This window comes from Cotesia glomerata, linkage group LG8 (genome assembly GCF_020080835.1).
Source record: "Cotesia glomerata isolate CgM1 linkage group LG8, MPM_Cglom_v2.3, whole genome shotgun sequence".
Lineage (NCBI taxonomy): Eukaryota > Metazoa > Arthropoda > Insecta > Hymenoptera > Braconidae > Cotesia > Cotesia glomerata.
In genome coordinates this window covers 9,320,473-9,464,651 of record NC_058165.1, presented here as the reverse complement: position 1 = coordinate 9,464,651, position 144,179 = coordinate 9,320,473, and the positions used below count along the sequence as shown (strand labels likewise).

The window sequence follows — 144,179 nt, the reverse complement described above, 5'->3', positions numbered from 1 at the left end:
CAAATAGAGCCTCCTAAGGTAGGACTCCGGTCGGATCTATTCTCATGTTAAATTAAGTCCGACTTTAGACCCCAAAGTGGTACAAATTTCCGTTTTTACCACTTTAGTGTCTAAAGTCGGACCTAATTTAACACGTGCATAGAACCTACTAGAGCCCAGAAGTCCGACAGGATTACTATAACGCATGCAAAATTTATTCTGCGCACACCAGGCCCCTATGATCCACCATTTTGTTATTAACTATAAAAATATTTTGAATAAAAAATTAATAGATGAGAACTTTTATAGTTTTTAGTTCAAAGTGCATTTTGGACTCAGATATTTACCAGATATAACATACGTTAGTCTAAACTTAAACACTCGCCTACCTAGCCAGAAGAAATAAATTAAATACGCCCTAACAAAGATTCGAACACACAACCCTACAGACGCGAAGCCGATGCTGAACCGATTACGCTACTATGAACGATAGTACGTGAATTAATTTTGTTTGAATATGAATTATTGACTGTATTGAAATATAGGTGACAAGTTAGAAATGTTGTCAATCATCGTTACTACTATACTAGTAAAGCTACGTACTATAATTAATTAAATTCAAAAGAATTTTTTTTAACTTCCCGCTAAGAAAATTTTCGAAAGTCGAGAAGTTAAAAATATTTCGTAAAAATTGAAATAAGTATTTATTAATTTTTACAAAATCTAACTGTACCTTTTCGGTAATTTTAAAAAGCTGTAAAAAATTTTAAATAAGATTTTAAAATATTTTCTTAAATTTTAAAGAGCTTTAAAGAATTTTAAAAAATTTTTAAATACTTTAAAGAATTTTCAAAAATTTTCCGTAATTATATAGAAGTGGAACTCAGGTTTTTTCAAATTATGAAATCACTATGAGAAATTGTTTTTAACCAAATGATTTATTTTTTTCTTAAATTTCATCGAAAATGGAATAATTTAAAAAAAAAATGAAATTAATATTTTTGGAAATTTTTTTTTAAATTGTTTAGTTTTTAATGCGTAACAAGATGCAAAGTTTAAATTCAACGAAATTTTAGTGTTTGACCATCAAATTCTTGATCAAAAGTCAAAATTTTTATTTTTTACTTTTCAAATGCAATTACCTTAACTTAAGGGATGATTTTGAGCTAAAGTTAAATTTTTATCATAAATCCGCCGCGGAGATAAACAATTTGAAGAAAAAAAAATTCCGAAAAATATTAATTTTTCGATTTTTTATCCTCAAAAAACATGCGAGCCCCACTTTTATATAATTACTAAATTTTCAACATTTTAAAAAGCTTTAAAGAATTTTACAAAATATTAAAAAAATTTTTTAAAATCTCTTTACTTTCAAGTATAACGTTGTAAGGTTTGCATACAACTATCGCAGCAGGATCATGAGTGTTGTATAATATTCATTAGTAATTTTTTTATGGACTGGATCGCCTATACTAAAAAATAAAAAAATTATTAAAATTAATAATATTAATTTGAAAATAAATTTTTTTTTTTCAATGACGAATTTTCATATGTAATTTCTAAAAATTTTATGTACGTCTCTGGAAAAATATAAGTAATGAATTTATTCGCTGATATACCTCTGAGAGCTGTCAGTTTGAAAATACGAATTAATTAACGGGTACAAATCTTAATAATTAAATAAAGTACGATTGATTAGCTTCTCCTTTACGACACAACTTAAAAAAATTTTCTTGTAAATGGTGTCTAAATAAGAAAAAAATTAATTAACAAGTTCACTGATAAATAAATAAATGGTAAAAATAATGATTTCAATTCTGTATCGGACTTCAGGGTGTAAAATCGGACCTCTCGATTAAAAGTCGGACCTGTGGGTCCAATGTCGGTGCTATTCGGACTACTGGGCTCTAAATGGGTTCTATTTCGGACTAGGAAGCTCTATTTTGGCTCTATTTCGACTCGGATAATGATGAATTTTTAGTAATTTAAAATGTTTATCGAAAATTGCGTCAAATTATAAAAAATATCTTTTTAAAATATTATTAAATATCTCCGAAAATATTGATTTTAGCGACTTGGTGCTTAGGACCTTTTTTTATAGGAAATTGAATGCTCTACAAGTTTGTCATTTACATTTTTTCTGTAGTTCTTGTCATTCACGAGATAAATGCGAAAAAACGCGAATTTCATGGGAAAATCTAGTTTAGAGGCCTGTACTACCTCGCCGATTCGAGTTACGGCTTGGCCGCAATGGACACTTTTGTAGAGCATTCAATTCTGAAAAAACTTGTCCACAGTCGAAGCAATGCTATGAAATGCCACTGAGCTATAGAAATTTAAACATAAAAAAATCAAAATTTCTGTGTTTTTTTAAGGGGAAATCTATAAAAGCCTGGGTCGAGGTCTTAATATTGATATTAAGGGCCTAAACTTTCAGGGTATTTTTTTTTGGGTACTTGCAGCAAAATTTCACGATGGAACTGAAAAAAAAGAATAGTTGAAAAAAAAAAAGCACCCTAATATATATATACACGATATAACGCAGCTTGTCACGACAATAGCGTCGCCAATTTACAACGGATCCTTACCTAACTTAACATACTTATTCTACAGATAGATATCGAAGTTAAGTTCGAAGATGAGCTTAATCGGTCAAGTAATTTAGAAATGCCAGGATTTAAAAATTTTCAAAATCATAAAAATTCATATTTCTTCACGGAAAAATTGAAACCCGACTGGTTCGTGTTCTGCACCAGACTCAGTCGTGTGCAAGAAAAAATGGAAGAAAAATTAGCTTAAACCAGACTGAGTCGTGTGCGCACCCGAATGAGTCTATAGTGCAGCACATGACTGAGTCGTGTCTCAAATATTTAGGTCACTAGAAAATTGAACGCGCTTCTGTCAAAATGTTTATTATCGATAATTTAATTAATCAATATTTTCACTAATTTTACTCATTCATATTCAACCGTTGCCATAGTAACCGTTGTTATGGTACCCGTTGCCAAAGTGGTCGCTATAGCAACGAAAAGCGACAACAATGAAAACGTCACATCAACTTTTTAATAAAGGATAAGGTAAAAGACCCAGTTAATGATACTGGCCTAGTTGTTGACATTTACAATATTTTATTCCAATGAAAAGAATAAAATGTTCTTAAAAAACCAATTATCTAAAAATTTATAATTCACAAATTGTATTTATTAATTTATTGAAGTTGACTTTTTTTTTAATTGAAATAAAATTACAAGTCTCAATAACTAGACCAGTGTCAATAACTGGGTCTTTTACCTTAAGTGACTATTGCTGAAAAAATATCAAAACCAATTTACGATAAAGACATATCCGTTATAAAATTTTTCTTGGTCTCTTCATTGTATAAATTAATTTTTGACTTATAATCACATTGTCATGTACAAAACAAAATAAATAAATAAACAAATTTTGTTCATCGTGAAATTCGAATCTATTAATAACTACTTCGAAAACTTATCGTCATAAATTAACTATTGCTGAAAAGCATATGAAACATTGAAAAGGCACAAATTCAGTTTAAAACTGTTTCAATAATACTAAACTTAATTTAAATAACTCATTTTATTACATAAATACGCCGGAGACAAAATTTTCCTTATTCTCTTAATTATATAGATTATCCTGAAAGTTTTACTTTTGCTTTAAGATAATCAGTAATTAATTAAAAAAATTCATTCGAGGATCAAGAAAATAAAACTCGAAGAAAAAGATATAAAGTTCATCATTAAAGAATTTTGTCATTTCGAGTAAGAACTTTACTATTTACAATTCAGATAACCTAATAATTCACTAAACGTTTTTGAGAGAGAAAGTTATCGAAATTTGAAATTTAAACTCTGACCAAATGCAGAAAATTTATAATAAATTTTTTATGTAGAAAATTTAATTTTCTACAAAAAAATTTTGATCAATGTAATTCTAATAGTTTACTTACAATTTTAATATTAATTCTTTTCGTATAACTTTTCCGCAAGGTGCGGTAAATATTATTTACATGTATCCATGGTAAAAAATTGAAATCAAAATTACCGGTGAAATGTTAAAAAATACAAAAAAAATTGATAAGATATTTTTTTGATAGAAAATTCAATTCTCTCCAAAAAAGGTCCTCATCAATTTTCTCAAATTTCTACTAGTTTGCGGTAAAGAACTTCTCTTTGTAAAGAAAAAGAGTTTCGATAAAAAGTTCTTGAATCAAAACACGTGATTCTCTCAAAAATAATTTTTCTTAAGTCAATTATTTTTTTTTCCTAATCCAACTATCAACTCCGAATAATAAATAGTTAGTTAATCGATAATAATTAATTTAAAAAATCTCAAATAAATTAATTAAATTTTTTTTTTGAAAGAGATAAACTTGTAACTAATAATTACCAAACATAAATACCGTATCCCAACCAGTTAGAGCTAAAACTAAAAACATGAATTCAGCAGATAGATAATGATTAATATAATTATTTTCGCATGATTAAATCCAAATACACTTATCCAGACTCTACACACTGACATAAACATGTAAAAGTGTAAAAGTCATACACTGACCCGGAGTAGTAGAGCAAAGCTGGGGAATTTCGCTCTAATTGATTTCGCTATCGCCTCTGGTATGGGTATTTTGAGATAGCAGCTAATACACGCCACATTTATATTAATTAAACAGCCGAAGTCAAGTCGATTCGCGTCCACGTGGCAGTTCATTTAAATAAATAATCAATCGCTTAATTTTAATTTATTCGACTTTATTTTATTTGACTTATTAACTGTTTTTGAAAACATAAAATATAAATATTAAAATAAATGTCGTAAAAAATTTCGGAATTATTGAATATGTCAAAATTGTGTGAACAATCTGTAAACTGGTGTTATTTAAGCTGTAATTTAACAACAGCACATTAGATACATTCAAATCCCATAAATATCCATCAGCGGGATGAATGCTAATGCTTAGACTCATTAAAATTAATCTCTGCTCGTAAACGTCGTACCGCCTGATGCCCTAAGGCCACTTCTTCTCGCATAGTATTTATTTATTTCTTACATACATGTACATGTTTAACACGATATCTGTTGTTACGCAGAGCTTAGTTTTTTCAAAATACTTACACTTGTACACTACAAGCCAATAGACCAATTTAAGTTCCCACTATAAGTACTATACGGCAATTTAAATACATGCTTGTCCTATTTAATATTTAGCAAAGTGCCAAATGTTAATTTATAAATATATGCTTTTTTTTGGGACATTAAAAATAGTTTATGGTTTCGAATATTTTTTTTATTTTAAATTAATGGTGACTGTATTTGGAGTGACGATAAAATTTACTTGAGCGGAGAGAAATTTTTTTTATTAGTTAATTCAGCTAGACGATATGGGAGGTCAAAAATTAAAATTGCGATTGATTTATAGCCGAAGAAATTTGACGATTTTTTTTGCACGCCTCTAGCGTGAGTGTTAAATTTCTGAACGATACGTGATTTTGATTGGATGCTGATAGTTTATTTTATTACGATTATAAACTGATTTTTTGACTGTCAATTTTATAGAAATATTTGCAAGCTTGATAACTTAAGATTCATAGTTACAATTTATTAAATTATTTTTTTATTAGGTTCGTAATATTCAAAAGGAGAATTGTAATAAAAATTACGGTCTAAATTATCTGCGTACAATTGTAATTAATGAAAAAAAAATTTTTTTTTAATATTCAGAATTTGCAGAATCGTTAAAATGAATACAACAGTAAAATTTTATAAAATAAATGAAAAAATGTGTAATTTTTGGCCTAAAATCACAATTAGATATGAAAATTAAAACTTATTTAAAATGAGCTTTCAGGTGCATTCTGCAGAAATTTGATTTCATTACGTTCAAAAGTTATTTTAAAAAGAACTATTAAAATTCTGATGGTTTCAATTTTGAATATTGCTATAATTTTTTAATTATCTGATCGATTTGGCTCATCTTTGAATTTGACCTGGAAAATCGTTCAAAGAATAAGTATGATAAACTTCATTAAAATCCGTAGTAAATTATGAATATTATCATCGCAAAAATTCGCGTTGTATCGTATAAATACAAACAAATATACACTTTTGAATCGTATGTATTTTTTAACCTAATTCGACAAATTAAGTTGATAAATAGCAACATTTTTTAAAATTTTGTCATGAGAACTAAAGTACACGAAAAAAAAATTGCAGGAAAAATTACAATTGTCACATGGTAATCCAGGAACAGACTTTCAATACGGTTACTTTGATAATTTTACATTTAAAAATTTACGACGTTACATCTTGACAATGCCTAAAAAAGTAGCAAATATCTGAAGCTTTACAGTGTCACATCGTAAAATTAAAAATCTAAAATTATCAAAATAAAGATTTTGAAAGTCTGGTCTTGCTAAGAAAAAAATTTTTTTTGAAAAAAATGAGCAATGTTGTAAAAAGAAATTAATTTGTTGAAATTTTAAATAATTTTATTTCTTAGCTAAAGAAATTAAAATTTTTCTCAAAGTAATTTTTTTGATGAAAAAAGTTTTCTAGATTTGGGAAAAAATAATTTTGGAAGAAAATTAGCAAGTTGTCGATCTAAATTTTTTTTTTCTGAATCAAAAAAATTGTGAGAAAAATTTTTATCTCTTCTAATTTTTACCAAATTAATGTCTTGTCATAACAAGGCCCATTTTTTCCAAACGAAATTTTTTCTTTCAGTGTGGATTACGACACAGAAAGAAAAATTTACTCAAATCAAGTAAATAATTTTAAAGAACTTAATCTTCTTGATTTTAGGAGAAAAATTTTTAAACTAAGAATTTTTTATTGGTTTCAGTGAATTTTACTGGATTCAAGAATTTTTTTGTCTTGATTCAAGACAATAAATCTCTTTAAAATTATATTCTTGGTTCAAGAATTTTTCTCTTAATTCAAGTTAATTTTTTTTCATTGTATGTTACAAGTTTAATTTTTTGCTACAATTTTTTTCCATGTAATAGTTAAATTTCTATCAAATTCTTTAAAAACCCATTTTTTCAAATAAAACCTATTTTCATGGTAATGTTTGTTGTTATAATTTACAATGAAGCCATTACACGATGGAGTATGGAAATATTATGTAATAATCACAATTTTTAGATTCTCTAACTTTTAGAATCTACATTAGTTATTACGTATTTAATATTGACTGATTATTCATAAAAAAGCAAAGTGAAAATTCTCAACAAATTTATGGAATGTGTAGCATTTATATAAACAATTTGATAGCTAATAAATAATCTACGATTTCTTAAAGTATTTATTAATTATATAAACTAACGGCTTGAATAATTCCAGACTGTAGTATGTTATGTGAAACTTAATGTTTCTTTTAATTATTTGCAGGGACAACTGTTTTTAAAATTTGTTCCAATATAAATGATCTAAATTCTAAGAAAAGGGACAACGCTTCCTTGTTAAAACGGTTGACCCTGAAGGCCATCCCTGCAACTTCCCGCTAATTCCATACCTAGGCGCTTAAAATTGCACTTATGACGTTTTCGAGCTCTTCGAGCTCAAAAATACAATTTATGTGTTATTTTAAGCTTCGCGAGCTCAAAGAGATAGCTTTGCTATGCTTTTGAGCTCTTCGAGCTCAAAAGTCTTATCAAAATTCGATGAAACACGATTTTTCTAGTTTTCAAACTGCTGTAACTTTTTAATAAATTAACCGATTTTTACGCGGTAGGCGGCGATCGATGTGGTTTTTTGAGCTCTATAAATGATTCTGAACAAAAAAATTGATCTCATGAAAAATTTCGGAGTTATTACAAAAAAACACTTTTTTCGATTTTTTTCGACAACGATATCTCACGAACGCATCAACCGATTCTGACGCTCTATGTGGCGATCGATGCAGGATTTCAAGGTTAAGAGCTGATTAGTTTTTGAAGTTGATCGGTTCAGCCAATTCGGAGATATTTAAAAAAAAATGAAAAAAAAAAAATAACTTTTTTTGTCACTTTTTTTGCAATTTATCGAAATCTACTGGTTCGAATCGGTTCCAACTTACAGGAAATCTAAGTTTGGCGAAGCCTTTTCAAATGACATCAACCGCGATGAAATCGGTCAAGCCGTTCAAAAGTTACGAGAGGTTTACACACACACACACACACACACACACACACACACACACACACACACACACACACACACACACACACACACACACACACACACACACACACACACACACACACACACACACACATATATATATATATATATATATATATATATATTAGGGTGTGCCAAAAAAAGACGATATTTTTTTTTTTCACTCTTAGCCCAAAATATGATAGGATATGTCTAAACAAAAATTCTGTCAAAAGGCCAGCTCTTAATTTCAATTTTAAGAGCTCCTTCATCGAACTTCAAGTTTTGCCATATAAATAACATGGAAAGTACGGTTTTAAACAGTATTTTACCCTGCAAGCTGTGAAGAAAATTTTTTTTGATAAAATGAATGATTGGACCTTTTTAAGCATTAAATTTCTGAGAAAAAATTTCATTGAGTCATAAATCAATCGTCATTATTTAAGTTTTTACGGATCTTTGAAATTTGAATTTTTTGAAAATTTTACGTTTTTTGCATTTAACAGCCAAACTATTGGAGATAGAAAAAAAAATTAAATGGCAATTTTGTAGCTCGTTTGATGCTCTATAACAAAGTTCTTAACAATTTTTTTGTATAATCAATAACAAAAAAGCTACAGACCTACAAAGTTTTGTTTTTATTATTTTTCACTTTTTTCAATTGAACTATCGATGATATAGAACAAAAAATTTAGTATAAATTTTTTAGTATATCAAATTTGCAACAAAATTGTATAGGTGAGATCTTCACTTGAGTTATTTGCCAATCTTTGTACAATTTTTCAATTTTTACGATTGTATTATGTGAGTTGTTTGCAGGCAATGAAAACTTATTCCACACCTTACTAACCTCAAAAAGAACAAGTTTAGCACTTTCGCGGATAATTCGTTTTTCTGTTCTATGTTTGTAGAAAAACAAACATAAAACGTCACGATTCATCGGTAATTTTAAATTATTTAAATTTTTCGATTCGAAGCCAACTAAGTTGATGTATTTTCATTGATTAGTTTTACTAGACATTGTTTTTTTTTCCAAAAAGTATAATTATTGTTATTACATAAATAACTCTTAAAAAACCAACCTCAATTGAAGACTAATTAAAACGAAAGACAATAGAATTCACTAATTGGCGTTCTCCCGGGGAAAATTTATCAATTAAGCGGTAAAACAATAAATGCTTAGAGGGCGTTGAATGCGAATTCCTTAGGATAATTTGAATTTAAATTTGAATATTGGCAGCAATAACAACTTCATTTTTATAGAAAACACATAGTTCAATGCAAATATTAATATTTATAGAAACATAAACATAAAATATTGAGAATTTATTTTTGTGTAATAATTTTTCTGGGTTAAATTGCGATTAATTGATATTGAAAAGGAAACATATTTCTTTAGAGTCTAAATATATAATCAAAACTATAAAAACTTTTTATCTGTTTTATTTGCAAAGTAATTATAAATTTATTATCATCATTATTTAATCTAATCGTGTATATTTCATCATAAACCATAATTATAATAATCTAGTCATAGTAAACAACTTGAAGGAGGGTTCTATTTCACAAATTCTTGTTGTAGTTCTTCTGATTCTTACTGGATTTTAGTAAACAATTTTTGATCTAGGAACTGCAGACAGTATATAAAGTTTACCAAGCATAAATTTGTAAAAAATTGAATGTACTTTATATTTCTTATTAATTTTTTATATATATTATTGATATACTACATGATATAGATGAAAAATCATAAAAATAGAATTTGTTGAGCCTGTAACTTTTAACCATCAATAATACGAAAAATCTCACCTATAAAATTTTGTTGCAAATTTGATATACTAAAAAATTATACTAAATTTTTGTTCTATATCATCGATAGTTCAATTGAAAAGTGAAAAATAATAAAAACAAAACTTTGTAGGTCTGTAGCTTTTTGTTATTGATTATACAAAAAATTGTTAAGAACTTTGTTATAGAGCATCAAACGAACTACAAAATTGCCATTTAATTTTTTTTCTATCTCCAATAGTTTGGCTGTTAAATGCAAAAAACGTAAAATTTTCAAAAAATTCAAATTTCAAAGATCCGTAAAAACTTAAATAATGACGATTGATTTATGACTCAAAGAAATTTTTTCTCAGAAATTTAATGCTTAAAAAGGTCCAATCATTCATTTTATCAAAAAAAATTTTCTTCACAGCTTGCAGGGTAAAATACTGTTTAAAACCGTACTTTCCATGTTATTTATATGGGAAAACTTAAAGTTCGATGAAGGAGCTCTTAAAATTGAAATTAAGAGCTGGCCTTTTGACAGAATTTTTGTTTAGACATATCCTATCATATTTTGGGCTAAGAGTGAAAAAAAAAAATATCGTCTTTTTTTGGCACACCCTAATATATATATATATATATATATATATATATATATATATATATATATATATATATATATATATATATATATATATATACACAGACATACAGACACCGTCGTGGGAATAGTCAGGGAAGCTTCCTAGGACCTCGAAACGTCGAGATTCGATGAAAACTCGATTTTCGAAAACTCATACAGGAAGCCTTGGTCAACCCAATGATTACCCGAGCTTGGACTAGAACTGGGTCCCCCAACCATGGCCATTCAATGGTGATCCAGACTTGGGCCAGGACTGAGCAACCTAGCTTTGGCCGACTCAATGATTACCCGAGCGTTAGCCAAGACTGGGATGCCTAGCCTTGGCCGTTGAATGGCAACGCAGACTAGAGCCAGAATTGGGTAACCTAACCTGCTAAAATTGCTAAAATTGAAAATTTATTATTTAAACAAAACAATTGTATATCGTCAAAATTGGTACGATCTTAAAAAAAAATTAAAATATTATAATATGATATTAAAAATATACAGAACGATTTAAAAAGTCTAAAGTTAATGTAAGAACTTGACTTTTGCTTTTTTTTTAAATTAATAAACATTTGTAAAAAATAGATAATTTTCATCAAAACACAATATTAAATAACATAAATTATATAAATAATAAACCGGCACACTCCGTCACGACATAGATTTAGCTTATATGAATGGTGAGATGTGCGTTAACTTATCGGTCGTACGTCGTAGGGGTTAGTGGTCGGTCTGGCAAGCGCGCCGCTCGAGTTCGAATCTCGGTTATCGTAAATGCAATTTTCACTTTATTTCTATAATTAGCGAAAGTTAGGTCTAAATTAAGGGTTAAGTCGTCTAAATTTGCGCTAGCTCTACATCAAAATTAAAATAAATCAATGACAATTAAAAATTTCCTTTTTTATAATTTCAACTAACAACTATTCATTTTATACAAAATAATTTAACCGTTTCGTAGAATTTTACTATTTTATTTCAGTGAATTCAATTTATTCGAAATTGGGTTCTTAATACTAATTTGGTTTCACATTAAACAATTAAATTCTAAATATATTTTGTAATCTACTTCTTTTAGTAAATTCTATAGTGGTGAATAAGCCTGGGCTTGCTTTGGCTTAAAAACTTGGGCCAGTCTTGGTTAACAATCTTGGGGCAGTCTTGGTTATCATGCTTGGGCCAGTCTTGGCAACCAAGCTTGGCACCCTGTTATCACTCCAGACTTCTACCAAGGCTGGGCCAAAGCGGGTTTACAAGCATGGGCCAGAGATAGACAGCATTGCGCCAAGCGTGGCCCATATCTGGCCCCGTCGTATTGTCCTGTATGGGAAACGGGGTAAAACCAATAACTTCCTGATTTTTGAAAATTTTTAATTTTCTTAGCGGGAAGTTAAAAATCCTCAATTAAACATACATATTTTTTTGGTTAAAAATATTTTAATTAATAGTGATCATAAGTGTCTTCTAACTGATTAATTTATAACAAAAATACTAAATTCGTAGAATTCAATATGATAAAAAGTTGATTATTTTTGTTTACCAAATATCAATATCTCTGTTTATATTTTATATTTAATAATGATGTAATTGTTAAAATAAATAACGTTAATATTTAAATTGATAAAAATTATCTATCAGCATTCGGCTTCTATGCATGTACGCATATATTATGTTATAAATCAATATTTTTAATTTTTCGGATTAGAATAAGTAATTACCCGTCATCGAAGATGTGAAAGTTTCTAAAGTATAAATAATATGTTTATTATTTTTTTAATAATAATGACAATGCATAAAATGGTAGTTTAAATTTGCCAAATAATGAAAATTTCGTTTTAATGTCAAAAATGTCTAAAAGTAAATTTACCATGAAATTTATTACCTTTCATTATAAAAGTTCCCGTCAAATTCAAAACGTGACAATATCTCGATCTCTATAAAAATTTACGACCGATATTATGTTTAATACAAATAAAAAAAATAAATAAATTGACAAATGGAGAAAAAGTAAAAGTTAATTCTGTGAAAAAATATAACATTAGTATTGCCGACACAGTAGGTCCTAAATCCCTCGGGAGATTGCCGAGTCATGCGTTTTAAATTTGATTTGCATCAAATCGAATTTCAAATCTAACTTATAATGTTATATGTTTTACTATTTTGGTATTTATTTTTATATCCGTTTCAGCGTAACTAATTGATTAATTTTTCGATGTACAAGTATAACATTCAAAACTTAATTTACTTTTATGAAAAAAAAATTTTTATTACAAAATTATTATAAAATTTTATATTAAAAAGAGATCTTTTTTATTATTTTTTATTATTTTTTCAATTAAATAAGCCGCAAAATGAATCATAAAAATTCTGAATAATAAATTTTTAAATTAATTTTAAAGCTTTCAATGGTAACAAAAAATATATAATTAGTAAAAATCATTAATAAAATGTGTATTCATAAATCTAGTGATTTTTATTTCGTATTGTGAGGATAAAAATAAACAAAAAAAATTTTTCTTTTTTAAAAAATGTCAAATTTTTGATAAAATTTTTTTCTATCGGAAAATTGACTTTAAAAAAATTTTTTTTTTTTAATTATTACATTTTTAATGAGCTTTTTAGATTTCTTCAATTACCAATTAAAAAAAAAAAAAAAATCAATGTATAAAAATTGATGTTAAAAATAACCATGAGCCGTAGTTATAAAAACTTAAAAACAATTATCAAAAGAGCGCTATAAATATCTCAATAAAAGATTAAAAGGTTAATAATATAAAATTGAGTATAGAGTATATCGTATTCCGTAAATCTGGGATTTAAAATATCAAAACATATAATAATAATATTTAAGTAAATTTAAAATGTTATCACGGAGTCACAGTGTCTGAAGAACACATCTGGTGTGGCTTGTTGTCTTGTCGGCACGTCTTTATCCAAAAGAGGTTTAAAAAACGTCTAAAACAGCAACAAAATAAAAATAACAACAGCTAAAGCGAGCGAGGGAGGGCAAATTTTTTAGCAGACGCGTAATGAGTCGGATCCTTTGACGATAAAATTGAAATAAGACATCCATCAGCCAGAATTGGATGAAAGTAAGTATAAGGGGAGATTAAAATTTAAATATTATTTTTTATTCTTTTTCTTAATCAACAAATTTGTTTTATCTAACGCTTATTGCTTCTTGCGTTTTACTTTAGATATATTTATAGTTATTTTATTATGTTTATATATTATATTTTATACATTTATACATCTACACATTGATACGTTGCACTGAGTGGAGGAGCGAGTTATCTTTACCGAAGCTTTTAAAAAAGCATTTATAAATTTTTATAACCGTGAATATGTCGTGATCGCGTGTCACGAGTGCATTTCACCCAAAACCAGACATATATCTTTTTGGACATCCAATTTGCTAACATATCACGCTCAAGGTGTTGGATTTTTATTTCCTTCGGCTTGTAAAATAGTCAAAAATATTGGAAATTTATTTTTTATTTATGAATTATTTATTTATTTTTTAACGTGTTAAAGAGCCTACAGTCATTTATAGATAATAGAGTTGTCGTTTATGGATTTTATACCGAGCATTATCGTTACTTTAACATTATGATATGTTAACGAGCTGAGAAAATTTTTCCTTTTATTAAAAACCACTTCGACATTATTTTTATTAGCTGATAGTCCGACTAGTAATGCACTTTGATTGTTTTTTTATTTAAATTTTCTCTATAATTTACTACTTTTCTGTATAATAATCCATTTTTTCTCACAACAATCATTCAAATTTTCTCTAGAAAATTCTCAAAATTTAGTACATGTTTTCATTGATTTCTCCCTTTGGTATTTTTTTAATTTGGAATAATTTATTGTTTGAAAAAATCAAAAACTTCTACTATCAACTTTTTTACTCTTTCAACAGACAATTATTAAAATAACTAAAAAATCCAAAGATAAACGGGTTAAATTTTAAAAAATATCTTAAATCACATGTTTGGTACATAAAAATTCTTTCGAATTTTTTTTATTAAAAAAAGATCATTCGGAAGCCCAATTGGTAAAAAATTTCTCAAAATTACTAAAAACTTGCAGAATCGTCAAAATGAATGCAATATTAAAATTTTATTAAATACTTGGAAAAATATGCAGTTTTTAATCTAAAAAAAAGTACACGTGGAAATAGAAGATTATTTATCGAGCTTTCAGATCACTTTTACAAAAATTTGATGTCACCGCGTTCTAAAGATATTTCAATAAGAACTAGTACAGGTTTAATAGTTTTCATTTTTTTTTAATTTTTAAATTCAAAAAATTTCAATTTTCTTCCAATAATGCAAATTTTTTTCATAAATAACCGTTTTTTTGCAATAATAATATCACAAAGTTATAAACTTTTATATAAAAGTTTTATAAACTTTTCATATCAAAACATTCAACTACATTATTTTCATATTTATTTTATATTTATTACTACACAGAAAAAAAATTAACTTGAATAAAGTGAAAAATTCTTGAACCAAGTAAAACTTATTTAAGCCAAGAAAAATTTCTTGGTTTAAGAATTTTTCTACTCAAATCAAGAAGATTAAGTTCTTTAAAATTATTTACTTGATTCAAGTAAACTTTTTTTTCTGTGTAGTTCAATATGAATTTTGAATTATCAGATTTTTTATAAATTACTTCTTTTCATTGCTTTAATTTTTATTCTGTCATTATAGTAAAGCTTAAGATATATATACTCCATTTCAACTATAAAAAAACTTCATGAAGATCGATTTACTTTTTTTTCTGTCATGAATTTTTATTAGAAAATTAAAACATTTTTATAATAAATGTATTAGAAAATCATTATCAAAAAAAAAAAAAAACAATTTTGAGGATCAAAGGCATCAAATTTTTTTTTAATTTTTGCAAGTTAAATTCTTTGTTTAGTTTTCTACTATCAACTACTTTTTTTTAATTTATTTCAATGAATGACAGTACACATGCATGTAACCATGATTAATCTATTGAAAAAAAAGTCTTAAAAATTTTCAAATGCCTGTCACTTTTAGTTCCATTAATTTCCCCAAATTACCACAATAAAACCATCTTCAAGCCCCAAATCACCAACTAAAACTCCACGATCCAAACCACAAAAACCATCCCAAAAATTTCCAATCCCAACAGAATTTCCCGTGAATCACCTCCAAGATTTACAACCTGAAGCACATCCTGTTGACTACAACCCAGAACTAACTCTTCACCCCTGTCCCACCTTTGCCTCCACAACTATATAAATCCAAATACCCTCAAGATATCGTCTGTGGCCATCAAACCCGCGACCTCTCGGTAATCCGAGCCGTCTCTCAATAATCCCAAAGGAAATAAATCCACTTACCCCATTATCTGATTGTAAATTCCTCCTATCGTAATCCTCATCGCGCACTCGAATTTTCATCGGCTTTTCCCTGAAACTCGAATTTTCGAATCCTTTTTCCTTTCTAAACTCTTCACTGGAACTCACACTCCTCACCTCCTTTCTCACCACCCCCCTGCTCCCATTTACATCAATATTTCTATACTCGCGCTTAGCACCCTTGTAAAAATAGTTATTATCTTCCATTTTCATAAAATCTTTATCATCAAAACTTTTTTCCTCTTCATCATCTTCTTCTTCTTCATCATCGGCCTCATCAGCTTCCTTCCAAATATCTTCTTCCTCATTATCCTCCTCCTTATCAACCTCCTTATCCTTTTCATGGACAAAATTAACATTATTATTATTACCCGTCAGATTGTGCTTCTTTTTGTGCTCCCTATCAAATTCAAACTCCTCTTCAGAGTCATAATCCGGGATTTTCCTCCCAGTCTGTCTCCTCACCGCGTAACCCTTTCTTGGGCCAAAAGAAGACCTCCTCTTTACAAAATCTTTTCTGTGCCTTCTAGGAATCTCCAATTCCTCTACTTTGAAATTACGATTACGATTATGATTATGGTTATGATTATGATTATAATTATAATCCTCGTCGTAATAATCCGGCTCGAAATTCCTCTCGCGTACAAAAAATCTCCTACGATTCAACCTTGAACCACGATAATTCGCGAACCGCGAATGATCCCGGAACCGGCGACGTCGCGGTCTCACTTCGTAATCTTCGTAGTTGTAATCTTCTTCTAAAGACTCGTAGTCCTCTGGATAGTCGGAGTCCTCGTAGAGCTCCTCGTAGGCAAGAGTGTCCTCGTAGAGAGGAGGAGATTTTTTTCCCTCATGTTGTGAATTCGCATTGTGCCGGTGAGTGACCGAATTAAGGGAGGAGGAAGAGGGTGAGTGGTGCCGATGACGGTGACGCCGGGGAAGGACCTCGGAGTGATGATACCGGGCGTGGGTGTCGATTATCACGGAGGAGAGAAGGACTATTAAGAGTGATATTATTGGTGATAGCCGAGAATTATTCATGGCGAGTTTAACCTTATCATTTATGAGTTTTTAGTGTCTAGGTTACATCCTAGAAATTTTTTTTAATGATTTTTTCTATTGTTATAATTTTCGATTTTTTTTTTTTAAATTGAATTGCACGGAAAATTTATAAAATTGGTAATTTTTTAATTTTATATTATTCACTGCACTGATTTTTGAAACGAGGATTTATGTAGCACTTTTGTGTTAAAATTGATATGGAAGAAGACTTATACTTTTAGTGAAGACACTTGGAGTGTATTATGGATATGTGGATGTATTAACGCGGACTGAATGTCGCGGGCGACTGAATCCGCGTCGAGTCTCAAGCTCTCTGGACACCGCGAATAACATCGCGCATGCGTGGTAGAGCATCCTCCTCCCTCTTAACCAACCCTGTCATTGTCTAGTTTGGAAATTTTATTAAATAAATTTTTTAGAAAAAAATATATAAATTTTAAGTGGTTGAGTTTTTTCTAGAATTAATTCGTTGCAGAAAAAATTCAAAAAATTTGAAAAATTTCAAGCGAAATTTTTTTTAAAATAAATTTTGTTTTCTCTGTTTTCATTCTAATAAGTTAACAATTTTTTTTTTCAGTATTGTTATAATTTTTTTTAGAGTTTAAATTGATAACTGTTTAATTTTACAGTTACCTGATTTTTTTTGGGATAAAAAATCAAAAAATTAATATTTTGATACAATTTTTTTTATTTTTTTATTTTTTTTATTTCACGACAGATTCAAGATACTACTCATGAAAATTTGAAAAATATTTATTTTAAATTGATAAATTAGTTTTGAAGTTTTTAATTTTTACCAAAATTGTGGGTCGACCGAAAATCATTGATAAAATGTGTCGATATAAGTCTACTGATTTTTCACTAATTTTACGTGTAGGTAAAAACAAAATATTTGGAAAAAATAAATTTTCAAAAACATCAATTGTTTTGTCTTACACGGAAAGAGAAATATGGGAACTATTCCCATAATTTTATGGGAACAGTTCCCATATAATTATAGGAACTGTTCCCATGAATTATGGGAACTGTTCCGATAATTATAAGAAATTTTCCCAGAATTATGGGAAAATTTCCCATAATGATGGGAATGCTTCCCATAATGGTATAGGAATGGTTTCTATAATTATAGGAATGATTCCTATACAATTATAGGAACCATTCCCATAATATTATGGGAAATATTCCCATAATGATATAGTAATGGTTCCTATATCATTATGGGAACTATTCCCATAATGGTATAGGAAGAATTCCTAGAACATTATAGGAATCATTCCTATACCATTATGGAAGTCATTCTCAAAATAAAATAAAGATAAAATCTTCGTGCAGAATGAGTTCGAAATGATTCCTATAATATATACACAGAAAACAAAAATTGGGGCAGCCACATGATTTTCATGGTGTAGGCAATAATAATTAAAACAACAATAATAATTAAATAATAATAATAGTAATAATAATAATAATCTATATTATTAAGAGAATAAGGAAAATTTTGTGGCCAGTGTATTTATGTGATAAAATGGGTTTTTGTTTGGAGTTGTGCCTTTTCAAGGTTTCATATCATTCTCACCAATAGTCAATTTATTATAATAAGAATTTAGGCTACATTCGAAAATGCTCTGTGCCTAGATACATAATAAAGAAATGACCTTGTATCTGGTAAACTATTGACATTTTTGAAGATATAAGCTCATCCCGATGTTACACTCATCAAGAGCTTTCATTTGAGTACCCACATGCATTTTTGATATATTTTTCATATATACATATATATAATATATATAAATATATGAAAAATTGATGTGGGTACTCAAATGAAAGGTCTCGATGAGTGTAACATCAATATGAGCTTATATCTTTAAAAATGTCAATAGTTCACTAGATACAAGGTCATTTCTCAATTATATGTTTAGAGATAAAGCATTTTCGAATGCAACATAAATATCTATCATCATAAATTGACTATCGACGAGAATGATATGAAACCTTGAAAAGGCACAAATTCAAGTCAAATCCTTTGCAATGACACTAAATTTCACTAAAAAAATCGATTTCATCATGTGACTATCTAGGAGACAATATTGTTCTTATTCTCTTAATAATATAAATTATTATTATTTAATTATTATTGTCGTTTTAACCATTACTGCCTGCCACATGAAAATCATGTTACTGTCACATGAAAGTCAAGTATCTTCCACAGGAATGTATCATGTGGCAGCCCCAATTTTTTTTTCCGCGTAAGATTTAAACCTATATATTGTGGGAACCATTCCTATACTATTATGAGAATGGTTCCCATAAATTATGGAAATCATTCCTATAATAGTATAGGAATGATTCCTATAGCATTATGGGAACCATTCCCATAATATTATAGGAATAGTTCCTATAATATTATGGGATTAGTTCCCATAACGATATAGGAATATTTTCTATAATAGTATAGGAATTATTCTTATAGCATTATGGGAACCATTCCCATAATAGTATAGGAATAGTTCCCATAATTTTTCTCCGTGTAATTACTTTTTTAAAAATTTTTTTCATTGAAAAATTCACATTTTTTCATTTTTTTTTTTTTTCAATTGTATTATACTTTTTAAGAAATTTGAGAAAAAAACATGGAATTATTCAAGAAAAATTTCATGTATAAATTATATAGGATGAATTGTTATGGACGGTGGAACTTATCAGTACCAATTTTGAGTACAAAATTATTTAATTATAAAACAATTTTGAAAACTTCAAAATTACATTTTATTATACTACCATCAATCAAAATTTCTATAAAAAATATTCGCTTGATGTATAAACTTGAAAAAAAATTTTTTCGGTTATTGAATTTTATGTCTCGATTGTATTATCTTTGGTTATTTACCACAATTTTTCTAAATTTCAAAATTCTCCATTTTCTCGTTATTCCTTTGATTTTCTAAAACACAGCAATCTAAATTACTTTGAAATAACATTTTGATTAAAATAGTTTCATAAATTATTTAGTTAAATTTTATTGGAATAAAATTTTAAATATTTAAGATTTTTTACTAAAAAAAATTTTTTATCACTTCACAAATTTACTGAACTATCTCCAATATTTAAACATTTTTAAAGTTATTAATTTTTCTATCATAATCATTACACATAAAAAACGAATTTCTTGCGCCAAGAAAATTTTAAGGAAAACAAAAGTTATTTTGGAGCAAGAAGAAATTTTTTTGGCCCAAGAAAATTTTCTTGGCTCAAGAAACTTTAACTTTATTCAAGAAATTTTCAATCTTCCTTAATATTCTTGAGCCAAGAAAATTTACACTCTAATCAAGAATTTTTTTTTCAGTGTACTAATTCATGAAAGATTTAAATTTTTCACGAAATATACATAATAAGTTTGGTTTAATGATTTTCTTGATCATAATTTTAAAGAAGTTCGAAATTTTTTATTAAAAGAAAAATGCTGTCTTCAATAATTAAATAACTATAATATTCAGCTTCATAAATAATAATAAAATACATCACTATGAAAATTTCATATATTCCAAATTTCTAATTAGTTAAATAACTTTGTCCTTAATTTCATTTTTCAAGTCATTAAAAAGTTGATTTTTTAATAATAAATTTATTTTCAATAAAATGTTTATAAATTTATAAAATTCAGAATTTTTCTTAATATTTCGCACTAAGTAAAGTTCTAACTTCTTTTTCTTCTATCTAATGTCAAAAATATTCCAAGTCTATACATGATTCACCAAATAAATAATTACATTCTTAAAAAATCTGATTCAGAATTTGAAGAGTGAATATGAGTCATAATTTCTTCTCTCAATAATTCATGAAAAAAATAAAAAAAAAAAAATAACTAGACTAATCCAATTAAAAAACTTAATCTCACCGATAAAGACGTTGAATCCGATGAATATTTACTCTGACCTTCGACATTTCTGGCTGACCTCGTATCCTAGCGGCTAAGAATAATAACCTAGTAATATAACTTTGTATATTTTTAATTGTACTTTTTGTAGCATAAGTTCAGAAATAAATTCTGAAGTTTCTCCACACAATAACTGCAAGAATAAAATATATAAAAATAAATAATAAATTATTCTATCAAATGCGATTGAACGACATGAAATTTGTCAGAGAGGATATTTTTTACAAATAATTGGCGTATTATTATTCTTATTGGACTTGAGCATGATGTGATTTATAAAACAAAAAAAAATAATAAATGTGTATCACGAATTACACTTGTTTATTTACCCGCGTGCGCGTATGCCGGAGGCTCATATCACATGATGAGTTACGATAAAAAGCGCGCGACACGAACTCCCAACAAACCTGTTTTTAAAATCGCTAATATATATATGAGCTTAATATAAGTTGTATTACACATATGTACACCTATGTACTTTAATATATTACATATTATACGCACGGACACACATGTGAAGCTGTATACTGTATACTAGGATGAGACAAGACGAGACGAGACCGTACATTGTACAAGAAAAAGTATGATCGTATCTTGGGCTCAGTTTCGCAACAAAACGTTACGTTTCTGTTCAGACGTCACCGGAATTTCTGAATGGTAGAGTAACTCTAAGAGTGAATGGACTCGACTTCTTAATCATTTTATTTTTCTGCCCAACAAGGGAAGACACTAAGTCAGCTTTTTTTTGTTTTATTAAATATTAAATTAATATCTAAAACGCGATCGAGGTCGCCTAGAATTTATTATTTTATTTAATTATTCACGTGTTGTAATTAAATAATTATTTGTTAAGTAATTCGCTGACAGGTTCATAATTAATGGATTAAAAATTCAATTTCATTAATTATCAATTTAATGGGTTAACATTTTTTTTTATTCAAAAATTCTTGCAACTACATCGGGAAGAATTATAAAAATACTATTATTAGTTATTTTTTTTTTTAAACTCGGATTTGATTTTAATTTGCGCCAAGGAAAATAAGATTAGCGCGAGAGGTGACAATTTTGGGAACTCATCTTTTAATAACTTTTATATAATTTTCTATAAGTCACTTTCATTGAAACGATGTAATAGTTTAAGATTATTGAGTTAAGAATACTTGATATTCTCAATAAAATTTAAAAAACAAAGTTAGTAATGATAAGAAAAAAATTTAGTTTAAATTTGCGCAAAAATAGTTCATTTTACTTTCGACAATTGAGGTTAATAAGTTCCGATATTGATGAATACATGCATCGAGATAAATATTAATTAATTCAAGAAAAATATTCTCTTGAAAATTTCTCTCTTCTTTCGAGATATTTAGTACGAATTAATTTAAGAAAGTAATTAATTAAAATCAAGAAAATAAAAGTAGTGGATGAATTGAAAAATTTCCTCATTCAAAAATTTTATGAATTTAAATTAAACAACCACTTTACGATTTTCAAACAAGATATACATAAATTTCATTCAAAATTTTTGAGAAAAAAAGTTACAAAAATTTGAAATTTTAATTTTAGCTAAAATAGACAAATAAACAAAATTTATAAGAAACTTTTCTTGTAGAAAATTCATGTACAGGAAATTCAAGACGTCGTATACAACGAAAAATAATAGAAAATGAAAAATAATTTCAAAATTAAATTCAAAATTCATTCAACCATACAAATTTTCTATTTTAACGTTTCTACCGTCTAACATAATAATAAACGAATAGAAAAATTTTTCAGTTAGTTATAATCATAATCAATAATTGAAAAATTTGTATCCGGTAAATTCATCGATCGGAAATTCATTAAACGGTCTTATTTAAAATCGAGAAAGCTCCGCAGAAAAAGTGATACAAAATCAATTTTTTTTATAATTTATCATAAGGTTATAAATAAAAAAAGTCACAGCTCAGTTATGAATGAATTTCTGACTTTTTTTGAGCTATTTTGTATGGAGTTAATTATCTTCCCTGAATTCTCAAACTGGTATCAGATTAAAAGTTCACCTAACCCTAATAGCCATGCACCATTAATCTGCGTCTGCATTCGGCAACCAACTTTAACGTAAAGAGTTGAAAAAGCGAGAGTTTCAGTTAAGTTGACAGTATAAGTTGCTCTACAATTTGACGTCAAAAATTAATTCTGCACAGTAAAAAATTTTAAGTAAAATGAACACAATTTTGGTGTCAAATACGGTCGATATAAAATTTTGTATTGAAATCAACAACAAAGTAACATATTTTATGTTATTTTAACACAAACTTTGTATTATTTTATCTCAGACTGTATTTAACACAAATACAATATTTTTTACAGGGTGCAAGTTCTTTCAGTAAAGTTGTATTAAAAGGGTTGACTGCAAGTTTGATGTTAACTTGCATTACAATTCCGGCCGTAGATTTTCATCAAATTGTATATAACTTTGCTTCAGAAAGAATTTCCGTAAACTTTATTAAAATATACTGAACTACATGTTCTTGCATAAGAATAATGCTATCAGGGTACAGTAAAAGAGGGATGAAGTTGGTTTTTTTCGGTCTGGTTATCAACTTTAGTAGTTCCTCCGTAATACCACTTTTCGACAAATTTCTTAATTTTTTTTTTGCATGGTTTAAGAATAACGTTTACTAATAAATCTCGAAGTTTAAGTATTTTTAACCATTTAAAATTTAAGATATTTAAATAACCAATTTTCGAATTTTCATCCCAAAACTAAAAAAAAATTTTTTTAACAAGAAAATTATTGTGAGAATAATTTTGATTTTTTCAACTAAAAAATAAAATTTTTGAAAATTTTCAACAAATTAATTTTTTGTCACAACAATATCCATTTTTTTTTTCAAAAGGAATATTTTCTCTCAATGTCAATTTATTACCAACCAAAAATGATTAGCATAAAAACAATAACTTTGTTGCCCGGTTGAGATTTAATCAGAAGGACAATCTATGAATTGTAATCATCCCGTGATTAATCGTTGAAATAAAAAGAACATTTTTAAGAAAATTAATATATAATAATTCATTTAAATTCATAACGGAATAAACTTTCACTTCATCCTAATGACAACAAGGTGTTATGTCGATTTATCTACTCAATTTCTCAACTAAATATTTTATTTATTGATATAAATCACAGCCCAGCCTCCGTTAGGCCAACCACGACAATAATAATAATTATAATGACCGAGGTGAGTGAATTAAATTATTAAGTGCCGGGTTAATTTGCAAAAATTAAAAATCTCTATAAATCTCGGTAACTAACGACATAATTGTCTTATTCCCAAGTTGATCACTCAATCGGTGCTTACTGCTTATATGGTAACTTAATTACACTACACACATTACAAATTACGAGTGCAAAAAAATTTATCTTATTTATTTCTCTAATTGCGAGTTTTCTTGAAATTGTTCAACTATTTATTATCAATAATATATATCTTTATAATATAATTCTGATTCATACATACTCTCTCTTTACCTTCAGAAAGTCATTAAATGATCTCGCAATTTTATATGACTGGTAATTTTTTTTTGTTTGTTTACTTAATTATTTATTTAATTTCAAAGTGCTTATTTTAATAGATTTGTGTATCTTGACTGAATTACAGGTTTAAAATTTTTTTCATCTAGAATTTAAATGATTTATTAAACTAATCAGCAAAATATTTCAGAAAAGTAAATAGCTTACATTCTAAATTGATTAAAAATTTTAAAAACTTTTAATTATAACATGATTTTTCGGTATACAATCAGACAATAGATTCTAAAAAAAAAAATAGCCAGTATCGAATTGTTTATAATTTATATACCATTAAATATGAAAAAAAATTAAATTTTTTTAGGGGTGTACGTTCGAATCGAATCGAATCGAATATTGATATTCGATTCGAATAATTTGAAATATTCAAATAATTCAAACGAATCGAGTTATTTGGACTACTCCAGCTATTAATGAGTATTTTCTTATTTTTTGGATTTGAACTGTTTAAGTCCGACAAAGAATTTATTGTATACTTGTTCTATTTTAGAGTAGAATCTCGTTTTTATTTTTATCACATAGCATGTTTTACAAAACTTTATCTTGTGTCTTAAATTAATTATTTACATTTGCTTATACAGTAACTTTGACTTATTTTTTAACATATTAGTACACTCTTTATTTTTTAACTTATATCACACTTTTTCCTTCACTTATCATAGTCGCATTAGAATAATATTTATACTTTTTCATACTTATATTAACCTAGCATCTATACATGTATATCGATGACAGTCTTTTTCTGGCATTCTATATTGTAACACTCATTCTCTTTAAACAGTCTTTCAATCTACTTGTTCTATTTTATCTGACTTAAATGGAACTTCACTTAATCAACTAATATTTTTATTGATCACTACTGAAATAATAAAACTTTCACAACCCGTTTAGTGATTGTAATATTAAAAATAATCATTAAGAAATATGTTATAAAAAATATACCATTGAAGGAATTAACAAATAACTTTGATTTTCAGATTATTGGTAAAATTTAATAATATTACTTGTTACTAGTTTCCATTTTGTAAAGTATCAAAAATTTTTTCTTAATTATTGGAAGAATTTTATTAGTAAATTGACCCCTGTGACTTATTAAGATTAAAAAAGTAATCGGAAACTCTTCTATATTTACGAATAGTTTGGAAAGTTTTTCGAAAAAATGAAATAAAACAAACAAAAAAATATACGATTCCATTGTGAAATACGATTAAATTTGAAAATTTTTTTGTGTATTGAGAACATACTAATTTTTTTTGTTATTGATAAATAATCCCACACTGAAAAAATATATATGCGTATATATGCTGACAAAAATACATATACGTCGCACATATAAAATATATACGCCACATACTCTTTTTTTGCCCCCGTATATGCGGCATATATTTTTTTTTAGTACGGGATCGGTAGGCAAAAAAAGCATATAAATTCATGAAATTAAAAATTATTTTAAAAATACAATTATCGACTGTTGTTAATGTCAGTGTACTGTATTAGCCAAACGAAGAGGCGCGATCTATTAATTTCGAAGTCAATACCTTCATTACGTCGGGAACAATGAGAATTGTTAACCTCGATGAACTCTCATTTCAGTTAAAGTATATCGTTAAATAGAATTATTTTCATAAATAGTTTTTTGATAAATACAAATAAATGAATCAATCACATTCGAAAAATCATTCAATGTTATTTGAATCTAATGATATTACCCCAATGGAAGTTATTGAAGAAACTGGTTCATGTAGTAATGTTGACAGCAATGAAAAACGGAGAGAAACAACGCGAAGTGTCCTGCTTGAGATTATTTTTAATAATCTGTCGACAATAACGAAAGAAGAGCAGTTTGCAATATTTGCTCTGCTAGCTTTAAGTTGCCATCATGTAATTATTATTATTATTGCTTTAATAATGTGTTTTTTAAAAAAAACTTTTTTTGTTTATTTATTTCTATTTCAAATTATATCTTCTTTATCTGCAGCTACGTAGTTGTACAATGTCGCCTAAGTTTAACCATTTATTGGCTAAACATAAAGAAGAATATTTGGAGTGTATAGTAAAAAAAAAAAAGAAGAAAAGTAAAAAAATCTTGAAAATACTGATGAGTTGACAGAAAAAAAAAAAAAAAAAAAAAAAAAAAGAAGAAGAAACTACCTCCACCTTCGAAGGCTGAGTAAGATCAATTATGTATGGAAAATAAGGGTTTGCGTAATTAAAAAAAAAATATTATTTCATAAATCTAAAGAGAAACTTATGAATCAATTAAAAGAGGACTTAGCACTTGATTTGATGAGTTTATCATTCACGACAGATTGTTGGACCTCTCGCGGTCACCACAGTTACATATCATTAACGTTGCATTATATGACAACTACATTTGATCTAAAAAACATGACTTTAGGCATTAACCAGTTGCTCGAGCGACACACTGGCGTATATCTCAAAACAGAACTAATCACGATGTTAAATAAATGGGATTTGCTTGAATCACCAATGATTCCGATATATTTTGTTACCGACAACAGTCGCAATATTTCTAGTGCAATTACTCAATCTGGTTGGAATCATATATATTGTTTCGCACATATTCTTAAATTGGCCATAAATGATGCAAAAAGACACACTAAAGGTCGTAATGACATTATCGTTATTGGTATAATTATTATTTTTAAAATATAATCTTATTATAATTTTTTTGAGGCAAGACGTGTTGCAACTCATTTTCATAATTCTGAACCGACAAAAAAACAATTGGAAAATGCTCAGGAAAAATTGAATGAACGTCCGATTTTGCAATTAGTTCAAATGGTTGATACACGTTGGAACTTATACTCATATTGTTTGGCATTCAAGACGGACTCGGAAATCGCTATCGTGATTTTGAAAATTATTTCTCAGATGACAACGATGTCGTCAGTCAAGTCAGTGAATTAGATGACAGTGATACTGCTGACAATCCATCTAAAGAAGAAGACAATATTTCACTCTATCAAAGCGATAATAAATATTCTCTAGCTTATAATTTCTACCAAAATATTTTGAGTTGGCTAACTAGTGAGATTCACGGAAATAACTGAAGAGTCTTTACACCGGAAGAGAACCTTTCTCGATCCGCGGTATAAGGATTATTTCTTTGGTCAGAATATGAACGAAAAAGAAGAGCTGGTGAAAGAATTAAAAAAAGAATTACTAGAGTACCATAATATTAAAATAACCAATGAACCACGATCATTAACTACCCGGGAATCTAGTGGTAACAACAGCAGTTCTTTATGGAATTCTATGAAACGGCGCAGAGTCAATCATCATCATCAAGATCAGCGTGATTTATCTTTCAGTCAGGCTTTTGACCATGAAATTAATCTATATTATATTAACATTTGCTACAAATCGAGTATTGGAAAAATCCTCTGCAATGGCGGTAAGAAGAATCGGCGAAATTTTCGCAACTTTCTTTGCTTGCCCGACGATATTTATCCATTCCTGCCACGTCTGTCGAAAGTGAACGATTATTTTCTGCAGCCGGAGACATAGAGACCCAGAAGAGAACATTATTATCACCGGAAACAGTATCATATTTAATATTTTTACATAAAATTTTTATCTTAAAAAAAAAAAAAACAATCAAAAGTAACACCGATTTTAATTAAAAAATAGTTCTATGGAATAAATTGAATACTATTTAAACATTTTTTACTTCTTTCTTTACTAATCGCTCCATAATTTGATCAAAATCGTAATATCTTATAATAGAACAAATATTTATCATAATTTATTCGTGATTTTGAATATTCACACACCCCTAATGGTTATATTCTAAGTATTCTTATTTCTTCATTGTATGCTCAATCGATAGGTTTCAAGGTAGTTAAGAATTGTATGATACCATCAAACAACACGTAATTTGCATTGTTAACATTGCACCGAGCTTTCATCATAGCAACCGACATTTCCCAATAACTGTCACAGTCATCAAAACGACGCGAAGCAGTATAAGTAAATCCGCATTTTGTTCTTCATAAATCCAAAAAAGAAGAAATCAATTAAACAATCGAATGCGCGCTTAATATGACGAAGCGTAATTTGAGTTCTGTTTTCAAGCGAATTTTGATGGTGTCACAGTATATTATTTTCAAATTAATTGGATTGTCACCTTGGACAATTGATGTTACTGAGCTGTTCAATAACAGGCGTATAATTAATTACAATAGAGACTTTTTAAAAAATTCAATTGTTGGTGTCGTGTATAATTTATTGTTAATTATTGCTTTCGGTTCATTTCATTTTTATGTTTTTTTCATTTTGAAGTATCTAGTAAGAATTAATCAGCTGATAGAGTTAGTTTTCATAGCAGTAGTCTATGGAGTTATGTTAAATCTGGAAATAATAACTACGTTAGTCATTTGGTTCAATTACGTTGTGCGACAAAAAAAAATAATTGAAGTGGTTAAACGCTTGGTAAAATTGGACAAAAAATTACAAAAATACGATTTCATACTCAATAATTGTAAAAAAAAATTGCCGTACTTATCTCATATTTTTTATAAATTTTGTTCTTTGTCTTTTTTTATTGATTATTTAATTAATAAAAGAAAAATGGTCAATAAAGGCACTTATTAAATTTATACCAATTGTAGTAATGAGCTGGTCGATGATGCAATTCACGCTGATGATAAATTTGATTAAAAAGCGTTTTGAAAAGATTAACAAGTTACTTTTAAGATTGGGTAATTTGGTAGAGGCGGAAGAAGAATTATTGACAATAGATGATGTCTTCTCTCTACAGGAACCAGCTCCTAAAAAAATAATAGTTGGATCGATTGTTCATGATGTTGATGAAATTAATTACATGCACAGTGAGTTGGGTGATTTGTGGTCTGAAGTACTTAATTTTTATGAAGTTCCTGTCTTACTAACAATTTATCTGTTTTGTGAAACCTGTATAAATACTTCGTATTTTGTTTGGTCGACGATTTTTCTATCAAACCTCATGCGTAAAAAGTTTCGTAATTGGCGGTGGGTTTCAAAGATTATCTCCTTCATTTTTAGACGTCATGGAAACGCTATATTCTCACATCTTTTCTTAATTTTTGGATTTTTTGTTATGACCAACACTGTCACGAAAACAATCGATGAGGTAACCTATAAATTTACAAAGCAGGAATTTCGTGTTTTTTAACTTCCCGCTAGGAAAATCGAAGATTTTCAAAAATCGGGAAGTTATTGTTTTCACCCCGCTTACGAAAATCGAGTTTTTATCGAATCTCGACGTTTCGAGGTCCTAGGAAGCTTCCCTAACTATTCCCGCGATGGTGTCTGTATGTCTGTTTGTATGTATATGTGTGTGTGTGTGGATGTATATAAACCTCTTATAACTTTTGAACGGCTTGACCGATTTGATCGCGGTTGGTACCATTCGAAAGGGCTTGACTGAACTTAGATTTTGAATATACTTTGGAACGATTCAAACTGGTAGATTTGAAGAAATTGCGAAAAAACTACAAAAAAATTTTTTACAAAAGTGGTTTTTTTTGGAATAACTTTTAAACGGCTCTACCGATCAATTCCAAAAACTAATCAGCTCTTAACATTAAAAAACCACGTTGATCACCGCCAGTCCGGTTAAAATCGGTTGATTCGTTCGTGAGTTATCGTTGACGAAAGAAAACCGAAAAAAGTGTTTTTTCGGAATTACTCCAAAATTTTTCGCTCTATCAATTTAAACTTGAAGATTCTTTGTAAAGCTTAAAAAATTGCGTCGAATGCCACCAACCGCGTGAAAATCAGTTCATTCATTTAAAAGTTATTGCGATTTGAAAATTTAAAAAATAGTGTTTTATCAAAGTTCTATCAAACTTTTGAGCTCTAAGAGCACAAAAACATACAAAAGCTATTTTTTTGAGCTCGAAGAGCTCAAAATAATACACAAATTGTATTTATGAGCTCGAAGAGCTCAAAAACGTCATAAGTGCAATTTCAAGCGTTTAGGTATAGAATTGGCGGGAAGTTGCAGGGATAGCCTTCAGGGTCAACCGTTTTCCTAATTTTTTTATATTAATCTATGCTTCTAATTTAGAGTAAGAAGACGATACGTAACATTCATATTATTTAAAATAAATGCATAATGGATGAAAAAAATTTGGAAAAAGTAAGTATAATTAATTGTTTATTTCAATTTTCAACCCGAAAAAAAATTTATATATATATATATATATATATATATATATATAAATACATACATAAATAAACTTTTGAACCATATGTTTTTTCTGATTCAGCTCGTTGAGTTAAGTCGGAATGTAGCAAAATTTTTTAAAATCTGCATCATGAGGACAATGCAATAGTTAGATTTCTATAAAATCTACTAAAAATATGACGAAATATTACATTTATTTTTTTTTTTGATCAAATTAATTTTTTATCAGAGCAAAAAGTAATTTGAGATTTTTAAAAATAAATTTTGCACTACAGCATTTGAATTCACAAAATCTAAGCTTAAAAAATAATCATTTGTGTAAAAAATAAAATCACCCTGCAGTTGTGAAAAATTTGAATTACTTTATTTCTTAACAATTACACAATAATTAAAATTATAATAATCATAATAATAATAATAAATGTAAAGTGATTGAAGAATGTAAGTGGATACTTAAAGCTATAAACAATATAATTAAATATTAATTAATTCTTGATTAAAACAAATTCGCCAGCAGAACATTTCCCAGGAAAATGGAGCTGAGTAACACGAAGGTAGAGATGCTCGCTGACGTCGCGGATCCCGCCAGTTGTTTTCGCAGTTTTTCGGGGACATCGACATACACTCGATCGTATCCGACTTCTTGGATCAACTTTATCAACTGGTCAACGTCCACTTTGTCGCCTTCTGTTGACCAGATAGTCAGGGTGGCATTTTTATCTGCAGTGCTGTTCAAGAGTTTTGACCAGACGGTGATGTCGCCTGCTGCAAGACCAGCTCGTACTGGATAAGTTATCGGCTGGGATGTGTTCGAAACCGATTTTATCATTTCATCAATTTGTGCCTCGCTATAGTTGCCGGAAAATATCACATTTTGGATTCCATACCTTAAAAAATTTTTTATTGATTATTTAGCTTAATAATTGAATTTTTTATTTTATTAATATAATCATTAATTACCTGGTAGTCCAACCAACTGACAAAGTACTTTCTGGTAAAGTTTTATTGGCGAGTGATAAAAATTGTTTTGAGTCAACGGGTTTGGTATCTGCGTCAACTGGTCCGCTAAGAATGTCTGCATTCAGCCATACTGGGAATGTCATCTGTAAATTCATTATTTAAAAATTTATTGGATTATTTTTTGTCAAATTTATTTTATTGATGATGATAAAGAAAATTAAAAAAAAAATATTTTTAATAAAATTGCAATCATAGTTTTTTTTAATTTCTAAATGTGGAAATTTTCTTTATAAAAATTTGTATGTTAAAAAAATCATGAAAATTGTCAAATGTCTGCTATTTTTGATATTATGAAAAATTTTGTAAACTATTAAGGAGGTTCCGTGAAAAATCACTTTTCTTACAATATTCTTCAATTTTTGAATACACGTACTTTTAAGTGTTCTCTATAAGAATAAATTTTTAACTTTCCGCTAAGAAAATTGAAAATTTTCAAAAATCGGGAAGTTATTGGTTTTACCCCGTTTTTCGAAAATCGAGTTCTCATCAGATCTTGACGTTTAGAGGTCCTAGGAAGCTTTCCTGACTATTCCCACGACGGTGTCTGTATGTCTGTATGTATATATATATATATATATATATATATATATATATATATATGTGTGTGTGTGTGTGTGTGTGTGTTTGTGTTTTTTTTTATCTTAGGGGGAATCCTTCTTACGGATTCCAGGCATAGTTGTTTGGCCTGGATATGTGGCGACTCGACGCAGTGTCATACTAAAACTCGACCCTAACGCCCCTACCCACTAAACCCTAAACCCCTTTTCTTCTTTCCTCTAATCCCTCATGGAAACCGCCGTCAGGCATTACTTCGTGAGGGGAGGATCCAGCTACCGCTATTCCTTCTGGTGGCTAAGGTGTTATTTTTCCTTCCTTCTAGTTTCTGTCATTTGCTCTTTTTCTTTCAATGGAACGCAGCTCTGTAAGCACTTCTGTGGCAAAAGTGCTTGTAGCGTTCCAAGCAGTTTGATTCGACAACATTGCATCTACTATTGTCTCTGGTTGGATTCTCCAGTTCAGGATCCTCTCTAACTCCTCACGCTGAGGATCGAAACGTGGACACACAAAGAAAACGTGCCTTGCGTCCTCAATAACCCCTGGACAAGACGGGCACTCCGGAGAATCGTCGTGCTTAAAGCGGTGCAGATACTCTCGAAAGCACCCATGTCCTGACAACATCTGCGTTAGGTAATAGTTGACTTCACCATGGTTTCGGCTCAGCCAAACGTCGATCTTTGGTATGAGGCGGTGTGTCCATCTTCCTTTTGCTGCGGCGTCCCACTCAAGTTGCCATCGCGAGATGCTGTGCTGCCGTTCTTCTGTTCTTAGTTCTTCAGCGCTCAGTGTAGTTGACCTCTTTCGATGGTAAAGGGCCCGTCTTTCTTTAGCTAAGACTCTAAGCGGCAGAGTTCCAGAAATGACGCACACTGCTTCCTCTGATATTGTTCGGAAGGCGCTGGCTACTCTTAGCGCGCTCAGTCGGTAAACCGGACATGCTTTCCTCCATGATTCTTGGGTCTCAAGTGCGTCGGACCAAATGGATATCCCATACGTGAGGACCGATGTAACTACTGATGATAGCAATAACCTCCTTGTCTGCTTCGGGCCACCGATGTTGGGCATCAATCGTACTAGGTTAGCCACTACTGCTGATGCTTTGGCGGTCACGTGTTCAACTTGTTGTTTGAAGTTAAGTCGGGAATCGAGCATCACTCCCAGATATCGAATGAATGGTTGGGATGTGATTTCTTGGTCTCCGACGTTTAAATTGATCGTTTCCACCACTTTTCTGCTAGTGATAAGTACAGCCTCGGTCTTCTGTTTAGCCAGTTGTAGGTTTACTGTGTCCATCCACTGGTTAATTCGCTCAAAGGTGATCGTGAACATATGATTTATCTCATCAATATGCTTGGCGACGATTACTACGGCTACGTCGTCCGCGTACGCTACCAGTTTGACATTTCTTGGTAGTTTCAGTCTCAGCAATCCGTTGTACATGATATTCCAGAGAAGTGGACCGAGAACAGAACCCTGCGGGACGCCTCCAGTAACATCATACTCCTTTGGACCATTCTTCGTGTCATATCTAAGGACTCTATTCGTGAAGTAGCTAGCGACTATCCTTCGTAGATATCCTGGTACGTTCATCTCTTGAAGAGCTTGCATGATGCGATCCCAGTTGGCGGAGTTGAAGGCATTTTTGATGTCTAGGGTTGCCACCAGACAATATTTCTTCGTTCCACCCTTCCATCTGGTACCGGCGATTGCGTCTTTGGCTATACCGACAACCAGGTTGATTGCGTCCAGGGTTGATCGTCCTTTTCGAAATCCGTACTGATTGTCTGCTAATAGTGGATCGACAACTGCTTCTATCCTTTGGTGGATTATACGTTCGAGTATCTTACCGGCTGTATCCAACATGCAGAGTGGACGATAAGATGACGGTTCTTCCGGTTCCTCCTTTCCTTTCCGAAGTAGTACTAGCCGTTGTTGTTTCCACTTCCGAGGAAAAATCCCTTCTTTCAAGCAGATGTTGTAGACATCGAGGAATAACGCTGGCGCTGCTTTTAATAGATGTTTTCAAGGCAATATTAGGGATTCCGTCCAATCCCGGCGCTTTATTATTCCCGACGCGGTTACAAGCTTCCATCAGTTCTTCTTTCGTCACAGGTGGGATATCATTCAGTTCGTCTTGTGTCAACAGGTAGTTGAAAACGCGCTGTCGTGGAAACAGTGCAGTCACGATCTTCTGTAGGAGTTGAGGACACGTAGGAGACGGCATTGGCTGGTATTTCAAGTTTGCCATGACTACCTTGTAAGGTCTGCCCCACAAGTCTTTGTCCACCTCGTTGATTAGCTCTTTCCAGCAGTTCTTCTTGCTATCCTTGATGGCTTTGTTTAAGTCTCGACGAGCTTTCTTGTATTCTGCGACTAGTTCCGCTGAGTCAGGCCGCCGATAACCACGCTGAGATATTCTTCTTTTCTTGAGACACTCTTTCCGTAGGAAGCTGATGTGTTCGTTCCACCAGTGCACCGAAGGTCTTTGGTTCATGCCCCGTTTACGAGGCATGCAGGTGTCGCAAGCCTGGGTCACTCTCTTCATCAAGTCCTTGGTCATTTCTTCTGCAGATCCAGTAGTAAGCGGTTCACTATTTAGGGCAGCTACTAGAGCACCTGGGTCAAAGGATTTCACCTTCCACCCAACGATGTCAAGTTTCTTAGCCGGTCTTCTAGGATTCTGGTCCTTTGATACTTCCCAGAGAATCGCATTGTGATCGCTGGCCGTGTAGATCTCCATCACCTTCCAGTCGTAGTTTCCTCTGATGAGGCTGCTGCTGACAAAAAGTAAGATCCACAATAGAACTTGCGTCTCCTTTAGTGTACGTCGGCGCATCGCCGCTGTTTAACAATACTACATCTAACGTAGAAAAAGCTTCCAGTAGTTCTTTACCTCGAGCGTTGGTGTGTTTGCTGCCCCATTCCACTGCCCAGGCGTTGAAGTCTCCAGCTATTGCCACTGGGTAGTACTGCTTCGCGTCCTCCGTCAGTCGATCCAGAAAGTCCATGAATTCAACAATAGTGAGGCTAGGTGGTGTGTAGCAGCTGTAAAGCGGATGCCATCTACCGATGCTGCTACAAAGCCGGCGCTGCCATTGTTAACGACACTCTGGAAGGGGAGCTTGCGACAGGACCATATGACAGCTTTTTTGGTGCAGTCAGTTTCCCATGGTTGGCCGCCGAGGTGTTTATACGGTTCCGATATAAGCACAAGGTCAAGCTTCTGTTCACGTACTGTCTGCATGAGCAAATCATGTGCCGCTTCACAGTGATTGATGTTTAGCTGCAGTATTCTCATTTTCGTTTATCAGTTATCTTCTTGAGTGCCTCTTGGTATACTGGGCATCTGCTTGTGCCGGCATGATGGGCGTTATTCTCTGTACCGGATTGATCCGCACACAGTGCGCATTTAGCAGGCTTATTACATTCGGCGATTTTGTGTCCCTCTTCTCCACATTTAATGCAAAGTTTGGAGCGGTCGACTTTACTTGTGCACTGAACCGCACGGTGTCCAAAATGCCAGCATTTATAACATCGGACTGGTCTTAGTACTGTTCTAATACGACAATTGGTCCAGCCGATCCTAATCTTACCGTGTTCTCCTACCACTTTCTGCGCTACCGTTGCTGCCAGAGTCACCGACGCAATTTGTGTTCTGCTACGTAAGACCTTACGAATTTTAATGGCCTCTACTGTTATACCACAATCGTTTCCAGCTGCCTCTTGTAAAGCTGTTAGAATGTCATCTTTAGTTGTAGTATCGTCAATATCGCGAATTTCCAGGTCTTCTTCAGGTCCTGTACTAATGACATTTGCGTCCTCCTTAAGTATTCCCGCGATAGTCTTCTGCAGGTCTTTACCTCTATCACTACTGCCTTTCGACAGCGTGATGAGAATGTTCCCTGTCGCGGTCCTGCGTATCTTCTCGACTGTGTTGCGGACCTGATCTGGGCGAACGTCCGCCTTGATCCGTGTAAGTATTTCAGAATACTTATCTTTGTTCGCTGGACGGATAATAAGTGCCTCCGGTCTCGTTGCTGTTCTTCTTGGCTTCTGGTTCGGCTTCGGTGGAGGCACCAGAGGTTTTTCTGGGAGCAGTTTCTTGCGCTCCTTCTTCTTGTCCTTTCTGGACTGCACCTTTTCCCAGCCTGGCTTCTTGTTCTGTTCACAAGAGTTTTGTGGGAGATCCTTAACCACTTCCTGCTTCTTGATGGGATGACCAGGTCCAACGTCCTTCAGCTTCTTGGGAGTATGAAAAGCTCCGCCTTCGGGAGAACGAATTTTTCTTTTCAACTTCCTCAGGATGCGGCCGTCTTGGTCAAAGGATTCAGTCTCTGCCGTTGTGATAGTTTCACTTTCTTCTTCAGCGACTGATTCTCCGTCACCTTCGGCTCCAGTGTCCATCGCTTCTTCAACAACCACTTGACTGTTTCTCTCCGATGTAGCACAAGGGGTGCGGTGTAATGATGAGCGCCATTCTTCGTCCAGTTTCTTGAATCTTCCAAGAGCATTGACTACACCGGTTGTCTTGGTCTTTATCTCCTTGTGGATATTGACCTTAGTTTGGACAAACTCTTGCAGCTCAATGGTCAGCTTCTCAAGGCGCTCCAACGCTTGCGTTCTCTTCATGTCAGCGCTTGCTTCAATCGCTGCTTGTTGAGCATGAAGCCCGTTTCTATTCATGTTTGTTTCCTGTAACGTACTCATACTTTTTTGATTTACCAGCGCATCGTACGGAGTGGAGCGGGTTGCCATAACTAGGAACGGGTGTACCCTCGGAGATAGTACTCCTACCCCAGTTCCCTGAGGCCTAGCCGACACTTAGCCAGTCCCGGAATACACGGACGGACTAGACTCGCTCGGGGCGGTGAAGATTCCGATCTCTAACACTCACTGCGTACTTCCTGATCAAGGCCCGAAGTGGCTGGCTCCTGATCCACTGCTGCAACTTTCACCTCGGCAGAGCAAGCTCACATCAGCCGTGGCCTGCATCGTCGGAAACTACGATACAGGTTCCGGACACTCCCAGTGAGTTACAGCAGGAACCAATCGTCTTGCTAGGTCAGTTAGTGTGACCAACCCATTAAAGGGGAGTTTTGTCCACGGGAGCTTATTTTGTTTGGTTATTTTGCTTGGCTCCTACCCGCTGTACCTCATCAACTAAGAGATTAAGTGTCATCCAAGGACAGCGAGCGTTCTCCCATCCGCTCGGGGAGACGCGCCCGGTAGCAGTATCTCTTCTGCCCCGAGTGTGTGTGTGTGTGTGTGTGTGTGTGTGTGTGTGTGTGTGTGTGTGTGTGTGTGTGTGTGTTATTTAATAAACATTTTATTAAATAACAACCATACTTTTCTTAGGATTTTTGTTGAAAATGAGAATATTTAATTGAAGTTATAACTAGTATTTTTTATCAAAAATAACATAAACGAGCAGTATTTATTTTTTTATTAAAAATGTTTGAAGTTAGCGACTTTCGATATTTTTCGTGAGTGGAAGTAAATGAGCGATAGTCTGTAAAGAGAGGCAGCACTAGTTCATAAGAAAGAAATCAATAGCCATAACCTATTGGTGTCTTTTTTTTGCCGTGGAACCTCCTTAACCCTTCAGTACCCAGGTTATGAGAATTTTACTCACGCAACACTATTCAACTAACAGGATGTCGCTGCAGTACAAGTGAGACACTAAAAAGAACCTGGGTACTGAAGGGTTAAAGAAATGAAAAACTGATGATGATCTTTTTTTGTAAAAAAGTTGCATTTTCTATGAGAAAAATTTCTTATCATTTTTTTGTATCTTCAATATTTTATCCGTAATTTCGATTTCGGTTATTTACCATAGATTCTAGTGTCAACAGAAATTTAAATCGTACGCTGTACACATGCGCTCTAATATTGACCAATAAGGAATCAGGAACGATTTTTAACTTCCCGCTAAGAAAATTGAAAATTTTCAAAAATCGGGAAGTTATTGGTTCTATCCCGTTTTTTGAAAATCGAGTTCTCATCAGATCTTGACGTTTTGAGGTCCTATGAAGCTTTCCTGACTATTCCCACGACGGTGTCTGTATGTCTGTATGTATGTATATATATGTGTGTGTGTGTGTGTGTGTGTGCGCGCGTGTGTGTGTGCGTGTGTGTGTGTATGTGACCCTCTTATAACTTTTAAACGGCTTGACCGATTTTATCGCGGTTGACGCCATTTGAAAGGGCTTAACCAAACCTAGATTTTAAATACCATTTGGACCGATTCGAACCAGTAGATTTTGAGAAATCTCAAAAAAACTGCAAAAAAAAACTTTTTTAAATGTGGCTTTTTTGGAATAACTTTCAAACAGCTTTACCGAATTTATAATTAAAGGTTCTTCATGAGGCTTTAAAAATTGCGGTGATTGCCACCAACCACGTAAAAATCGGTTAATTCATTCAAAAGTTATTGTGGTTTATAAATTCAAAAAATAGTGTGTTATTTAACCCTTTAATGTTATGGCAGCGCAATGAATCTCAGTGTGAGCTGTTAGGGGAGAGAGCCAATCATAGTCCGTTATGCGGTTGTGTGAAAGACGGTTTAGTTGTAGTAGTGTGTCCATGCGTCCCTTTCTACTACTTTTCTGGCCCCCTCTCCAGGAAAAAGACTATAGCTCTCTCACTTAAAGAAAAAGATATATGACTCGAATTAAGAGTGGGGATTCAAGGCCGAATATTAAAGGGTTAACTTCCAGCAGAATTTTGAGCTCGGAGAGCTCAAAATGATATGAAAATTATAATTTTGAGCTCGAAGAGCTCAAAAACTTAATAAATGCAGTTTTGTGCACTTAAGTATGAAATGAGCGGGAAGTTAGAGGGATGGCGTTTAGGTTCAACCGTTTTCCTAATTTTTTTTTAAATGTTTCAATACTAAATTTTGTATTTAAAAATAATCTGTATAAAGCAGCTTACAGCAAAATTATTTGTAAAGAATTGAAATCAAGATTGTAAGTAAACTATTAAAGATAACAAAAATTTGACAGGGTTCTTTTTTGTACAGAATTAAATTTTCTACAAAAAAGTTCTTCTATTATTTTTCTTCATCTTGAGTACTTCAGCCGTAATTTCGATTTCAATTCCTTACCACAGATCCTGATGTAAATAATCTACATAGAGTGGTTATACCAAAAAATTAAAATTAAAATCGTGAATAAACTCATGGAAATACGAGAAAATTGACAGGGATTTTTTCCATACAAAATCAAATTTTCTATAAGAAAGGTTATTGTGCATTTTTTTTTATCTCTTATATTTTAGTTCGAATTTAAAGTCCAAATTTTGATCGATGAAGTATAGTTAAAAATTGTAACTCTTTATTCTTCTTGTTTTATTTTCTTGATTCAAAAATAAATTTCATGAAATCATTCGACATGAATACTTTGAAACAAAAGTAAAATTTTATAGAGAGTATTTTTTTTCAGTGTAGTGAACTTAAAAATTTATGAATACCCACGTTTTCGCGATGTTTAGTCAGAATTTCCAAACTAGCATTAAAAGTCTCGATAGTCTTGAAGTCTAATTTAATACCCTTCTTCTTGTGTTTAATCATGGCTGTCAAAAAATCAGCGAGTGACAAATCGCTGGTATTATCTGGTGGATGTGCCATTATTGGAATTATTTCTGAGGAGTTGCCAACAGTTCCCAAAACAACATCAGCTTCCACCATCATTATCGATTCTACAAAAAAAAAATTTATTTAGTTAATCATAAATTTCATTTACTGATCTGTTTAATTAAGGGGGATAGCCACTGTGAAATTAAAAAAAAAAAATTTTTTTTTTTTTCATCAAATCAAAGTTTATATATTCAAAAATATGTATCTAGAGTTTTATAAGAAAATTCTGAATATTTTTCGAGTTATAGTCATTTTTGTAACATCGCGTCAAATGACCGTTGCATGCGCGGCGCTCCGACAAAAACGCGTTTTTTTCGAAACTACTTTTTTTGAACTGGTCTCATCTGTAATTTGCATAAATATGAACCGATTTGCAACTTTTTTTTACGTATTCGTCTATTCAGTAGCTATAGTTGCACGTAGGGGGTTTTAAAAATTTTTTAGGGCTGTTTGAATCCAAAAAAATGAGAAAAAAAAACGAAAATATTTTTTCTGCTCTCCGACCGGAAAGTGGCAACTTTATGGCCGCTGCGCTAAACAAAGTTGTCACATTCCGGCTACGTCGAGCAGAAAAATAGTATACACACCGTGGACAGTAAATAAGAAAGCCTCAGATCACATGTTTGTCAACCTCGGCTTCGCCTCGGCCAACAATTACATGTGATCTGAGACTTTTCTTACTTTACTGGCCTAGGTATGTAATATACTATTTCTTGCTCTCCTAGCCGAAAGTACGCTCCTTCGGAACGTATTTTACTCCAGAAAGAGTAACTTTTGTGGCTTGCTCTGGCGTATGTGCGCTACGCATACTTTCTGGCTGGGCAGCACAGAACCTCGCTTTTTTTCATATTTTCATAGCGCGACCGGCCTATACAGCGAGTTTCAACTGTATAACAGTCACAACATCGTCTGTATGTAATATGTCTGCGCATAAACTAACCAAAAAATGTCAAATAAATAAAAATAATTTCTAACTATAGGTTATTATTAGTGAACTATTTAATAATAATTATGCACAAATAATTTATATAAAAATTTTAGAAAATAAAATATAAAACTTTTGTAGATTTTATTTGCTTTCTTTTATATTTTGACAGCTAGTAAAGCAATGTTTATAAAACAATCCATGTACTCTACAAGCTTCTAATAATTAAATTTCAATCTTTCTTAGCCATCTAATTAAAAACTAATTTTTAATCAACTTAAAAAAATTCATTCTGTTATTAAATAAAGTTTAAAAATTTGTGACAAGTTCTGTGCATATTATCTCTCTTAATCAGAGCATTTGTTAATAAACTTTAAAATAACTTATTGTTTTTTACACGCTTTTTATTAGCTTCACTTGTATGTCAGTTTGTCAGTTTGTCAGTTTGTCAGTATGTAACTCTCCTTCGCATAAAGAGACTACCATAATGATATTATTTAAATTTTGATTATTATCAACCTAGAACCCAGGTGATGACCTTCCTAGTCATCCTCTGATGACCATCCCGAAGTTATATCTCGAAACCAGGTGTTTTCTTCCGTAGGTTTTCATCGGGAATGGCACAGATAAACCCGTACATCAACCCGGAATCCTCTGATGACCATCCCGAAGTTATATCTCGAAACCAGGTGTTTTCCTCCGTAGGTTTTCATCGGGAATGGCACAGATAAACCCGTACATCAACCCGGAAGCCTCTGATGACCATCCCGAAGTTATATCTCGAAACCAGGTGTTTTCCTCCGTAGGTTTTCATCGGGAATGGCACAGATAAACCCGTACATCAGCCCGGAATCCTCTGATGACCATCCCGAAGTTATATCTCGAAACCAGGTGTTTTCCTCCGTAGGTTTTCATCGGGAATGGCACAGATAAATCCGTACATCAACCCGGAATCCTCTGATGACCATCCCGAAGTTATATCTCGAAACCAGGTGTTTTCCTCCGTAGGTTTTCATCGGGAATGGCACAGATAAACCCGTACATCAACCCGGAAACCTCTGATGACCATCCCGAAGTTATATCTCGAAACCAGGTGTTTTCTTCCGTAGGTTTTCATCGGGAATGGCACAGATAAACCCGTACATACCCGGAATCCTCTGATGACCATCTCGAAGTTATATCTCGAAACCAGGTGTTTTCCTCCGTAGGTTTTCATCGGGAATGGCACAGATAAACCCGTACATCAACCCGGAATCCTCTGATGACTATCCCGAAGTTATATTTCGAAACCAGGTGTTTTCCTCCGTAGGTTTTCATCGGGAATGGCACAGATAAACCCGTACATCAACCCGGAATCCTCTGATGACCATCCCGAAGTTATATCTCGAAACCAGGTGTTTTCCTCCGTAGGTTTTCATCGGGAATGGCACAGATAAACCCGTACATCAACCCGGAATCCTCTGATGACCATCCCGAAGTTATATCTCGAAACCAGGTGTTTTCCTCCGTAGGTTTTCATCGGGAATGGCACAGATAAACCCGTACGTCAACCCGGAATCCTCTGATGACCATCCCGAAGTTATACTTCGAAACCAGGTGTTTTCCTCCGTAGGTTTTCATCGGGAATAGCACAGATAAACCCGTACATCAACCCGGAATCCTCTGATGACCATCCCGAAGTTATATTTCGAAACCAGGTGTTTTCCTCCGTAGGTTTTTTACACGCTTTATATTAGCTTCACTTGTATGTCAGTTTGTCAGTATGTAACTCTCCGTGGGTAATTTGCGCGCCTGAATATTTTTGATAATCAACAAATAATAGTTTAAAAAAACTAAAAAATCACGCTTTTATAAATAAACCAAACTAAAAAGTAAAAAATAAATAATAGTTTAAAAAAACTAAAAACACGCTTTTTATAGAAAACCAAACTAAAAAATAGAAAATAAATTTTAATAAATTTAAATTAAGAATAGTGTTAAAAATTTCAATAAATATAAATTAATAATAGTGTAAATGAAAAAATGTATTTTATTTTAAAAAAAGCGTGGGGTGCATGGTGTCAATAGTTATAAATATTTTATTGACAGATATGAGTAGAGTGATTATCATTTTGATATCTTAAAAAGCACCCCACGCTTTTTTTAAAATAAAATACATTTTTTCATTTACACTATTATTAATTTATATTTATTGAAATTTTTAACACTATTCTTAATTTAAATTTATTAAAATTTATTTTCTATTTTTTAGTTTGGTTTTCTATAAAAAGCGTGTTTTTAGTTTTTTTAAACTATTATTTATTTATTGATTAATTTTTACTTTTTTATTATGCCCGCCCCGACCAGCAAAACCTCGGCTTTGCAAAAGTCGGGCGGTGCCCCCCTCACGCCCGGCAAAACCCCTTTCACGGGGTTACGTACTTTTGGCTGGAGAGCAAGAAAAATAATATGCAACCCACGACCAGAATGTTGGATGCCCTGACGTATGTGATATGATGGCCTCGGCTACGCCTCGGCCATACGGAAAAAGAAAACTCGAAAAATTACAGTATAAAATGTAAAATCGGTCCCGTCGTAATCAAAACTAGAAAAATTACAGTTTGAAATAACATTTTTCTAAATTCAATTTTTTAATTTAATATTCAGAGCTTTCAATGTAAATATTACATTCTACAATGTAATTCTTATAAAATCTGTAATAATTACAATCTGAAACTGTAATTTTTCCAGTTTTCATCACGAAGCGCCACGTTGCATTATATACTGTAATTTTTCGAGTTTTCTTTTTTCCGCGCATCATATCCCATACGCCAGGAAATCCAACTTTCTGGGCTAGGGTCGTAATATACTATTAATATGACGCCATTTTTTTTAAATCCAAATTTTCAAAATCCCCTACGTGGAACGATAACCACATGCATGCAGATTACAACGCAGTTTGGTTTTTTTTTCTTTTAGAAAATCCGTTTTTGAGTTAGAGATGAGACCATGGTGGGGGAAATTTTTTTGTTGTTCCACAAAAATCCTTATAACTTTGTAAGAACATGATATTTCTTAATAAAAATTCAGAAGAATGATCTTTAATGTATATTTTATAAAACAAAAAAAAACCCGATTCCCAAATTCCTTTATTATCCCAGTCAAAAAAATTCCCGAAAATCACCTATTTTTCCGATCCTCACAGTGGCTATCCCCTTTAATAAAAAAAATCAGACCAAAGAAATTTAAAAATTCTCACCGTCATCCAAAGTTTGGTTCAATTTTTTAAAATCATTGACTGCATGCACCCAAGTAATTTTGGTAAGATTTCCATGGATAGTCGAGTCAAAGAAGGTCGCCGCGTCTGGCGCAATAGTCCCCATTGTGGCTTCTAAAAATGTTGAATAGTTCATATTTAATAAAATAAAATGAAACTTAAAGTAAGATTTAGCAACATTAACAGCAATAAAAATCTAATCTAGACCAGTTGAATGGTCACTGGTCACATGAATTAATAATAAGTGTAATATGAGTCAGATTGTATCAATGTCAGTTTAATACCCTCGAGTCACGTTGCGTGACAAATTTATTGGCGCTAAATTAATACCAACATTATAACATTATTAGATCTAAAGTTTGCCTCTTCACTCCGAGGTTCTCTTCTTATTTTATTTTTTATTTTTTGCTCCTCTACTGCTTGCAGTATCTTTTATGTCAATTACTGCGTTCTATATCTGGAGTCATGGTCAATGTTTATACGATCGATTATTATCTATTTTTATCAGGTAATCATTTTTATTGTTTAAATCAATATTTCTTGTTTGTTTTTATATTTTTACCATCTGTAAGCTTTTACTCTGTACTGATAAGAAGTTATCAATGCATTTTTTTAAAAGAGTTTTCTGTATCTATATAGATAAATTTTTCATTGTTTTATTGTAAGATAAAAAATTTATCATAAAACACAAAAAAAAATATATTTATAAGTAACATAATAAAAATTTTTCATTTTTTTTAATTCAAAAAAATTTTTTTTTCAAATTAATTTATATCATGATTTACAATCATAATCATAAAAATACAAGTCTAGGAATTATTGGTAATATTTTTTGTCTTCCGAGTGTAAAAAGAAAAATAATATTTTTATCATTTAAAAAAATTAAAAAAAAAAATTTTTTTTTTAAGTATTCTATTTTAAATGAACCATAAAAAAATGTAATTGTTAATAAAAATTTTAAATATCGTACAGTAAAACTAAAAAATTACCTACTTTTTGTTTAAAAAAAGAAAAATAGAAACTTGATAATAAATTTAAAAAAAATTGTAAAATTAATAAATTCTACTGAATTTAAAAATTAAGCGGTCGCATGGATTAAGATTTAAAATTTTTTTCTATAAGTTAAACAAAAAAGTGTGAAAAAAAATATTTAGCATTGAGCTAAAAAAACAAAAAGAAATCTATTTTAATTTTTAGCAATTAACACACGACTTTCATTTATAACACGAAACACCAATGAGAAAATGAGAGTAAACTGACCGTAGTCAATGCGACAGAATAAAGTCAAGCGTAGGTCTAATTAACGATAACATATCGGGGCTTTTAACTATTTTCTTTGTTCTACTATTTTAATTGATGACTCAAAACCTTTCCTTATCTCTCTCTCTCTCTCTCTCTCTCTCTCTCTCTCTCTCTCTCTCTCTCTCTCTCTCTCTCTCTCTCTTTACATATGGATAAATGAAAATAAATACATAAAATAAAGTATGAACGTCGAACACGTATTGTATATCGGAAATGATATGCCCTAGTGCACTATCTACTATCGATATCCACTAATTAAATTTGCGCCACGGTCATCAGTGAAAGCAATTGTATAAGAACGTTAAACCTCTGTATATTTTTTTTCCTTTATGACAATATTATTTTTGCATTGATATTATAAAATTTTGTAGTGGATTAAGAATAGAAATTTTCATAGTTATCAATGTCAATTTAAATTTTAAAAGTCATTGATTTTATCGAGTATTTTATTTTTATTTTTCCTTTTATATACAACCGAACGGCAACTGGCCCGTGACAGGATTCTGTAATATTAATATTTGTTCAAAATGCTTAGATAGAATCCAAAACAACTTTACAATAAATTTTTTCTACGAAAAAAATGCTCTGAATTATTATCCAATAGGTTATTATCATAATAAATTACCCGTGCAAGATCTTAAACGTGACACAAACCAAGACTCTTTTAAGACGCCAAAAACAGATTCCGGGAGCGGATTTTTGAAATTTGGTTCTCGAATTTATTGTGAAAATAAAGGTAAAAGCAAAAATATGTAGATATTAATATCTTTTTTTCAGGACTTGCCAGGCTTCCAAAAATTTTACTGCTTAATTATGATATTATAAAGTACCAATATGCCAAATTCCATTAAATTCTGAACGTCAATTCTAAAACCGGTAGTACTACTTTAAGATAGTCTTTAAAAAATTTTTTAAGATTGTTTTAAGACTATTTTAAGATGATCTCACAGCGATAGAGCTCCGGAAAATTATTATGGAGCGTCTTAAATAAGTCTTAAAATTTTCGGATAATAATTTTTCAACAATTTCAAATTCAATTTGAAAAGAGCGTACTCAAAAATGTTGCGATTAAAAACTCGCAAAATTGTAAAAAAAATGTCTAAAAATTAATTTTTAAAACAAATTCGATAACCAAATTTCAAAAATCTGCTCTCGGAATCTGTTTTTGGTGTCCTAAAAGAGTCTTGGTTTGTGTCATGTTTAAGATCTTATATAAACGACATTTTTAAGACACTTTTAAGACGATTTTTTTTTTGCACGGGTAACTATTGCTGAAAAGCATATAAAACCTTGAAAAGGCACAAATTTAGGTCGGCCTTTCCAATGAAACTGAATTTAATTAAAAAAACTCATTTTATCATATAAATACACTGTAGAAAAAATTTCCTCATCCTCTTAATTATATAGATGATAACGCCATATTAATTTTTTCTTACAGAAAATTTTATAAGAAAAAATTTATTTATCCTGGCCGGGAATCGAACTTGGATTTTTCGGTTGCCCATAAGGCCTGCCAAAGTTAAGCTACTTAAAATTCAGATCACTGCGGTTTTAAGCAAATTAAATTTTAATTTTAATTTTAAACTCGATTTTTTTAGTGAAAAATATAGCTTGAAATTACATAATACATATGATTAATTAATAAAAAAATTTTGAAACAACAACGGAAAAAAAAATCGTTTTCAAACAAAATATTACGATGTCGCAGTACTTGTACTCTGTACACATATTTAATATTTCGAATAATAAGATTATCCAAAAAATGATTTACGTGAACAAACAATAAATATTTAAAAGGCATTTTGCCGGTACATATTTTTGTTTTTCTTATAAGTGTATGAGTTTTTAACATATTAATCATAATGATGTTTGCTGAGTCGTCGTGAATTCGTCTGTGAGTCATTGTCAATATACTCATCGGTCTTTATGTGGTGTAATCAAATTTATAAAAATTGCTATCTTAATGTCACCGCACCTTAGAGGTTATTATTAATTTTACTTAATTAAATTTTTTTAATTTTATTGTTATTATCATTATTATTTATAGATTTACTAATTTATTTTCATTATCTATTAATTTTTTAGGAAAGTTTAAAAACAAGTGTGAATAATTTTTTATTTTTAAAAATGATTTTTAACATATTAACGATAATTTTTAATATTTAATTAATTTTTAATATTTATTGACAATAATTTTTACCATTTAATTACAATTTCCAGAAATTTTTCAGATTAAAAAAAAAATTTTTTTTAATAATTAAAATTCCCCATATTCTTAATCTACATTAAAAATTTCCCAATAAATCGTTAAAATAATATTAATTTTAAAAAATCACTTAATCATTAAATGGACCATATTTAAAAACCCATAAGTTAAGTTTAATGACTTTTCCAATAAAACCGAGTACATAGTAATATAAAATTACATTTTTTCAAATGGCCCTTTAAACGTTTACTGCGAAAACATTAAAACCAAAAAAAAAAATAACAACCAGCTTCTAAAAAAATCAGTCAAAGTGATTCATACTCGAAAGACGTGACTTTCTATTTAAAGTCTAAATAACATCTGGACATTTTTCAGCCACAATCTGTTATGAATACATTATTTTTCTTTAACTCACGCTGTATATAACTATCTACGTTTTATGTATAATACTATATGTAACACATACTTCAACGTGTAACATATAACTTATAAGTTATAAGTTTAGCTTGGCTTGGAGTAGTCACTTTAACTATTATTATTAACCCTCTTATCTTGGATCCCCGATTTCCGATTGCTCGTTTGTACTTTTTTAATTATTATTATGTATTTATTGCCCACTTTTGCTCTGTAGTTCTCAGTTTACTCTTTTAATACTCAAAATTTTTTTGGATAGCGAAAATGAACAATTTTGCAATAATAATTTTTTGTTTATTAATAAGCGATTCAAGTATTCGATATTCAAAATCACATTAAAATTTTTTTAGTGAATTATTATTGTACGAGCAAAAAAAGAAAAATGTAAAAATTATATTATAAATAGTAATAAGCATCGCTTCGTATAAAAAACTAGAAAAATTGCAGTTTAAAATAACATTTTTGTAAATTCAAACTTTGAATGTTAATTTTCAGAGCTTTCAATGTAATATTTACATTTTATAATGTAATTCTAACGAAATCTGTAATAATTACAATCTGAAATTGTAATTGATTTCTATACGGAGCGCCACGTTATATTATATAATGTAATTCTTCTCTTTTTCTTTTTTCCTCGTAAAAAGAGTTTCTTTTAAAAGCACTTAGGAAATTTAAAAACCTATCAGGCAATTTTTAAAGTATTTTCTCCGCTTGTTATTTGATTCATGTGTATCGCGTTTCAAATTGTATTTACCTCACATTTTGTGGCCCAGTAATTTAGACGCGCTATGTTAGCATATCAGGGCTAGTCAAATAATAAATAATTCAAAAATTAATAATGAAAATTCTGAATCACGGAAATGTTGAATTAGGGATAATTAGGGCATATATCGTAAATTTTTTAAATTTAGATAATTGTTCAAAGTTAAATTATGGAAAAATTAATTAATGAAATGGTTTAAAAAAATCGTTTTTTCTAATTTTTACAGTCAAAATAGAAATAAAATTATTCTTATGAAATTTTGAAAATGTTTTTACTAATATATCGAAAAAAATTTTAATTTTGGTAATTTATTAGTTTCACTGTCCCTAAAATTTAAACTCATAACAATGATATTTAAAACTTTTTTTAATCTTATTAAAAATAAAATGTTAAAAAAAAATCAAAAATGTCAATTTTTCAATAAAAAAATTTTTTTGTTGTAAAAAATTTACATTTTTGAAAAATTTATTTTTACAAATTTTCATAATTCCGCTGTGAGGTAGAAGAAGAAAATGTTAATTTTTTACCAATTTAAAAGACGGACAATGAAAAATCGAATTGTAAAAAAAATAATTTTTAATTTAAAACATTTTTTTATAACAGCAAAAAAATTGTAATTTTAATTGAAAATTTTCCAATTTTCTAGTATCTTGTGTTTTTTTTTTTTAAATAAATAAATTAAAATAAAAAAACATTTAAAAATTTAAAAAGATAATTGTTAGATAGTTATCAACACTACATTAACAAAAGTTCGTAGGTATCGGAAAAAAAATATAATAAATATCTATCAAAGCAATAGCTATCATACGTCCTTGAGAAAATAATTACAAACTTATCATATCGACTTAAACCATTTTTCTCCATGCAAACTTATCAATTTGTTTTAAAGCCGTGACAAAAAAGAATTCCGTTTCTTCCTGGTGAATATTTAAATATTCCAAGAAAATATACTTTAAAACTGTGGTAAATTTTAATTAAAAACGCATAATTAGCTGTTTAAAAAAGTGATAAGAAGAAGTGTCAAAATAAGTGAAGTTTTGACTTACGTGCCAGCCCAAAAACAGTGAGAACACAGAAAAAGATACTCATTTTATAAAAATAAATTATAAATTTAATTAAAACGTACAAACAACCGTAAAAAAATTGCAAAATGTAATGTAATGGAATGAACACTGTCGAAGCGTTTACCTCGAGTGCTACGAACTGACTAAGCCTTTGAATTTATGGTTGTATATTGTATAGCTAGTGTTCAAACCGGCCGGTAGAAAACATTGAGAGCTCATTGGTTGTACTGGTGTATTACATACAATATCCACATCCACATATGTTAATATTGGCTCGCATGTGTTGGAACTTCATGTCGGGGTCTAAGGCTTTATACCTGGTAAAATTCGGGGAAAATATTTTTTCCCGCCCTTAGACTATTAACTATTAGTCCTTCCCCTTAGGGATCAAGAGATTTTTAAAAGGCAGAGTCATGGTTAATTTTTTAAGAGATTCAACAAAGAAAAGACTCGAAAAATAATTTTTTTCTCGAGAGCTCTCAAGTTCTTGGTAAAAAATAAAAAATTTAGATTCTGTCAATAGATTTTTACCTTAACATCATTAACTTTCTCAAAAATTTGGTTTTTTTTTTAATCTAAAAATTTTATAAGTTTGAAATTTCGTCTAGGAAATTTAATGTTATGTAAAAAAAGTCTCATTATTTTGTGATAAATTCATTCGTTTGAAAGTTATTTAGCGTTAAAATTAATCTTTGATTAAATTTCAGAATTTTTACAATGATAGAAAGATTTATTAATATTCCCCTCTAAAAAAAATATATATATACGCAGGCAAAAAAAAGTATGCTAGATATATACGTTGCACATAAAATATATGCGTCGCACATAAAAAATATACGTCATACATATTTTTTCCGTATGGAATTAAACAAGCTTTGTTAACTGTTAACAAATGATTTTTTAACATAAAATTATTGAATGAATATTTACTAACAGTTAATAAATGATTTATCAATTGTCAATAAAAATTTGTTTAGATTTTGGAATAAAAAGTAAGCATAAAAATTAAACTTTGTTATTTTAAATAAAACCACATAACCAATAGATAATTCAATTAAACCAAATTCATTCATTATTTTTGAATAAAACAACATTTGTAATGAATTATAGAATTTTTCTAGTGGTGAAAATAATTAATGAATCGTATCTTTATTATAAAAGATTTTTTTATTATATTCAATAAATAAAAAAATTGAAATAACAAACTATTTTTTCAATGTGTTTTAAAGTAAAGAATAGTATATTACACACCTGTGGCAAGAAAATGAGAAATGTCTCAGAACACATATATGTTGCCCGAGGCGAAGCCGAGGTCGACATATATGTGATCTGAGATATTTATTATTTTCCTGCCATAGGTTTGTATACTATTTTTCTGTCCGACAGAGGCGGAAAGCGGCAATTTCGTTTAGCGCAGCGGGCCGAAAGTTGCCACTTTCCGCCTGGAGGGCAGAAAAAAATATTAAAATATGTTTTTCATGTTGTGCATTGAAAGAACAATAAAAAAATAAAATTTGTTAACGTCAATTTTTCAAACTTTTATCATTTTAGAAAAATGCATTTAATGAGTCCAATTTAATTTATTTCACAAAATTTTGGAAAATTTTAAAATTGATTAAGTATTTTTTTTTTTTCTTTTAATTGTTCTACTTTCGACGTGCAACATAAAAAATATAACAATGCTGGAAAATAAATGCATCACATTTAAATTGTTGATCTAAAGTCGAAATTTATTTTGTAGAATTTAAAAATATAAGAATTTTTCTGCCCTCCAGGCGGAAAGTGGCAACTTTCGGCCCGCTGCGCTAAACGAAATTGCCGCTTTCCGCCTCTGTCGGACAGAAAAATAGTATACAAACCTATGGCAGGAAAATAATAAATATCTCAGATCACATATATGTCGACCTCGGCTTCGCCTCGGGCAACATATATGTGTTCTGAGACATTTCTCATTTTCTTGCCACAGGTGTGTAATATACTATTACTTACTACGCCGGTCGAAAGTACGGGGTTCGAGCTGCGATTTCACGGCAGAAAGCCTCAGTTTTATGCCGTGATCAAGTCGCGCATTCGTCCTACGACGGGGAGCCGAAATAATGTACTCATGTACTGACAACGAGACACGAGGCGGCAGAAAGTCCGAAAGTCAGTAGTCGCGCTCACTTTATTACTTATGTTTAGAAGCCTAACCTTACTTGTGATTGTTATGAATGTATCTGTCTTGTTATGTGTTGATGATTTTAGATTGAAACTAAGTTAATTAAAGAAAATAAATATTTATTTTAATGAAATGAGACTTATTAAATATTTAAATTACAAAAAAAAACGAGAAATATTTTTTATTCTGATAGATATTTTCAAATAAATAAATTCATTATTGAACAAATAATTATTTGAAAAAATACAGATTTTTTTCTTAATTTTTTTTTTTCTATGCATTTTACGATTATTATTTCATTTTTCTATTTTTTTTTTATTTTTAAAATCAGTTAATTTATAATTTTAAATTTATTTAATTAAATTAAGATCTTTTCTCAAAAGAAAGTAGTAATATGATAGATTATAAATTAATATCTTTATTGACAGGTGTATTTGATGCCTACCCCCTTCCCCCCTCGCTTCGCTCGTGCCGCAAATGTTGGGGGCAGGCATCAATTTTTTTCAACGCAATTTTTTGCGTAATTTCGACCGGATAGCAAGAAAACTAGTATACACTACAAGGGCAGAAATTCAAGAGCCCTGAACTGCGCGCCATGATGCCCTCGGCTTCGCCTCGGGCACATGGCGCGCAGTGGAGGAATCTCAACTTTCTGCCCTTGTAGTGTAATATACTATTTATAAAATTTATTTTTGCGGAAATAGTGAAAACAAAAATTGATGTCAATTTTTCATAATTCTGTATTTACTTCTAAGAAAACTCAATTTTGAAAAAAAAAGCTCAACTTTTCTAAAAAAAAAAAAAAAGAATAATTTTCTGATCAAATAAAAAAATTTGTTTTGAAAAAAAAAATAAAAATCAACGGGTGAAAAGTTTTGATGCGCTGTTGTGGTCCGTTTTTACTCCTTCAACAATCTATCAACAAACTACGTCTTCTTAATAAATTGTCAGGTATCTGACATTTTCGGTATCATTATAATTAATGGTAAATGGTATAGACACACAGTAAACTATTTTTGTACTAAAATAGATAGTTCGAAAGGGTGATTAATGAGAGTGTGACAACAAAACTATATTTTCACAACAGTAGGCCATAAAATATTTAATACTTGATATTTAATAATGATAACAAAAAACAGCAATGCGTAACATCGTGAGGAAGGAGCCAAAATAATGGTGGCATTCATTTGGAGCACAAAAGACCTTCTGTTTAGTATATTCTTTTGGTCAAACCAAGAGTGTCCCCTCACACTTATATTTGTGTTACTATTATGTATATAAATATAAATATAAAGAAGAAGAATGTTATAGATGTGTCGAAACTTGAAACTTAGCGTCCATAATCTGTCCACGTTGAAGGCCCGAGCGTTCATCCGGTGGCCGTGATAATGAACGTGCTGAGATTTCGTTAGCAGAAGGTTACCACTCCAAAATTTTAGTTCTTTTTGTTTTAGAACTTTATTCGCGGGTATAAAGATTAGAAACTAGGCCGTTCTTATTTGATAAGCTTATTTTGGCTTCTTATTAAGAGGAAGTTCGATGACTAATCATTATCAAATCATCATTTTATCATTTGTCTGATAAAGTCGCAATCATAGAGACCTCAGACGTTTAATACTTGAAAAAGTTTAAGATATTGATAATAATGTAGTAGTCTAATTCTTAGCTCATCAATTTATTTAAACTATAACCATACACTGAGAAAAAAATTTCTTTTAAAAAAAATGAGGATTTTTATAAGAAGAAATTAATTTGTTGAAAATTTCAAACAATTTTATCTGAATTAAAATTTTTCTGATAACTTTATTGTTGAAAAAAAGTTTTCTTTCGAGAAAAAAACAATTTTGGATGAAAATTCGCAAGTTTTCTATCTAAAATTGTTTTTTCCCAAATTAAAAAAACTTTTTTTCTACAATAAAGTTACTGGGAGAAAAATTTTGATTTCTTCAGTTAAAAAATAAAATTTTCAACAAATTAATTTCTTGTCAGAACATTGTCTATTTTTTTCAATAGAAAATTTTTTCTCATCGTACTTTTCACAATATTCGAATAAATTTCATTACATCTCACAATAATTAATAAAACCATTTTAGAATATAGTTATATCAATAAAATGATACAATTAATAAAAATCAAGTGTAACTGTTACGATTAGGAGAGTACTTTGCGATTATAACATTGAATATAAATAAGCACTAGAAATTTGAATAGCGCCCTGCGCGCGCGCCTAAATTTTAACCAATAATGAATCGTGGCCCGTTTTTTGCGAGTTTCGACCTTTGACTAACTTCAAGACTTTCATGTATTTTAATTTAAAGGATATAATATATATAGGGGTCATCCATAAATTACGTCACACCTTAAAGGGGGGGGGGTATCACCAGAATGTGACATTGTGTGAACATTGAAAATTGTGACATTGAATCTCGCCGCATTGGGTTGCCCTATAGGGACCACACATAGGGATGTAACGCAAAGCCCTATGTGGCCCTCATTGGGTAATCCCTCTTGGGTCCCAATAGGGAAATCCCCATCAGAACCCCATCTAAATTTTGAAAGAAAAAATATTAAAATTTTCGAAAAAATTAAAAATAATTCAGGATTAGATACTCATATCATATTAGAACTCATTAGTGAATTTAATCTCGGATTGAAATGGAATTATTGATTGAAAAAATCCTTGGCGTAAGTTGGGCTCGAACTTGCGTCTTTTAGGTCCTCAGTCGTTCACGTTACCGCTGGTCCAAGCAGAAGCACTATTAAAGTGGATTCTTATTTCGTATACATTAACTTAGGCGGTTTACTGAAACATTATTCATGTTATACTGAAAATTTAAGAAATTATTTTTTTTTATTTATTTACTTTACTGACTTAAAAATAAAATTTTTGTAGAAATTAAATAGAAATTTGAAACATTAAAAAAAAAAAAAGTTTACTGAAAATTGTAAAAAAATTGAAAGAATCAAAAATAAAATTCCTTAAAACTGTCCGATTGATTTGGAATCCTCCTTATACTAGCAAAAAAATTTTTTCTAGAAAATTAAAATTTTTTTGAAGTGCAATTTTTTTTTTAATTTTCGGTAATTATTTACAAGTAGGGTCAACCCTATATTGGGCCATAACTAGGTGAAAAATTACATTTTCGATTTTTTTTTATTCTGCTTGTTTTTACGGCGCATTTATGATGAAAAAATGTCGTGAAAGAAAAAAATAAAGGTTTCGATAGCTTTTTTGCCTTTGATATTTAGAAAAAGTTTTGGCTTTCATGTTTTTGGATAAAATTTCTATTTTATCTTTTTTTGATGTTTTTGATTTTTTTTTTAAAGTACATAAAAAAACGAACAGTTTAAAAAACAATTGTTCAATTTGATGAAAAAAAAAAAATTTAACACAGCCTTGCTTGGGTTGACCTCACTTGTTAGTAATTACCAAATTTTCCTATATGTATAAAAATTTCATTATCAAAAATTTTAATTATTTTTACAACATAAATTCTTTTGCAAATGTGAATCTTCTCAAAAGTTGGATATTCTTCAAAAATTGAATTTTTACATATTGATAATAAAAATTTTTTTCAATTAAAATTTTTTTTTGTCGTGAGAAGAAAAAATTTCACGTATGAATCTTGTTTTAACAACATAAAAGTGTATTTTAGTCGAACAACTTAGTATTTGGATTTAATCTGAAATTGATCCCAAATTAATCTGGGATGACTCTGCTAAAAAAACTCCGGATTCACTCCGTGCGCGAATTGCTTAATTACTTCACTCCGAAACTCCGAGTAATGGGATTAAATTTCAATTCGGATTAAAATTTTCTGCGAATTCATCCCAATTTGTTACAATTTATTTTTAATCTCGTAAAACTAAATTTTTCAAAATATAAAGTTGTGTAAAATTTGAAAAAGCTTAACTAAATTTCATTGTTTTTATTTAACAATGTTGAATGAATTTTTTTCCTAATTCTTTTCTATACTTAACGGCTAATTTTAATTTGTATTTCTAATTAATTTACATTAAATATATGCTAACAATATAAGCTCACACAATGCATTTACAAGTGATGAATTGAAAAACTGATAGTTTTCCATTTTCACCCTAAGTATTCCCACTTTGGTCTCTTATGAATCCCAACTAGAAAAAACTTCTAAAAATTTTGTTATTTCACATTGGGCATTCCCACTTTGGTCCCACATGAATCTCAACTAGAAAAAATATGCAAAAAATTTTTTATTTTCATGTTGGGTATTCCCATTTAGATCCCACATAAATCCCAATTAGAAAAAAAGTTCTAAAAATTTTTTAATTTCACATTGGGCATTCCCACTTTGGTCCCACATGAATTCCAACTGGAAAAAAGTGCCAAAAATTTTTTATTTTCACGTTGGGTATTCCCATTTAGATCCCACATGAATCCCAACTAGAAAAAATTGCAAAAAATTTTTTATTTTCACGTTGGGTATTTCCATTTAGATCCCACATGAATTCCAATTAGAAAAAAACTTCTAAAAATTTTTTAATTTCACATTGGGCATTCCCACTTTGGTCCCACATGAATCCCAACTGGAAAAAAGTGCCAAAAATTTTTTATTTTCACGTTGGGTATTCCCATTTAGATCCCATATGAATCCCAACTAGAGAAATTGACAATAATTTATTTCGTTTTCAATTGGGATTTCCCAATTGGGTTCTTCATTGGGTCCTCATTGGGATTTCCCTATTGGGCATGCCCCATTGGAACCCAATGGGGCCCAGATGTATACCTTAGGTATTCCCAATATAATTTCTAGTCGGGTAGCTAACTCTGATAGACACGACACTCACTATTTTAAAAATGTCTACGTTATTTTTTGGAGTGCGGGGAATCTCGCTGCTGCCTGATCCGCAACCTCCTAGAAAAACGACCCGTAAACATCGAAAGGTTGTAGTCGAGTGCTCTCGAGCATTATGGAAGTTTTGTTTTAATTTTTTATTAGCTCGTAAATTCAAGCAATTATATATTTAATTGTATTTTTATTTGAATTTATGATAGATAGTTATGAGTTTTATTTTTATCACATTCATGTGTTTTACAAAGCTTTGATATTCAAAATATCCTTAAATTTATTTATTTATTAAATTAAATATTAAATATTAAATAATTATTTTTAAATAAAAATCGACATTATACACTTTTTCCTTACACGTTACAATTACAATTCTCCTTATTTTTGTTATACAAATATTAGGTATTAGTCTTTGGTAACAAATCAAATTTTTTTTTTTTTTAATTTTTATTTGAATTTATGAATTTATATAAATAAAAATTTACAGATGTCTAAAATCACGGGTTTCTAAATTTGCTGGTCTATATTAATAGATGTCAATTGCTTAATAAGAATTCATATATTAATAACTGTCAATATTTTTATAAATATAAGTATTCAAATATCTTTTTACTAACTTCTCTGAATTCAGTTCATTTTATTTAATTCAATGTCTATATTTATATTTGATAAATTTAAAAATTATCCAATTATATTGTTATCTTTTTTTTTAATATTATAATTTTACTTTTATTTATTTTGTGGTGTGTAATCATTTTAATTGCTAATATTTTCAATTTATATTTTAAGTGTGATTGATATTTTGAGTTATTTATTTTCAGTGAATTATTTTGTCAATTTTGTTTAAAATGATGCTTATAAAGATTTTCCTTTTATTGATTTCTTTATTTACAGATGTCGAAATTTTTATTTTTCTATTTTACCATAAAATTTTCAACCGGTACGAATCAATGACGCGCACTGTATATGTGAATAAAAAACTTAAAATATTTACGAACTCAATTTATATTTATTAATACTTTAGCACTCTCATGAGATTATCTCTCACGCAACAACATCTAACTTCTAAAGCAGCGTTGTAATGCAAGTGAGATACTAAAATTCTCAAGAGTTCTGAATAGTAAGGGTCTGAGTAGGTTTAAATCGTCGGCGAGTGCTCGCTCGCTTTTCTAAAAAATGAAAATAACTGTTTCTTTTTAATGATTTTTAAATACATGCATAAAATTGAAAAATGTGTGACGTCACATCAAGGGGGAGGGGGTTCGGAAAATGTGACAACCTGTGACAAGGACGGGGGGAGGGGTTAAAAAGTCCTGAAATTCGTGTGACGTAATTTATGGATGGCCCTATAAATATAATCTAGTGGTGTGTGTCCCAGAGGTAGAGTAAAATCTGTCTTTTGCCCCTTGACTCTCGAGGGTGTTAGCCTTTGCTAACACTTAGCGTTGTTCTTGGGGTCCCGTGACGTCATGAGCCCCTTGAATGCGGGGGAAGGGATTTTATGGCGCAAAGAGTACAGTCGTTGACGGAAAATTTTCGAGAGTGGAAAAGTACTCCCACAATTTAAGTTGACTTACAACAGTCTTAAGGTAGTTGTTGCGTGAAAGACTTTTTCAAAGGATTTTAATGAAACTTCTCTAGATATTTATTTAATTAAATACCAATAAAACGAACCTAATGAATTTTTTGGGGTTATATAATATTGATATCGACGATAATAATGATATCGACTTTGATTTAGACGACGATGATTTAATCATACGTATTCCAAAACGTTATATTCGAAATGTGCAAGATCCTTTTGATTTTTATTCAAACATCGAGTTCAAGCAAAGATATAGATTTGACAAGGATAGTGTTAAATTTGGAATATTACCACTAATAGAACAAAATTTAACTAAAGTCAATAAACGAGGATTACCAATTCCACCAATTTTTCAATTATTATGTTTGCGATTTTATGCAACTGTAAGTTTTCAGGTAGTTATAAACTAAGTTAACAATATTTATTTCTTATTTACAGTTGAGGAGCTGATTTTCAAAAGGGTATCTTTTCATATTTTAAAAGAGCAGTTTTTTGAACTTTTAAATATTAATTACTTCGAGAATTATAAAGATTTCTAAATGGAAGTCAAATTGTAGCTTCATAATCGATAGCACTTTATAGCTACATTAAAAAAGTTCAATAAAAATATTTATAATTGAAGATAACCAGTTTTTTGTCTTGATTAATCAAAAATGAAAAGATACCCTTTTGAAACTCAACTCTTTAGTTATTAACTAACTGAGAGAACGCTGAAAAGAGCGGTTTTATTTTTTAAACAGATATACATTTTAATAAAAATATTCTTACAGCTCATTTTAGGTGACACCATGACAGTATCACAACCAAAAGTTTCCAGAATAGTTTTTCGTGTGAGCGTTTTACTTGCAAGCAAAATTCATGATTACATTAAAATGCCTCGAACTCAAGCAGCGAAATTAGAAAACCAGAGACTTTTTTAACGTTTGGGATTTGGTAATGGAGCAATTGGAATACCCGGGGTTGATGGAGCAATTGGTTGTACTCATATCCGATTAGTTCATACAAGGTTTCCAAATATTAATGAAATCTACCGAAATCGAGAGGTTTATTTTTCTCTGAATGTACAAGTGAGTACTTTTTACACGCTTTATATTAGCTTCACTTATTATTTTCACTACATAGAAAAAAAGGTTCACTTGAGCCAAGAAAATATTTTTAACTTCCCGCTAAGAAAATCGAAGATTTTCAAAAATCGGGAAGTTATTGTTTTCACCCCGTTTTGCAAAAATCGAGTTTTCATCAGATCTCGACGTTTGAAGGTCACAGGAAGCTTCCCTGACTATCCCCGCGAGGTTGTCACGGTGTCTGTATGTGTGTGTGTGTGTGTGTGTGTGTGTGTGTGTGTGTGTGTGTGTGTGTGTGTGTGTGTGTGTGTGTGTGTGTGTGTGAAAGTATGTGAACCGCTTATAACTTTTGAACAGCTTGACCGATTTCATCGCGGTTGGTGCCATTCGAAAGGGCTTGACTAAACTTAGATTTTGAAAACTATTTGGACCGATTCAGATCAATAGATTTTGAGAAATCTTAAAAAAACTGAAAAAAAAATTTTTTTCAAATGTGGTTTTTTTGGAATAACTTTTAAACGGCTTAAAGGTTCAATTCTGAAAACTAATCAGCTCTTAACCTCAAAAAACAACGTCGATCGCCACCAGTCCGGTCAAAATCGGTTGATTCATTCGAGAGATATCGTGAACGAAAGAAAACCGAAAAAAGTGTTTTTTCGGAATAACTCAAAAATTCCTAGCGCGATCAATTCAAAATTTAAGATTCTTTGTGAGGCTTAAAAAACTGCGTTGAATGTTTTTAACCGCGTAAAAATCGGTTTATTCATTCAAAAGTTATTGCGGTTTAAAAATTCAAAAAATAGTGTCATCAAATCTCTATCAGACTTTTGAGCTCGAAGAGCTTTAAAGCATAAAAAAGCAATCTCTTTGAGCTCGGAGAGCTCAAAATAACCCATAAATTGTATTTTTGAGCTCGAAGAGCTCAAAAACGTCATTGGTGCAATTTTAAGCGCCTAAGTATGGAATTAGCGGGAAGTTGCAGGGATGGCCTTCAGGGTCAACCGTTTTCCTAATTTTTTTTTTTATTGATTAACATGTCAAATGAGAAGATTAAATAATATTGAATCATTTTTTTTTATTCAATATGTATAATTGCACGCTAAAATAATATGAAATGGGTATCAAATATTCAAGAGAAAAATTTTCTCAAGGTAAGAAAATTTTTTTCTCAGCTGAAGTAGGTGGCGCTGCTTCCCTAAAGTATCTAAAAATCTTGACTAAATATAAAAATTTATTGTATCAAGTATTTATGATAATTTGAATTAAGAAAAAATAACTTCCACCAAGAATAGAATTTCAAGATAAATTTTTACTTCGGCCAACACAACTTCGGTCTTCACGGAAAAAAGAAAACTCGAAATATTAAAGTATAAAATGTAAAATCGGTCCCGTCGTAATCAAAACTAGAAAAATTACAGTTTGAAATAACATTTTTCTAAATTCAATTTTTTAATTTTATATTCAGAGCTTGCAATGTAAATATTACATTCTACAATGTAATTCTTACAAAATCTGTAATAATTACAATATGAAACTGTAATATTTCCAGTTTTCATTACGAAGCGCTACGTTGCATTATATACTGTAATTTTTCGAGTTTTCTTTTTTCCGTGTTCCTTCAGGCACCCGAAAATTTTCTTAAGCCAAGAATTTTGTTCTACAGTCAAAAAATTTTTCTTTCTGTGTAGTTATTACAGACTGAACAAATTATCATAAAATAATTTTTATTATTTCGTAGACGATTGTTGGCCCACGAATGGAATTTTTAGACATCGTCCCAGAATGGCCTGGTAGTGCTGATGATAGTCGAATTTTTCAAAATTCTCGAATTTACAAGAGATATTCTGAACGTGAGCTAACTGGTATACTTGTCGGTAATGCTGGATATCCATGTCTACCTTTTCTAATGACGCCCGTTGCCAATCCAGTTACAGATTAACAAATAGCGTAAGCAGCAATAAATAATATTTATTTTTATAACAGAGAATTTTTATTAATGTACAGAATTTTGCCTGAAATAGCTATAATAATATTCAGAGTAGAACTCGAATAATAGTTGAAAGAACTTACAGTGTTTGGAAGCGAAGATTTCCTTGTTTATCAAGAGGATTAACAACTAAACTTGTTTGTTCAACGACAATTGTTGTAGCTTGTGCTGTGTTGCATAATTTGTCTTTAATATTCAATGATAAATTACCTGACAATGATTTACAATATGACAAAAATGAAGAACCCAACGAAGAAATACCTGCCCCTCAACCAAATTTGCAGCCTAATGAAATAAACATAGTCTTATAATTATTTCATTAAGAAATAATTTCAATTTTATTCCTATAATGGATGAAATTTCTATGCGAGTAAATGTTCTTTGCAACGATAATATCATCAAATTAAAGTTTTTACATACGTAGAAAAAAAATTTACTTGAATCAAGTTAATAATTTTGAAGAACTTCATCTTCTTGATTTGAGTAGAAAAATTCTTAAGGTATATATATTAATATTTACATATTTTTGCCTTTACCATTAATCCTTATATAAAATCTCAGACTTCATTTTATTTCACAAAACTGGACATTCAGATTCTTATAAAAATTAAGACAACGAGAGAAAATAACATCTAGAACATATTTACTTACAATCAGTATGGTTTCAGAGAATATGAGAATATTTGTTAATAAAAAACATTCAAAATTTATCTCTGTCTCTCTTTCTACAACGCGATTTAGTATAGGGGAATCTACTACGTTAATCAAATAAGGTTAGGTCTTGGAATTTAACTCTTGTGGTAACGGTAGTACTACCTTAAGCTAAGAAATTTTTCGTAGCAATTTTGACCCAAACATCGCCATTGGTAATATTTGCATCCAGAAATTCAAGCTGGTATTCTTTATAGACCGCAATAAGAAGTAAAACTTTATTTTTTCTCCAATTCTTGACATCTTAAATTTGATGATAACAATCCCTGTTTAAAATTTCCAATAGAATTCCATCAAAAGCGACAAAAGCCACTTAGAAACCCATAAATTTTATTGGTTTCTAAGTGGCTTTTGTCGCTTTTGATGGGATCTTATTGGAGATTTTCAACAGGGATATATTTAATACAAATATATAAAAAAGTAATGAACTAATATTTAATGTTGATAAAATTTTATGAGATTGAAATTGACCGAACTTTAGAAAATTACAAGAAATTTCATTTAACAAATAAATTAATACAAATAAGACAATTAAATAAATTGAAGAGGTGGTAATTTAAAAATTTACTGATAAAATTTATTTAAAATCCAATCTCCGCAATTCATTTATGAGAAAAAACAAAAGAACTATAAAATCCTGTTGATTCATTAACTGAAAATATAATTGTTTGGCTTTCTGCATTACTTACCTGCACTTTTATTATTGTCATCTTTGTTATTTCTTTCGAATCATACCTTTGGTTATATGCTGGCATAGAACGATCAAATACAAAACATTCTATGGATCGATTAATTACAATATTAAAAAAATCAGTCTATACATATTATACCTGATTTTTGGATACATTAGAGGTATTCATAGTGGTTATATACGATAATCATTTGTAAATTATCAATATACCATATTTTAATTAATTTCATATTTTTACCTTTATTTATACAAAACTCCAAAAATTGAGCAGCAAACATCGTATCTGCAAAGTAATAACGAAAAATTATTATGAAAACAAAATAAGGTTATGTATTTACTTTTGAAATATTAATATATATAATGGCAAATTTACCTGTCTTTGCACGATCAAAAATTTCCTGCGTAACTTTCAACTCGTATTCAACATTTTTAACACAGTCTAATAAGGTTAATTTTTTGCAATTCTTCCATTGTTTTATTTATTAATCCAAACTAATTACAAAACTTTATAATTTAGTGATTAAACTGTAGGTATTGTTTATAAGACGTTAGGCACTCGAGTGGTTTTGACTGATCACGTGATCAAAGTACTGCGAATAAACCTTACCTCGAAAACGCCAATGCTCACAGTAGAATATGGCTCACTGTGCAGTGCTCGCAGTGCATATCGGAACATACCCTAAATTTTACTTGATTCAAGAATTTTTCATCTTCCCGTGTAAAAATCATCTGATATCATGATGAGGTTCATTATGAATATCATAATGAATCTCATATTTTGACACAAATATGAGATTCATATAAAAGCCATATTGATATGCATTTGATACCTGTAATAAGTAAAATATTTATGGGAACAAATTTTTTTTTCACTAGATTATAAAATTTTTATTTTTCTTGTTGGAGAAAGAAAATTTTTAGTAATTTGATTATGAAATCATTATGATAATAACATGAATTCGGAATAAAGTGATGGTCATATCTGCATAAATCATAGTGATATTGTTAGCCTTTTTAAATCGTAATCTAAAATTATTGAGTCATAACTATATACAGGAAATAATGCAAATTAATTAAATTAAAGAAATTTTTAGGAGGATTCAAATTGTTTTTAAAATAAAAAATAATTTTCTTAAGACGAAAAAATTTTTTCAGTCAAAAATTTTTTTCAAACCAAGATAGTGTTTTTCTAAATATTCTTCTAAGTTAAGAAAATCAAGGAAGAAAGTAAAGTAGTTCAACAGTATAGTGCATGATAAAAATACTGTTTTTCTCAATTATTATACATTTCCTCTGATTAACAGAAAAAATGAAAATTTTACTAATCAACTTTAAAAAAAAATTCGTTCTCACAAGTATTTTACTTATTACGGGTCTCAAATGTATATCAATATGGCTTTTATATGAATCTCATATTTGTGTCAAAATATGAGATTCATTATGATATTCATAATGAACCTCATCATGATATCAGATGATTTTTACACAGGTTGATTCAAGACAATGAAATTCTTCCAAATTATTTTCCTGGTTCAAGAATTTTTCTTTCGATTCAAGCTAATTTTTTTCAGTAGGCAAAAACATTTATTACTTGATCATTTTTTTCATATTTATCTAACCATTAGATCAATATGACTCTTGCTCTATTTTAACTAAAATCTCTATCATTATCATAATGAAATTTTGATTCAGTCGGATAGTGCAGAGATGTCAGAAACTCAAAATTTTCAAAAAATGCCAATAATCAAATATTTATGTACTGGTTCTTCTTGAAATAACTTCTGAAAGTGATGAATTATCTAATTTTTGTAAAATGTATCTGAAAGTTTATTAAACAATCTTCAATTTCCATATATATTTATTTTTCTAGACCAAAAACAATCTATTTTTTCATCTATTTGAAAAAAATTTCTAATTACATTCGTTTAAAAAATTCTGCAAATTTTTGGTAGTTCTAAAAAATTTACTTCTATTTTTTCTATTCAATAATTTTCAACTAATTGGGAAAAAAAAACAACATTTTTCTCTTATAAATAAATCAATTCTTTATAGCTTATAAAAAATATGAATATAAACATTTAATCATCAAAATACATATAAAATATTCTGTATCATTCACATATACATAAAATTTTTTAAATTCATTAATTAATATTACATCGAGTATTTTCAAATTCTTTACAGCTTAACATTTCTTAAAAATTTAAATCATTTCATTCATCAATAAGACATGGAATGACGTTTTCAAAATTAGTAATATAACTAATAACTAACAATATATAATAAATTCGAGGATAAATTCTATAGCATCTAACGTCGATTATAATAACTTGAATATTTGGATGTGATAACTAAATTAATCAATTGTGGTAACTATTTAAATGGCAATCATAAACTTGGCACATATTAATTATTATTCTCATACACTGAAAAGAAGGTTACCTTAAAGAAGAAAAATTTTTGAATGAATTTAAACAATTATTATCAAAAATTTTCAATCAAGATATCCTTCAATTCAGCGTAGGCAGTGTAACAAACCGCGATTTACTAAAATTGTTACTAAGAGATCTGTCAACAGCAAAAAATTTTTAATTCTTCATAAAAATTATTTTGGCACGCCTCAGTCGTATCATTTAAAGTCGGTCGTAATCTATGATCATAACAATATATAGTTTTTCAATTTATATATATATATATATATTAGGATGTGCCAAAATGTAACTCCCGTGGAGAACCTTTTAAAATTGGAATTTTGAGTTCTGCTTTCAACAGGGGCTGCGTTTGGGCATTTCCGGTGAAGATTCAAAATTTGGCCGGAAGTGCTTAAACTAAGCTTCTGTTAAAAAATTCTATGAAAATCAAATACATCGTCTCACTCCAAAATATCTCAGGAAATGCCCAAACGCAGCCCCTGTTAAAAGCGGAACTTAAAATTCCTATTTTAAAAGGTTCTCCACGGGAGTTACATTTTGGCACACCCTAATATATATATATATATATATATATATATATATATATATATATATATATATATATATATATATATATATATCAAAATACTTTAGTAAAAAAATTTAATTCATAGCAACCTTGATTAGTAATATTAACCATTATACTAATCATAATAAAAAAAAAAAAAAATAAAAATAATAAACTTGGTCAAGTATTTTTACTGACACGTCACATAAATACGGGCCTTGAATTCATAAGCTATTGTCTTTTACTTAAACTAAATTAAATTTATCACTTGGTCTTAAATAACAAATCAATTTTTGGGTTCCAACGGCCGATCACTTCGCTCGTGATCGTCAAGAGGCGTCGTTGTGTCCATGTAAACAAGCTCTGTTTTAGTGCCGTTGGTTGCTTGCACTCTTCTCGATTTTCCCGGCTGAAAAATTAAATTGATTAATAAAAATCGGATTTTTTTATTTAAAAAATAAGAGATTATTAATAGATTGATTAAATTCTGCGTAAAATGACTAATCACCACTCGCCTTGATAGCATTTTGATACGGTAATTGCTTATAATAATTGAGCGATTGTCGGCTAACATTTTTAGGTCTGAGGAGGTGTTGGGGAAAAAAAGAATGTTCTTTTTTTATGATGTAATTAAAAAATAATTAAAAGTTATTAAAAAAATATTTGATATTTGTTCTGATAAATTATTTAAAAAAAAAAAGAATAATAATTTTCTTTTTTTATTAACAATAAAGAAAAAATGTGATTAACTGATTAATAATTATTAATTATGAAATAAAAGTATTAATTTTTGTGAAAACTAATATTTTTTTTTTTCAAATTATGAAATAAATTATTTAATAAAAAAAAAAAAAAATACTAATTAAAAAAAATGTTGATTTCTTCAAAAAATCAATAATTAGACAAAAAAAGAAAATTGTTAATTTTTATAAAAAATTAAGGTAAAAGTCCCAATAGATGATCACGTACCAGTATATGATCATATATTGGGGCTTTTACCTTACTCGTTAAAAAAATCAATATTATTTAGTTGAAAAAATTAGATATCTAGGAAAATATATTTAAATAATTTTTTTAGCAGAATGACTATATTTGAAAAGAATCATATTTAATTTTATCTCAAATTCTAAAAATGTATATTTTGTAATAAAATGATAAAAATATATTTTTTTTTTTAAATTATTTTTTGTAAAATTGTAATTATTATGTTTAATTTAAAGTAATTAGAAAAGAATATTCCTAGTTTTCTACAAAAATTTATAGTTGAAAAATAAAATATCTAATTATTTTTTTACTGAAATCAGTTATTAGATAAAAATATTTTTAAAAAAATGGTAATTCGGAGAAAATACTATTCGTTTTTTAGAAAATTTAGAAATCAAAAAAAATTATTAATTTTTTGTGAAAAAATTAAAATTAGAAAAAAAATATTTTTAATTTTGCTTACAAAAAAATAAATACGTAGCTTGTAACGTTTAAAATTGCTTATTGCTAAACAATCCAACGCTTATACATAAATAATTTATTTTTGGGACAGTCTCAGCGGGCTCCAGGATTCATGCTTGTTGGGTTTCTTATAAATCAAAACCCTCAGATTAGTTACATTGTAAATAAATAAAATATATTTATTTATTAAAGTACAAATAATAATAATAAATGATAATAATAATCCACGGTAGGTTTCTTCTATCCGGTCTCTGGTGTGTTCAACAATCCTGTTCTGAAAGTCCTTTATAGCAACTGGAAGTTTTGCTTTGCCAGTTAAAGCAAAACTGACGGTGTGTTGACTGGAGGTATTCGGAATACCTGACAGTACTCCTTGGCTGGACTGGAGATTCAGTACTAGTGAATTATATTCACTAGCACACGGCGGTACTCCTTGGCTGGACTGAAGATTTCGATTTGCCAAATTAAATCGAAATCAGTACTATGAATAGTACTCTGCGGTATGACTACTGTGAATTTTACTTCAACAGTACCCAACGGTGTTATTCTCCAAGCCCTTTACAGCGACTGGAAGTTTTGCTTTGCCAGTTAAAGCAAAACTGACGGTGTGTTGACTGGAGGTATTCGGAATACCTGACAGTACTCCTTGGCTGGACTGGAGATTTCGACTGTCCGAGATAGTCGAAATCCGTACTATAAATAGTACACTGCGGTGATGATTACTGTGAATTTTACTTCAACAGTATCCAACGGCGACCTTGGCTGGTTGAAGATCTCGATTTACCAAGTTAAATCGAGATCAAACGCGAAATTTTCGGTCCAACGGCGGCCTTGGTTGACTGGAATCAATTCTTCTTACTTGAGCACTAAGTCTTCTTTCACTAGTAGGTTCCTTGAGTTAGCTTTCGAGTTCCAGGTTACTCAGCTGCTAGCTCGAGGAAGAGTGATCCGGTGCTCCGCGACTCCGGTTTATATAGCAGTTTCAGTTGGTAGTGGGGACAAAATAAGCTCTGCCATTGGCCCGCGAGCTCCTACTACCCCTTCCACTGTATTTTGAATGGCGCGCATATTTGCGGCGCATCACGGCTTCCGAGCTGCCTGGCCCGCGAGCTCCGATTTTTCCCTTTCCACGGTCTTTGGTTCACGCGCACTTTTACGGCGCATCGCGATTCCCGGGCTGCTTACTTGGCGTTAGTCACCAAGTCCTTTCTGGTGACTGGCATTTTTGCTTGACGGAGACTGGCAAATTTACTTGACGGTAACTGTCAAGTAAATTTTGCGCATGCGTGAAACTTTTCTTACTTTAGTAAAAATTTTTTTCTTACAATAAACATTAACTTATTTTATTAATTTTTTTTTTCCTTCCATTACAAGCTAGAAAAAATTAATAAATTTTATAAAAAATTTCCTATTGAAAATATTTAAAATTTTCCGAAGAATTCAATTATAAAATTTATTTCTACAAAAAAACGAAAATTTAAAATTAAACTGAAAATTTTGAACTTTCTTACCAATGGCGGGCTGGTCCGTATAAACTGTATAATAATAACAATCACAATGAACGTAGCTCCAATGGTAGCCATAATAAGACTGCCATAGAGCCCAGAAGTCGGTAGCATCAGCAATTGTCTCAACCCTCCAGCCATTTCATCAGTAACTCCACCCCGGACATTGAACCAGAACATAGGGAAGAAAATTTTCGGCATGTCTTCGAAGAAGCTTATCGTCAAAGAAGGTTGGAGGAGAATATTTATTTGCAACCTAGCACCAACATCCAGCGGAATTCCCGTTTTAGGTTCCAAGGTGACGTAAAAATTGTGAATATCATCCTGGGGGTTCATTCCGCTGATTTGATTCCTCAGAACCGGGTCCGCTTTGTGGAAATGTGGAAGACTTACGAATGCAGGGGCTCCAAAACGACAGGCTGTTATGTTCATTAATCCCATTGGTGTACACTCTCCATTGCAGTAGCACTGGCCAATATTTACTACATCCGGATTATCTTCGTTTATATTTTCATTGCGAGGCGTTGTTAGATCTGCGCTGAAGAAGTCTTCAGTCGTTGTTATTTTTTCAAAATATTTAGCTTGTTCGTGGGGATACTGGCGTTTGGTGTCGTTTCCTAGAGTTTTTTCTCCCAATGAAAATTTGTAGCCTTTTATTCCTTTGTGTATTACGTCTTCGGAGTATTCGTATGTTAGTGGTCTGAAATGATTAATATTTCTATATTAATATTCTATCTAATTACACTGAGAAAAAAAAAATTTTTGTCCAGAAAAAAATTTCTTGGCTCTAGAATAGTTTAAAATGAATTTTGATTTTTTGACAAAAGAATATCAATATCTATCATGATAGTAAAATGTTAGCATTAATTATGGTAGATTAACAAATGAATAGGTTCACTTGAATTAAACAAAAAATATTTCGATTAATTCGATCAATTCTTGTGACAAGAAAATTTTCTCAAGAGTAGTACTTTTTTTTCTCAGTTTAAGAGAATAAGAAACATTTTGTCTTTAGCGTATTTATGAAATAAAATAGTTTTTTTTTTAGTTCAATTAATTATAAGTGGAAAAATATTGACCTGACTTTGTGACTTTTTAAAGTTCCATATTCTTTTTGCCGATTATTAATTTATTATCATAAGTTTTCAGAGTAGTTCTGAATGGATTTGAATTTCATGCTAGATTAAATTTTTTTATTTATTTATTTTTTGTGTACTTCAATACATGGTTATATTTAAAATATTAATCTATACACAGAAAAAAAAATTAACTTAAATCAAGAAAATAATTTTGAAGAACTTTATCGTCTTTATTTAAGTAGAAAAATTCTTAAGCTAAGAAACTTTTTTTGGGTTAAATAAATTTTATTTGATTCAAGACAATGAAACTCTTCAAAATTTTTTTCTTGGTTCAAGATTTTTCTTTTGATTCAAGTTAATTTTTTCTCAGTGTAGTATTAAAAAAATAAGCAAAATTTCTTGATGGGATTATTTTTATTTAATAAAGAATTTTTATACTTAAAAGTGAATCAAGAATAACTTTTTAGTTAAAGAATTTCTTTACTTGATTCGAAATGATCAAATTCTTTAAAATGATAATCTTTGATCAATATTTTTTTTCTTAATTTAAATTAATTTTTTATTAGTATACTGCAGATTTATAAACTTTTTGTCGATAAATGAAAATTTAGAATAAAACTCTCTGCTAGGAAATAAATCATTAAATAATCTATCGAATAGCAGAACATTTTTTCTAAAATTTTTCTTTGTAAAGAAAAAATTTATGAATCTGTAATCACTGACTGTAGGTTACAAGTATTACTAGTATTAATATTAATATTAAGTCTTTATTCACAGCTAGTGCTAATTAACAGGTTTTGTATTGATAAAAGGATTTATTGATCTTTGATGATGATGAGATTTATTAATATTAATAAATGATTTATTAATGTTAAAACGGCTTAATGAATATTTATCAAGAGTTAACGAATCATTTATTGGAAAAGTTAACTGTTTAAAGAATAGGGATTAATAGCTGATAAATATTTATTGTTTTTTTATGAATTATGATAATGTTTATCATGTAAATTATTTATCAAAAGTCATCGGTAATATTAAATATTTATTTGTACTTAAGATTAAAATTAAAAAGTAGGTTTCAGATTAATGGATTTATCAACAGATTTAAAATTTTTGTTATCTACCTAGATTTTGCAATTTTTTAATTATGATGCACTAGATATGACAGTTTAAGAATATAAATGAAAAAAAAAATTGTTTTTACATTTAAAAAAAAAACAAATTTTTACTAAGTGTGTATAAAAATTAAAATGCTTTTAAAACTTTTTTTTATATTTTAAAACAGTGAAATTGTTTTTTATTAAAAAAATCATCATCAAATTATGATTTTTAACTTAATAATTTTGAGATTTTTTTTATGTGTTAAAAAATTTAATTTTTTTTTTGTAAACGAAATTTTTTACTAGTTTAAAATATTTTGCAATTTTTTCGGAGCTATTACCAAAAAATCTCGAAATTTCCTGCGTTCAAATATTAATATAAAAATTTTAAATGTATTTTATATTTATGGTTAAACTTTAAGAATTTTTTATTAATTCCAAAAATCAAACCATTTTTTTTTCTCTTTTCAGAATTCTTGTAAAAATTTTTCTTTTCTTTTAACAATTTTTCTTTTCAAAATTTTGTTTAAAATTCAAAAACCGTAAATTTTTCTTTACAAGCTTCTATAATGTTGAAAATTAAAATTTTAAAAATTTTTAAATAAATTTCAAAATAAGCCAAAAAAATTTAATATTTTTCTCATTAAAAAATAAATTTACTCTGGCTTCAAGCGAATAAGAATAATTTAACTTAAAAAAAAAAAAAAAATTACCTGCACAATTCGCCAGTCCAAATACTGATATCTTCAGTGCCGCGTTTTGGTGGCCAAAATTCTCCGGCAGTGCCTTCAACAGCATTACAAGGTGTATGAAAGTTCTTAATTGTATCTTTATAATTCCATAATTTGACCACCCCCAAATTAGTCAAATCATCCTCTCCAGTTGCTACATTGAAATGCCCGTCGAAGTACGTCGATCCGTTTCTCTGCAAAAATTGAATAAAATTAAAGTCAATGTCATAGATAAATTTCAATAATAAAAATGTCGACCTTTAGACACTGTATCAATATCATCACATCATCATAATCACAATTATTAACCAAAGTTATGTAATAAATAATAATTGCGCACGTGTATCGCTTTTCAACTGCGTAATTGCGGTAATTGGTAGAAAATCTTAGACGACTTTAATTAAGAAAAAAAAAATATACTGGAAACTTTTGATAAATTATAATTATCAAATCAAATAAAGAAAATTACCATGTAAAACCAGCCAAATTTGTCGAAAGGTGGAACTTCGAAATCGTCACTCGCCATTAATGAACCCATTGATATTATTTGATCTGAGTATCCCTCGAATAATAACTCGCCTGCAGTCTTATTAATGAAAATTTTCGACGATGTTAGTAAGTATGACAGCGTTCCTTGCATCATCGGGTTCCAGTATCTTATTGTATGAGCGGCCGACTAAGTTAAAATTTATTATTATTAATTATTAATTACTATTTTTAATCATATCAATGATACTTACAACTGCAACGGTGTTTAAAGCGATAACTCTATCCTTTAGTGTTCCATTACTACGCTCTGCATCAAAATACCAATATTTCATTTGGTCATAACTTACAGTACTATTTTCTGGATGGAATACTACGTTTACCTTCACTCTCCTTTCTCTGGAAATTAAAAATAATTTTTTTTTATTATTGTAATTATTTATATAATTAAGATCATAAAGAAAATTTTATCTCTGGCGTATTTATATGATAAAAAAAGTTTTTTAAAATTAAATTTAGTATCATTGGAAAGGTCTTAACCTGAATTTGTGTTTTTTCAATGTTTCGTAATGATTTTCAGCAATAGCTTATTTACTATGATAAGTTTTCGAAGTAGCTCTAAATAGATTCGAATTTCACGATAAAAAAAATTTGTTTTGTTTTGTACATGTGAATGTGGTTTTATCGCAAAAATTAATTTATATAATAAAAAGACTAAGATTTTGTAACGAGTATATCCGTATTGTAAATTGATTTTGATATTTTTTCAGCGATAGTAATTTATGGTTAAAATAATTAAGAGATTAAAGAAAATTTTGGATAATTATGCAGAAGTCGGGCTTTATCTATTTTAGATAAAATTGAAATAAAATAAAATATCGAAAAATTGATCTTTTTAATATTTTTTTTTTTCAAATTATTTTTCTTCATGGCGGACTTATAATAAAAATAACAAAAAGTATGAAAATTGAACATTTTGATGGTTTTTTTTCATTTGAAGTTCAAAAATTTACGATTTAAAAAATTTTCAAATTATAATATTCTGATTTTTTTTTTTTCTAATTTACTCTATTTTTATCGCTCTTTAAGAAAAAAAAATATTTCAATAACCGGAAATAATAGCATTGTCCCCATTTCATTGAAAAACACGTAAAATTGTAAATTGAAAATAATATTATTAATCCTGCCCAATCAGGATTTAGAAAAAACCATTCATGTGAGTCGGCTCTACAATACTCTATCATAAGATGGAGAAAAGATCTTGATAAAGGGCTATATATTAGTGTGGTGTTTATCGATCTTGCTCGTGCCTTTGAAACGGTAAATCGCGAAATACTTTTAGATTTATTATACGAGCTGGGAATAGGTGGTGTAGTACTGAGTTGGTTCAAATCTTATTTAAGTAAAAGAAAGCAAAGAGTGAAATTTCAGAGTAACATGTCGGAGGAAAGTGAAGTTAACTTTGGAGTACCACAAGGGTCCAAATTAGGTCCTTTGCTATTTCTGCTTTATATTAATGAAATTATAATAATATTAAATAGAAGGGGGATTGATTGTGCATTATTTGCTGATGATATGAGAATTGCGGTGAGTGGTAAAAATTTAGAAGAAATTGAAAACAAATTAAATATGAACCTTCAAATATTATTTAACTGGTTAAACAAATATCAATTAAAAATAAATGTAAATAAAATTGTACATATGACTATCCACGATCAAAGGCATAAAAATATAAGAAATAAATGTAAATTATTTATAAATGATATAGAAATTAAGTATGTAAAAGAAACGAAATATTTAGGAGTGATGATCGATGATAATTTGAATTTTAAAAGCAATGCACATTATACTAGTCAAAAAATTGCCAAAAAAGTTAATGAAATCAATAAATTAAGATACTCAGTAGGTAGGGGAAGGGGGGGGGGCAAAATGGGCCCCTTAAAAAAAAAGTGTTGAAATCCTTAGTGTTTTTCTCTGGTTTTACTTTTTTTTAGTCCCTTGCCAAGTATTTGACCTCAATTTGCTACGTTCATTGAAAATAAAAAATTTAAAATGTGGGGCAAAATGGGCCACCTTCAGAAAATTTTTATAATATGAGTTTTTCAGCTTGATTTACTTTTTTTGGCCTTTTACTGAGTTTATGATATAAATTTTTTTTGTATCCATCGAAATTAAAAAATTGAGAAAAGTGGGGTAAAACGGGCCCCCCAAAAAACTCAATATGTTTCTTACTTGTTTTATGTTTCGAATCACTTTATTATGTATTCAGTATAAAAAATTAGGAAAACGGTTGACCCTAAAGGCCATCCTTGCAACTTCCAGCTCACTCCATACCTAAGCACTCAATATTTTACGCCAAGATCATTAATAAATCAGATTAAAAATGTCAGAGTAATTTAAAAAGAACGCGTTTTTTGAATTATTTCGTCAACGATATCTCTCAAACTAATCAACCAATTTCAATCGCGTTGATGGCGATCAATGCAGGTTTCCAAGTTTAAAAACCGATTAGTTTTCAGAATCGATTGGTGAAGCCAATTAAATTGTATTACAAAAAAACAATTTTTTAGAATTTTTTTGACAACGATATCTCACAAACGAACTAAACAATTTTAAAAAAATTAACGGCATTCTATGCAGTCTTTCTAGAACAAGATTATTTATCACTTACAGAACAATCAGACGTGAAATTTAAAAGTTGTGTTAAAAAAATTATTTTTTTTAATTTTTAAAATTAAATATCTCTCGAAACATTCAATCGATTTTGACGTTATTGCCGGAAATCGAAGTGGTTTATTAAGCTCTAAAAACCATCTCATTGAATCAAAAACGATCCAGGAATAAATGTCGAGGTTATGTAAGAAAAACACTCTTACCCAAATATTTAGTTCACGATATCTCACGAACGAATCAACTGATTTTAATCGCGTTGACGGCGATCGACACAGTTTTTTAAGCTTAAGAGCTGATTAGTTTTTGGAATCGATTGATTCAACAGATTAAAAGTTATTTCAAAAAAACGATTTTTTGAAAATTTTATTTTCGAGATTACTCAAAATCAACCGGCCCGAATTACCTTAAATAGTATAATATATCTAGAAGCAAAGAAACTCTTTCGATTGCTGCCAATCCTGTTCAAATCGGTCAAGCCGTTCAAAAGTTATGAGAGGTTTATATTTACACACACACACACACACACACACACGCATGCGGCAAAGGAGAAACTGCTACCAGGCGCGTCTCCCCGTAGCGGATGGGAGAACGCTCGCTGTCCTTGGATGACACTAGGTCTCTTAGTTGATGAGGTACAGAGGGTAGGAACCAAATAAAATACGCTCCCGTGGACAAAACTCCCCCCCCCCCTCCTTTAATGGGTTGGTCACACTAACTGACCTAGCAAGACGATCGTTCCCTGCTGTAACTCACTGGGAGTGTCCGGAACCCGTGTCGATTATTTCCGACGATGCAGGCCACGGCTGATGTGAGCTTGCTCTGCCGAGGTTTAAGTTGCAGTAGCGGATCAGAAGCCAGCCACTTCGGGCCTTGATCAGGAAGTACGCAGTGAGTGTTAGAGATCGGAATCTTCACCGCCCCGAGCGAGTCTAGTCCGTCCGTGTATTCCGGGACTGGCTAAGTGTCGGCTAGGCCTCAGGGAACTGGGGTAGGAGTACTATCTCCGAGGGTACACCCGTTCCTAGTTATGACAACCCGCTCTACTCCGTACGATGCGCTGGTAAATCAAAAAGTATGAGTAATTTACAGGAAACAAACAAGAGTGGAAACCGGCTTCATGCCCAACAAGCAGCGACTGAAGCAAGCGCTGAAATGAAGAGAACGCAAGCGCTGGAGCGCCTTGAAAAGCTGACAATTGAGCTGCAAGAGTTTGTCCAAACTAAGGTCAATATCCGCAAGGAGATAAAGACCAAGACGACCGGTGTAGTCAATGCTCTTGGGAGATTCAAGAAACTGGACGAGGAATGGCAGTCATCACGACGACGCATTCAAACTGAAGTTGAGACGGAAGAAGCAATGGATACTGGAGCCGACGGTGACGGCGAATCTGCTGCTGAGGACAAGGGTGAAACTGACACAAGGCCTGGAAAGAGAAAGGACCGAAATTCGCCAGAGCCAACCGACAAAGTCACAAAGAAGAAGGACTTGAAAAAAAGCCCTCCCTAACGACTGGCAAGGCAGGGCGACGAACCTAAGAAGGCGACTGATTGGGAAAAAGTACAGTCTAAGAAGGAGAAGAAGCTAGCTAGAGAGCAACTCTCAAAGCAGCCGCCGAAGGAGCCCAGGCCAGAGCCTAAGCGGAAAAAACCACGCAAATGGATCAGACTCGACGCACTGATCATCCGCCCGGCCGAGAAAACAAAGTATGCCGAGATTCTGCGTCGCATAAAGCAGGACGTCCCAGATGAGCAGGTTCGTTCAACGGTCGATAAGATCAACAAGACCAGAAGTGGCGACTTGTTGATTACGATTTCGAGGAAGAGCACTCACAAAGGCCAAGCCCTCCAAAAGACGATCGCAGACATCCTTAAGGAGGAGGCCAAAGTGATCTGCAAAGGACCACAGGAGAACATCGAGATCCGAGATGTCGATGACGACACGACGAAAGAGCATATTCAGACTGCTCTAAAGAGGGAAGCTGGAGAAAGTTGTGAAATCCCACTAGAGGCAATCAAAATCCGTAAAGCCTTTAGGGATACGCAGACAGCCACAGTGTTACTACCAGCAGCTGCAGCACAAAAGTGACTGGAGGGAAACTGCACAATAAGGATCGGCTGGGTCAATTGCCGAATGAGAGCAACGAAGAGACCCATACAATGCTTCAAATGCTGGCACTTTGGGCACTTCGGATCTCAGTGCAAAAGCGAAGTCGACCGGTCTAAGCACTGCATAAGGTGCGGAAAAGAAGGACACAAAATTGCTGATTGTAAAAATCCAGCTAAATGTGCACTGTGTGTTGAACAGCACGGCGTAGAAAAGGCGGCTCACCATGCAGGCACGAACAGATGCCCCGTCTTCCAAGAAGCGCTCCAGAAGATAACGAAGCCAAGAACATGAAGATATTGCAGGTCAACCTCAATCATTGTGAGGCTGCGCATGACCTGCTCATGCAAACTGTGCGCGAATTAGAGGCAGACGTAGCACTTATAAGTGAGCCTTATAGACACCTGAGTAACCAACCCTGGGAATCCGACAGCACTAACAAAGCCGTCATCTGGTCCTGCGGTAAATGTCCTTTTCAGAGAACAGACAACAATAAAGAAGCCGGCTTCGTAGCAGCATGGGTAGATGGCCTCCGCTTCTACAGTTGCTATGCACCACCTAGTCTCTCTAATGGACAGTTTGAAGATTTCCTTGATCGGCTAACTGAGGACACAAGAAAACACTTTCCCGTGGCAATAGCTGGTGACTTCAATTCCTGGGCAGCAGACTGGGGCAGCAAGTTCACTAATACACGTGGAAAAGCACTTCTCGAGGCAATGGCCACACTGGACGTGATCCTTCTTAACACCGGTGACACGCCAACGTATACACGCCAACGTATACTAAGGGAGAAGCAAACTCAATTGTCGACCTTACATTTGTCAGCAGTTGCTTAGCTCGAAGAGGTTTTTTTTGGAAAGTATTGAACATCTACACAGTCAGTGACCATATTGTGATACTATGGGAAATATCAATTGGCCAGAATCTAACAAGAGTCAACAGGAACGCCAGCGCGGTTGAGTGGACCGTTAAATCTCTCGACCTCACTGCTTTAGTAGTAGCCCTAGAGTGCGAACCGATCATCGTAGAAACTGCTGAAGAGAAGACCAAGGACCTAATGAGAAGAGTCACCCAGGCTTGCGACGCCAGTATGTCTCGGAAACGTGGCATGAATTCAAGACCTTCGGTGCACTGGTGGAATGATCACATTAGCATTCTACGTTCAGAGTGTCTTAAAAAAAGAAGAAAGTCTCAGCGTGACTACAGATGACCTAACTCCGCAGAGCTGTTGGCAGAGTATAAAAAGGCCCGTCGAGAACTAAACAGAGCCATTAAAGAAAGCAAAAGACGCTGCTGGAAGGAACTGGTCGTAGAAGTAGAGAAAGATCCATGGGGCAGACCGTATAAGGTGGTTATGACTCACCTGAAATGCCAGCCAATGCCATCACCTACGTGTCCACAGTTCCTAGAGAAGACTGTTACTGCGCTGTTTCCCCAACAGCCGGTATTCACCTACAAGTTGGAGCAGCTCAACCCTGAAGACATCCCAACTATCACGTTGGACGAGTTGATAGAGGCAGGCAATCGAGTAGGGAATAATAAGGCGCCGGGATTGGACGGAATCCCTAATATTGCCCTGAAATCAATCCTTAGGGCAGCACCGGCATTATTCCTGGACGTTTACGATACATGCCTGAAGGAAGGGACTTTTCCCCAGAAGTGGAAACAGCAACGGCTAGTACTACTTCCGAAGGGGAAAAAGCCGCCGGAAGAACCGTCATCCTATCGACCACTCTGTATGTTAGACACGGCCGGCAAGATATTCGAGCGCATAATTCATCAGAGAATAGAGGCTGTAGTCGATCCACTCCTGGCAGAGAACTAGTTTGGTTTCCGAAAAGGACGGTCAACTCTAGGAATAGGAGATTCTTTTCCGCTTCACAACATTATTTATATTTGTAAAAATGTGGAACGCTTCACGATTTTGCGTGTCATCCTTGCGCAGGGACCATGCTAATCTTCTCTGTATCGTTCCATTTACAAATATAAATAATGCTGTGAAGCGGGAAAGAATAGGAGTTACGGTAATTATTACGTGAAGCGTTCCACATTCACGTAACAGGATATTGGTAGGAAAGGATTGAGAAAGGAATGTGGAGAGGATCATCTTAATGTGAGTTTATAGAATATGCGAGAAAAAATTATTAGATAGCTCGGACTGGGATTCGAACCCAGAACCTTCCGAAGACATGTCGGCTACTCTACCATTTGAGCTATCCGGTCTATACTAAATTTCCTTTCGCTTATTCTATATACATTAAGCCACACCGTCCATCTTACGGCAAGCATTTTTACAAATATAAATAATGCTGTGAAGCGGGAAAGAAATTATTATTATTATTATTATTATTATTATTATTATTATTATTATTATTATTATTGTAGTTTTATTGTAGTACTGTGATGCTTAATTATGATCAAGATAAAATTAACATACTACAAAAACTCCAAAATCGTGCTATAAGAGCAATTTTAAATGTAAATAGATATACAAACATTAATCTGATGCTTGATACACTTGGTTGGTTGTCAGTAAAACAAAAGATATATTACAACTGCTGTCTGTTTGTATTCAAGATGCTCCATTATATTTCACCTAATTATTTAAATGAACAAATAGAATTAATAAGCAATAATCATAATTATAATACGCGTAATAATAGTTTACTTTTAATTAAGCATACACGAACAATGACGGCAGAAAAATCTATAGTATATCGAGGATTTGTATGGTTTAATGAACTACCGAAAATGATAAAAGAACAAAAATCAATTAATGTATTCAAGAGATTATTGAAAAATCAAACTAAAACAATGTATTTATAAAAAATATATCCTTAAACTTTTGTACCAAAGAAACAGAGAATTATAATTGTAAAGAATGTAGCAAGTGCTAAATAAACAACTCATTACATTATTATTATTATTATTATTATGATTATTATTATTATTATTATTATCATTGCCGCATTTATTTGAAGTATTCTAAAACAAAGACATAAACGAGAAGAAAATAGCTAATAAAACAACTGGATAGAATAACAAAATGAGAACACTGAGAGTTCATACTATAATATAAAGATAATGAATGATGAATAAGAAATGAGAAATAAATTTCTAATAATAAATGTAACAGAGATAAGGATTCGAAGTAGTTGATTATTACTTAACCTCATAGTATTGACTCTTTAATGAGTGATACAATAATTAAATCAGCCATCAGTCGTCTCAGCTCTTCAAGAATATTAAATATTTTAAAAATCGTGGGCGATTTAATGTGTGTGTTCTATTGAATAATTGACTAATTAATGACTTTCGCGTATACCAGACCCTCAGTCAATTGTCCTTACGCACGATACACTTCATTATATAGATTAAAATTTATAATAATCATAACAGCAACGGGATCGTGAAAGAATTTCAAGGGCTTTAATTTTTAACAATTAAAAAAATTTACTTATTTATTTTTTTTTTTTTTTTTAACAATACGCGTTAATTTTTCTTGCTGATTTGATTTTCAAGAAATTTTTTCACCGTCTGGCTGCTTTTTTAAAAACATCTGATGATCAACGAGAGTATTTGTGATAAATATTTATGATAAAAAAATGGATTTTAGATGGAATATTTAATTAATCTATTTTGTTATTAACTTTTGTGTGCTATTGCTATTATCGCGTCAATCATAATTCATTCAAACTGATATTCAACTGGGACACGAGATCATGCCAATTTTATAACTAGTAAAATACTATTATTATTAAATAAATTGAAATATTAACTTAATTATACTATTGCGATGTGATTTCAAGCTAAAAAAATTTTTTTTTATCTCTAATTAAAATTATCAGTGAAATTGCTAATGAAAAATAAAAACAATACTTAATTTGAATTAAAAAATAAAGTAAAAATACACACCTAAAACTATATGGCCCCATTTGTACAAAGTTTGGCTTCTTTCCTTTTTCTCTCAGCTCATCTGGATTAGTCCAGTTGAATAAATAGAAGTCAATAAACAATGGAAGTTTATCGGTATCTTTCCAAAGTTCAAATCCCCGCGAATTTGGCGTTAATGGTAATTCCTAAATAATCAAAATTAAGTATTGAGTATTATCTGCTAAAAGAAGTCCAAAGAATGTAGTCTTAAAAACAAGGTCAATGTTAAGTACAATGTCCATTTTCATTTAAATATTCATGAATTTTAGTTAATTGTGTCGCTCGAAGAAGTTTTATGTGAATCTATAGATTATTAATACATTAAATTAGTCAATGTTCATTAAGTCGATGATCATATATCGTTAAAGTTATCAATAAGTCTTTATCTGCACGGAGAGAAATGGATGGTAGATACCTCTATACCAGTATGGGCGAGAACGCCATACAGTATGGTATCGAAGATTTTTGTCCATTATTAAATTGTACATATAGATGATTCGACCATTGCGGGAATGGTAACATTGGCGATAGTTATCACGGATGCCGCAATGCTAGTATGGCTGTCAGGCCCATACTGGCTTGCCGTATGTATACAATTCTTTTGGCAGGTAGACCTAGCCAATATTGTGATATTAGCTACAACACCATTGGAGTAACAACAATTTTTATTTAATTATAGACGAAGGTTATGTCCGAAATATATTATATAAATGAAAAATAATATTAATTATTTCATGACATGATTGTTTTTTTTTTTTTATTTTTACTCTGATATGAATTGGTTTAAACCAATCCCTGGCGAAACTAGAAATAGAAGTCTTTTTTTGGATTGAAAAGTATTGAAAAATATTCAAAGTTTTGAATCCACTTCAATATTTATCAATCCCTGGGGTGACCACAAATAATTTTTTTTTTATAGATTGAAACGTATTAAAAAAAAAGAAAATTTGATATACAATCCAATATTTCTTAATATCCTCTATGACCGAAATTTCATAAATTATTTATGGATTAAAAAATATTGATAAAGATTTATTTTGTGAATTTGCCGAAAAAATCGACGGATTGGATATATTGAAAACTATTGAAATTCCAACATTTTCAATACGTTTCAATACTTTTTTTTAATCAGGGTTTAGTGAAGAAAAATAACAACAACAATCAATTAAAAAATTACAAGAATTTATGCCTGTCTTATTAAAAATATGAAAGAGATTATTTAAAAAAAAATTTTTAATTATTTAGAAAAATATTTTACCCATCAATGTTGAAAAAAAAATTTTTTTCAATTTCGAATTAAAATTCTGATCAAAATTTAGACGATACAGGAAATTTTAGAATATTTTTCTTGTAGAAAATTTAATTTTCTACAAAAAAAGATCTATATTTATTTTGTCATATCGACGGTACTTTGGTAAAACCTCGTATCTCTCATTTAAAATAGATAGAAGATACGAGGTCTTACCAAAGTACCGTCGATATATTTCTAATAGTTTACTCACAATTTTAATATTAATTCTTTCATATAATCGTTTTAACGGATTATTTACATCAGGATCTAAGATAAAGACTTGACAGCGAAATTACGGGTAGAATATTAACGATATACAAAAAAATGATATAAGATCTTTTTTGTAGGAAATAAAATTCCCTACAAAAAAGGTCGCTATCAATTTTTTTGTCTAATATTTTATAATGTACAATTTCTTCAGTAAAAGAAGAAATTCTCAAATCAAGATATAAAATTCTCTACAAAATAATAATTCTGTTTTTGAATCAAGAAATTCCTTCTGAACCAAGTAGTTTTTCTCACTGGGTTTATAAAAAATTACAGAATCTAAAACATAAGTTTTTTAAGAATATAAATTCATTTATTACAAAATAAAAGTCTCTTATTATATACAAAATTCTTCACGCTCTAACTATGAGAAAAAATCGCCACCTAGCGGTAACTTTTAAACTAAATTTAAAAAACGATTTTAATTTGAACTATTATTGTAAACATGAGTGAATATCTGTAAAAAATGACTAAAAATAAAATAATAAAAGAAAAGTACAAGTTTGAATGAATGAAGTTGAGAATTGATTAGTCGAGTTAAACTAATATAACATGATAATTGAATTAGAAATAGCAGCAACAGTCATACATGTGACCCGTCTGAAGACGATTGTCATACACTTTTGAATACTTATCTCCAATTCAGCGACACAATAACTTATTCTGTCTCAGTCCTTACAATCGACTTACAAATTACTGTAGATAATATATTTATAATATATAATAATAAAAAAAAATGAAATTAAAAATATAAAAAAATAAGAGTAGCTCACTTACTTTTCTGAGGATTCCCTCGAAGACAAGCGGCCACATACAACTTAATAATGTACCAATAATTAAACAAATTAATCCGACGACACCCAGCGCCACCGTTTTATTCGTCCAGGGCCTCATTTTATTAATACTAATTTGGCTCGTTAAATAAAACCGTTGATCTTTTTTTTCACATATATATAATACAACGCGTGTTTCTTAAACTGACACAATCATATAATCGTCACCCCCCGTCGGACAGACCGATTGGGCTCTCGGTTATTTTATTATTTTTCGTCCTCTTCTCCTCACCGCCAAACTCTAAAAAAGATAAAATATATCTAATCTTACATATTTTTATTTTCATTATTATTATTATTAATATTCGTTTTAGTTTAAACTATTCATGTGCTTTCAAACATACTTTTATTTTATTTGGAATAATGTTTTATTCATAACTTGGATGATTAATCAGGATTATAAATTTACGATTATCTTTTTGATTTTATTAGTTCTTAGTTAAATGAAAATAAATAAATATTTAAGATAAAGATTTTTTTTTTTCATTATAGAAAATTAAATTTCTCTTTTCAATTCTCCGCTAAAAAAATTAAAATTTTTTATTTGGCTAAAATATTAGAAATACAAAAAAATCTTAAGAGACATTTTTTGTAGGAATTTAAATTTTCAATAAAAAATAATTATATCAATTTTTTTTAAATATTACATCTTTAAGACATAAATTGAGCCAAAAGTTACAAAACAATTTTTTTTTTAATATAAACAATTGAAAAATTTACTTAAATATTGCAGTTATAAAAAATTTATAAAAATTGTTTTTTTTTTAGAAACTTAAATTTTCGATAAAAATGATTCTTATCACTTTTTTTGTATTTCGCATCATTCAGACAGAAATCAAACCAAAAGTTATAATAAAAATATTTTTGATATAAACAATTGAGATATTTAACGAAATGTTAAAGATCCGGTTAAAATGACAAGAAAAATTTTATATAAGAGCTTTTCACGAAAAAAATTATCAATTTTATCTTTTTTATTATTTACACAAAATTTTGGCTTTATGACAAAATTTAAAATATTTGCTTGTGTATGTTTAAATTAAAATTAACTTGCATACTAATTTATTTGATTTTTAAATTACTAATCAATTAAATTCTGACGGAATTTAACGTGTTATTTCATATCAAGGTTACTGTTATATTTTTGAGAAAATATTAATGCAATAATTGCGTGAACTTGTGCATACAAATTTTTAGCCCAAAAAATGATAATTTTCATGAATATAAATGTGTGTTTTTAAATATATGAACAGTTGGGAATATTTGAACTTTCCATTTAATAAGGTCAAAAAATTTTATGATTTTATTCGCGAGTTAAGGAAAATATTAATGTAAATATTGTGGATTTTTTTAATTTTTAACCAAGAAAAAAATTTTAATATTACAACATTAGATTCACTATTAGTCATAATAAGTCATTATTGGTTATCAAAAGAATATTATTAGTCTTATCTTATAACTAAATGGGGCATTTCCTTATCTAGAAAGGTTAAAAATTCTGAACGCCGTCTCTTCATTTCTTGCTGAAGTGGAAAACTAAATTAACCTTTAACTTTTCTTTTATATAATTCTCGAATAAATTATTTTGATATTTTTAAAAAGCTTTAGCCACTCCATTAAATTGATTTCAAAGTTCAAAAAATTAAAAAAAAAAAATTTTATTAATTGTTCTAAAAAGTTTGTTTATAAAATTCAAGAAAATTTTTTTTTCTTCATCAAACTTATGTCTTAGCTAACAAAAATTATTTTTTTTTTTTATTTAATTTTGAAAAATTTTTTTCTTTAAAATAAAAATATCTTCAATAAAAATTTTTTATTTCTGCACAGAAAAAAAGTCAACAATTTCAAAATTACAAATTAAAACAAAAATTAAATTTTTAACACAATTGTATAAAATTTCTATACTAAGTATAAAACATTCAACACAATTTTTCGACTTCATTGTGAAAATCTTAACTGTGTAGGAGTCAAATTTAAAACCGGATTTGAGTGCAGAGTTTATCATGCGCTCAACAGAATAAATTCTGCAAGAAAAGTTAAATAATCTAGAATTATCGTGTTAGTAGTTGTGATATAAATATATTTATCTTATAATATGAATATGAATTTATATAATTTTATGTATATACACACATTTCAAGGTTACGCGTTATCTCATGAAAAATAAAATTCAATCTTTGGGGCTTGATAATTTATAACTGTCATAATATTTTAATTCATCAAATTTTTCTCGCTTCAAAATTTTATTTTTTTAAAATAAAATATTACTTTTCCATAAAAAAAAAAAAAAAATTAAGGTCCTTTTGACAAGTGTAAATTTATTACTAATAATAATATAAAAGCTTCAAAATTTTATTTTTTTTAAATAAAATATTATTTTTCCGTAAAAGAAAAAAAAAATTAAGATCCTTTCGACAAGTGTAAATTTATCTCTAATAATAAAATAAAAAATTGCACTTTGTATCTTGGTATAATGACAAGGTTGAATCAAAAGATAACTTATCTATGTATCGTTAATTGAAGTAAAACCTCAACGATTCCTAGCAATAAATAAATCTACCGACAGAAATAAAAACAAACTATTATTAGCATTAGAAGATTGAAATTCAGCTGAAGATAACTTCAGCTTCGATTGTTACTATCGATAACAATCATTTTTTAATCACTTCATTTTTTCTCGCGTAAATCTTAAAATTACAATTGTAATTACAATTCATCAGTTAAGCGCTGATATGAATATACAAATGTAACTACTGTAAGTTATACATTGTTCCGTTAATCAACCGATGAATTATTTATTCGAATTCGTCGTTAATGAATTAATAAATTGACTTTATTGCTCACTGCGATTGGCGAAGATGATGAAATATTTTCTTTTACATTATAGTAAGAAATAGTTAAGATTTAGTTAAATTAAAAAAGATACATGTGTAAGTACATAAAATGTACATATGTGTAATAGAAGAAGAAACCTTAGTTCTAAAGCCAATGCTCTGAAGATCACGTGTAGATAAAAAAAAAGAAAAAGAAAAGTATACTATTAAAAAGACAGAATTCGTTCCCTAGTTTATTCTTAGTTAGACATTCTTATTTCAAATGATGATCACTTATGACCCTTATATATAAATAGATACAAAAATTTTTTCTTACTAGAAGAAACTTATTAAATAATTTTCGTCAAGCTTTTTATAAAAAAAAGTGATTTAAAAATTTTTTGAATGCTAGTTTTTTATTTTAAAATATAAAAATTCAAAAAAAAAAGGAAGGGGTCTCTCATATTTTTGGATTTCACAGAAAATTTATTTTTCACGAACATAAATAATTGTTTAAATTTTGTTTGATTTTTTTTTTTATTAAATCGAAAAAAATTTTTTTTTTTATTTTAAGTGTTAAGGTAGTTAGGCCCAAAAAGCAAAAATTCAAGAAATCTCCCAAACTCCGTATAGAAGTAGTTAGATACATAATACACACGCTGTTAAAATTTAGAGACGATTTACCACGTTTAACCGAAGATAATTGCAATTGAAAATGACATTTTTACACAGGCGGTATGGGAAAAGAGAGAGAAAACCGCGAGTTTTATTATTTTTGTATTGAAGAAATTTTAAAAATTTCACGAAAAACTAACATTACTTAGATTAATACATGTATAATTACCCTACAAAATTCTGGAATTCCCTACCACATAGTTTTTGAGAAATCATTGATAAACTAGTAAAGTAAACAAATAAAGTCATGTGTGGAAGTAAGTGAGCAATAGTCCGTAAGAGAGGCAACACTAGCGCGTGACGAAGACAGCAGTAGCATAAACTATAGTTTGGGAAAGAACTACCTTAAGTATCACGGTTTATAAATTGGAGTCGATAAAAATTATTTTTAGAATTTTTGTTGAGCAATCACATATTTTTTTGTCTTATCAAAAAGTTTATCAAAAAACAATTAAAAAAATATCAAATTATCGATAAAAAAATTTTTGTGATTGCTTTTTGTTTAAAGTATGAATCAATTTTTCAGGAATGAAATTTTTATTTTAGTATTGCAATAAAAACATGTAGACATAAAAATTGTATTTAAAAAGAAATTATTTGGAGCTGAAATTGTTTTGACCACAAGAAGTTTTGTTCGTTCAAAGAGTAGTTGTCCTTACCGAAGAATGAACTTGAAAGGTCTTAAGTTTTCAAAGAGGGGGTAAGAGAATTATATGTTGAATACTTATTCAAGTATAGAGGGGAATTCATTTTCTTCTTGTGTTAATATAACTATAGAGTAAACATATTAAAAAATTTTTTTTCCTCTGCCTTAGGTCTAATTTTTATTTGTGTATTCCTCTCACTAGAAATTTATTATTATATTATGATAAAGCTTGTTTAAAAATAAAACGGATAAAGAGCAATAAAAATTATCAGTTCATTGTCTTTTACAATATAAATATGAATATGAATCAATTATATAACGTAAATTAATATTTTTGTAAGTTGTTTGTAAATAAAACAATTTTAATATTTTTTTTTTTTATTCATAATTTTCTACAAAACGTTACAAAGAAATAACAAATTGAATTTTTAAAAAATAGATTAATTATTAAGGTGTTCGCTTCTTCCCAAATTTGGTGTTTTTTTTTAAATTTATAGTTTTTGTGTTAAAAAAAAAAAAAAATCAAAAAAGCTTTTAATTTTCACATTAAACTGCTCCAAAATTGTGTTCAATTTTTTATTAAAATATCATGGGATTTTTTTTACTTCTTGCAATTTTTTATCTAAAACTAATAGATTTATCGTAATTATCAAATGACATTTTTTTTTAGAAAATTGAATCCTCTACAAAAAAAGTTTCTTGACTTTTGATGATTTTTTGATAAATTCACTTCTTCGAAAGTTATCTAAGGTCAAAGTAGAAGTTGCAAGAAATTTCAACGTTTTTTCCCTTTTTGGACACTCCAAAATTTTGATTAAAATTTTTTCAAAATTCTTGGTACAGATTAGTTAAATTTTAACGATAGCTTGATTAAAATAAACCTCAAAATAAAAAATTAAGAGTGCTTTCCTCTAAAATTAAAATCTAATTACTTAAAATCATCAAAATTTTATTTTTCTTGCAAATGTTACTTTATACTCATAAAATTTTCTCTACATCCAATTTCAATAAATATTCAACACTTTGGTCATAAAAAAGCCTCTAAAATTCGGAGACCTTAACTACTTCCTGTACCATAAATCTCGGTGTAAAACACGACGCGTCGAGCTCCAAAAGCAAAACAAAAAAAAATTTTCTTATTATTTAATCCATTATTATTTTTCGAAACAAACTCCGATAGTAAGCCGAATAAAAATTTGTTTATTCAAATAACAGCGATCTTCGCTTTGATTTTATCTCCAAGTAATTTCCTCATGGACTTTCTCATATCAAGTTTTTTGTGACAATCAGTTTTTAGAATACTAATTATCAACATTAAGCGACATAAATTTTCTAATACGCAATTCGGCTATCCTTAAATTATACCCCAAGATTATTCGATACATTAAATCAAAAAACTAAAAGGAAAATTTTTTACTAAGTACAAAAAACTTTCACTTTTCTTTTTCTTACATATTGAAGCTTAAAAAAGGTATAGTCGACTCTTAAACTCAAGATTAAGATTCCTAATCTTAAAATTAAGACTGAGACCAATTTTCACGGCCTTGCTTAAAATAATTTTATTTAAAGCCTGTTTTTTTTCTTCTTCTTTCTTTATTGTGTCTCAGCCTAGAACAGGTCAGTCAGTAAGCACATGCGGGTAAATCCCGATAGGGGGAAGTTCTTTGTCTGTTTAAAAAGCATCCCCTGGCATTCTAACAAAGAAGACTTTCTACTTTTGAATTTCAAAAATAAACATTTAAAAAGATTGTTGACAATTTAAGAATTTTTTTTTTTTAATTTATCGCTTGTGATATTTAATATACTTACTTGCAATTAAAAATTAATGATGAAAAGCGCTTAATCGGTGATAAATAGAACGGACCGATTAAGCATTAGCGTGTTAGAGTGAGATGATATTGGAGCTACGGGAAGACATTATCTTGAGTTTGAGATGGTAATGTTTTGTATATATGTATGTATATAAATGAATATGGAGCTGATGAGCAAACTGTGTGAACACATTACATTGCACGATATAGAAACACGAGCACGAACTAAAACTGATAATCAGCGACACCAAGTCACTCTACGAGTCGTCGGATTGGACTGAACTGATACACAATATACGATGTTCAACATGCTGCGTATAAGTACAATACAACCCGGCAAGTGGTGGAGTGGTAGGAGGCTAAGCCTGTTTAAACTTATACGATGATGATATTGTCTGTAAGTGTGCGTGTTTATGATCATTTTTCAAACAGACTGGGTTGATAAAGAAGATTTTTCTTGAGAGCACAATTTGTGAAGTTTTTAACAAAAAAATTTTTTTTTTGTTTTCGATAAAATATATTTTGTAATTATGGCGAATAATTTTGATTTTTCATTTTAAAAAAATTTATTTAAAAATTTTTTTGTCGCATAAATATAAAAAAATAATGCAATTTGAATAATATTAAAGTTAGCCGACGTTTTTAATTTTTTTTCATTTATTAAATTAAGGTAAAAGCCCCAATAGATGATCACGTACCAGTATATGATCACTCCATGTATTTGTATATCTATATTTACAAACATAGGTATACAAATATATGGAGTGATCATATACTGGTACATGATCATCTATTGGGGCTTTTACCTTTGAACTAAAAAATATTTTTTTTAAATTGCACTTATAGTTTTTCAAGTTTTTTATGAATGAAACTTTTTTTTTTATTTTTTTTGTAACAATTTTTTCAATAAAAAAAATTCTAAAAATTTTTAGATGTCGGCTAACTTAATTTTCATGCAATTTGATTGGTATTTCATTAGAATTTTTCACACATCAATTTGTAGAGTATATTATTTTTTTAAAATATGAAAAACTGAAAAAATTAAAAAAATGTTACATAGTTGAATTTTTTTTTGAAGCTTCAAAAAATTTATTAATTTGAACAATTTATTAAATATTTAGGAGTCAAATAATTTAAAAAATTGTTTTTCATCTTGTATATTTGAAGCAATTTAGGGCCTATAGGCTCCTTTTTCAATTTTTTTAGTATACAAGTTACTAATAGGGTAAAGTCACCAGTGCTCAGCCCCCTACCTATTTCCAGCCCCCGCCATAAGGAAACTATAGTTATTTATGGCATATACTACTGAAGGCTGGAAATAGGTAGGGGGCTCGGTACTGGTGACTTTACCCTAGATGTCACAGCATGTAAAATATACTAGAATATCAAAAATATGAAAAATTTGACCCTTATCCCGACTAGAAATTTCAGTGAGGCAGTGATTTGGCGCAAGTAAGGCATGCTGAATTCCAAACTTGCAGTAAGTGAGGCATCCAAACCAGGCCGAAGTTTGGGATGTAACGCAGTTGCGAGGCTCAGCCTAACTTGGCTTCCTGATTAGGTTGCAGTTTGGAAACCAAATTCGAAACGAAGAATCCAAATCTAATTCTTTCTTGATTTTTAGCTTTTTTATTATTAAGCGAAAATTAATAAAAACAAATGCTTATTTTTTTATCTTCTTTTACTATTTTAAATATAAATATTAAATTTAGGACTAAATTTTTTAAATATTTCATGAATAAAAAAAAACAAATTCTTTGTTGCTTTTATTTAATATTATTTTTATTATTTAATTTTATTTTTTCTGTAATTTTTTTTTGTTTTTTGGAGCGTTTTTTAATGTGAAGAGATTTTTTTGATTGGTAGATTTGATAAGTCAAAGGGGAAGGAGATGATGGAGGAGTTAGATACACTAATCACACATAACACTTATCTTTACTTCACACTCGCCTTAATAGTAATTATAATTAGTAATTATTAATTATTAAAAATCGTACATGTCGAACGCGAGACTCGAACACGGTACCCGACGCACGAGGGCCCTATACCATACCGCGACGCTACGCCGATGATGAGCGACCTCTTACTTCAAGATACTTATAAGCACAACCAATGTTTGGCTTGCCTAATTTAAAACAAATAAGATTCGAATTGGGCTAGCCTAAGTTCGGAAAGCCAAGTTCGCTCCAAACTAGCAAAACTCAGGTTATCGTTACTTGAAACCAGTTCGGCGTTCCCATGATATATCAGACTTAAGGAATCCATGAAACTTTCCAAGTTACGTTCAAATATGGCAAGCCAAACATTTCGTTCTGCCTACCTTGGTTTTTATGAGGTACAACCTAGGCAAGCCTAAGTTAGGCAAGCCAAACTTGCCCCGAATTGGTTCTTCGGCATATGCCTCACTGAAATTTCTAGTCGGGTACATGAGACACCATGTTTATATGTACAATATACACAAATACTCTCATAAATACACACTTTTATATGTATAGAACTAAAAGGCTTAACCTTGGAAAGACTTAAAGCCAAATATCTTCTCCCACTCCGTTTTAGAGTACTTTGGCAAGAAACGCCGAAGTTCGTCAAACGTTTGGAATGCCTAACTTGCAGGAAATTATAAAATCCAAAGGTCTACGGAAGTTCGGTTTGCCAAACTTAAAAGTAATTGGGGCCATCTATGGTAAGACGAAGTTTGGCGAATGTTTGGAATACCTAACTTGTAGGAAATTATAAAATCCAAAGGCTTACAAAAGTTCGGTTTACCAAACTTAAAGGTAATTAGGGACATTTATGGCAAGCCAAACTACGGCAAATCTTTGGTTATCGTTACTTTCAGCTAGTCAGGCATTCCAAAGGTTCGCCGAAGTTCGGCTTGCCAGAGATGTCCCAAATTACATGCAAATTTGGCATGCCAATCTTCGTTTTGCCTAACGTGGATTTAAGAAGGCGCAAATTAGGCTTGCCTAAGTTAGGCAAGCCAAACTTGCCCCTCACTAATTCTTCGCCATTCCTCACTACAATTTCTAGTCGGGTTATTGGTAATTTATCACTCTTTCAATTAAATTTAATTTCATTAAAATTTTCTGAACATAACAAGTCTATCAAATTAAGCAATTACTATTTGTAAGATAAAAACATTTATTGCGCCCTGAAACATGTAAAATTATAAGCATAACACGTGATTTTTGACAAAAATTTTGACTTCATAGACTTGTTACGGATTTGATTATGATTATAAATACAAATTTTTATATTTTATTTCTTTTTACTATTTATTCATTTACTATTGATCAATAATTAAAAAGTAAACATTTATATTAAGTTATGCGACAGGTATTTCAAGTTTAATTTAATAGTAGGAAAATTTGTTATTTTTGATTTAATTCATATTTAGTTGGAAAATGTTATAAAATTATTTATTCTTCCATATAATCAGATAAATTAAACACTGAGAAAAAATTCTGCTGTAAGTAAAATTTCCTTAACACGCAAATATTTATTCTTGATAATTATCGAAAACAAATAGTTAATCTGTTAATTTTTAGAATTTTTACAATTATGTAAAGTTAACAAGGTCTTACTCATGAGTTCCAACTACATCCAAAATTATAAGCATTAAAAAAATTGACGGATCGAAAAAATAAATTTATCTAAACTGTTTTACTTTTGAAACACAAAATGAAAAAAAAAAAAAATTTATAAAAATATTAAAAAATCTGTGCATCATCTTTAAATATTCAATTCAAACCGAAAATTTACAAATTATTTACAACTCATAAAAAATGTATGAATCATGATCAGTAAAAAATTTTGCGTATTGGATCAAAAAAAATTTGTGCTAAACATTGAACACTTTTATATGTTAATATTCTTAAATAAGCATAAAAAAGTGTTAAATTTTTAACACAAATTTTTTTTAATGCCATGCGTAAAATTTTTTACTGTGTAATTTCACGATTTGTTTTTCAATTTGCTTAGTTTTTCGCGTTCTTTCAGAAAAAAATTATATCAATCGCTTTGCAGTTAATTTTGAATTAAATATTAGACTGTAAATTACTAATGCATTATTAAATCAATGGATAATTAAATATAATAATTTCTTTGGGAAAAGGATATCTTCAAATACAAAGGCTTATAATTGATGGTAGTCAATTCAATAAAATTTTCTATTCTTAAATCGCAATTGTTTCGTATCTGAGCGTATACAAAAATTTGATAAGATCAAACTTACAAAGTATTTATTATGCAATAAGCGCCGAAATTGTTTTTGTTTTGAGATTAAATGATGACAAACTGTCAAAATTAACAAACAGTAGGAATTAACATTATGTTATATGATATCAAGAAAGTATTATTTACAGTTCGTTAAAAGATAATTATCAAAATTTATTTGAAAATATTGAACGAAATTTGAATCAATTGAAATGTGAGTACATCAAATTTTGAAGAAATTTAGTTTATTTATATTTGAAAAGTATTAAAATAAAAGTATAATCTAAAAAAAATTTTTTGTTTATAAAAGAAATTTGTTGTGTGTTAAATAAGATTTTTGTGTATGTGAAAGCGATCCGTTTATATTTTTTAACCTATACGAGTACATTCTACCCACACGAAAAACGTTTCTACACGGAGAGAAATGGATGGTAGATACCACTATACCAGTATGGGCGAGAACGCCATACAGTATGGTATCGAAGATTTTTGTCCATTATTAAATTGTACACATAGATGATTCGACCATTGCGGAAATGGTAACATTGGTGATAGTTATCACGGATGCCGCAATGATAGTATGGCCGTCAGGCCCATACTGGCTTGCCGTATGTATACAATTCTTTTGGCAGGTAGACCTAGCCAATATTGTGATATTAGCTACAACACCATTGGAGTAACAACAATGTTTATTTAATTATAGACGAAGGTTATGTCCGAAATACATTATATAAATGAAAAATTATATTAATTATTTCATGACATGATTGTTTTTTTTTTTATTTTTACTCTGATATGAATTGGTTTAAACCAATCCCTGGCGAAACTAGAAATAGAAGTCTTTTTTTGGATTGAAAAGTATTGAGAAATATTCAAAGTTTTGAATCCACTTCAATATTTATCAATCCCTGGGGTGACCATAAATAATTTTTTTTTTATAGATTGAAACGTATTAAAAAAAAAGAAAATTTGATATACAATCCAATATTTCTTAATATCCTCTATGATCAAAATTTCATAAATTATTTATGGATTAAAAAATATTGATAAAGATTTATTTTGTGAATTTGCCGAAAAAATCGACGGATTGGATATATTGAAAAGTATTGAAATTCCAACATTTTCAATACGTTTCAATCCTTTTTTTTAATCAGAGTTTAGTGAAGAAAAATAACAACAACAATCAGTTAAAAAATTACAAGAATTTATGTCTTTCTTATTAAAAATATGAAAGAGATTATTTAAAAAAAAAATTTATTTTAATTAAAAAAATAAAATTTTTTCAAAAAACCAATTATCTTAAAATTTCTAATTCAAAAACTATATTTATTAATTTATTAGAGTCGATTTGTTTTATTTAATTAAAATAAAATTGCAAGTGTCAATAACTTGGCCAGTGTCAGTAACTGGGTCTTTTACTTTATATACACTGATAGGACAATTATTTAATTTATTAAATTTTAATGAATATTTTTTAATACAATAAATATTTATTTGGGAGGAAAGTACATTTATGAATAGTTAGTAAGTATTTATTAATAGTTAACAAATATTTATTGAAAGTTAATAAATATTTTATTGAGTGAATTTGTTTCACTTACAATGTCATATGATATGAAGATTGCTTATAAACAAAAATCATCTTTATAAATTATTTGCATTAATTATATTAACGTTTATTATAAAATACCAAATTCTATCACAGCTCATAATTATCTTTTATATTTTTAAATATTGAAATCGTTAATTTATTTAGTGAATTGAATTATTATCATGTATTTCAGCTATAGAATTATATAAAAAGTGTCAAAAGAAAATTGCTATTTTTGCTTTTTATTTTAAATAAATATTTGTTAACAGTTAACAAATATTAATTAACCATTGATAAATATTTATTAACTGTTAATAAATATTCGTTAACTGTTAACAAATATTTATTAACATTTAATAAATCGTATTTAATAAATAATTTATTAACTTTTAATAAATATTTATTAAATCCTATGATGTTAAAAAATCATTTATTAACAGTTAATAAAGCTTATTAAATAAAAACAAATCTTTCCGTCAGTGTAGTTTTGGTCGTAACACAAGTAAAGAGTTAATTGCTTAACACGCCAAAAATTATAGCGGGAACCGCTAGTACCATTGCGTCATCAGCAATGTAGTATGGGTCTCAGGACCATACTGTCTTGCCAAGCCTGCTATGCATACGTGTAAAAAATACAATAGCACCATTACTATACTACATAGTAAATAAAGCCATACTTATGGGACTCGTTACAATACTGAATTGCAATATTACACATACTATTTTAGTATCGGTCTGGAGACCATACTAACATTGTGTTAAACGCCATCCATTTCTCTCCATGTAATAACTCATGGTATTACTTGAAAATATTAAAGCTCAATCTTAGCTATATTTAACACGAAATAAAGAACAATCATTTCTATAAAAAATAATAATTCAAATAAGCACATAAAACTTTCTATACACTAAGAAGAAAAATTTCTTTTAAAAAAACGGGCATGGTTCTGATAAGGAATTAATTTGTTGAAATTTTAAAAAAATTTTCTTAGCTGAAAAATTGAAAATTTTTAACAAATTTATTTCTTATTAAATTACTCATTTTTTTTCAAAAGAAATTTTTTTTCTCACTGTATGCCGTAAGAAATCTTCAAATACTTAACATTAAAATTATTTTATAAACAATGAAATATAAATTATTAACAAAAAAAAAATTTATACAAATTTTAAAATGTTTCTTTTTGAAATAAAATTAACTTGCTTGATTTTATCGGTTCCATGATTCTTGATCCCCAGACAAAATATCCCGAACAAATTATCTTAAATAATTAAATTTTTCAATAAAACAATTCAAAACAATAAATTTGATAAAAATTATTAATTTTATTTGAACACTTATTAATGGCATTTCAACAAATATTCGTAGCACGACTTTACAAAAACTTAAAATCGACGGTCTAATTAGCAATTTGTATAACTCCTTATTTTTTAGTGGGTGATTTTTTTAACATTTTGATGTAGCAATAGTCCAATTATAAATTATTTGAATGATTCAAACCGAAATATTAAACCTTTATTAGTTATTAATGAATTAAATGATTTTTAAAGTGATAATAAATTTTAAACTAATTGTTTTTTTCGTACAAATGGAAGATTCTTTAAAATGGAGTTAGACAATTTGCTAATTAGAACGTCGAAATATTGGTTATTTTACAAACACAACAAAATAAATCAGTTGATGGATAACAACGAATACCACAAAATTAATTGTTACCAAAAAATTAATCATCAATCATATTAAAAATTATAACGATTATAATATGAATTATATTAATTATTTAATCAATTAAATAATATAATATAAATAGTTAATGAAGTATATATCTTAATTATTAAAAGAAATGATTTTTGCAACATTTCTCAAGAAACTAATCTGGAAAGTAGAACATAAATTTGTTACCGTGTTGTGCCCTTTTATCATGGTTTTTGTGTGTGTTTATTTGACAGTAGACCAACACATAAGCTTGATGACATCAAAGCTAGCGGTCACTTGACAATTTTCTTATTTTATTTAATAAATAAATTTTTTCCAAGAAATAATTTTTAAAAAATTGCATTTTTAACCTTTAGAAATTTTGACATGTTAATTTATTTTTCTTTTTTTGGCATAATTTACTTGTTAAAAATATCATTCAAATATCAAATATCTGATGTTATATTAATGTTAATATAAGCTTGTTACCGTGTTGTGCTCTTTTATCATGGATTTTGTGCGATATTTAGTCTCGGGGATATTTTGTCGGGGGATCAAGCATTCTGATACCGATTTTATCAGTAATAAAAATTACTTACCTTTTTTCCTAGATTGTCCGGTCATACTATTCAGTGATTTCTCTTGTACCAATATTTTTTCACCTTAAAAAAAACTGTTCATGGTATTTTAATATAATTTTATTTTTTCTAAAATACAACACTATTTTTAGAGAAAAAAAACTTTTTTCATCACTTTTACAACTTGAGATTTATAATCAGTTTTCATACCACCAAAAAACTAAACTTTTCATTAGATAAATAATAATCAAAGCCACCTGTCGGCTTCTAAAACTATTGTTAAAAACTTTAAATCAATCAATTTATAAATTAATTAGTGCATAAACTTATTACTCTTATTACTTACTTATGTAATAAAATTTATAAAATTAAAAATGTTGCCGCTTCGCGGTTTTAAATTGGCGCCTGCGCAAACGAAACTTACCAACAAAAGATCAATAAAATTTCTCGCTAACCTTTAGAGTGAATGCACAGCAAAAAAACAAAAGACAACTATATAAATAAATCCTGTCACTTTGACGTTTCAAGGTTAGATTAGAAGCAATGAAAAATACGCGATACTCTAATCACTTAAAATTTGCAAAACAATGTGATTTGCTCTAATCGCGACAAAAACTCCGTGCGCACTAATAAATACATATCAATAATGGGTTAGACATGTCGCTTAGTCGGAAACTGTTTATTTACACAAATAAAATACCGAAAACGACTGGTTTTTTAGATATATAATGTAACGTAAACAATGCGCTCTAAATGTCTGCTATTATTTCTAATTTGTTTAGTTGGAGTTACTATTTTATTTATTACCGTCAGTAATCAGCATCCTGCAATACAAAATTTAGTTACCGAAACACATAAACAATTAAGAAGCTTCCAGGTACGTTCCATTATTTTTTTATAAATTGCATTAAAAAAGAACAAAAATAAATTTTAACAAACAAACCTATTGATTTTGTTTTCAGAGTTTTTATGTTTGATTGTTTCGGCGAATGAAATTTTATAAAAAAATAGAAACAAATTGCGACATGTTACTCTGAATATTCGAAGATGTCTAACCTAAAATTTAAAAGTAAACTTAGGGTAAAAAATTGACTTACTGTCAACAGTTTTCTGAGTAAATATGCTTTAAAAAAAAATTTCCAGCGTTTATTTTTTGTAAATAATCAGTATCAGTATTTTTAAGAACGGATTCTTTGATTATTGCATGTTTTAAAAATGTGTTTTCGCGCACACCGTGTGAATTTTTAACGTCGCACTTTAACTAATAGGTTGCGGAAAATTTTCCACAGAAATTTTTTATTGAACACTGCTGAATGGAATTTTTTAAAATGATTTTTTTTTATAGCTCACCAGAAATTTTTATTGCATCGAAAAAATTCTTTAATTTTTTACTGAATAAACTTGAATTTATAATTAAAAATTTTATAAAATAAAATTTTTTGAAATTGATATTAATAAAAAAAAAAAATATGTGTGTGTACCAGAGTACACGGATAAGAAGTGAAACTTCTTTATGACATATCATTTTTCTACTATTTACAACTTCACAAAAATTGGGTCGATAAAACTCAAGAAAAAAAATGCATACAAATAATATAAGTAATTCATTTTATCATTGTTCTTATTATAATTATTGTATTTTATCAATTATGATCGCATCATTATTACCATTGTTGTTATTATTTAGACTCTACCATTATTTAATCTAAAAATTAGTCAATCAGTTTACAAAAATTATATAACGAATATTCACATTTCATGTCATAATTTAGTAAAAATAATTCAAAGCAGATATTTATTTATTGAATTTAAATTCCAAGGCATTAAACCAAATAGCAAGAAGAAATACATAAAATTTTATTTCACATAAGTAATAAAATTAAGATTAAAAGTACTAGCTTAAGTATAAAAATGTTGTATTATCCGTAAATAATTAATTAAAATTTGAAGTATAGCTTGAGTAAATAAAAAATTTAGTACATTCAGAAACAGTAGCATGGTTACAATTTTAAATATCTTAATATATAAATTTTTACTTGGATTTGCTTGGATTTAAAAGCTAAGAAAATTTAATATTGAATAACTTATTCAATTACACAAGTTATGAGTAAATAATTGTAATTATCTACTTAACGTAATACAATTATATGACGACAGTTAATCTTGTAAATATGCAATGATCTTATAGAATTCAAAATGAATAAATATAAATGATTAGAAACGAATAATTAAAAAAGATGTACATATACATTTTTTTATTTTCTAATTATGTTTTGTTTTATTTTTAAATTATTATTTGATTTATTTTTTTTAATTGTTTTTAGAATTTATAATTGGGGTATTCCATAGTGACTGGTGGGACATTTGTCTCTGAAATTCCATCAATTATCAGCTATAATTATGTGACTAAAATTCATACTATAGTAAAATGTATCTTATAATACGAAAGAATAACTAATTAACAACATCCCTTTGTCAAAAACCTCGATTACTTGATTAGTTTCTCGTAATTATCATGTAACTGAGTGTGACTGGTGGGACATCGAAAAATCCTTCCCTCTTGCCGCGGTATACTTAAAGTCGAATTTCAGTTCGACCACTAAACTTTTAAAGAATACTTCCCTCTCAATACAAAATTAATCCTACAAACATTCAATATTATGAAAAATTAGACTGATTACCTACGTAGAAACAATTAAAAAATTTTTTTTTATTGTTTCTAGTGAGATAGACATTTGTGACTGGTGGGACAAGTACAAAATGTGTACATGAAGTTGTTTATTAAAAAGACTTATATTATTTCAACCTTTGAAACATTATAGTTTATATATTTAACTATAAATTATTTAGGATAAATAAAAAAAACTAATTAAAGAACACAAATATAGGATTTAGCTTGCTGACGACACGATCTTGATAAAATTAGGTGTTAATTAATAACGAACATAGAATAAATTTGTTCTTGAAACTTTAATGATAAATATGTAAGTTAATAATAAATATAAAATGAATTTTTCCTTAAAACTATTACAATAAATATGTTAAAGATAATCTTCATGAAGATTTACGTCCAATTTCTATTCACTGTCGCTGGAGTCATAGACTTCAGAATGATTTAACTTTTCTTCTCGGATTATTGAAACCTTTTTGTATTCAGATAATGATGATTTCCTCAAACATATGCTGTCAGACTGCTGCTTCTTGGTAGGGCTCTGAGGCAGAGTTTTTTTCGTTTTCATTACTGCTTTCTTTAAAGTATTTAAACATTTGTATGACCCCAGTTTTGAACTGTTATTATTTGGTACTTTTACTAGTTTTTTCTTTTCTCTCTGTTTTTGTTTACGCAATCGTTCTTTTTCTCTGAAAGATTCTCTTTCCTCCCGACTTTTCTCACTCTCTCGTCTTTTTTTTTCTCTTCGTTTCTCATCCCACACTCTTTGCTTTTCCTGAACCTCCTTCCACTTATCCGTATCCTGCCTCATCCTCTCTCGAGATTTCCTTTTTCTCTCTGCTACATTCATCTAAAATAAGCAAATAAATGGTTTAATGAAAAATAGACAAACATACTAGAGCATGCAAAATTAAATTCAATATGAACATAAACTATCGCCAAATTAGTGATTATTTAGGTTAAAAAAAATGTAATCATTTAACTGAAAGTCACTTAAGGCCAGTTTTTCGACCCCGGGTTTAAGTATTTTATCATTGTGAATATATCTATATATCTATATTATATATAGATATATTCACAATGATAAAATACTTAAACCCGGGGTTGAAAAACTGGCCCTTAGAGAAACAAAGCTGTAAATTTCAGTACTTCAACCAAATTCTATCATGCATTAACTATAAGCCAGAGTAGAGCCCCATCAGTCACATGTGACTGGTGGAACATATTTTAAAAAATCCTCAAAATTACATTTTGGATTTTTTGGCAACTTTAAGATGTTTAAATCATTTTTAATATGTTTATTGTTACTTCTACAAAGAAAAAAAATTGAACAAGTCAGATTTGAGGTTACCAAAACTACTTTTCTATCTTTTTGCGTGACTGGTGAGACGTGTGATAAGCTTATATTCAAATACAAAATATACAAAAACTAACGTACCTTTTCATTCGAATTAAACGTAATTAAATCTTATTTTCTTTATTTAATTCTTCTTCTGAAATATATACAATATTTCTCTCTCTCTCTCTCTCTCTCTTCTTAATTTGTGGCTCGAACCACTAGGTTCATTTAGCCGTTGTGTATCGTATAGTTTTAGAATGGAGCTTGTGGCAGATAGGCTTCACTTCATTTTAACTTCTTGGTGGAACCGCTAGGTTCGTTTGATTATTGTGTGTTGAGTTGATTAGAGATGGAGCCATATGTTAACTTTGGATTTGCGGATAAAGTTGTATACTAGGTAGACGCGGCAAGGAGCGGGATTTTTGAGGATAAGATGTAAGTCGATGGGCGGTTTGAAATTCAGTTTTTCTAGCGTTTTGAGTAGAGTTGGGCGGTGTACATTGTATAGAGGACAGTTCCAGAAGAAATGGTCTAGATCTTGAGATATATGTCCACAATCACAAACTGGAGTTTCAGCTAGGTTTTTTCTGTAGGCACTGACGTTGAGATTATAGTGGTTTAAGGAAGTACGAGCACCAAGACAACTTTCGATAAAAGGCTTGATTTTTTTTTTAATATGAAGTTTAAATATGTCTAAATAAGTCTCGAAAATTTAAAAGAGATTGCCCGATTATTTAAATAAATAATTAACTTCAAAGTTGAGCAATTTAACATTGGTCTTATGGGGTAACCTCCAAACATTGATACATTTCTGTATTTTTCTCGTAAAACTGTCGGTGAATATTTTTAAAAAACTTATGGGTGAAAGTAAATATATTAGTGATAAATTTAATTTAAAAATATTGACACTTGCCCGACTAATTAAAGTGTATTAATTAAAAGAAAAATAAATACCGCCATTAGCCAATGTTAAATATATATCTATATATTGAGAAAAATCATATGGTTACTGCTCTCCCCTTACCACGCTAGAGTCGATACCTATCCCCACCCCGCCTAGCGCTCACCCTAGTCAAAATTAAAGAACTAATTTCAGCCTCCAAATTCTACTCGAGGGTAAGGAGGCTGAAATCAGTTTTTTAGATTAACCCAAGCTGTACGGCAAAACTTTAATTTCAGCCTAAACTTGGTATTTTTGTCCTATTTACCAAGTTTAGGTTGAAATTATTATTACAGAACCCTAAAATGACCCTCCAAAGCCTACAGTTCGATCGAAAAGAAGATCCTCATTGGTTTATATGAAATAGGTGAGAGGAAAGAAGGGAAAGGAGAAGGAATTTAAATAAAAATGGCTGCTGGGAGCGGGAAAAATTTTAAATTCTAATTTTTTTATTTATTCATTATCCTCTTTAAATAGATGAAATATAAATAAGTGTGAAGTTAATTAAGTATCGAATTAACGCAAAAATATGGTCCCTGATTCCTTATTGATTGAAAAGTTAAGGCGCGTGAAGCGCGAAATTTAAATTCCTAGTAATTTATAATTCTCATATAATTTATAAAATTCGCGATGTAAATTAACAAAAAAATTAGCATTAAAAAAAACATTTGATAAAAATGTTTTCTTTATTTTATTTTTTTTGTTTTTTATAATTTTTCTTTTTTATTTTGATTTTTAATTTTTTTTTTTGAGTTTTTTAAAGGAGGTGGAGAGGGAGGGGATAAGGTATCACATATCATTTACCTTCATCACATTTACATTCATTCATCTTAATTAAGTTTAACGCTTGCCTTATAAATAATTTTCTAAAAACGCCTATCGCTCAAACCGAGATTCGAACAGTACACCTAACGCACGCGAGACTACAACTTATCCGCAACGCTATACGAACGTTGGAGAAATTTTAATGTCAGGAGTTTTATTAACCAAATGTATAGATCTAAAAAACTGATTTCGGCTTCCTTGCCCTCGAGTAGCATTTGGAGGCTGAAATTAGTTTTTTAACTTTGACTCGGGCGAGCATTAGCTTCACAAATAAGGAGAAGAAAGAGCCCTACACATCATGCGATCATTTTTTAAGTACAAAATGATAAATATCGAAGTCTAAATTTTTAATTATTATCTTTTAACATTTCGACATTCACATAGCGAATATTACTGTTTGAAATAGTATTTTCGCCACGTAAATAATAAATTCTAGCATTTAAATGATAAATATTATGAGGTGATCATTTAAATCACGATTTTACTGTTTAAAATGATAATTTTAAACAGTAGATCATTACTTATTATAAATAGACTAAAGTAAAAGCCCCAATTATTGACAGGGGTCTAAATATTGACACCCTAAATTATTTTTAAATATATTTAATTATCTGTAATAAGAATAACTATCATATAAATTTTTATTAAATTTTAATTAATTAAAAAATTGAAAAAAATTACTGTCAGATCAAACCAGTTTACGAGCATCTATTTTCTTAACAACTTTGGTTAGAAAAGCATTTTATTCAAATGCCGAGTTTAAATTGATTTCTTCATCTAATTATAATGATCTTTATTTTTTTAATTAACAATATGAAAAATTTATAAAATTAAATAATCGAAATTAATTGTATGCTTTATAATATTTCAATAATGGGTGTCAATAACTAGTTGATAATTTTTAAGTTGAATCTCATATTGACAGCCAGTAGACTTTGATCTTTTTACTTTGATCTAAAAAATTTATTTTAAGAGTTTGAACTTTTCTGATTCAATGAATTATTTTTAAATTAATTTTTACATTTTTAATAGTAATTAATCACTTTTATGGAAATTATTATTAATAAACTTTAATAGTATTGACTACTTAATAATGAGTTTCGATAAATAAAAATAAGCAGATAATTTGACACATGCACAGTATAGGTGTCATTAATTGGGGCTTAGATATGTCAATAATTATTAGATCAATCAGTTTTTTAATCTGTCAATAATTGGTGTATCCGGATAATCTATTTAATCATTTAAAATTAATTAGTAACTATCACTGATTATCATTTTAAACAAAGAAATTGATTAGTAAAAACATTACTTGAGACATTACCACAAATAAAATTCAACGATATTAACATTTTATTGCTTAAAAAAATGAAATCATAACTTTGTGTCTTATAGTGTCAATAATTGGGGCTTTTACCTTATTATTTATTACAGTTTACTTTTTTCCGTGTTAAAAAAAAATGAGTACTTTTTATTTGTGGTATTGAAATTACTATTACTTTTTTTAACTACTAATAAAGTTTCGAGTTTGAAACAGTGTAATAAATTTATTATATGTGTGTTTATTAGAGTGGTCCAAAAAAAAAAGTTTTTTGCCTATCATCTTAAAAGCTTCTCTAAGGTATAAAAAAAATTCCCTTCAAAGCGCAGCTTGATATCTCAATCCCCCACAAAGCTCATCAAAGCTCAATGAATTTCTATTTTTCTATTTAAATAACACGTAAAAAAATTTATTTTACGTTTTTATCCGGTAAAACTACGAAAAAAATTTTTTTCTTAATTTTTTATCAATTATTCGTGTAGGAAATTTAATTCTCTACAAAAAAGTACTGAGGTAGTTTCTTCGTAATATTAACGAATAAAAAGTTATTGAGCTTTAAAAGTACTCGCACAAAAGAAAATTTGAACGAAGATAGTTTCAAAGCAACTTTTCGAAAACTTTTTTGGTTACTGCATGTATTCATTTCAAAATTTATCAAACTAGACTGTTTCTAATATAATTAACACGTGTCTTTTGGTGAAGTATTAACTGTGAATTATGAATAATTTTTCTCATTACAATTTGGATATTTTTTCCTATGAGCAGTGATTTTTTAAAATTGAACTTGAATTTCATTACGGAATCTGAATCAAGAGCAAGCTAGTACTTCCGGATGTATACTGAATTTAATTTTTTTATTTAAGAACATGTAGGACAGGTAGGACAGGTGAATATTTAATTAAGGTAAAAAACTAATTATCAACAAAAAATTTAATTTACTATATATCTTCATGTAGGCCGCAAGAGAGTGCTAAAAGTTAATTATCTAGTTTAATTTTTTTAAGCAGTGGTTAAAGCATTTACAAAGTCTGGTAATCTCCTTCAGTGCATTCTATATGTGGTTCAAATAAAGAAACCGATATATTAAATTGTCAGTTGTTGTCACTGGTCCAGACTGAATTACCGATATCAAACTGTATACCATGTTTTTAAGAAAAAAATATAAATTACATAATCAAATACTTTGAAACAGAAAATGTGGGGCTTAGTTAATGTTTTCAACTGTAAACTTATGAAATTCTATGTTCTATGAAATCGTAAAATTAACCTACTTATGCTCTTAGTAGGCTGAAGTACTGCAAAAAAGGTGTTCAAAGCGATCCTAGGTTTTGGAGGTTGAAAATATTATTCTAAAACACTAATTTTGGTCTCCATACCCTATTTTCAGCACATTGAGGGTCAAAATAATATTTTACATTCAGCGGTAGGCACAACATCAAAAGAAAGTAGGCTTTTGAGGCTCGAATTAGTATTTTAATTTTGGCTCAGGCATACTTCCTTAATCGCATTCGGCAAAAGGTTGTGATTGCTGGCCTGATGATGTCTACTTTCCTGAACCATGGTTTACGAAAGTTTTTGTACTAACTTTGTAAATATTGTTTACCTTTAAATCTGCTGTTTAGTCTCAGGAGTTTGTCCACAGATATTTATATTATATCAGATGAGTGCATGTGAAGGTCGGTGTACGGAATTTTTGCTTTTAGGGAAACGTTATTTTTCATTGTAGCTTCTCTGGCCAGGTAGTCAGCTTCTTAGTTGTCCTGAAATACAATATTTAACTAGCAGAAATTGATTAGACGATTAAAAAAAAGGTTGCTAACTGAAACAACATTTGGTTCGAATACAAATTATAATTTAACTGTTAAAAATTTCTACACAGTAAAAAATTTTGCGTCATTGCGTCAAAAAATTTTGTGTTAAAAATTTTTATGTTAAATATTTTACACTTTTTTGTGTTAATTTAACATTTTTCTGTGTTAATTTAACACAATTAATGTTAAATTTACACATAAAAGTGTTAAATATTTAACACAAAAATTTTTAAAATAAAATTTTTTGACACAATGACGCAAAATTTTTTACTGTGTATTGTAATTTTACAAGAAATATATTGGAAGCTAATAGGCAAAACATTTATTTAAAATTACAATTGGGTATAGTAATATTACAAAACATATATAGCTCTGTGAGGTTACTAATTTTACAAAACGGTTTTGTAATTTTACAAATATTTTTAGATTAGCTAAGTTTGTAAAATTACAATACTTTCCTTGAATTTTATGAGTGTGAATTCAGCCGACACCCGACAATTGAAAACTTTAACAATCGATATCTTTATAAAAATATCGATTAGCACAATTTTTCAAAGTGATAATGGCGTGTATTTGAATCGTCTGTAAGAGCATTTTTTCGAAAATTTATTAAATTCGTTATTTGAGCTGCAATTTTGAAATTAAATTTTTGTTTGGAAATATTAGAAATATATATTTATCAAAATCGAGGAAATTCAACTATTTTAAAGTTTTTTCCTTTATTTTCAAGAGCATTTTTTCATATTACTCCCGAAATGGCAAGAATCGATTTTAAGCTTTCACGACTAAAAAAATGGTTAAAACAAAAAAAAATAAAAAATGCTCTTGTAGATTTGATCAAAACCTACAAGAGTATTTTTTTTTTTTTTTTTATTTTTATAACCTCTCGTGGAAATAATAATTTTTTTCTTATCCAAATTTAAATTTTGACATATACGCGTGCAAACACTCTCTAAAAATATAAAAATATGTAGATTTTGTTTATTTTTTGGAAACTCGGCTGAATTCACACTCATTGAATTTTACTTGAATTGAAATAATAAAAAAGAAAGATTTGATTGAATATTTGTTGTCATTTTATTTTTATGAAGCGCTGCCTAGATTTTGCATCTCACGTAGGCCTAATTTTTACAACTCAGAGGATATAAAGTGAAAAAATTATTTACTTAAACTCAGAATCGAACGCGAGTTGCGCACTTGCCAAACCGATATCTAACGGCCTATGCCGTACGAACGATAGGTGGTTCAACATCTTATTATTCTTATAAGCTAATCCTAATATGTGGTGATTGAGTATTACGGCTTATTATTTATTATTTACATTATTTGTGTTATTCGATGCTGTTTTTTGACGGAAAATAACTAACTTTTACATTATTTATAATTCATTGAATATTATAAAAATCAAAGTCTAACATATACTCATTCAAATATATTGATTTCGAAATGATCATTTGAGCGTAATATTAAAATTTATGAAAGATAAATGATACCTCGAATTTATTATTATAAATAAACAACCATATACTAAAAATTAGTAAAAATAAATATGAAGGACATTGTTGGTTTTTGATACATCATTCTCATTTTTGTAAAACTGAAAAGTATTGTTTTTAAAATTAGACAGCAGTGAAGTAGAATTACAATACGTTACAATACGTGTAATATAATTAAAATTGTCCGGTAACATTACATTACACTGTGTAATTTTACAATGAAAATTGTAAAAATAAAAAAAAGCTTTTTAAATTTATTATGAAATTATTGTAATATAAATTACAATACTTTTTTGTGATTTTACATACAATTATGCCGAATCAGATCACAAATAATGTTTGCAAAATTAAAAAGCTTTTTCTTAAAAATTGACCAACGGTTCTGTAATATTACAATGCGTGTTAGGTTTATACATGAAGATTGTAAAATTATAATACATCTTAGTAGATTTCCTGACAGGTGTTGGACAATTACATGAATTGTATTTTATTTCGCATTGCTATACACTGATTTGTAATTTTACTTATTATTTGTTTTGTAATATGATTGTAATTTTACAAAAATTTTTAACAGTGTTCTCTCCTATAGGAGAGAAAAATCGATTTTCTTGTTGATTATAAAAAATTTTTTTTTACAAATTAGTCAAATATAGACTTTTAATAATAAATTAGGACTAAATTAGAGAAATTTAACAATTTTAGTCATTTTCTCATTTCGCATGAAATGCCCGTAATGTTTGCTAGATTCATTCTTTACGTCGCTGTACTGAACTTTGATAAAAAAAAAAACAACATGGCACGTAACCGAAAATCGTGACGATTTTTTTTTTACATTGCTATAAAATTTCTCTCAGATGTCGATAAAGAAGTTTCACTTCAAAAGTTTTTTTGTAATTTTTTATCTTTTACAAAAATGATAAAATTTTAATTTTCTTTTTTTTTTTTTTTTTTTTTGTTAAAAATAAAACACTAAATAAATTCTTTAAATTACAGGAAAATCTGAAAGATGTCGAAGAGAAACGTCTGGTAACAGATTCAAAGTACCTCGCACTTTTGGGGTTAGACAAACAAACGTCTTCAGGCGCAACAATAACACTACCAACAACTCAAAACAACATAACAATAGTAACCGTACTGCGGCCTGGAAATGAACTTAATTTCTACGGATTTTTGAAAAATGTTACGCATTTTTTGCCAAATAATAATATTGTTATTTACGCGTTAAGTTTAGGCGAAGATACTCTACAAAATCTTCGAGGTTATTGCAACTCAACAAGATGCATAATTTATACTTTCGACTTGGATCCGTTTCCTAATCATATTGAAGATGATAGATTACATGCCTATCGGCCTCTAGTCATACAGGTAATTACAAATCATTTGAAATTTCTTGAGCTGAAGAATTTTTCTTATTAATTAATTGATAATTTTTTTGTTTTCCAGACAGCATTAAATACGCTAGGTAATATCTTGTATATGGAGTCAAATGTACGGATAAATAATACCGATGTAGTTAAGTATTTATTACCAAAGTACGGAATACTTACGTGGTCAACAAAACACGCTATTAGTTCATTAACGCACCCGAAGATGTATGAGTACTTTCATATGAATGCTGAGAGTTTCTTCTTCCTACCGCTGATACACGCCTCCCACATTGTCATTAAAAATAGTTTTGATGTTCAAGAAGAAATAATGCTGCCTTGGGTTCAATGTGCACTTACCAGAGATTGTATCAGTCCTATAGGTAATTTTTCATCTTACTTACAATAATTTTAAGAAGAATTTTTCTTTTATTAAAAATTGAAAAAATATTTTTTTTTTAATTAAAAATATTTTTTAATTAATTAAAAATATATCGATTTTTTATTTCTTCTTTAAGGTAAAAGCCCCAATAGATGATCATGTACCAGTATATGATCACTCCATGTATTTGTATACCTATATTTGTGAATATAGATATACAAATACATGGAGTGATCATATACTGTTACGTGATCATCTATTGGGGCTTTTACCTTATTTAGATATTAAAAGAAAATTTTTTAATAATTTAATTGTAAAAAAAAATTAAAAATCTTTAAATTTCTATTAATATGCATAATTATAAATTATTAATTCAATTTTTAATAATTTTTTAGATCATAAAATATATTGATTTTTTATTTCTTCTCTTTTTAGAAATTAAAAGAAAATTTTTTAATAATTTATTTGTTAAAAAAAAAAACTAAGAATCTTTAAATTTCCGTTAATAAGCATAATTAAGAAATGACCTTGTATCTTGTAAAACATTGACATTTTTAAAGATATAAGCCCATCCTGACCTTACACTCATCGATACCTTTCATTTGAGTACCCACATAAATTTTTCATATATTTATATATATTATATATATGTATATATGAAAAATATATCAAGATGCATATGGGTACTCAAATGAAAGCTCTCGATGAGTGTAACATCAGGATGAGCTTATATCTTTAAAAATGTCAATAGTTAAAAAAGTACAGTGCAATTTAAAAAAATTCATTATTTAATAATGCAAAATTTTATTTATTTATAGTTCACAAGTCACGGCAGTCATATAGTGACTGCAAGGTTGCTTTAAATTATTAATTCAATTTATAATAATTTTTTATATCATAAAATATATTGATTTTTAATTTCTTTTTCTGTCAGAAGTTAAAACAATTTTTTTACTTATTTAATTGCTAAAAAAAAATTAAAAATTTTTAAATTTCTGCTCTTAAACATAGTTAGAATTCATGAATCAATTTTTTAGACCATGAAATTAATTAAATTTTTATTTCTTTCATAATAATTATTACAAATAATTTTTACTGATTTATTTCATATAAAAATTTTAAAATGACTTCTAATATTTGTAAATAAATTTTTTAAACAATTAAATTAATGAATTTTTTATTTTTCACATTATAGGAGCGCAATCAGTAGGATGCCGATTTAATAAGAAGCCTCAGTATCGTTATTCAGGTTGCCATTCCTACGACGAATCGGCATTGAATATAGTTCTTGGTCGGTACTTTAACCTTGACGAGTCGCGTTACATTAGTCAAGAACGCGAGTCTTGTTTTGTTGAAATAAAACCAGACGAAATAACTGAAGAATATTTATTGATAACCAGGCTGAACAACACCACCGAGATAAACCTTAAAAACATCCTCGTCGAACCTTAATATAATATAATTATTAATTAATAATAATAAAAGTCCAAATAACTTACAAGCCAATTAAATATTTATTAATTATAAATAATAAATTAATTTTTAAAAATACTCTTTTGTTTCATTTTCTTCTCTTGTCAAAAATATAACCTTATTTTTTTAAATGTACAAATGGCGGACAATTTTTTTGGTGAAGATATTTTGCAGATTAACTCATTAACAGAAATATCGCACAGGTAATAATTCATATTATTAAGAGAATAAGCAAAATTTTGTGACCAATATATTTATATGATAAAATGGGTTTTTATGGTTAAATTTGGTATTAAGCTGCTGGTTAAATTTGGTATCGTTAAAAAAGTTTTGACCTGGAGTTGTGCCTTTTCAAGATTTTCAAATCATTCTCACCGATAGTTAATTTATGATGATAAATATTTAGGCTGCATTCGAAGATTCTCTATCTCTAGATACAAAATTAAGAAATGACCTTATATCTTATGAACTATTGGCATTTTTTAAAATATAAGCTCATCCTCATGTTACACTCATCAAGACCTTTCATTTGAATACCTACATCAATTTTTTGTATATTTTATATATTTATATATATATATGTATATAAGAAAAATATATCAAAAATGCATGTGGGTACTCAAATGAAAGCTCTTGTTGAGTGTAACATCGGGATGAGCTTATATCTTTAAAAACATCAATAATTAAAAACGTGCAGTGCAATTTAACAATAGTCATTAATATATTTAATAAAGAAAAACTTTAATTAATTACAATTCTATTTTTATTAAGAAATGACCTTGTATCTTGGGAAATATTAACATTTTTAAAGATATAAGCTCATCACGATGTTATCCTCATCAAGACCTTTCATTTGAGTACCCACATCAATTTTTCATATATTTATATATGTTATATATATGTATGTATCAAAAATGCATGTGGGTACTCAAATGAAAGCTCTTGATGAGTGTAACATCGGGATGAGCTTATATCTTTAAAAACGTCAATAATTGAAAAAGTACAGTGCAATTTAACAAAAGTCATTATTTAATAAAGCAAAATTTTATTTATTTATAGTTTACAAGTCACGGCAGTCACATAGTGACTGCAAGGTTGCTAGTTATTTTGTTATTTAATATTAAATTAAATTAATTTAATTGATAATAAAAACTAATTAAATTTTAGAGAAAGACGGCTTATCAATCCAGCAATTTATGCTGAGTCTTTGAGTAGTTTTCAAGGCGAAAATTTGGATCTTGATTTACACAATGGTGGAGAGCTTAGGAAATGTGACTTAATCGACGGACTTGCTGGTCTGTCAGTAGAAGATCCTTGTGTTTATAATTCTAATTGCAATTCTTATAGTAATTATAACTATATCAATTATAATTATAATAAGCATGAATTATTGAATACTTATCGCTGCAATTCATTGAGTTCATTAACGTCCTCAAGACCGTCGGTAAATTCTTCAAAGACTAGATCTACGCGAACAGAACGACGCGGCAAGATTATTAATGACTTCAATGCTGAACAAGAAGATGAAGAAGTTCAAAGGTAATTTTGTTTTAGAAATTGAAAATTGAATTGATAATTAACCAAAAAATAATTTTGATTGACAGATATTCAGTAAATGGTTACAAGGTTGTACAAATATCAACATCTTTGCCAAACTGCACTTCAAAGCGCCCTCGGTCTTCGGAAAAGAAACTAGCTTACGATCAATGGATCGAGAGAAAAAGAAGCGAACTTTTGGAACAAAAGAAGAAAATTGCGGAGATTGAAGAACAAAAAAGAATTCAGGAAGAAAAATTGCTAAAAGAAAAAGAAGAACGTGAAAGAAAAGAGAAAGAGAGTTTCGAGGCCTGGGTTGAAAAGAAAAAGCAGGATGATTTGAAGAAGAAATTGATCAAGGAAAAGGAACTGGAGATCGAAGCAAGGTTGAAGGAGATTGAGGACAAAACTGTGATTGCTAAAGAAATTTGTCTGAAGCGCTGGTGTAGGAAAAAGGACAAAGAAATTGAAGGTAATTTTGAGAATATTTAGATTTAGATTGACATTTTTTAATTAGTTTCGGTTTGAAAAATTAGCACAGAAAAGTGAGGAGAAATTGAAAATTCAAGAGGCTGAAGCTGATAAGAAGATGAGACGCGCGAAAAGTGTGGAAGCTTTTGAAAAATGGCGAGTGAAAAGTAAAAAGTGTCCAAAACCTGCTACTCAAGGTCTTTTACGTAAGTGATTAAGAGATGGGGTAAAATAATTTAATAATTAACTCTTCAGCACTCGCTCAATGAGCGCGGCGTCACCTTTTTTACATTAATACGTTTTTCTCATTATTTTGGCCATTAGATTGAAAAATTTAGAATACTTCAATTAGACATTCTATAAAATTATTATGTATCATGAATTCACAGAAAAAATTTTTTTCATGAAATCAAAAATGGTTTTATGATGAAGATATAGAGAAGCGACGCCACTCGGTGCGAGTTAGTAGTAGGTAAATGACCAAACAGCCATGTTGCCGAGTTTTGTTTTAGTCTGTTCAGAGCCCGTGGGAAATCGACCTTCACCCATCTGATAACCAGATGGGACCTATTTTTCATAAAATATTTTGTATTTATAAACACGCCTATGATAGCTATCCTATCGAAAAGTGTTCATGGATATTTTTATTTAAATTACGGAGATCCACGCGAAGTAGTCAAATTTTTAAAACTTCTTTGTAAATTCAATCTACGTAGCCTAATAATTAATAAAAAAAATTAAAAAACAGTAGGTTTCCGGGATATTTAATCCGAACAAAAACAGTTTCACTGTAAAAAATTGCGCCAAGTCCACGTTCATAAAACTCATCTCAATAACATTTGCACTTTACAAAAAAAATTAGGCTCGTTTCAATAATTTTCATTCTCTACAAAAAGATGTGAAATACAAAAAAATACCAAGAAACCGTCATAATGTTGAAAGAATTGAAATAAAATTTGTTAAAAATTAAAAAATTAAAAAAAAAATTTTTTATCGTACTTGGCGCGCGTCATTGAGTACCCCAAATTTTTTCGGAAGCATGTCAACTCAAGAAAAAACGATTTCGCTTTTATATATATAATCATATTATATATTTATATAGATTTACATTAGTCAAGGATACTGAACTCATTGAAAACATTGCTTAGTGTATTAATTATCAGTTTTAGTGAAAAAACCCGTTTTTAAAATTTTTTTTAGATCTTTAGTGAAAACAACTGTCAATATGGTGGTGTGTTCAAGAAATCTGAAATTATATAAAATTTTTGGATTCATTTTTTTTCAGCTTTGTCATTAATCTTTAATGAAGAACCTTATGAAATATTAAAGCTTGATATTGCTTCGTTTAATTGTAATTAACACATTTTGATTGGCACTCACACCTTATTTTTCCAATTTAGTCGGCCATATGTTTTATTTTTTAGTAATCACAATTCTCACAATGCAACCGACCCAACGTGTGCGTGCGTATCGACTTGTATGTAGTTTGCATAACTGCGTACGACATGTCTATTTTACCTAACTTTTGTAAAACTGATTATGAAATAATATAGGTTGACTTACTTATAAATTTCTCAACATTAAAAAGATGTTCATTTATCCTGAAAAAATTTTGGGTACTCAATGACGCGCGCCAAGTACGATAAAAAATTTTTTTTTTAATTTTTTAATTTTTAACAAATTTTATTTCAATTTTTTCAACATTATGACGGTTTCTTGGTATTTTTTTGTATTTCACATCTTTTTGTAGAGAATGAAAATTATTGAAACGAGCCTAATTTTTTTTGTAAAGTGCAAATGTTATTGAGATGAGTTTTATGAACGTGGACTTGGCGCAAATTTTTACAGTGAAACTGTTTTTGTTCGGATTTCATATCTTTTTGTTGTGTCATTTCTTGCTCGCCTCTACATTACACTTGTAACTTAAAGACATAAGTGTGCTATGTTGTATCTAGTAAACCTTCTACCCTTGATTCTATGTACAGTGTATTTAAAAAAAGAACTTGAGAGGTGTCAAGGGACACCCGGATGGAACGAAGTTCCTTTCGATTAATTAGTGAAGGAATTGTAATAAAATTATCCATTGGGAACTTTACATTTCAGAAAAAAACGAGTGAGCCTCACAGGCATAAGGTCACAATAGAAGTGAAACTTTTTTAATCGTTAAGTTGGTCTATATTATATGTATATTTATAATATAGCATCTCATATTTTGAAAAACACAAGAAAATAATTTTATCAACTACCCGGTATTTGAGAAATAAAACACAAAAGTTTAAAAAATCCAAAATGCACGCCTGATAACGCTAATTTATTAAAAAAATTGTGTAATTGATTAAAAAAAAATTAGGAATACGGTTGACCCTCAAGGCCATCCCTGTAACTTCCCGCCAATTCTATACCTAAACGCTTGAAATTGCACTTATGACGTTTTAGAGCTCTTCAAGCTCATAAATACAATTTGTATATTATTTTGAGCTCTCCGAGCTCAAAAAAATAGCTTTTGTATGCTTTTGAGCTCTTCGAGCTCAAAAGTTTAATAGAAGTTTGATAAAACACTATTTTTTTAATTTTCAAATCGCAATAACTTTTGAATGAATGAACCGATTTTCACGCGGTTGGTGGCATTCAACGCAGTTTTTTAAGCTTCATAAAAAATTTTTGAGTTTATATTGACAGAGTGGAAAAATTCGGAGTAATTCCGAAAAAACGCTTTTTTCGGTTTTCTTTCGTCAACGATAACTCACGAACGAATTAACCGATTTTGACCGGACTGGCGGCGATCGATGTGGTTTTTTGATGTTAAGAGCTGATTACTTTTTGAAATTGATCGGTAAAGCCGTTTAAAAGTTATTCCAAAAAACCCACTTTTGAAAAAATTTTTTTTCGTAGTTTTTTTGCGATTTCTCAAAATCTACCGGTCCGAATCGATCCAAAGTGTTTTGGAAATCTAAGTTTGGTCGAGTCCTTTCGAATGGCACCAACCGCGATAAAATCGGTCAAGCTGTTCAAACGTTACGAGAGGTTTACATACATCCACACACACACACACACACACACACACACACACACACACACACACACACACACACACACACACACACACACACACACACACACACACACACACACACACACACACACACACACACACACACACACACACACACACACACACACACACACACACACACACACACACACACACACACACGTGCACACACATACATACAGACACCACCGCGAGGGTAGTCAGGGAAGCTTCCTATGACTTTAAAACGTCGAGATCTGATTAAAACTCGATTTTTGCAAAACGGGGTGAAAACAATAACTTCCCGATTTTTGAAAATCTGAGATTTTTAACGGGAAGTTGAAAATTAGGAAAACGGTTGATCCTAAAGGCTATCCCTTTAACTTCCCGCTAATTTGATACTTAAGCACTCAAAATTGCACTTATTACGTTTTTGAGCTCTTCGACTCAAAAATATAATTTTCGTGTTATTTTGAGCTCTCAGTGCTCAAAAGTCTGATAAAAGATTAATAAAACACTATTTTTTGAAATTTCAAACCGCGATAACTTTTGGATGAATGACCCGATTTTCATGCGGTTGGCGGCATTCGACGCAGTTTTTGAAGCCTCATAATGAGTTTTTGAGTTTAAATTGATAAAACGAAGAATTTCGAAGTAATTCCACAAAAACACTTTTTTCAGTTTTCTTTCGACAACGATAACTCACGAACGAATCATCCTATTTCGACCGGGCTGGTAGCGATTGACGTGGTTTTTTAAGATTTAAAGCTGAATAGTTTTTGGAGTTAATCGGTTGAGCCGTTCAAAAGTTATTCCAAAAAAACTACATTTGAAAAAATATTTTTTTCGTAGTTTTTTTGAAATTTCTCAAAGTCTACTGGTCCGAATCGGTCCAAATTGTATTCAAAATTTAAGTTTGGTCAAGTCCTTTCGAATGGCACCAACCGCGATTAAATCGGTCAAGCCGTTCAAAAGTTATAAGAGGTTTACATTTAAAGATCACAAAATATCTTGACCTTGACGAGTCGAGTGTAAAGCACAACCTCACGTGCTTCACGCTATGAGGCATGCAATTACACTTTTATTAATTAATATATACATAAATTTATTAATAAGAATGTTATCAAAATAGCCGATAGAACAAAATATATTTGTAAATAACGTACTTAAATTTCGACGCATTTGCCAAACAATACACATGTAGGCGATAATTCACTCTTAAAATTTAGATGAAAAATATGAAAATATATGATGTAAGAGCAAACTATTCGTAACATGATTGGTCAAATATATCATAAGCATGAAAATATAGATAATTCCATACCAACATTCACACGCGCGCTTGCGCGAGCAACGTATACTAGTAACAGTTGAAAATACATATCTACATACTATACTCTATTTTAAAAATGTACTATAGGGAGGACTGTCTTTCACACACACATGTGTTATTGCACGCACAGTATACTCTGGTATACTCTTCCATTTTATTCGGCTATTCTCAAACCTCCCCACTCTTTGAGATATGTTAGACTTGCTACGCAACCATTTCCCCTTCATTCTGTACTTTCACTTACGGTTCCCCTCTCACGTGATACCCCTATTAGACCTCAAAACGTTCAGATTTAGCCTCCGTAAAGAAGTTTGACTTCAAAAAATATAAAAAATTAGGAAAACGGTTGACCCTGAAGGCCATCCCTGCAACTTCCCGCCAATTCTATACCTAAACACTTGAAATTGCACTTATGACGTTTTAGAGCTCTTCGAGCTCATAAATACAATTTTTATATTATTTTGAGTTCTCCGAGCTCAAAAAAATAGCTTTTGTATGCTTTTGAGCTCTTCGAGCTCAAAAGTTTGATAGAGATTCGATGAAACACTATTTTTTCAATTTTTAAATCGTGATAACTTTTGAATGAATGAACCGATTTCCACGCGGTTGGTGGCATTCGACGCAGTTTTTTAAGCTTCATAAAAAATCTTTAAGTTTATATTGACAGAGTGGAAAACTTCGAAGTAAATCCGAAAAAACACTTTTTTAGTTTTCTTTCGTCAACGATAACTCACGAACGAATCAACCGATTTTGACCGGACTGGCGGCGATGGACGTGGTTTTTTGATGTTAAGAGCTGATTAGTTTTTGGAATTTATCGGTGAAGCCGTTTAAAAGTTATTTCAAAAAAACCACTTTTGAAAAAATTTTTGAAGTAAAACTTCTGTAGGCGCGACTAGGGAGTAACTCAGATTTTTTTTCTGACGGAAGTAACGCTTACTATAGTCTGCGTAGTTTCCGCTATTCAAAAATAATAATTTGGATTGGTCGTAAGTAAATCTCATATACTCCACGCTTCTTGACTTATGCGCCAGCTAGTGGCAAATATCATAATCAATTAGGATAATTTATTTCCAATATTTTACAACAGGTCAATTGTGAATAGCAGAGTGAATAAAAATTCAATAGTTTTAAAAAAATTATTTTAAATTGCAAAGTTTTTTGAAAATCTCTAAATATACTTGTTTATTTATAACTTTTGTAATAAATGAATTATTAATAAATTTTCTGACGATTGCCACATTCTATAAAATTCAATTTGAAAAATCCAGAAGTGCACGACTCATAATGCTCATTTAATTATGAAATATTAAAAAAAAAAAAAAAAAACATAAGTCGTTCAAAATTAGTTGCCGAAAAAACAGCTGTACTCGGAAGGTAATGCACAGGCGCCCCTGGTGAAACAAATGTACATAATTTGTATAGATATATCACCATCCATGTAAATTTTACATGGATATATTTATAAATATACAGTCTTCTAGCTTTTTTATTTCGTTAATTGTACATGAATGATACTAAATTACCTATAACTATTCGCATTCGGTGACCTACAATTATCCTAAACCCAGTCAGCATCCAAGTCAGAAAGATTTCAGTATGAAGTCTTTTAAAAAACTTCTTATAGAAGTCCTAATGTGACGTCTTAAGGAGCTCTTTTTTACGAGGTCAGAACTAAGAGCTCTTAATGAACTCATAAGTTTGGAGTCAATTTTCTGACATCTAACTGTCCCTTTTTTGGACTTCTTTTTGAGTTGCGTATAATGAGCTTATAGACATTATAAACAAAAACACAAATTTCTTTTTAATATAAAGCTGTCAAAATCTTATTCATTTTTCATTTATTACTTTCCTGATTGAGAAATTAAATTGAAAATGATTAAAAATAATTCGAATTAAATGATTTGAAACAATTTGAATAGATTAATATATAGATATACACTTGACATAGGTTAACTCATTTCTCTTATAATCCAGGTTAATTAAATTTTTCAAAAATTTTAAATTATATTATGAAGTAATAGGCAATAATGTTAAAATCTGGTTCGTAATCAAACTAATTTAGATAAAATAATAAAATTGGATTCTAATCTGAAAAAATTATGAGAACTTTCTACATTTAAGGAGTACTTTGCATGTATCAATTTTAAACATTTTATTCGAATTTAACGATATCTTATAACTATATACTTATTAATTATTGTTGAATTTTTAATATTCATTAATTTATCTATTAGATTTTATATTGTGAAAAGTAAACAAAATTTATATAGACTATTTGAAAAAATATTACAGGTAGACTTTTGAATATTTTTTAGTATATAAATATTCGTAAAAGTTACTTTTTCTCTATCGATACACAGTATCAAATAGAATAAATAATATAGACAATGATCGCAACATTTCATCACTATATAAACTTAGCTTATAAGAATAATTCGAATCTTAGTTACGGCAATTGCGAGTTCCACTTTCTCTCTTTAAACCGACAATATTAGGTCTAACTAAAATAATAAACATTCGAAATCAGCATCGGTGCTTCATGAAGATCTGAATTATTTATCATAATTTACTTTTATTATTATTATTATTATTATTATCATTATTATTATTATTATTATTAATATTATTTTTGTTGTGTTCTTATTATTGTTATCATTATAATAGCGTATAGAGATAAAAAATCATTCATTTGTGCGAGCTCAGAAAAAAGAGCTCTTTAAGAGCTCGTTTTGATGAGTTCTTAGTCTACAATAAGCGGCGCATTCGACCTCTTCAGAAGGTCTTAAAGACGTCTTTTAGACGTAGACTCTGACGTCCAAATCAGAAATCTGAGCTCATTCGGAATAACTTAATACGTCATTTTGCTATCTGGGAAGAAATAAAAAAAAAAAATTTAACTTAATTGATGCATTTTTCCGCAAGTTATAGTGTTTTCAGAGTTTCATACATGACGGACAGGATCATTTTTTGACCTATTTTGAGGTTTTTTTCCGTTTCTAGTAAACTAAATAAATTTTTGAAAAGTGTCAAATTAATCTCCATTAAATTATCTTGACAATAGTATTAAAAATATCGGTGACCGTCTCTTTTTTCTCATGCAAAATTTTCTAGCGACAAAAATTGTCAGCAATAATTTCTTATACAATATTTTTTCACACAAAAACCATGATAAAAGGGCCATGTTAATGTTTTTTTTTTTTAGAAATAATTTTACTTAATTGTAAATAATTGTGAGAAATTTTTGCTGAGAAATTTTGGCGGGATTAATAAAGGCGGGAAGCCAAATATAACTACATTATAATGCGATATTTATTATTCAAGGTGAAATTTAATCATATCAGTGATCTGGGCCGTCAACGCCAAAGAAGTTTTACTTCAATCGCGCGTAAAGGGTACACGCACACACTTTTTTTTTGTAGTTTTTTTGCGATATCTCAAAATCTACCGGTCCGAAGCGTTCCACACACACACACACACACACACACACACACACACACACACACACACACACACACACACACACACACACACACACATACATACATACATACATACATACATACATACATACATACATACCTCGTGTCGGGCTTGCTGGGTCCCGCATCGGGCGCCTCCCCAGGTGGCGGATAGGGGAATGCCCGGCATATCTGCACGTCAGATGCGTCGGGTACCGAGGAAAGAGAATACTCGGGGTGGACCAAAACCTAGCAAAAGATGGTATGGAAATGTCAGAACAATTTCAAACATCGTCTACGGTGCAGAGGAGGGATACCTCAGTGCCGGCGAGGGAAGGCGTACAAACGGGCCTGAACTCGTCGTTATCAAGCGACCGTTTGAACAGTGGAGTAGACCCCATGGCTCTGCTGTCTAGCAATGCTAGCAATGCTACAGGGAGTAAAGAAACAGCTCTGATGGAAGTAGACGCACAGCAAACAAACTTTCCTCCAATAGGTGGAAGACCTGTTGCTCCCGTCAACACTCACACATGCCGAGGAAGGATAAACTCTCTACCGACTGTCACCGGTCAACAATCGCCAATGGAACGGCTCGGTAGCAAGATCGAAGAATTACCTGAGTTCATAAAGGATAAACGAAATCTCCACCATGAACTCAGAAAAATAGTAGCGTCCATTGCCACGGCATATAAGTTGGCCAACAAACCAGCAACGAAGACGGTGAGAACCACGCAAACATCTCCGGATCTGAACAAAAAATCCCAGACGTTTTCGGTCACTCCTGAGAAAACACAGCATAGAGAAGAGAAAAACAAGAAGAGGCCGCTATCCACGCCCAGCCCTTCCTCGGAAATCGATAAGCCAGCACATAAGAAGACAGCCCGGGGTGATACCTGGACCAAAGTGACTCGGAAAAACAAGAAAAAGGAAGAACAGGAGCCAGTGGCTCAATCTGCTACAGCCCAAAACCAGCCAAGCAATGTTGGCTCCAAGAAACCGAGGAGGAAGAAGATAAAAACTAAAGCTGTGCTTGTCCAACCAGCTGAAGGGCGAACATATGCCGATCTCCTCAAGGAAATCAAAGCCAAGGTTAATCCGACAGAGACTGGAGTAGACATAAAGTCTATCAAACAAACGAAGCGAGGGGGCGTTCTTCTAGAAATAGGTCGCAAGACTGAAGACACTACCGCTTTCACGGCTGCGATAAAAACAGCAACTGCTAACATCGGTACAGTCAGAACGCTTACACCAAAAGCAACGATCGAGATCCTGGACTTGGATGCCATCACTACTGAGAACGACGTCCGCGAAGCACTCAAACGTGACTTCACCGACAGCCTGGAGATCAAACGGGTAAATTTGACAAAGCCTACTCGACGGGGCAACCGGGCAGCCTTCTGCGAGATAGACGAGGCTAGCGCGTTCAAAATCCTTGACAAGGCTCGTATAATGATCGGATGGGTCAACTGCCGCATTCGACCAGTTGTAAAAGTAACACGCTGCATCAGATGTCTCGGATACGGGCACGCGACGAACTCCTGCAAGGGGCCTGACAGAAGCAAGTGCTGCTTTAAATGCGGAGGAGGAAACCACAAAGCTGCAGACTGCGTTGAACAGCCAAAGTGCTTCCTCTGTACAGAGGAACAAGAAGCTCCAGATAGCTTATGTCATATTCCAGGCTCCGGGGCTTGTAAGGTATTCCGCACCGCACTTGCCGAAGCTACAAAAGGGCAGAAATGATACGCATACTTCAAGGAAACCTGAATAGATGTGCGTTGGCACAAAATTTACTTCGCCAGCGAGTCTTTGAAGAGAGGATCGACGTTTGCTTCATCTGTGAGCAATATCTAAACCTCCAAGATAGAGTATGGTTCGCAGACAAAACTGGCACGGCGGCAATCTGGATTGCAAATACAAAGAACGTTACCACCATCAACAGCGGAAGTGGAGCAGGTTTTGTCTGGATTCAAACCCCCATAACCTACTTCATCAGCGTCTATCTCTCACCTAACGAAGGGATTAGTGTGTTCCGACAGAAACTGGAAAATATAGAGGATGTGATCACCAAGTTCGACGGCGAAGTTATCGTAGCTGGTGATTTCAATGCTAAATCGGCTGAATGGGGCGCTAATTTCTCCGACACCAGAGGCAACGAGGTCGCTGACATCGTGGCTAGACTCGACCTCATAGTGCTAAATACTGGGAGCACCACGACTTTCAGAAGACCGGGGTACCAAGAGTCCATCCTCGACATTTCGTTGGCGACTCCAAAAATTGCCAACATGATTGAAAACTGGACAGTATCCGAAAAATACAGTGGCAGTGATCACCAGTTCGTGACATTTAACGTTGGATTGGTATCTGCTCCGGTACCACAACACGACCTTTCTAAGCGAAAGTGGAATGTCAGGAAGCTTGATCCAGAGGCACTGCGAGCTTCACTTGCACGGAGCTGGTCTACCCTTCAGAACAACCCGACTCCGGATACTTGCAGCGAGACAGAAAGGACAGTACTAAATACGATGAAGGAGATTTCCGCCGCATGTGACGCCTCTATGCCGCGGTTGAAAAACCGGAGTTTTCGCAGGCCGGCGTACTGGTGGTCAACAGACATAGCGGAACTTCGCAAAATGTGCCATCAACTACGTCGCCGCCCAACGAGAGCCGCCAAACGCTCCCCAAGCCAGGAATTGTATTCAAAAGAGTACAAGCAGGCCAAAAAGATGCTAAATCGAGCCATCAAAGCAAGTAAAGCAAAGTTGTGGAAAGAGATCTGCAACGATCTCGACAATGACATCTGGGGTAAAGCCTACCAAATTGTCGCCAAACGACTTGGAAAGGCTTCACCAGAGGCGCCGAAGCCTCCAGCCTTAATGGATAGCATCGTAGCGGAGCTTTTCCCCAAACACCCGCCGCGGGAGAAGAAACACTACACTAAAAACAACGAAGTAACGCCCTTCACAACTAAGGAACTACAAGACGCGGCCAAGTCACTCAAAACAGGAAAGGCACCTGGACCTGATGGCATCCCGGCATCGGTGATCAAGATTATAGCCCTGGAATACCCAGACTTACTCCTGAACACCTACAACGCATGCTTGGCAACTGGCACCTTTTCCGCGGTCTGGAAACAGCAGAGATTGGTTCTCTTAGACAAAGGTAAGGGAACCCCCATAACACCTTCGTCGTTTAGACCACTCTGTATGCTAGACATTGCTGGAAAATTGCTCGAGAAGCTCATACAAGGGAGACTTCGCGACGACATCGACCGTGCTGGAGGTTTTGCCACCAACCAGCATGGCTTCCGGAAAGGTCATTCGACAGTCGGAGCGATCAAGAAAGTCATAAAGACAGCAACACAAGCATGGTCTGGTAGCCTCAAAGCTCGTAAAGTATGTCTTTTCCTCACGCTAGATGTCAAAAACGCATTTAACAGCGCAAATTGGGGAGACATTTTAGACGCTCTGGAGCACAAGTTTGACGCGGAGCCAGAAAATCTGGCACTAGTCGACAACTACCTTGACGATAGAAAGCTAATAGTGGAAACTACTGAAGGCCCACAAGAATACGCCATAACGGCTGGCGTGCCGCAAGGCTCAATAATGGGGCCTGATCTATGGAACGCAGACTACGACGAGCTTCTTGAAATCCCGTTGCCAGAGCAAGTAGAGCTAACAGGCTTTGCAGACGACGTTGCAGCCACTATAGTGGCGGACAGCGTGGAAGAGGCCGAACTGCTAGTTCGGGAAACCATCGACACCGTCGAGACTTGGCTCGATAAGCATCACCTGAAACTCGCCAAACAGAAAACCGAGATGGTCGTTTTGACCCGTCAAAAATGGTTTCCAAAACCATTCGCTATGGACATGGGAGGAACAACGCTGACGTCAACAAGGGCCCTGCGGTATCTAGGGGTAATGATAGACGAGAAACTATCTTTCCGTGAACACCTCGACAGTGCATGCAAGAAAGCCAGCAAGACTGTGTCTAGCCTAGCACGAATTATGACCAACACCATGGGACCAAGAACAAAAAAGAGAAGAGTTCTTCTAGAAGCAGTCCGCTCGGTACTGCTTTATGGAGCGGAGATATGGGCAGACATATTAAAGCAGAAGACCTACCGGCGAAAGATCGCAGCAGTACAGCGGCGAGGCGCTCTCAGGGTTGCCTGCGCCTACCGCACAGTTTCCGAAGCGGCTGTATTGGTCATTGCAGGAGCCGCGCCCATCGACCTATTAGCGTTCGAAAGAGCAAAACTCTATGACGCTAAAGACAGTGATGATAACATGAAGGACGCAAGAACGAGGATAAAGGCGGAAACGCAGCAAGAGTGGCAGGACCGATGGACATCGGGAGAGACGGGCAGATGGACGGCGCGCCTGATCCCAAACATCAACGTCTGGCTCTCTCGGAAGCACGGGGATACGGACTTCTTCCTGACCCAGCTATTGACGGGACATGGGCAGTTCAATGCCTATCTTTTCAAGATGGGTTTGCACAGCACACCAACGTGCAAATACTGCCCGGATAAAATCGACGACGCCGAACACACATTCTTCGAGTGTGCTCGATGGAAGGACTACAGAAGAAGCACCGAAGAGATCATAGGCACCAGGCTCTCCCCGTCAAGCCTGGTGACCTATATGATCAAACAAGACGAAAACTGGTCAGCTGTTGCAGTTTATGCACAGCACCTGCTGAAAGACAAAATCGCAGAAAGGGACCAGTAGCCAGGAGTAGGCGTCGTGAGACGCAGCACGACTGGATTGAAGTAATGCTAACGCGGTTCCAATCCAGTCCTCCCCGTACCATCTAGGGGAGAGGGGAAGAGGAATGTTTTTTTTAGTGGGTAAAAATCTCCACACTACCGACTATCGATATCTGCCGGAAGATGGGCGGCAGAGTTAACGATACCGGTGTCTTTTGAAGATCTTTTTTCGTACCTCTTTAAAAAAAAAAAAAAAAAAAAAAAAAAAAAAATACATACATACATACATACATATTTATCAGCAATTCAGTGTGACCATTAAAATTATTTTCAATATCATCTTTATTATTTTTTTTTTTATTATTTAGTGTCATTATCATATTGATGTTAGTAAAGATCACAATTCGTAAACTTATAAATAATATTCGTATTATGTAAGGAATATCATCGTTTCAAACTTCGCTCAATTAACAAGTAGTGCCACCTACAATCATCAAGACGTTTGTAGTATCTGTACATTGCTCGAACAGAATTACTCAGATCTTGATCAGCTGACTTTTCCGAAGAAAGCAAAATCAAACAATTCTAGCTCTTATAAGTATTGACTCTAGTTAACAAATGCAACTGAATAAGTAGAAAATATATTTCGAAAAGTACACATGGAAAATTATTTAATAATTAATTCTAGGAATTTTATATTAAAAATAAATTTTAACATTTTTTGTTATTAAAAAGATTTTTAATTCAGAGTTTGTATTTTTCCCGCGGAAATTGAATGTTTATAAAGTTTTATATATACAGTGAAAGCTGTTAAAAGTTACCGTAGTTCTGTCTCAATTTCTCATAAAACATCAATAAGAGCGAAAAAGACAACCTGGGTAACTTTTAAAAGCTTTTACTATAAATCAATTAACGAATCACTTTACGTACAATATGTAGTAGCATTAATGAAATTTTATATAAATAAGCCGCGAATACTCTTTGGCTTAGATTAATAAATTAAATTATCAATTGGATTTTTAACTTTACATGAATTTTTACCTTTTTTGTAATTGAGATAATTGTAAATTTAAATTTAATATCTTAATACTGAATAATTTAAAAACAATAATAATAATAATAATTATTATAATAATTATAATGATAAATATCGTTACTATTATAATTATCAATTTATTATTACCATTATAATTATTTTCATTTTTAACTATTATTATTATTATTATTATTATTTCATTTATTTTTAGTAGTATGTGTACGACTCCGTACATGTGTAGCTCCACAAGCGTGTTTTACGTATAAAATTTGAATTTCCTGGGATTTGTAGCACTCCGTATATATACGGTGCTATTTGTGTACGGAGCCGTATCGTTTGTCTGCTGTACCTTAGCCACATCGTTAGTTTATTATATAGAATTATATACTACAATACTTTCTCACAAAGAACTCAAAGTAAATAAACAATGTAAATAAATAAAAGAATAACTGCAAGCAATTTATCTTAGTTCATTAACATGTGTGTGAGCACCTTTAAGATTGGAGTTTACTTTTCTACGGTACTAACAAATCTCGCGTTGGTTGCATTTTTTACCGCAAACTATCCCCTTGAAGCTACAGTTTATGCAGATATAATTCCAGTGTACCCTGGCGGCCGTAAATGTAAGCTGTGAACTACTTTTTTTAACTGTAGTTGCGTATCTATAGGAGGATTATTACACATTTTTATTTTATCTAGTCTGTGGCGCTGATATTTCCCCATCGAAAAAAAGTCAGGATCTAAATTCGTGAGCGAGCTATAGTATGTGCTAATAAAATTTAATAATTTCAAGTGAATAAATTGTTATAAGTGAATATAATTAATTAATACGGTAAATTAAATTATTAATTACTCTTATAATTAACAAAATAGGTAAAAAAAGTACCGCAGAATTAAATAAAATTTCGCGGCTCCAAAAAACCGTTCTACTTACAGTAAACACAGTCGGTAGTCTGGCGCTCCGTTTACAACAGGATTTTTGAACGGAACTTGGCGCCAGATTCTACCAAATCTGTGGATGTAAGAACATACACAGTAAAAAAATTTTCGTAAAATTTAACATAAAATTTTGTGTAGATGTTTTTTTTACATAAAATTTATGTTAATTCTACACAAACGGTTTGTATTGATCAATCCATCCATTTTTTAACACACTCAAGTGTTAATTCAAAGTAAAACTACACTTTTTTAATGTTACTGGCCAACCAACACAAAATTTATGTTAAAGAATTCTTCATATATAGTCACGTATGCCACACAAGATAGACATGTAGATGTGATAGCCTCAACGTCATTTTAATTTGGTGGATTTTGATTTGTGTCATTACGTAAAATACTTAAATGCAGCTAATAAATATACAATTGTAGTGTATAGCAATTAAAAACTAAGTAAATAAAGGGTAATTTATATTAAAACATCCGATAACAGAATTGTAACCTTAAAATTCATTACAAGGTTAATGTCCTTTCTAGTGTGAATCTAGAAGACAGAATAAATTTTAAATTATGAGGAAATAAATAAAATAAGAAAAATGATAAATTTTATGATTATGAATCTAGCAGACATGTTGATTTTTTTTGACAAATTATTTACAAGTTAAAAAATACTTACTTAAAAAAAATTACACGAATAATTCTTCAAATTTTCTACAAGTGAAATTTTTTTTTTAATTTTTTTGTAATAATTTTTTCATTAAAAAAAATTGTAAAAATTTTCAGATGTCGGCTAACTTAATTTTTATTTATTTTTTTGAATTAGACAAAAAAATAAATAATTGAAATTAATAAATTATTAGAAAATAAACTTACAGTTTTTTTAATTTTCTACATGTGCATTTTTCCTTTAATTTATTATTTTCAATTGCTCATGTATTTTTTTTAATCACAAAATATATATATATATATATATATATATTTAAATTATTAGTAAAACTCACATATTTGACAGCTGATCTGAGTAACACAAAGAAAAAGTTACAATCAACACTTTATTTGTGTTATGGATAACATTTAAGTGTGTAGAAATCCGAGAATCAGCCAATGAAAGTTTTAACATATTTTTGTGTTACTTTTAACACAGAATTATGTTGGTTTCATCAATACAAACAGTATGTGTAGAATTAACATAAATTTTGTGTAAAAAAATCATCTACACAAAATTTTATGTTAAATTTTACGAAAATTTTTTTACTGTGTACAAAATTTGGCAATAATGGGCTTGGCTTACCACCGCGGTGTAGCACTCACTGATTGAGTGATGAAGGTTAAAAAAATAATGCTAGTGGTGAAGAGTTGATTAAATTGATGTTAGCGATTGTGATTTCAGCTGATCAACAAGCTACTCCAGCATACGTGAATCCGGTCCCTTGGTTGGATACCACGGAAGAAATTTTAGATTAAAAATAAGTTTTTCAATACACAAATTTTATTAATACAGACAAATTTCAATCAATTGGACTTTGTAGTTGATGAAATTATAAATAAATTGATGAATGACTCAGTAAGTAGAAAAAATTTTATTTGGGCATCGTTTGTTCTTCGTCCTGCAATCTTTGGATGTCTGTTTTGTCCATGAAATAGTAAGATGGTTGACGTGATTTCTGAAAAATAAAATAATAATTGGTTATCAGAAATTAAAAACTGTTTTATTTATTATCCGTTTAAAAAAACAACTTACAATGTTTTTTGTATACGCTTTGCACCACATTTTATCAAAATACTTGTTAATATTCCGACAGATGGTACACTCATTGCATAATGCAGCAATGTTCTTTCCATCTAAAATAAATAGTTATTATTTATTTATTTAATTTTATTTAGAGTTGGTTTTAACTACTGTAGTCATATCGCCGATTTTAGCTGTTGGGAGTGGTACGTTGGGGTTTTTTTTGGGTTGTGAAAATCTTAACCTACGCGGCCAGGGTCGAATCTCAACCAAGCTGGTTTCTAAGACCAGCTTGGGATTCGAACTCACGCCTAGTCGGTGAGTTAGTTTGAGTGCTCTATAGGATGTGCGCTTTTGACCACTCGGCTAACGTCGCCAGTTGAAATGGATAATTGTTTTTATTACTTAACAATACAAATTTTTAAAATTCTCTAAATTTTTTAACTTTCGCAATTTTTTAAGTTTGTAAAAAAAAGTTATTAAAAATTATAAATTAAAGTTTTACGCCTAGCGGTCAAGTGACTAGTAAATCTAATTCAAACCAACGGATGGACATTCCATCTTCCCTATTGGTCGAAAGACATTCTCTCTTTACATAAGTTCGATGGGGATCCATAACTTTTCATTGAGTAATGATATAGTATAATACACACCTAGGGAAGTAAAGTAAGAAATGTCTCAGATCACATGTAATTGTCGGCCGAGGCGAAGCCGAGGTTGACAAACATGTGATCTGAGGCTTTCTTATTTACTTCCCGTGGAGTGTATACTATTTTTTTGCTCGACGAAGGCAGAAAGGGGCAACTTCGTTTAGCGCAGCGGGCCGAAAGTTGACGCTTTCTATTCGTCGAGTAAAAAAATAGTTTTTCTGCATCTCATTTTAAAGCTTATAAACTTCTCTTTAATTTCATCTATAATAAATTTACTTTTCATTAAGTATAACAAAAATGTAAGAAGCTGAATGCCATATAAATCAGTTCTAATTATTTATAATATTGTTATTAGAATTGTTATGTCCGCCCGAAAATTTTTCTTTTTATTTAAAATTCCCGCTTTAGATGGAAGACCCACCTATGCGCGAAAGCCACCTTAAAATTAATATCGTTGCGACTGCCGACTGACCGATGGGGATTTCTGCAAGCTAAGCAGCGGGAACTTTTAAAAGAGGCAGCAACCACCGCCCAACGTCTTTTAACTTTTTCAATTCAAGTATCTTGGTTAACTGGCCCACGTTCGTAGAGTCTTTTGATTTAATTTGCGCTGCACTTAGATCAAGCGGGTCCCCGTTTGTACGGCAAACGTGATAAAATTAAATTCAGGTCTTTTAATTAATTTGCACTGCACTTAGTTAAAGCGGGCCGCCGTCTGTAAGGGCTTTTGTTCTAATTTGCGCTGCACTTAGTTCAAGCGGGTCTCGGTCATCCGGCAGACGTAAAATAGATAAGTTTATTCATATAAGGGATTAACCGTTTAATTTGCTCCGCATTTACATCGGTTTGAATCCGTTAAGTTTAGTTATTATTCGGTCAGTTACGCACTTTTTCTTGCGGGAAACTGGAAAGACGTTAACCGTAAATTAAAGTGTAAAATTTCAATAAGTAGTTTATAAGTGTTAAATAAAATTATTGTGAAACGTGTAACTTCCTGATTGCTGCTGTTCTAATAAAGACCAACCACACGAATCTCGAGTCATTCTTTACTGAGAAAGCAGCCCTTGATCATCCATTCCTGGCCCTCAAATTCAACATCCAGACTCGAGAGCGCTTCCAGCCGCCCTTCAAGGCCCGGATCAGTAAGGAACAAGTCATCTAACGGTAAGTGGAAAGTAATTTATTAAATTCAAGAAAATCAAATCTCTACGAAAATTCTCAGTCTCTTCAAAAGGCGTGGTATTTCGTCTCTCGAAAGCTCCCACAACATATAATTTAACAACGAGAATTAAAACCCCTCGTTGTGTATTCTTAATAGTTAGTCCGATCCTCCACCGTTACTTCGCTACCGCATTTTTAACGCCTTCGGACATAACAGAATCATGGATTATATGAAATCTACCTTCCATCTTGGCGGATGCCGAATGGCATTTTTTTTTATTTGATCTATTTTATTTCCATAAAAATATCGTACAACACATACGTATCAAAAATAACTATTTTATTGGAATTTTAAATATCTTTAGATCTCTGGGAACTGATTAAAAAAAAAAAATATACATAAAAAATAAAATTTTTCAGAGCTTTAAAAGTTATCAATAATAATTTAACTTATCTTTAAAAATTTTTCGACCTGATTATCATTTTGTAATATAGTAACTTATATAATTTATAAAAAAATGATCTGCAGGAAGTAAGAATAATGACGCGATGATAAAAAATGACCTCGATTAAAATATTTTCATTTCGCTGTAAAGAAATAGACATAACTATTATTAACGTTACAATGTGGCATAATTTGTTGATTTTAACTCTTAGGTAGATAAAATATTTTTTAATATCAACCTTCATCGACATGACTGATAAAATAAACAGAAATACGTTGCATCACCGTTTCCAGTTAAATAACGAAAAACCTCAGATATATAAAGTTAACATAGCAACTCACGACTTCAGTCCGAATCTTAATACGCGCTACGATGGATCGAAAAAATAATTTCAAAAATTTTCTTGCTGCGGTGGCATTATTCTCGGTTTTCGCGGGAATAAATAGCGCTAAAATTTCTCTTCATCAATTAACAGCGGGCGATGTTGTCAATGACGTGAATTCGGATCAGCTTACTGGTGAACTTATGGGCAATTTGTTCCACGGCGAAACGGAAGGACAGTATGTGAAAAACGATTCTATAGATTACATGAGAAGAGAATCTTATACTACTATATATGATTGCAACAATACTTTTAATGCTCGCTACTTTCCGGAAATTGAAGTTCAAGCTTCCAAAAAAATCGATTTTAATTACAGTAAATTAACTGGAAGTGTGCTGGGTATTGAGGATCGCTACATAGATAATTACATGTGTTTTTCATTCAAAGAGTGTATCGTGAAAGCCGATGAATCTGTTTTGATCAAATTGGAAAATAGAAGTGATTATCCTGAAGATGTTAAGCGCTGGATTGAACAAACGGGACTTTCGGGAGCTTGGAGGGAGAATGAAACTTCTTATGTTTCGTCGATTTTGACCGGCGATTGTGTATACCAGGTAATAGGTTTTCATTTTAATAGTTTTTTATTATAAGGTACCCGCGGGTAATAAAAAGCCCAAGTAACAGAAATGATATTTAAAATAACCGCTTCTTCTAAAGGCTACTCTAGTAGAAGTGTCAGGCATTGAAATGTCGCGATAAGTTTATAGAGTCCCGATACCACGTTCCCTGTCTTCTAGATTTTATCATCCGTCATATGTTAAAGTAGCGCTGAACAATTTATAAAAAACGATTTGAGTAAATGCACGGAAAAAAATTTATTGTTGCTGCAACAGGAGGCAGCCATGTCGCAACAACAGTAGTAATCCTGTTGCTACAACAGGATTTTTTCCTGTCGTTGCAACATGGCTGCCTCCTGTTGCAGCTACAGGAAAATCCTGTTGCTGCAACAGGATTTTTTCCTGTTGTTGCAACATGGCTGCCTCCTGTTGCAGCAGCAATAAATTTTTTTCCGTGTGGTAAGCATTTTTTATAATTTTAGATTTTATTATTTAGAATGATCGTTTCAATGTTTATCAATATCTTAAAAAGTATTGTTGCGAAATTTAAGTGATGATTGATCTCTAATACCAATTTTATTAAGTATTGTTGAACTATTATTGAATACTGCTCTCTAGTCATGGCAGGTTAATCTAAAAGATAGGACTATATAAATTACAACGTCTAATGAACAATGCAATTAGGTTTATTTTCAATTTAAAACGTAATGAGTATATTACACCATATAGACGCTTTCTAAACACGCTGACAATCAGATTCAAAAGGTCTTATTGTCTTGCGTTTTTCTTTTATAAGCTCATAAATTCTAGTGAACCAAAGTTTTTGAGAGATTTTTTTATTGATGAATCTCCTGATATCAGACGATCTGATCGGCTGGCTGCAAAGTACAATAATGTAAACTTTATAATCCCAAATTTCTCAACAATCTCATTTGAGCATTCTATCATCGTAACTGCGATTCGTCTCTGGCGCGATCTACCAGTCGACATCATAAACGCACTGAGTTGTGAGACTTTCAAAATTAAAGCTTTCGAATTCTTCCAAAATCTGGAGTTAGAAAATTCAACGTGCTAGAAAACTATTGATTCATAAACAATTAATCAAACAGATATAACCATTAGTTTCATTACCTAACTGATTTCAAAACTGATTTAAAAATACTTGTAAACTTAATGATCTGCAAATTGCTATTATGTAAATAACCATCAGTATCTCTTAGTCTTCAAAATTTCTTTTGTATCTTACTTATATCTATATTATTTTCTTACCATTATATAACGATGTAAAACTTTTCATATTGTTACTTATGTGTATCATTACCATTATGTAAATTCTACCATTGCCATTTGGCTTTAGCCTTGGCATTTAAATAAATAAAAATAAATAAATATTTCCAGTATGTTTAACACTTGGGCCTTATTACCCCACCGTAGTGAAATAACGTCTATTCGTGTGGTTTTTTTAAAAGTTCAATTTAGTGTTTGTTTATGGTAAAAATGACCATTACTTCATTATATTTAATGGCTAATGTATTAAAATAAATATTAATGATACATTTCCATAATTCAATGCAATATCTTAGATTTTTTTCAAAATCTCCGTTAGCTATGCTTTATTACCCGCCGATACCTTATTTTAATAATTACCAAGGTAAAACTAAAGCCAAAGCGATAATTATACCGAAAACCAATAAAAAAAATTATATCTAAAAATTCCTATGCTTCTTGACAATCTTCAATATCTACATGTTGATGAGAAATTAATAAGAAAAATACTTATGAACTGGATCATTTGTAATCGATAGCTACCAAAAATTTGAATTTCAGATTTTGGTCTTTGAACAGCCCGAGTCAACAACTGAACCTTATGATTACACCAAACACACTCCTATTCACATAGGTCGGATATCTTCAGCAAGTCACAACGCAACTCTCGAAAACTGGACTACTGATTTACTGAGAAGAACTGGTCAATCATTGGGATTTATTAAATTTGAGGACAAAGAAAAAATATTCAAACAATTTAACAATGCAGCTGTCGTTAAGCTAGAGTTGAAATTGCTTCCGGCAATTGATTCTCAAAACTAAAACATAAAACTTATTATTTCTTTTGTTAATTTTTTAATAGATTCAATTATTGGAAAATAAATAAGCATTATAATTTATTTTATAACAGTCGTTAATATTTCATAGATTTTAGTCAATAAATAACATTAAACCACCAATCGCACACTTTTAGACTAGACTCTTAGACACTTTTAGACTAAATTTGTTTGGTTATCATAAGGTATAAGTAAAGGTGATGAAAAAAAAAAATTGATTAAAATTAATTTAATTAAAAATAGCCATGAACACTTTTCGATAGGAAAGCTATCATAGGCGTGTTTATAAATAAAAAATATTTTATGAAAAATAGGTATCTGGTTATCAGATGAGTGAAGGTCGATCTCTCACGGTCTCTTCTATAATTTGGTTATGTTCTTACGTGCCCTATAAATATAAGTATTAATTTTTTTGTTTGACTAAAAATGCCATTCACCTAATAGAAAGACGTGTTGAAGATTTATAAATGGTAAATTAAATATTATTTTTATATTTTTACTACACTGAGAGAAGTAATTTCTTTTGAAAAAAAATAAGCAATGTTGGAATAAGAAATTAATTTGTTAAAAATTTTATTTCTTAGCTGAAGAAATAAAAATTTTTCTCACAGTAACTGTCTTGTTAAAAAAATTTTTTCTAGATTTGTAGTATTTTCTAGAATTTTTCGCCTGAGAATAACTAAGTTTTTTCTGGAGCTAAAACTATGCTGCGTTACCATAGCAACCGCAGCGGTGGCGCCGCCAATTCTCTGATTTTCCTCCAATTTCACAGTCCTGGCGTGTTTGCTTACATCATTGGAAAGTTGTATATACTAATTTATTATTTATTTTTATTAATTTTCACATGCAGTGTTAGCATTTATAGTAGGGGCCAGTATGTTTTCAGGGCCGTAAAATTATCGTTTGCCACCCAAGATTATCGTACACCAAAGAATACTGGATTTATTAGTTCTATATAAAGTAAACACTAAAAATTCTTCAATATATTATTGTTAATAATCATGTGATAGAATATTTTTTACAATTTTGTTTATTAATTAACTTTGAAACAAATGACTTTACTTGTTGGTACTTTTTGAATGACACACGATATAATTTTCAGCGCTAAAATACGAATAAAGATTTATCCAATAAAATTATTTCTGTTGAACATATAAACTTTTTTATTTATTAAATCAAATTTTAATACAATGATCAAAACAGAAAAAATAAAATTATTTGAAATTATTTTTGAGTAATGAATCACAGTTTTATCGATTTTATTATTACTCAGTACAATTTTTAAATTATTTAAGTAATTTTTCGAACAGATTATTATTATTATTATTATTATTATTATCACGTTTACATTTTAATTATTAAACCTTATAAATTCTTTTGATTAATATATTTTACTAAAACCATCAGTATTTCTTAAATTCAGTTTTAATTAATATCAACATTATCATAATGCTTTTTTGACTAATTTATAAAAATAAAAAACTTTTACAATTCGGTTTTTTAATTGAAAAAATAAATTTTTTTTTTATAATCATAAACGTTAATAAAAGTATAAGATAATAAAATAGTTAAATATAATATTGTTATAAAAAAGTATACTATAAAATTGATAAGAATATTAAAATATCAATTCCAATTTCAAACGTAAAATTAAAAAAATACTATATCATTAATGAGAATCATGCGAAGTATTTTTAAGTAAAGTATGACATTGACATGTCATCGAGATCAACATTTAATGTGTCATCGAAAATAACACTCATATTATTATTATTATTATTATTATTATTATTATTATTATTATTATTATTATTATTATTATTATGCATATTGCTGTTGTCATTATTTCCAGAAGTCGTAAGGGTATATAAAGAAGTCCTCATCTTGCTGTATTCATCTTTAGATGGTTCATAACCGATGCAATTGTGATTTACTCGTTGACTAGATAGCAATAGCCCGTTGAGGGTATTAGTGACTAATTTGTTACGCGCTTGACATTTGATTAAACCAATTTTGCTAAATATTCTCTCACAATCCGCATTAGCATGAGGTAAAGAGATAATGTTCAAGAAAAATTTAGCTAAATTTCTAAAGCTCCAAACTTCTTCTGTATCACCATAAATAAAAATTTTATGCCAAAAGTTATCAACAGAGACATCAAGCTTGATATCATCTGGTAATTCGAAGTTATGAAATCTTCGCCATTCATTATCGATAATTTGAGGTTCACATGAGTTTAATAATCGAGGTAGTTTATTCATCAACGGTAACAAACTTGGCATAGTCATTACTGTTTTCTTATTCATTGCTTCTCTAGGATTAATTACTGATAAATTTTTTAATATTAAATCATCAAAGTCAAAACGTTTTTTTATTTCTTCACACCCTCGAATTAAAAATTTTCTACAATTAGTAAGAAAATTTATTTTTTCCTCTAGAAGAGGAGGTTTAGTGAATTCCGGCTTGTTAAAATAATTAAATGCTTCAATGCCTACATAAATATTATGAATGTTCTTAAATTTAGCCTCATTCGATGGATTAATATCTTTTAAAGAATTCATATTGATATAGTTATCATCCATAAAAGTTTTTAAGAGATCTAAGTATGTCAAACTTATTTTTTTATGAACTGCCGTAATTAACGGTTTTTCAGATTGAAATAATTTATTTAAATCGGTAAATTTCGGTAAACTCCACAATAAGAAATGATAGTACAACTTCATGGTTGGATTTTGCAGACAGCGAAGTATTCTTGCAACTTCAGATTCATTTTCTTCAGTTGCTATTTGGTCACTAGCATCTTTCTTCTTTTTATTCATATTTTTACACTTTTCTTCAAAGTACAACTTATTAAAATACAAAAACAACCCATCCCATTGTTCAAGAAGTCGCTCTACCACTGCTCTGATAGACAACCAGCGTGTCTGAGCAGGACGTAAAATTTTATGAGCTTTTAAATCCAAGATTGATTGAATTTCTTTGTACGCAAATTGTCTTTTTGAACTTGAAGAAAAATGATTGTAAACTAGGTGAGGTAATTTTTCACATTCTGCTGGCAATTCAGAGCATGCATTACTTGCGCAGAGATGTAATGAGTGACATAGGCACTTCATAATATATATTCCAGGACAGCTTTGCTCGAAACGTGTTCGTACCGAATTTTTATCACCCATCATAGTACTACATCCATCTGAGCCAAAGCCAATAATATTTGTCAAAGGAACAGAATATTTTTCAAATGATTTTTCGATGCAGTTATAAATGTGTTGTGCCGACGCTTCAGGAGAATTATCTTCTTCATTAAATATTTGATACAATTCCCAAAAGCAACTGGTGACTCTACCTTGCTCCGAATCATAAAATCTTACTACAATGCATAGATTTTGAGTTTTAGAAATATCAGTCGACTCGTCAATTAGAACACTAAATAATACATTCTTTAACTTTATCGATAAATCTTGTTTTTCAGTTGCTCCAATTACGTTCACCACTACAGCAGCCGACTTTGATGATTTCAATCGCATATCTTGAAGAATTTTCGAATCTGGAAAACAATCTTTTAGAAGAGGAGTTAAGTGGTCCATTAACCGAAACGAAAGATTATGCTCAGCTAAAAATCCGCAAAGTTTAATTTCTGCCCGTGTAGCATTATAATCAAAAGATGGTACTACGTTTTTCTGAGTAAATGTTCGAATCGATTTTTGATTAGAAGCTGAATTCATTGCTAACATATGATTTTTACACTTGCCATGATTTTTAATCACCGTCAACTCTGCAGTGAATGTTACTTTACATAGTTTGCATCTAGCTTTATACTTATCAGATAAATCTGGCATTAACCATGTATTAAAATTGGTATTGTTTAACCACTCTTTCAAAAATTTTTGCTTTCTACGTGTATAGAGTTTCAACTTTTTAGCCTGTAGCCTTTTTGGTGGCGTATCTTCGTCAGAACTTATGTCACTCATTATGGACGAATATTTAATGACTTGTAATAATAAAAACAATATTTATTCTTGACGTATATCAATATTTTCTAGGCGCTCATCATTCCAATGCACTTCATCATCACTTGATTTTTCTGTAGATAGAGTAGAATTAAAGCTAGAATCTTGATCTTGATCTGAATCTTGATCTTCTGACCTTACTTTTTTTGGAGATACAGGTATAATTATACCACCTAAAAAAAAAAATTAATATCCATTTATAATCTCAATCAGGAACTATTGACTGTATTAATTGAATTGTAAATAATTACCTGGATTAAGCACAAATAAATATTTTCCAACAGAATTTTTTTTCAATTTTCCCGAGCGATCTCTTAATGCAATTAATATTTTTTCTTCAGCGGTATTTTCTTTTTCATTTTTTAAATTTTGTTTTGCCATTTTATTTGACTTTTATTTGATAAAAACTCATAGTTATATTATCCTGAGATAGCTTATTTAAATTTACTATAATCAGTTTTATTGATGGCTTAACCTTTCTTCTACAGAATATAATTATTTGAGTTGTTAATTTATTGACAAAATACGTGAATTATTGCTATGCACACCAAATATAAATTTTATTGAGTTGTACAATAATACGAGAAAATGGCTATTAATTATATGCAAACTGAAAATGAGAACAAGAATGCGAAATACTTCACAACTGATTCAAAAAATAAGTATGTGAATAATAAAGATAAGCGTTACGGATACAGTACAGTTTCCATAACTAATATTCGCTACGATACTACCAACATTTTTTTTATGAATACAATTAATAACGATTTTTTACGAGAGAAGGCAGCATAATACTAATAAAAGTTTGTGCGGTAAAATTTAAAAAAAAAGATTACCCAGTCAGCATCCAAGTCAGAAAGATTTCAGTATGAAGTCTTTTAAAAAACTTCTTATATAAGTCCTAATGTGACGTCTTAAGGAGCTCTTTTTACGAGGTCAGAACTACCCTGTTGAAAAGCTCCAATAAGATCCCATCAAAAGCGACAAAAGCCACTTAGAAACCAATCAAATTTATGGGTTTCTAAGTGGCTTTTGTCGCTTTTGATGGGATCCTATTGGAAATTTTAAACAGGGTAAGAGCTCTTAATGAACTCATAAGTTTGGAGTCAATTTTCTGACATCTAACTGAGTCCCTTTTTTGGACTTCTTTTTGAGTTGCGTATAATGAGCTTATAGACATTATAAACAAAAACACAAATTTCTTTTTAATATAAAGCTGTCAAAATCTTATTCATTTTTCATTTATTACTTTCCTGATTGAGAAATTAAATTGAAAATGATTAAAAATAATTCGAATTAAATGATTTGAAACAATTTGAATAGATTAATATATAGATAGACACTTGGCATAGGTTAACTCATTTCTCTTAATCCAGGTTAATTAAATTTTTCAAAAATTTTAAATTATATTATGAAGTAATAGGCAATAATGTTAAAATCTGGTTCGTAATCAAACTAATTTAGATAAAATAATAAAATTGGATTCTAATCTGAAAAAATTATGTGAACTTTCTACATTTAAGGAGTACTTTGCATGTATCAATTTTAAACATTTTATTCGAATTTAACGATATCTTATAACTATATACTTATTAATTATTGTTGAATTTTTAATATTCATTAATTTATCTATTAGATTTTATATTGTGAGAAGTAAACAAAATTTATATAGACTATTTAAAAAAATATTACAGGTAGACTTTTGAATATTTTTTAGTATATAAATATTTGTAAAAGTTACTTTTTCTCTATCGATACACAGTATCAAATCGAGTAAATAATATAGACAATGATCGCAACATTTCATCACTATATAAACTTGTCTTATAAGAATAATGAGATGTGTAACGATATATCGTTTGAACAGCGTAGGGGGTTAGGTATCGATCTAGCACGCGCGCGACTCGGGTTCGAATCTTAGTTACAGCAATTGCGATTTTCACTTTCTCTCTTTAAACCGACAATATTAGGTCTAACTAAAATAATAAACATTCGAAATCAGCATCGGTGCTTCATGAAACTCTGAATTATTTTTCATAATTTACTTTTATTATTATTATTATTATTAATATTATTTTTGTTGTGTTCTTATTATTGTTATCATTATAATAGCGTATAGAGATCAAAAATCATTCATTTGTGCGAGTTCAGAAAAAAGAGCTCTTTAAGAGCTCGTTTTGATGAGTTCTTAAAGTCTACAATAAGCGGCGCATTCGATCTCTTGAGAAGGTCTTAAAGACGTCTTTTAGACGTAGACTCTGACGTCCAAATCAGAAATCTGAGCTCATTCGGAATAACTTAATACGTCATTTTGCTATCTGGGAATCAGTAAATTATTTTGAATTTACTGAATTATCGTGGAATGGTGGCGTATCGTGAGGGCCATATGTTCAATCGTACAACACTCTGAATTATGTGTTTTGTACAATACGTATGTGACGAATGCGAACACTGTTCACATGTGGAATTTTTGAGTAAAATTTTTTTTTTATAATAATTTAATTGCCATAAAATTCTAAAAAAATTTTTAATGTCTGTCAACTTCAGTGTCATTCTTAAATTTAATTATAATTGATAAATTAATAATTATTAATTTATTAATTATAATAAAAAAGATCCACCGTATCATAAACATATCATATGCATCTGTTTCAAATGAGGTTAAGTCAGCCATATTTTTATTTTGGTATTTTGCTGAGGAAGAAACCGAGTTTTTTAAAAATCACTATACTTATTAGTATGTAGGAAAAAAAACTTCGGTATTCTCCACACAGGTATACCAGTTTCTTTACTGGAGGGAAAAATTTCTTAGGTGGAAAAAAACTTTTTTTTTAGTGTGGAACATACATTGCTATAGTCCTCTGAAAATATAGTAAATTATTTTATTGAAATTGATTTTTGGTATAAATAACTAATTAATTCGGTATCTTAGATATTATCCCCATCCAATAAAATATTGATTTAATAAATGCCCTATTGGACATGATAATTATATAGTTTTTAGCGGTGTAAATAGGTAATTGAACATATGTTTAATCAACTGTATTTGTTTTTCAAAAAAAAAAAATTTTTTTAATTAAAAAAACACGAGCTATTGTAATAATTTTTCCCCGTTTTTTGCTATTATTAAACACCAGGGCGCGCCGCTTCCGACAGATGTGCTGCCTCTACAGTTAGTGTACGTTCCCTATTGCCTCCATTGATTGCCTCATTGGTCATCCTGCTTCCGTACAATACGCATCGAGCTATTGCTGTTATTTTTCCATACAAAGAATTGTTCAATTTTCCAATATTCTGTTGCGTATTTGCCGAAATGGCGAAGGTATTTATTAATTTACTTTTTTTATTTGATCTATTTAACATAAAAAATTACTAAATTTCGCAATAATGTTCTTTATTGCGTCATTATTTTCCACTATGTTTAGAAACATACATTTGTATTAACCCATATGTTATCTGCTTCTTAACTGCTTTTTCTTTATACCTCGGTCGAAAGTACGCATCTTTTGCACCTATTTCGCGGCAGAAAGTTAAATATTCGTGCATTGATTAAGCTACATATTCGCCTTCTATAACAGCGGGAGCAAATGCTTTCGCTACCGCGACTGACATTAGTCATTTGTTACTAACTATGTTTTCTCACCTCCGGGCGGAAAGCGTCAATTTTCCTCCCACTGCGCTAAACGAAAATGCCGCTTTCCGCCTCCGTCGAAGAGAAAAATAGTATACACACCACGGGCAGTAAATAATAAAGCCTCAGATCACATGTTTATTGACCTCGGCTTCGCCTCGGACAACAATTACATGTGATCTGAGACATTTCTTATTTTACTGCCCTAGATGTGTAATATACTATTTGTTTACGCTGATCATTTACGATTGATGGTACAATACAACTTGGTTATATTTCTTTCTTTCTTCTACTTACATGAAATATTTTATATATAGATAAAAATATAACTGTCGTAAGAGTGAGTAGATCATCCGATGTAACTTTATAACCAGGTTGTATTGTACTGAGATTCAGTTTGACAGTGACGTGTGTAAAATGGATCAACTTTATTTAATTAATGAATTATTTAGAAAAATGTACGCAGTAACAACAATTTAATTTGATTTTTATTAATTATTGTTAATTTTCAGATAATATGCTCGTTTTTTCTATTTTTAACTGAGAATAATCTTTATTATGTTTGTTGAATTCAAGAAATTTCAGTTTTATTTAATCTAAAAATTAAAAAAAAAAAATGTTTTCTAATTATTTTTTATTTGATTTTACATTAATTTTTTTTATTTGATGCCTGCCCCCCCCCCTGACCAGCAGCACTCGCTTCGCTCGTGCCGCAAATGTCGGGGGCAGGCATCAATTTTTTTTCGATACAGTACATGAAATATTTTACGTACTTTCGACCGGCTATAAAGAAAAATAGTATACACTACACGGACAGAAGTTTGAGAGCTCTGAAATGCGCGCCATGATGCCCTCGGCTACGTCTCGGGCATCATAGCGCGCAGTGCAGAAATCTCAAACTTTCTGCCCTAATAGTGTAATATACTATTAAATTTTTACTTATGTTTTTTTTTTCTTTCAATTGATCTTTTTACCCTAAATAAAAAAAAGTATTGAGACAAAGAAAAAAGTATTGGATTGACTAGAAAACCAATACTTTTCAATACTTTTTTCTTTGTCTCAATATTTTTTTTTTTAATCAGGGTATTATGTTGAGTATTTCATTTGAATTTTTTTTATGCATATTTTTTTGTGATAATTGACTTTTACTTAACTAAAAGTTCTACTAAACACTCTGCTGATACAGAATGCAAACGACTTTTCCTGTAATCTACAGTCTAGTAGACTGCTAATAGGCTTGAAACTTTTGTTTTATTACTGCCACAGAAAAAAAGTATTGTTAAAATGACTATCCAACGTATCCTTAAATGACGTTTTATGACCCAGATTTTACTTTTTGTAATTGAGTATTTTAGTTTATTCGTTGTTAATTACTTAAAAATTAATAGAAACAATTATTGTTATTAGTGCGGCGATTATTATTTAATTATTGTATTTATTTAGCTAATAATTTTATGTTATTGTTACCGAAGGTATGATTAAATTAAGAAAATAAGCGTGTGAGAAATTATTACGAAGCCGAGCGAATTAATTGTAAAAGAAATTAAAAGACTGGGAAAATTATTCTAAGTTCCGAACAAGATTTAGTATGGGAAAGTGATGAATGGATATAAAATGAAAGAAATGACGATTATTATTTTGTAAGAAATAAATTAGGTAAGCGAAAATTTTATAAGTCCCGAAGACAATTTAGTATGGAAAATCAACGAATGGATATATAATGAAGGAAATTGCGATTAAAATAATAAAGAATTGTGAATTTGACGAAACGAATGGATAGAGAATGAAGAAAATTGCGATTAAAATAATAAAGACTTGAGTTTCGAGAAACAAAACTTAGACTTTGGCGAGACGAATGGATGGAGTATGAAGGAAATTACGATTAAAATAATAAATAATTATTTTTGAATGCTAGTACGAGAACACCGGATAGGTGTCTAAAACGACTCTTCCTTTTCGTTACAAGAGAGTTAGGCAAAATGATAAACGCCAAAATTTGGCTCGATAAAGCAAGCAGTTCTTTCTCGGGAGAATTACTCGGGCGAATACTCTTCACCAAGTAATTCCAGAGGAT

The 144,179-nt window shown here is 30.3% G+C and overlaps 7 protein-coding genes, 1 long non-coding RNA gene and 1 pseudogene across 10 annotated transcripts in view; 4 read left to right on the top strand and 5 right to left on the bottom strand.

The window, feature by feature from the left end:
* Positions 1-17,292, bottom strand: part of LOC123270288 — a 95,443-nt gene extending 78,151 nt beyond the window's left edge. The window contains exon 1 of the mRNA XM_044736283.1: positions 15,915-17,292. Coding sequence (XP_044592218.1) covers positions 15,915-16,973 — 1,059 coding nt within the window. The 5' untranslated portion in view covers positions 16,974-17,292. The remainder of the gene's footprint in view (positions 1-15,914) is intronic.
* Positions 17,293-31,033: 13,741 nt separating this feature from the next.
* LOC123271017 (protein FAM151B) lies at positions 31,034-97,367 on the bottom strand. Of its 3 annotated transcripts, XM_044737232.1 has the most exons (6): positions 63,232-63,324; positions 63,097-63,141; positions 44,070-44,201; positions 39,745-39,968; positions 31,653-31,795; positions 31,034-31,579 (listed from the first exon to the last, which is right to left on the bottom strand). In XM_044737232.1, exons 2-6 carry the CDS (start codon positions 63,134-63,136, stop codon positions 31,189-31,191), a joined length of 930 nt encoding a protein of 309 aa, XP_044593167.1. In that variant the 5' UTR covers positions 63,137-63,141; positions 63,232-63,324; the 3' UTR covers positions 31,034-31,188. The 3 variants fall into 3 exon arrangements, with proteins under 3 accessions (XP_044593167.1, XP_044593166.1, XP_044593165.1); XM_044737231.1 differs by lacking the exons at positions 63,097-63,141; positions 63,232-63,324 and adding an exon at positions 97,328-97,367; XM_044737230.1 differs by lacking the exons at positions 63,097-63,141; positions 63,232-63,324 and adding an exon at positions 49,819-49,991.
* LOC123271019 lies at positions 44,448-61,558 on the top strand. Its single transcript, XR_006510759.1, has 4 exons — positions 44,448-44,595; positions 59,176-59,472; positions 61,208-61,416; positions 61,491-61,558. It is a non-coding gene; the product is annotated as an uncharacterized LOC123271019 (long non-coding RNA).
* On the bottom strand, positions 65,922-89,539 carry LOC123271015 (protein croquemort-like). The gene is made up of 8 exons (XM_044737228.1): positions 89,228-89,539; positions 83,229-83,525; positions 80,876-81,039; positions 72,439-72,583; positions 72,168-72,374; positions 71,681-71,892; positions 68,795-69,488; positions 65,922-66,246 (listed from the first exon to the last, which is right to left on the bottom strand). Exons 2-8 carry the CDS (start codon positions 83,343-83,345, stop codon positions 66,124-66,126), a joined length of 1,662 nt encoding a protein of 553 aa, XP_044593163.1. The 5' UTR covers positions 83,346-83,525; positions 89,228-89,539; the 3' UTR covers positions 65,922-66,123.
* Positions 78,861-78,959, bottom strand: LOC123271105 (annotated as a pseudogene).
* Positions 97,368-97,784: 417 nt separating the features above from the next.
* Positions 97,785-111,006, top strand: LOC123271016. The gene is made up of 4 exons (XM_044737229.1): positions 97,785-98,183; positions 108,703-109,074; positions 109,153-109,456; positions 110,651-111,006. Exons 1-4 carry the CDS (start codon positions 98,049-98,051, stop codon positions 110,905-110,907), a joined length of 1,068 nt encoding a protein of 355 aa, XP_044593164.1. The 5' UTR covers positions 97,785-98,048; the 3' UTR covers positions 110,908-111,006.
* Positions 100,280-101,568, bottom strand: LOC123271018 (UPF0329 protein ECU05_1680/ECU11_0050-like). The gene is made up of 2 exons (XM_044737234.1): positions 101,416-101,568; positions 100,280-100,827 (listed from the first exon to the last, which is right to left on the bottom strand). Exon 2 carries the CDS (start codon positions 100,825-100,827, stop codon positions 100,384-100,386), a length of 444 nt encoding a protein of 147 aa, XP_044593169.1. The 5' UTR covers positions 101,416-101,568; the 3' UTR covers positions 100,280-100,383.
* A 60-nt stretch (positions 111,007-111,066) lies between the features above and the next one.
* LOC123270041 (DNA ligase 1-like) lies at positions 111,067-129,011 on the top strand. The gene is made up of 5 exons (XM_044735981.1): positions 111,067-111,131; positions 112,096-112,467; positions 112,533-112,936; positions 113,001-113,141; positions 128,831-129,011. The coding sequence occupies exons 1-5, from the start codon at positions 111,067-111,069 to the stop codon at positions 128,902-128,904; spliced, it is 1,056 nt and encodes a 351-aa protein (XP_044591916.1). The 3' UTR covers positions 128,905-129,011.
* Positions 129,012-131,751: 2,740 nt separating this feature from the next.
* LOC123270251 lies at positions 131,752-134,530 on the top strand. The gene is made up of 2 exons (XM_044736225.1): positions 131,752-132,362; positions 134,193-134,530. The coding sequence occupies exons 1-2, from the start codon at positions 131,799-131,801 to the stop codon at positions 134,451-134,453; spliced, it is 825 nt and encodes a 274-aa protein (XP_044592160.1). The 5' UTR covers positions 131,752-131,798; the 3' UTR covers positions 134,454-134,530.
* Positions 134,531-144,179: the final 9,649 nt, after the last annotated feature.

Coding starts and splice junctions, on each gene's coding strand:
- LOC123271017 (XM_044737230.1), bottom strand. CDS start 49,861: ATGAGTATCTTTTTCTGTGTTCTCACTGTTTTTGGGCTGGCAC. Junction 44,202..49,818: donor CACTGTTTTTGGGCTGGCAC/GTAAGTCAAAAC, acceptor CAACATTTTTAG/AAGCCACAATGGGGACTATT. Junction 39,969..44,069: donor GAACCAAACTTTGGATGACG/GTGAGAATTTTT, acceptor TTTTTTTTGTAG/AATCGATAATGATGGTGGAA.
- LOC123271015 (XM_044737228.1), bottom strand. CDS start 83,345: ATGAGGCCCTGGACGAATAAAACGGTGGCGCTGGGTGTCGTCGGATTA. Junction 71,893..72,167: donor AATTTGGCTGGTTTTACATG/GTAATTTTCTTT, acceptor CAATTTTTGCAG/AGAAACGGATCGACGTACTT. Junction 69,489..71,680: donor TGGACTGGCGAATTGTGCAG/GTAATTTTTTTT, acceptor TAATCATTTCAG/ACCACTAACATACGAATACT.
- LOC123271016 (XM_044737229.1), top strand. CDS start 98,049: ATGCGCTCTAAATGTCTGCTATTATTTCTAATTTGTTTAGTTGGAGTT. Junction 109,075..109,152: donor ATCGGCCTCTAGTCATACAG/GTAATTACAAAT, acceptor TTTGTTTTCCAG/ACAGCATTAAATACGCTAGG. Junction 109,457..110,650: donor AGATTGTATCAGTCCTATAG/GTAATTTTTCAT, acceptor TTCACATTATAG/GAGCGCAATCAGTAGGATGC.
- LOC123271018 (XM_044737234.1), bottom strand. CDS start 100,827: ATGAATGTAGCAGAGAGAAAAAGGAAATCTCGAGAGAGGATGAGGCAG.
- LOC123270041 (XM_044735981.1), top strand. CDS start 111,067: ATGGCGGACAATTTTTTTGGTGAAGATATTTTGCAGATTAACTCATTA. Junction 111,132..112,095: donor TTAACAGAAATATCGCACAG/GTAATAATTCAT, acceptor ATTAAATTTTAG/AGAAAGACGGCTTATCAATC. Junction 112,468..112,532: donor GAAGATGAAGAAGTTCAAAG/GTAATTTTGTTT, acceptor TTTGATTGACAG/ATATTCAGTAAATGGTTACA.
- LOC123270251 (XM_044736225.1), top strand. CDS start 131,799: ATGGATCGAAAAAATAATTTCAAAAATTTTCTTGCTGCGGTGGCATTA. Junction 132,363..134,192: donor CCGGCGATTGTGTATACCAG/GTAATAGGTTTT, acceptor TTTGAATTTCAG/ATTTTGGTCTTTGAACAGCC.